The 144179-nt window shown below is 42.6% G+C and overlaps 1 protein-coding gene and 1 long non-coding RNA gene across 3 annotated transcripts in view; both read right to left on the minus strand.

Moving 5' to 3' along the window:
* Positions 1-34144: 34144 nt before the first annotated feature.
* GLDN (gliomedin) lies at positions 34145-101373 on the minus strand. 2 transcript variants are annotated; one of them, XM_061182130.1, is made up of 10 exons: positions 100790-101373; positions 71320-71371; positions 55128-55145; positions 54649-54756; positions 44352-44489; positions 41959-42087; positions 39183-39266; positions 38960-39085; positions 37262-37412; positions 34145-34881 (listed from the first exon to the last, which is right to left on the minus strand). In XM_061182130.1, the coding sequence occupies exons 1-10, from the start codon at positions 101150-101152 to the stop codon at positions 34404-34406; spliced, it is 1647 nt and encodes a 548-aa protein (XP_061038113.1). In that variant the 5' UTR covers positions 101153-101373; the 3' UTR covers positions 34145-34403. The 2 variants fall into 2 exon arrangements, with proteins under 2 accessions (XP_061038113.1, XP_061038114.1); XM_061182131.1 differs by lacking the exons at positions 41959-42087; positions 44352-44489.
* Positions 101374-130962: 29589 nt separating this feature from the next.
* LOC133085200 (uncharacterized) overlaps positions 130963-144179 on the minus strand; it is a 19056-nt gene continuing 5839 nt past the window's right edge. The window contains exons 2-3 of the long non-coding RNA XR_009699535.1: positions 138694-138769; positions 130963-131006 (exon numbers count right to left, since the gene is read on the minus strand). This is a non-coding gene — a long non-coding RNA (uncharacterized LOC133085200). The remainder of the gene's footprint in view (positions 131007-138693; positions 138770-144179) is intronic.

The raw sequence follows: 144179 nt of genomic DNA on the forward strand, positions 1-144179 counted from the left end.
GAATCCGAAAGACACAGGCTGGCACACAGGCTGCACTGCATCAATATTTAGCATAGCCAAGGCTTGGAAGCAACCAAAATGTCCATCAACCGATGAATGCACAAAGAAGAAGTGGTCCATGTACACAGTGGAATATTCGCCATGGAAAAGAATGAAACACTGCTCTTTCCAGCACCATAGGTGAGCCTAGAGAGAATCACAGAACATGAGGTAAGTCGGAAAGCAGATGACAAATATCCGGTGATATCACCACTAGGTGTTACCTAACAACTGACACAATCGAACGTATTTCCACAGAGAAAGACAATCACAGACATAGAAAACAAACTAGGGTTATCTATACGGAAAGGTGGGAGGAATGGATACATTAAGATTAGGGTTAGCATACACATACAAATACATATTAAATACAGATATCAAAAAGACCGATCCTATACCAACGTAGGTCTACTGAACGCTCTGTAATAATTTACATGGGGGCTTCCCTGGTGGGGCGGTGGTTAAGAATCCGCCTGCCAATGCAGGGCTCACGGGTTTGATCCCTGGTCCACGAAGATCCCACATGCTGCAGAGCAACTAAGCCCGTGCACCACAACCACTGAGCCTGCGCTCTAGAGGCCACGAGCTACAACTACTGAGCCCACGCGCCACAACTCCTGAAGCCCACATGCCTAGAGCCCGTGCTGTGCAACAAGAGAAGCCACTGCAGTGAGAAGCCCGTGCACCGCAATGAAGACTAGCCCCTGCTCACCGCAACTAGAGAAAGCCCACATGCAGCAACGAAGACCCAACTCGGCCAAAAATAAATAAATAAATAAGTAAAATTTATTGCAAAAAGATAATAATAATTTACATGGGAAGAGGATGTGTACATGAATAGATATATACAATGTTCAATTGAACCTGATTGTGTGCACCTAGAACACACAATATTCTAATCATTACCCCAATGAAAAAAATTAAAACCACTAACAAAAATTAATGAGACATAAACTTATTGGGGTTTTTCCTGGCACATTCCATACTAATTTACAACCTAGGAACTTACAGGAAGGCTCGGCTGCCCTAGTAACCAGATTTGGGAATTCAGAAATGCTGCCACCTTGTGGCCGTTTCCCACAGCAGCAGCTTTAAACACAGGGCTAACGGTCACTTAATATTCACGGGAATTGTAGGGCTGTAAATGACACGTGCCCTAAAAAAATGACCTGGGGTAGGTAATGGCCAAAAAAGTTCGAAACACGGAAAATTTTTCAAGAAAACAATTTAAAGAGGTAAGTTTCACTCACTCTTTTATTTAAAAAAAAAAAAGAAGAACATGGATAAAAGCTCAATATCAGGAATTATTGGTTGGATGCAAATCCAAACTACAAAAAGATTTCGCCACCCAATTTTCAAAATGCCATCGTAAAAAAGTCGACAAACAATGAGTGCTGACGGGTTTGTGGACAAATGCATACCCACTATGCTGTTGGTTGGAGGTAAACCGGTAACAGCTAATCATGAGAACAGAATGGAGCTGCGTTTCAAAGGTAAAAGTTGAGCTACCATATGATGCGGCCGATCCCCTAATGGGCCTATAACCAACAAAGACCAGAATCGGAAAGACACAGACAGGCAAACATGAACTGCAGCAATATTTACTATAGCCAAGACATGCAAGCAAACAAAATGTCCATCAACAGATCAATGCACAAAGAAGAAGTGGTGTATGTACCGAATGGCATACTAGCCTCGGAAAAAAAATGAACAATGCCGTTTTCATGACTACAGATGAGCCTAGAAATAATCATATTATGTTAAGTAAGTCAAAAGGGAATGACAAATATCCTGTGGTATCCTTTATAGATGTTAGCCTAAGATTGCTACCAATGAACATATTTCCACAGAAAACAGACACTCACACACTTATAAAACAAACTAATGGTTAACCAAAATGAAAGGTGGGAGGATGGGTAAATTAGGATTATGGGGGTAACATACATATACTAATGTATGTTAAATGTATATGAACATATGACATATAAACTATATGAATTATATAATCACCAATACATATAAAATACATAATGACCAAACACCTGCCAAATACCAAGGGAGGTCTACTCAACACTCTGTAATAACATACATGGTAAGAGGATCCGAAGATGAACAGATATATGTATGAATAATTGACCAGATTCTGTACAGCCAGACAATCACAACACTCTAATCAAATTTACTCCGACAAGAAATAGAAATTAAATTTAAAAAACAAACATAAGTAAGGAGACATAAACTTCTGGGGGTTTGTCCGAGCACATTCCAGTCTAATTTACAACCGAGGAACACGACGTCCAGGAAGACTCTGTTGCCCTAGTAACAAGAGTTGAGAACGTAGAAATGCTGCCGCCTTGTGGCTGTTTCCCACAACAGCAGCTATAAACACAGTGCTAATGGTCACTTAACATTCACAAGGACTGCAGGGCTGTAAAGGACACCTGCCCTCCAAAAAGGCCCTGGGGTAGGGAATAGCCAAGAAAATTCAACACATGACAGATTTTTCAAGCAGTCAATATGAAGAGGGAAGTTGTACTCACTCTTTAAAAAAAAAAGAAAAAGAAAAGAAAGGACATGCCTAAAGCTCAGTATAAGGAATTATTAGACGCATCAAATCCAACCTCCAAAAAGGTTTCAGCTCACACCAGTCAAATGACCATCAGCAAAAAGTATACAAACTCTAAATGCTGAAGGGGGGTTTTAGAGAACTGTGTACCTTCTAGCTGCCGGTGGGATGAAAAGTGGTAACAGCACTAATGAAAACAGAATGGAGGTGGTTTAAAAGGTAAAAGTTGAGCTACCATATGATCCGGCAGGGCACCTTCTGGGCCTATAACCTAAGACCACCAGAATCGGAAAGACAGAGGCAGGCAACTGTGCACTGCAGCAATATTTAAATAGCCAAGACACGGAAGCAAAAAAAAGGTCCCGAAACAGATGAATGGACCAAGAAGAAGTGCTATATGTACAGAATGGAATATTAGCCACGAAAAAAATAAAACAATGCCATTTGCAGCACCACGGATGAGCCTAGAGATAATCACACAACGTGAAGTAAGTCAGAATGCGAAAGACAAATGTCCTATGATATCACTTATGTTATCTGAAAATTCATAAACATGAACATATTTCCATAGAGAAAGACAATCTCAGACTGAGAAGGCAAACTTATGGTTGAGCCAATGAAAAGGTGTGAGGAGTGGATAAATTAGCATATTGGGGTTAACAAACACATACTAATACATATAAAATACATAATCACCAGAAACCTATGGAATACCAAGAGTGGGCTACTCAACACCCTGTAATAACCTACATGGAAAAGGATACCAAGATCAATAGATCCATGTATATGTGTAAATGAACAAGATTCTGTACACCTAGAACAAACGACATTTTTCAATCAAATTGGCTCTGATAAAAACTAAAAATTAAAGACACAAACAAGAATTAAGGAGGCTAAACTTACGGGGCTTTGTCCTGGCACATTCCACTCTAATCTGCAACGTAAAACCACAACTTCCAGGAAGGTTCTGTTACCTTGGCAAGCAGAGTTGTTAACGTACAAATGGTGCCACCCTAAGGCCGCTTCCTCAAACGGCAGCTTTAAATCCACTACTAATGGTCACTAATATTCACAAGGACTGCAGGGGTGTAAATGACACATGCCCTCAAAAAATGTCCTGGAGTAGGGAAGGGCCAAAGAAATTCAAACCACGGCAAATGTTTCAAGAAGGCAATTTGAAGTTGTAAGGTTAACTCAATCTTAAAAAAAAATAAAAAGGATATTGATAAAAGCTCAACATCAGGAATTAGTAGACGCATGCAAATGCAATCCACACAAAGGTATCACCTCACACTAGTCAGAATGACCATTAGCAAAAAGTCTACAAACAATAGATGTTGAAGAAGTTGTGGAGAATAGCGTAACCTCTAGGTCTAAGTGGGATGTAAAGTGGTAACGGCCAATAATAGGAACAGAATGGCAGTGCGTTGAAAAGGTAAACATTGAGTTACCATATGGCCCGGAAGGCCCACTATTGGGCCTGGCACCTGTGAAGACCAGAATCAAAAAGACACAGATGGGGCTTCCCTGGTGGCGCAGTGGTTGAGAATCTGCCTGCCAATGCAGGGGACACGGGTTCCAGCCCTGGTCTGGGAAGATCCCACATGCCGTGGACCAACCAGGCCCGTGAGCCACAACTACTGAGCCTGCGCGTCTGGAGCCTATTCTCCGCAACAAGAGAGGCCGCGACAGTGAGAGGCCCGCGCACCACGATGAAGAGTGGCCCCCACGTGCCGCAACTACAGAAAGCCCTCACACAGAAACGAAGACCCAACACACCCAAAAATAAATAAATTAATTAATAAATTTTAAAAAAAACAAAAAAAAGACACAGATGGAACATCGTGTATTGCAGCAGTATTTACAATAGCCAAGACATGGAAGCAACAAAAATGTCCATCACCAGATGAATGGACGAAAGAGAGGTCCATGTACACAATGGAATATCAGACACAAAAGAATTGAAACAATGCCGTTTGCAGCACCATAGAGGAGGCTAGAGATAATCACACAACTTCAAGTAAGTCAGAAAGCGAGAGACACATACCCTATGATATCACGTATAGGTGTTATCTAAAAATTGATACTAGTGAACTTATTTCCACAGAGAAGGACACTCACATATTCAGAAAACAAACTTGTGGTTAACCAAATGGAAAGGTGCGAGGAATGTATAACGGAGGAGATTGGGTTTAACAGACATATGCTAATACTTATAAAATATCGAATTGCCAAAGACATACCAAATACCAAGAGAGGCCTACACAACATTCTGTAATAACCTATATGGAACAGGATCCAAACATGAAAAGATATATGTATCAATGAAACAGATTCTGTACACCTAGAACAAACACAACATTGCAACCAAATTTGCTCTAAAGAAAATAAAAATTAAACTAAGAACACCAACAACAAATAAGAAGACATAAGTTTTGGGGAGTTTGTCCTGGTACATTCCACTCTAATTTGCAACCTACAAACAGGACTTCCAGGAAGGCTCCTTTGCCCTAGTAACCAGAGTTGGGAATATAGAAATGCCGCCGCCTTGTGGCCGTTTCCTGCAACAGCAGCTTTAAACCCAGTGCTATTGGTCACTGAATATTCACAATTACTACAGGGTTGTAAATGACACCTGCCCTCAAAAAATGTCCTGGTGTACGTAATGGCCAAAAGAATTCAGAACGCGGCCAATGTTTTCAAGGAAACAGTTTGAAGAGGTAAGTTTTACTCTTTTCCTTTGAAAAGAAAAAAAACAGACGTGGATAAAAGCTCAATATCGGGAATTATTAGACGCATGCAAATCCAAACTACAAAAAGGTATCACCACCCAACACTCAACATGCCATCAGTAAAAAATCTACAAACAATAAATGCTGAAGGGGTTTTAGAGAACTGTGTACCCTCTACTTGCTGGTGGGATGTAAACTGGTAACAGCCAGTAGTGAGAACAGAATGGAGGTGCGTTTAGAGGTAAAAATTGATCTACCATAGGATCTAGTAGGCCCACTGCTGGCCCTATGCCCTGACAAGACCAGAATCCGAAAGACACAGGCTGGCAATCCTGCACTGCATCAATATTTAGCATAGCCAAGGCTTGGAAGCAACCAAAATGTCCATCAACCGATGAATGCACAAAGAAGAAGTGGTCCATGTACACAGTGGAATATTCGCCATGGAAAAGAATGAAACACTGCTCTTTCCAGCACCATAGGTGAGCCTAGAGAGAATCACAGAACATGAGGTAAGTCGGAAAGCAGATGACAAATATCCGGTGATATCACTACTAGGTGTTACCTAACAACTGACACAATTGAACATATTTCCACAGAGAAAGACAATCACAGACATAGAAAACAAACTAGGGTTATCTATACGGAAAGGTGGGAGGAATGGATACATTAAGATTAGGGTTAGCATACACATACAAATACATATTAAATACAGATATCAAAAAGACCGATCCTATACCAACGTAGGTCTACTGAACGCTCTGTAATAATTTACATGGGGGCTTCCCTGGTGGGGCAGTGGTTCAGAATCCGCCTGCCAATGCAGGGCACACGGGTTCGATCCCTGGTCCGCGAAGATCCCACATGCTGCAGAGCAACTAAGCCCGTGCACCACAACCACTGAGCCTGCGCTCTAGAGGCCACGAGCCACAACTACTGAGCCCATGTGCCACAACTACAGAAGCCGGCACGCCTAGATCCCGTGCTCTGCAACAGGAGAAGTCACTGCAGTGAGAAGCCCGTGCTCCGCAACGAAGACTAGCCCCCGCTCACCGCAACTGGAGAAAGCACACATGCAGCAACGAAGATCCAACTCGGCCAAAAATAAATAAATAAAATAAATTTATAAAAAAAATAATAATTTACATGGGAAGAGGGTCTGTACATGAATAGATATATACAGTGTTGTATTGAACCTGATTGTGTGCACCTAGATCACAATATTGTAATCAGTACACCAATTTAAAAAATTAAAACCACTAACAACAATTAATGAATAATAAACTAATTGGGGTTTTTCCTGGCACATTCCTTTCTAATTTACAACCTAGGAACAATTGCATGGAAATTGCTCATCATCAGAAATTAATAAAGACATGCAAATCCAATCTATAAAAAAGGTTCACCTCACAACAGTCAGAATGATCATCAGCAAAACAGTCCACAAACAATACATGCTGAAGGGGTTTTAGAGAACTGTGGACCCTCTAGCTGCTGGTGGGATGTAAACTGGTAACAGCCAGTAGTGAGAACAGAAAGGAGGTGCGTTTAAAGGTAAAAGTTGAGCTACCATATGATCTGGTAGGCCCACTACTGGCCCTATCACCTGAGAAGACCAGAATCAAAAAGACACAGGCTGACAATCCTACACTGCAGCACTATTTACCCTAGCCAAGACTTGGAACAACCAAAAAGTCCATCAACCGGGGAATTCACGAAGAAGAACTGGTCCATCTACACAATGGATATTAGCCATGGAAAAGCATGAAACAGTGCTGTTTACACCACCATAGAAGGACCTAGACATAATCACACAACTTGAAGTAAGAAAGAAACCGAAAGAAAGATATCCTATGATATCACTTATGGTTGTTACCTAAAAAGTGATACCCATGAACTTATTTCCAAGAAAAGGCCACTCATGGATTACGAATCCAAAATTACGTTTACCCAAATGGAAAGGTGTGTGGAATGGATAAATTAGGATATGGGGGTGACAGACCTATACTAATACCTAGGAAACATATAATCACCAAAGACCTATGGAATACCAAGAGAGGTCTATTCAACGCTCTGTAATAACGTACATGGGAAAGGATCCAAAGATGAATAGATACATACATATAATGAGCCAGATTCTGTTCAGCTAGAACATACACAACATTTTTATCAAATTTCTTCTGATAAAAAATAAAAATTAAATTTAAAAACAACGAAGAAGTAAGGAGATATAAGCTGTTGGGTGTTTGCCTTGGCACATTCCACTCTAATTTACAGCCTACTAACACGATTTCCAGGAAGGCTCTGTTGCCCAAGTACCCTGAGTTGTAAATGTAGAAATTTTGCCGCCTTGTGGCCGTTTCCCGCAAGAGCAGCTTTAAACCACAGCTAATGGTCACTTAATATTTACAAGGACTCACAGCTGTAAAGGACACCTGCCCTCAAAAAAATGTTCTGAGGTAGGGAGTGGCCAAAAAAACTCAAATGAGAGCAAATTTTTCAAGAAGATCGTATGAGAGGTAAGTTTTACACACTCTTTAAAAAAAAACAAGGGAAAATGGATAAAAGGTCAACATGAGGAATTATTAGACTCATGCAAATCTAATCTACAAAAAGGTTTCAACACACACCAGACGAATGACCATCAGCAAAAAGTCTACAAACAATAAATGCTGAAGAGGTTTTAGAGAATTGTGTCCCCTCTAGCTGCTGGTGAGATGTAAAGTGGTAGGAGCCAATAATGAGAAGAGAAAGGAACTGCGTTTCAAAGTAATAACTGAGGTACCATTCAATCCAGCAGGCCCACCGTTGGGCCTTTCACCTGAGAAGGCCAGAGTCGAGAAGACACAGGCTGGCAAAGGTGCACTGCAGCAATATTCACAAAAGCCAAGACATGGAAGCAACCAAAATGTGCATCAACAGATGAATGGACAATGAAGAAGTGGGTCATGTACAGAATGGAATATTAGCCTTGGAAAACAATGAAACACTGCTCTTTGCAGCACCATAGATGATCCTAGAGATAATCACAGAACATAAGGTTAGTCGGAAAGCAAAAGACAAATATCTTATGATATCCCTTATAGGTGTTATCTAACAACTGACACAAATCAACTTATTTCCACAGAGAAAGACACTCACAGACTTAGAAAACAAACTATGGTTATCTAAAAGGAAAGGTGGGAGAAATGGATAAATTAAGATTAGGGTTACCATACGTATACCAATACATATTAAACACATATATCAAAAAGACCGACTGTATACCATGGAGGGTCTACTGAACTCTGTATTAATTTACATGGGAAGAGGATCTGTACATGAATAGATATATATATATAATGTACAAATGAACCAGATTGTGTACACCTAGAATGAATAGTATTCTAATCATTACCCTGATTAAAATAATTAAATTAAAACAACAAAGAAGATGTACTGAGATATAAACTTATGGGGGGTTTCCTGGCACATTCCATTCTAATTGACAACCTAGGAATATGACTTCTCTGGAATCTCTGCTGCCCTAGTAACCAGGTTTGGGAATGGAGAAACCCTGCCGCCGTGTGGCCGTTTCCCACAACAGCAGCTTTCAACCCAGTGCTAATGGTCACTAAATATTAACAACAATTGCAAGCCTGTAAGTGACAGGCGCCCTCAAAAAAAAATCCTGAGGTCGAAAATCGACCAAACAATTCAAAAGAGGGCAAGGTTTTAAGAAGAAAATTTCAAGAGATATATTTTACTCGTACTTTTTTTTTAACAGCAACAAAAAGGCGTGGAAAACTGCTCATCATTAGGAATTATTAAAGACATGCAAATCCAATCTACAAAAACGTATCAGCTCACACCGGTGAGAATGACCATCAGCAAAACTTCTGCAAACAATAAATGCTGAAGGGGCTGTGGAGAAATGCCTACCCTCAGCTCTAAGTGGGACTAAACTGGTAAGAGCCACCAATGAATACAGAATGGAGGTGCTTTTAAAAGGTACACATTGAGCTACCATGTGATTCAACAGGCCCACTCCTGGGACTATGACCTAAGAAGACAGAATTAGAAAGACACAGGCAGGCAAAACTGCACTGCAGCACTTTTACAATAGCCAAGACAGGGAAGCTACCAAAAAGTCCATCAACAGATGAATGGAAAAGAACTGGTACATGTATAGGTGGAATATTAGCCGAGGAAAAAATGGAACAATGCCGTCTGCAGCACCATAGATGAGTCTAGAGGTAATCACAACTTGAAGTAAGTCAGAAAGCAAAGGACACATAACCTTTGATGTCACTTATTGGTGTTACCTAAAAATGGATACCAATGATGATTTTTCCACAAAGAAGGTAATCAAAGATTCAATCAACAAACGTATGGTTAACCAAATGCAAAGGTGTGAGGATTGGATAAATTAGGATATTGGAGTAAACAGAGATATACCAACACATGTGAAATATATAAGCACCAAAGACCTACGGAATACCAAGAGAAGACTACTCAACATTGTGTCATAACCCACATGGGAAATGGATCCGAAGATGAATAGATATATGTATATGTGTAAAAGAACCACATCTTGCACACCTAGAACAAACAAAACATTGTAATCAAATTTGCTGTGATAACAAATAAAAATTACATTAAGAAAACCAACAAGAAGTAATGAGACATAAACATATGGGGGTTTTTCCTGGCACATTCCATTCTAATTTACAAGTTGGAACATTACACCCAGGAAGGCTCTTTTGCCCTAGTAACCAGATGTGGGAATGGATGTACTGAGACATAAACTTATGGTGTTTTTGTCTGTAGCAAAACCCCCATATGGCTTTTTGGAGGTAAGCTGGGATGAAGATACAGAGTGGCATGGACATATATACACTACCAAGTGTAAAATAGAGAGCTAGTGGGAAGCAGCCGCACAGCACAGGGATATCAGCTCAGTGCTTTGTGACCACCTAGAAGGGGGCTGATAAAGACGCAAGAGGGAGAAGATATGGGGATATATGTGTATGTGTAGTGATTCACTGTCTTATACAGCACAAACTAAAACACCATTGTAAAGCAGTTATACTCCAATAAAGATGTTTAAAAAATAAATAAAAACTGCCAACATACAAAAGTCCAGGACCAGATTGCTTCACAGGCAAATTCTATCAAACATTTAGAGAAGATCCACCAGACGGCAGACAGCAGAAGCAAGAAGAACCACAATCCTGCAGCCTGTGGAACAAAAACTACGTTCACAGAAAGGTAGACAAGATGAAAAGGCAGAGGGCTATGTACCAGATGAAGGAGCAAGATAAAACCCCAGAAAAACAACTAAATGAAGTGGAGATAGGCAACCCTCCAGAAAAAGAATTCAGAATAATGATAGTGAAGATGATCCCGGACCTTGGGAAAAGAATGGAGGCAAAGATCGAGAAGATGCAAGAAATTTTTAACAAACACCTAGAAGAATTAAAGAACAAACAAACAGAGATGAACAATACAATAACTGAAATGAAAACTACACTAGAAGGAATCAATAACAGAATAACTGAGGCAGAAGAATGTATAAGTGACCTGGAAGACAGAATGGTGGAATTCACTGCTGCAGAACAGAATAAAGAAAAAAGAATAAAAAGAAATTAAGACAGCCTAAGAGACCTCTGGGACAACATTAAACGCAACAACATTCGCATTATAGGGGTCCCAGAAGGAGAAGAGAGAGGGAAAGGACCAGAGAAAATATCTGAAGAGATTATAGTCGGAAACTTCCCTAACATGGGAAAGGAAATAGCCACCCAAGTCCAGGAAGCATAGAGAGTCCCATACAGGATAAACCCAAGGAGAAACACGCCAAGACACATAGTAATCAAACTGGCAAAAACTGAAGACAAAGAAAAATTATTGAAAGCAGCAAGGGAAAAATGACAAATAACATACAAGGGAACTCCCATAAGGTTAACAGCTGATTTCTCAGCAGAAACTCTACAAGCCAGAAGGTAGTGACATGATACACTTAAAGGGTTGAAAGGGAAGAACCTACAGCCAGGATTACACTACCTGGCAAGGATCTCATTCAGATTCAATGGAGAAATCAAAAGCTTTCCAGACAAGCATAAGCTAAGAGAATTCAGCAGCACCAAACCAGCTCTACAAAAAATGCTAAAGGAACTTCTCTAAGTAGGAAACACAACAGAAGAAAAGGACCTACAAAAACACACCTAAAACAATTAAGAAAATGGTCATAGGAACATACATATCGATAATTACCTTAAACGTGAATGGATTAAATGGTCCAACCAAAAGACACAGGCTTGCTGAATGGATACAAAAACAAGACCCATCTATATGCTGTCTACAAGAGACCCACTTGAGACCTAGGGACACATACAGGCTGAAAGTGAGGGGATGGATAAAGATATTCCATGCAAATGGAAATCAAAAGAAAGCTGGAGTAGCAATACTCATATCAGATAAAATAGACTTTAAAATAAGGAATGTTACAAGACACAAAGAAGAACACTACATAATGATCAAGGGATCAATCCAAGAAGAAGATATAACAATTGTAAATATTTATGCACCCAACATAGGAGCACCTCAATACATAAGGCAAATACTAACAGCCATAAAAGGGGAAATCGACAGTAACAAAATCATAGTGGAGGACTTTAACACCCCACTTTCACCAATGGACAGATCATCCAAAATGAAAATAAATAAGGAAACAGAAGCTTTAAATGACACAATAGACCAGATAGGTTTAATTGATATTTATAGGACATTCCATCCAGAAACAGCAGATTACACTTTCTCCTCAAGTGTGCACGGAACATTCTCCAGGATAGATCGCATCTTGAGTCACAAATCAAGCCACAGTAAATTTACAAAAATTAAAATCATATCAAGCATCTTTTCTGACCACAACACTATGAAATTAGAAATGAAATACAGGGGAAAAAACGTAAAAAACACAAACACATGGAGGCTAAACAATAAGTTACTAAATAACCAAGAGATCACTGAAGAAATCAAAGAGGAAATCAAAAAATACCTAGAGACAAATGACAATGAAAACACGACGATCCAAAACCTATGGGATGCAGCAAAAGCAGTTCTAAGAGGGAAGTTTATAGCTATACAAGCCTTCCTCAAGAAACATCTCAAATAAAATATCTAACCTTACACCTAAAGGAACTAGAGAAAGAAGAACAAACAAAACCCAAAGTTAGCAGAAGGAAAGAAATCATACAGATCAGAGCAGAAATAAATGAAATAGAAACAAAGGAAACAATAGCAAGGATCAATAAAACGAAAAGCTGGTTCTTTGAGAAGATAAACAAAATTGATAAACCATTAGCCAGACTCATCAAGAAAAAGAGGGAGAGGACTCAAATCAATAAAATTAGAAATGAAAAAGGAGAAGTTATAACAGACACCACAGAAATACAAAGCATCCTAAGAGACTACTACAAGCAACTCTATGTCAATAAAATGGACAACCTGGAAGAAACGGACAAATTCTTAGAAAGATATAACCTTCCAAGACTGAACCAGGAAGAAATAGAAAATATGAACAGACCAATCACAAGTAATGGAATTGAAACTGTGATTAAAAATCTTCCAACAAACAAAAGTCCAGGACCAGATGGCTTCACAGGTGAATTCTATCAAACATTTAGAGAAGAGCTAACACCCATCCTTCTCAAACCCTTCCAAAAAATTGCAGAGGAAGGAACACTCCCAAACACATTCTATGAGGCCACCATCACCCTGATACCAAAACCAGACAAAGATACTACAAAAAAAGAAAATTACAGACCAATATCACTGATGAATATAAACGCAAAAATCCTCAATGAAATACTAGCAAACAGAATCCAACAACACATTAAAAGGATCATACACCATGATCAAGTGGGATTTATCCCAGGGATGCAAGGATTTTTCAATAGACGTAAATAAATCAATGTGATAAACCATATTGACAAATTGAAGAATAAAAACCATATGATCATCTCAATAGATGCAGAAAAAGCTTTGGACAAAATTCAACACCCATTTATGATAAAGACTCTCCAGAAAGTGGGCATGGAGGGAACCTACCTCAACATAATAAAGGCCATATACAACAAACCCACAGCAAACATCATTCTCAATGTTGAAAAACTGAAAGCATTTCCTCTCAGATCAGGAACAAGACAAGGATGTCTACTCTCACCACTATTATTCAACATAGTTTTGGAAGTCCTAGCCATGGCAATCAGAGAAGAAAAAGAAATAAAAGGAATACAGATTGGAAAAGAAGAAGTAAAACTGTCACTGTTTGCAGATGACATGATACTATACATAGAGAATCCTGAAGATGCCACCAGAAAACTACGAGAGCTAATCAATGAATTTGGTAAAGTTGCAGGACACAAAATTAATGCACATCAATCTGTTGCATTCCTATACACTAATGATGAAAAATCTTAAAGAGAAATTAAGGAAACACTCCCATTTACCACTGCAACAAAAAGAGTAAAATACCTAGGAATAAACCTACTGAGGGAGACAAAAGACCTATATGCAGAAAACTATAAGACACTGATGAAAGAAGTTAAAGATGATACCAACAGATGGAGAGATATACCGTGTTCTTGGATTGGAAGAATCAATATTGTGAAAATGACTATACTACCCAAAGCAATCTACAGATTCAATGCAATCCCTATCAAATTACCAATGGCATTTTTTACGGAACTAGAATAAAAAATCTTAAAATTTGTATGGAGACACAAAAGACCCCAAATAGCCAAAGCAAACTTGAGAAAGAAAAACGGAGCTGGAGGAATCAGGCTCCCTGACTTCAGACTATACTAGAAAGCTACAGTAATCAAAACAGTATGGTACTGGCACAAAAACAGAAATATAGATCAATGGAACAGGATAGAAAGCCCAGAGATAAACCCAAGCACATATGGTCACCTTATCTTTGATAAAGGAGGCAAGAATATACAATGGAGAAACGACAGCCTCTTCAATAAGTGGTGCTGGGAAACCTGGACAGCTACATGTAAAAGAATGAAATTAGAACACTCCCTAACACCATACACAAAAACAAAATCAAAATGGATTAAAGACCTAAATGTAAGACCGAATGCTGTAAAACTCTTAGAGTATAGGCAGAACACACTTTGACGTAAATCTCAGCAATATCTTTTTTGATCTGTCTTCTAGAGCAGTGGAAATAAAAACAAAAATAAACAAAAAGGACCTAATTAAACTCAAAAGCTTTTGCAGAGGAAAAGAAACCATACACAAAATGAAAAGACAACCCACAGAATGAAAGAAAATATTTGCAAACAATGAGACCTAGATTAATTTCCAAAATTTCCACACAGCTCATGCAGCTCAATATCAAGAAAACAAACAACCCAATTGAAAAATGGGCAGAAGACCTAAATAAAGATTTCTCCAAAGACATACAGATGACCAAGAGGTACATGAAAAATGCTCAACATTGCTAATTATTAGAGAAATGCGGATCAAAACTACAATGAGATTCAACCTCACACTGGTCAGAATGGCCATCATCAAAAGGTCTACAAACAATAAATGCTGGAGAGGGTGTGGAGAAAAGGGAACCCTCTTACACTGTTGGTGGGAATGTAAACTGGTATAGCCACTATGGAGAACAGTATGGAAGTTCCTTAAGAAACTAAAAATAGAGCTACTCTATGATCCAGCAATCCCATTCCTGGGCATATATCTGGAGAAAAACATGGTTCGAAAGGATACATCCACCCCAATGTTCATTGCAGTGCTGTTTACAATAGCCAAGCCATAGAAGCAACCTAAATGTCCATTGACAGATATATGTATAAAGGTGTGGTACATATATACAATGGAATATTACTCAGGCATAAAAAATGAAATAATGCTATTTACAGTAACATGGATGGAGCTGGAGATGATCACACTAAGTAAGTCAGACAGAGAAAGACAAATATCATATGATATCATTTATACGTGTAATTTAAAAAATGATACAAATGAACCTATTTACAAAACAGAAACAGACTCAAAGACTTAGAGAATGAACTTATGTTTATTGGGGGAATTGTTGGGGGGAGGGATACATCGGGAGTTTGGGATTGACATGCACACACACTACTATATTTAAAATAGATAACCAACAAGGACCTACTGTATAGCACAGGGAACTCTGTTCAATATCCTGTAATAACCTAAATGGGAAAAGAATTTGAAAAAGAATAGATACATGTATATGTATAACTGAATCACTTTGCTGTACACCTGAAACTAACACTGTTAGTTTAACAACACTGTTAATCAACTATTCTCCAATATAAAATAAAAATTTAAAAAAAGAAACTGAAGGTACAAATAAATTCTGTGCTCATGGATTAGAAGAATCAATATTGTTAAAATGTGTGCTCTACACAAAGCAACCTACTGATTCATTGCAATTCCTATAAAAATTCCAAGGACATTTTTTCACAGAAATAGAACAAATAATCCTAAAATTTATATGGAACCACTGAAGACCCCTAATAGCCAAAGCAATCCTGAGAAAGAGGAACAACACTGGAGGCATCACACTTACTGATGTCAAACTATATTACAGAGCTATAGTAATAAGAACAGTATGGTATTGGTATAAAAACAGACACATAGGTTAATGGAGAGATAAGTTAATAGGTTAACAGAATGGAGAGCCCAGAAATAAACCCAGCCACATATGGTTAACTAATTTAGGACAGAGGAGCCAAGAATAGGCAGTGGAAAAAAGGCAGTCTCTTCAATAAATGGTTTTGGGAAAACTGGACAGCAACATGCAAAAGAATGAAACTAGACTATTATCTTATACTATATACAAAAATCAACTCAAAATGGATTAAAGACTTGAATATAAGACCTGAAATCATAAAACTCCTAGAAGAAAACATAGGTGGTAAGTTCCTTGATATAGGTCTTGGCAATGATTTTTTTGGATTTGACACTAAAAGCAAAGGCAACAAAAGCAAAAACAAACAAGTGGGACTACATCAAACTGAAAAACTTCTATACAGCAAAAGAAACCATTAACAAAATGAAAAGGCAACCTACTGAATGGGAGAAAATATTTCAGATTGTACATCTGATAAGGGATTAATATCCAAAATAAATAAAGAACAAACTCAATAGCAAAAAAAAAAAACTGATTAAAAATGGGCAGAAGAGCTGAGTAGATATTTTTTCAAAGAAGACATATAGATGGCCAATAGGTACAGGAAAATATGTTGAACATCACTAATCATCAGGTAAATGCAAATTAAAACCATGATGAGATATCACCTCACACTTCTCAGAATGGCTATTTTCAAAAAGACAAGAGATAACAAGTGTTAGTGAGGATGTGGAGCAGGAACCCTCTTGCACTGTTGGTGGGAATGTAAATTTGTGCAGCCACTATGGAAAACAGTATGAGGGTTCCTCAAAAAATTAAAAATAGAACTACCATATGATCCAGCAATTCTACTTCTGGGTATTTAGCTGAGAAAATGAAAACACTAACTCAAAAAGATATATACACCCCTATATTCATTACAGCCTTATTTACAACAGCCAAGATATGGAAGCCACCTAAGTGTCTACTGTTAGACAAATGGATAAGGAAAATGTGATATACATACAATGGAATATTATTTAGCCATAAAAAGAATGAAATCTTGCCAATTTTGACAACATGGATGGACCTCACTGGCATTTTGCTAAGTGAAATAAGTCAGACAGAAATACAAGTACCATATGATCTCTTAAAAGCAGAAAATATAAATCCCAAACTCATAGATACAGAGAACTGACTGGTGGTTGCCAGAGGAGGGGGTTGGTGGTGGTGGGGGAATAGAAGAAGGTGTTGAAAAGATACAAACTACCATTTATATAATAAGTCCTGAGGATGTAATGTAGAACATGCTGAGTATAGTTAATAATATTGTATTACATATTTGTAAGCTGCTAAGAGAGTAGATCTTAAAACTTCTCACCACAAGGAAAAAAAAGTTTTAACTATGTGAGGTGATGGATGTTAACTAAACTTACTGTGATAATCATTTTGCATTATATATACATATACATACATTTATCAAATCATTATGTTGTACACCTAAACCTAATGCTGTATGTCAATTATATCTCAATAAAACTGGAGGGGAAAAAAAACCAACCAAACAACTGATTGCCTGTTCCTCCCAAATGTGAAATAAAGACTTAAATGTGCAAAAGGTCAATGTCACCAGCAGATCTGTACAACAAGAAATGTGAAAGGAATGTAAAGGCAGTCAGTCTTTGAAGCCAAAAGAAAATGATACCAGATGGAGGTTTGGATCTACACAAAAGAGTGAAGAGCACCAGTAGCAGTAACTATATAGATAAATTATATAAAGACTTTTACCTCACTATTTATATCTCTTTAAAAGACAATTGAATAGGAGAGGAGAAGATGGCAGAAGAGTAAGACGTGGAGATCACCTTCCTCCCCACAGATACATCAGAAATACATCTACACGTGGAACTGCTCCTATAGAACACCCACTGAACGCTGGCAGAAGACGTCAGACCTCCCAAAAGGCAAGAAACTCCCCACGTACCTGGGTAGGGCAAAAGAAAAAAGAAATAACAGGGACAAAAGAATAGGGACGGGACCTGCACCAGTGGGAGGGAGCTGTGAAGGAGGAAAGGTTTCCATACACTAGGAAGCCCCTTCACGGGCGGAGACTGCGGGTGGCAGAGGGGGGAAGCTTCGGAGCCATGGAGGAGAGCGCAGCAACAGGGGTGCGGAGGGCAAAGCGGAGAGATTCCCGCACAGAGGATCGGTGCCAACCAGCACTCACCAGCCCGAGAGGCATGTCTGCTCACCCACCGGGGCGGGCGGGGGCTGGGAGCTGAGGCTCGGGCTTCGGTCGGATCGCAGGGAGAGGACTGGTGTTGGCTGCGTGATCACAGCCTGAAGGGGGCTAGTGCGCCACAGCTAGCCGGGAGGGAGTCCGGGAAAAGGTCTGGAGCTGCCGAACAGGCAAGAGACTTTTTCTTGCCTCTTTGTTTCCTGGTGTGCGAGGAGAGGGGATTAAGAGCACCGCTTAAAAGAGCTCCAGAGATGGGCGTGAGCCGCGGCTATCAGTGCTGACCCCAGAGATGGGCATGAGATGCTAAGGCTGCTGCTGCCACCGCCACCAAGAAGCCTGTGTGCAAGCACAGGTCACTATCCACACTGCCCCTCCCGGGAGCCTGTGCAGCCCGCCACTGCCAGGGTCCCGTGATCCAGGGACAACTTCCCCGGGAGAACGCACGGCGCGCCTCAGGCTGCTGCAACGTCACGCTGGCCTCTGCAGCCGCAGGCTCACCCCGCCTCCGTACCCCTCCCTCCCCCCGGCCTGAGTGAGCCAGAGCCCCCTAATCAGCTGCTACTTTAAACCCGTCCTGTCTGGGTGGGGAAGAGATGCTCTCAGGCGACCTACATGCAGAGGCAGGGCCAAATCGAAAGCTGAACCCCAGGAGCTCTGCGGACAAAGAAGAGAAAGGGAAATTTCTCCCAGCAGCCTCAGAAGCAGCGGATTAAAGCTCCACAAACAACTTGATGTACCTGCATCTGTGGAATACCTGAATACACAATGAATCATCCCAAATTAAGGAGGTGGACTTTGGGAGCAAGATACATTATTTTTTCCCCTTTTCCTCTTTTTGTGAGTGTGTATGTGTATGCTTCTGTGTGAGATTTTGTCTGTATAGCTTTGCTTTCACCATTTGTCCTAGGGTTCTGTCTGTCCGTTTTTTTTGTTTGTTTGTTTTACTTAAAAAATTTTTTTTCTTTTTTTCTTAATAATTATTTTTTATTTTATTTTAATAACTTTATTTTATCTTACTTTATTTTATTTTATCCTCTTCCTTTTTTTTCTTTCTATTTTTTCTCCCTTTTATTCTGAGCCATGTGGATGAAAGGCTCTTGGTGCTCCAGCCGGGCATCAGGGCTGTGCCTCTGAGGTGGCAGAGCCAACTTCAGGACACTGGTCCACAAGAGACCTCCCAGCTCCATGTAATACCAAACGACGAAACTCTCCCAGAGATCTCCATCTCAACACCAAGACCCAGCTTCACTCAACGACCAGCAAGCTATAGTGCTGGACACCCTATGCCAAACAACTGGCAAGACAGGAACACAGCCTCATCCACTAGCAGAGAGGCTGCCTAAAATCATAATAAGGCCACAGACACCCCAAAACACACTACTGGACGTGGACCTGCCCACCAGAAAGACAAGATCCAGCCTCATCCACCAGAACACAGGCACTAGTCCCCTCCACCAGGAAGCCTACACAACCCACTGAACCAACCTTAGCCACTGGGGACAGATACCAAAAACAACGGGAACTACGAACCTGCAGCCTGTGAAAAGGAGACCCCAAACACAGTAAGATAAGCAAAATGAGAAGATAGAAAAACACACAGCAGATGAAGGAGCAAGGTAAAAACACATCAGACCTAACAAAAGAAGAGGAAATAGGCAGTCTACCTGAAAAAGAATTCAGAATAATGATAGTAAAGATGATCCAAAATCTTGGAAATAGAATAGACAAAATGCAAGAAACATTTAACAAGGACGTAGAAGAACTAAAGAGGAACCAAGCAACGATGAAAAGCACAATAAATGAAATTAAAAATACTCTAGATGGGATCAATAGCAGAATAACTGAGGCAGAAGAACGGATAAGTGACCTGGAAGATAAAATGGTGGAAATAACTACTGCAGAGCAGAATAAAGAAAAAAGAATGAAAAGAACTGAGGACAGTCTCAGAGACCTCTGGGACAACATTAAACGCACCAACATTCGAATTATAGGGGTCCCAGAAGAAGAAGAGAAAAAGAAAGGGACTGAGAAAATATTTGAAGAGATTATAGTTGAAAACTTCCCTAATATGTGAAAGGAAATAGTTAATCAAGTCCTGGAAGCACAGAGAGTCCCATACAGGATAAATCCAAGGAGAAACACACCAAGACACATATTAATCAAACTATCAAAAATTAAATATAAAGAAAACATATTAAAAGCAGCAAGGGAGGGCTTCCCTGGTGGCACAGTGGTTGGGAGTCTGCCTGCCAATGCAGGGGACATGGGTTCGAGCCCTGGTCTGGGAAGATCCCACATGCCGCGGAGCAACTAGGCCCGTGAGCCACAATTACTGAGCCTGCGCATCTGGAGCCTGTGCTCCACAACGAGAGACCGCGATAGTGAGAGGCCCGCGCACCGCGATGAAGAGTGGTCCCCACTTGCCACAACTAGAGAAAGCCCTCGCACAGAAACGAAGACCCAACACAGCCATAAATTAATTAATTGATTGATTTTTTTTAAAAAAGCTAAAAAATTTTTTTTAAAAAGCAGCAAGGGAAGAACAACAAATAACACACAAAGGAATCCCCATAAGGTTAACAGCTGATCTTTCAGCAGAAACTCTGCAAGCCAGAAGGGAGTGGCAGAACATATTTAAAGTGATGAAGGAGAAAAACCTAAAACCAAGATTACTCTACCCAGCAAGGATCTCATTCAGATTTGATGGAGAAATTAAAACCTTTACAGACAAGCAAAAGCTCAGAGAGTTCAGCACCACCAAACCAGCTTTACAACAAATGCTAAAGGAACTTCTCTAGGCAAGAAACACAAGAGAAGGAAAACACCTACAATAACAAACCCAAAACAATTAAGAAAATGGCAATAGGAACATACATATCGATAATTACCTTAAATGTAAATGGATTAAATGCTCCCTCCAAAAGACACAGACTGGCTGAATGGATACAAAAACAAGACCCATATATATGCTGTCTACAAGAGACCCACTTCAGACCTAGAGACACATACACACTGAAAGTGAGGGGATGGAAAAAGATATTCCATGCAAATGGAAATCAAAAGAAAGTTGGAGTAGCAATTCTCATATCAGACAAAATAGACTTTATAATAAAGACTATTACAAGAGACAAAGAAGGACACTATATAATGATCAGGGGATCAATTCAAGAAGAAGATATAACAATTGTAAATATTTATGCACCCAACATAGGAGCACCTCAATACATAAGGCAAATACTAACAGCCATAAAAGGGGAAATTGACAGTAACACAATCATAGTAGGGGACTTTAACACCCCACTTTCACCAATGGACAGATCATCCAAAATGAAAATAAATAAGGAAACACAAGCTTTAAATGATACATTAACCAAGATGGACTTAATTGATATTTATAGGACATTCCACCCCAAAACAACAGAATACACATTTTCCTCAAGTGCTCATGGAACATTCTCCAGGATAGATCATATCTTGGGTCACAAATCAAGCCTTGGTAAATTTAAGAAAACTGAAATTGTATCAAGTATCTTTTCTGACCACAATGCTATGAGACTAGATATCAATTACAGGAAAAGATCTGTAAAAATTATAAACACATGGAGGCTAAACAATACACTACTTAATAACGAAGTGATCACTGAAGAAATCAAAGGGGAAATCAAAAAATACCTAGAAACAAATGACAATGGAGACATGACGACCCAAAACCTATGGGATACAGCAAAAGCAGTTCTAAGAGGGAAGTTTATAGCAATACAAGCCTACCTCAAGAAACAGGAAACATCTCGAATAAACAACCTAACCTTGCACCTAAAGCAATTAGAGAAAGAAGAACAAAAAAACCCCAAAGTTAGCAGAAGGAAAGAAATCATAAAGATCAGATCAGAAATAAATGAAAAAGAAATGAAGGAAACAATAGCAATGATCAATAAAACTAAAAGCTGGTTCTTTGAGAAGATAAACAAAATTGATAAACCATTAGCCAGACTCATCAAGAAAAAAAGGGAGAAGACTCAAATCAATAGAATTAGAAATGAAAAAGGAGAAGTAACAACTGACACTGCAGAAATACAAACGATCATGAGAGATTACTACAAGCAACTCTATGCGAATAAAATGGACAACCTGGAAGAAATGGAAAAATTCTTAGAAATGCACAACATGCCGAGATTGAACCAGGAAGAAATAGAAAATATGAACAGATCAATCACAAGCACTGAAATTGAAACTGTGATTAAAAATCTTCCAACACACAAAAGCCCAGGACCAGATGGCTTCACAGGCAAATTCCATCAAACATTTAGAGAAGAGCTAACACCTATCCTTCTCAAACTCTTCCAAAATATTGCAGAGGGAGGAACACTCCCCAACTCATTCTACGAGGCCACCATCACCCTGATACCAAAACCAGGCAAAGATGTCACAAAGAAAGAAAACGACAGGCCAATATCACTGATGAACATAGATGCAAAAATCCTCAACAAAATACTAGCAAACAGAATCCAACAGCACATTAAAAGGATCATACACCATGATCAAGTGGGGTTTATTCCAGGAATGCAAAGATTCTTCAATATACGCAAATCAATCAACGTGATACACCATATTAACAAATTGAAGGAGAAAAACCATATGATCATCTCAATAGGTGCAGAGAAAGCTTTCAACAAAATTCAACACCCATTTATGATAAAAGCCCTGCAGAAAGTAGGCACAGAGGGAACTTTCCTCAACATAATAAAGGCCATATATGACAAACCCACAGCCAACATCGTCCTCAATGGTGAAAAACTGAAACCATTTCCACTAAGATAAGGAACAAGACAAGGTTGCCCACTCTCACCACTATTATTCAACATAGTTTTGGAAGTTTGAGCCACAGCAATCAGAGAAGAAAAAGAAATAAGAGGAATCCAAATCGGAAAAGAAGAAGTAAAGCTGTCACTGTTTGCAGATGACATGATACTATACATAGAGAATCCTAAAGAGGCTACCAGAAAACTACTAGAGCTAATCAATGAATTTGGTAAAGTAGCAGGATACAAAATTAATGCACAGAAATCTCTTGCATTCCTATACACCAGTGATGAAAAATCTGAAAGTGAAATTAAGAAAACACTCCCATTTACCATTGCAACAAAAAGAATAAAATATCTAGGAATAAACCTACCTAAGGAGACAAAAGACCTATATGCAGAAAAATATAAGATGCTGATGAAAGAAATTAAAGATGATACAAATAGATGGAGAGATATACCATGTTCTTGGATTGGAAGAATCAACATTGTGAAAATGACTCTACTACCCAAAGCAATCTACAGATTCAATGCAATCCCTATCAAACTACCACTGGCATTTTTCACAGAATTAGAACAAAAAATTTCACAATTTGTATGGAAACACAAAAGACCCCGAATAGCCAAAGCAATCTTGAGAACGAAAAATGGAGCTGGAGGAATCAGGCTCCCTGACTTCAGACTATACTAGAAAGCTACAGTAATCAAGACAGTATGGTACTGGCACAAAAACAGAAACATAGATCAATGGAACAGGATAGAAAGCCCAGAGATAAACCCACACACATATGGCCACCTTATCTTTGATAAAAGAGGCAAGCATATACAGTGGAGAAAAGACAGCCTCTTCAATAAGTGGTGCTGGGAAAACTGGACAGGTACATGTAAAAGTATGAAATTAGAACACTCCCTAACACCGTACACAAAAATAAACTCAAAATGGATTAAAGACCTAAATGTAAGGCCAGACACTATCAAACTCTTAGAGGAAAACATAGGCAGAACACTCTATGACATAAATCACAGCAAGATCCTTTTTGACCCACCTCCTAGAGAAATGGAAATAAAAACAAAAATAAACAAATGGGACCTAATGAAACTTAAAAGCTTTTGCACAGCAAAGGAAACCATAAACAAGACCAAAAGACAACCCTCAGAATGGGAGAAAATATTTTCAAATGAAGCAACTGACAAAGGATTAATCTCCAAGATTTACAAGCAGCTCATGCAGCTCAATAACAAAAAAACAAACAACCCAATCCAAAAATGGGTGGAAGACCTAAATAGACATTTCTCCAAAGAAGATATACAGATTGCCAACAATCACATGAAAGAATGCTCAACATCATTAATCATTAGAGAAATGCAAATCTAAACTACAATGAGATATCATCTCACGCCGGTCAGAATGGCCATCATCAAAAAATCTAGAAACAATAAATGCTGGAGAGGGTGTGGAGAAAAGGGAACACTCTTGCACTGTTGGTGGGAATGTAAATTGATACAGCCACTATGGAGAACAGTATGGAGGTTCCTTAAAAAACTAAAAATAGAACTACCATACGACCCAGCAATCCCACTACTGGGCATATACCCTGAGAAAACCATAATTCAAAAAGAGTCATGTACCACAATGTTCATTGCAGCTCTATTTACAATAGCCAGAACATGGAAGCAACCTAAATGTCCATCATCGGATGAATGGATAAAGAAGATGTGGCACATATATACAATGGAATATTACTCAGTCATAAAAAGAAACAAAATTGAGTTATTTGTAGTGAGGTGGATGGACCTAGAGACAGTCATACAGAGTGAAGTAAGTCAGAAAGAGAAAAACAAATACAGTATGCTAACACATATATATGGAATCTAAGGGGAAAAAAAAAGGTCATGAAGAACCTAGTGGCAAGACGGGAATAAAGACACAGACCTACTAGAGAATGGACTTGAGGATATGGGGAGGGGGAAGGGTAAAATGTGACAAAGTGAGAGAGTGGCATGGACATATATACACTACCAAACGTAAAATAGATAGCTAGTGGGAAGCAACCACATAGCACAGGGAGATCAGCTCTGTGCTTTGTGACCACCTAGAGGGGTGGGATAGGGAGGGTGGGAGGGAGGGAGATGCAAGAGGGAAGAGATATGGGAACATATGTATATGTATAACTGATTCACTTTGTTATAAAGCAGAAACTAACACACCACTGTAAAGCAATTATACTCCAATAAAGATGTTAAAAAAAAAGACAATTGAATATATACACTACTATGTATAAAATAGATAACAAATGAAAACCGACTGTATAGCACAGGGAACTCTGCTCAATGCTATGTGGTGACCTAAATGGGAAGGAAATCCAAGGAAGAGGGGATATACATATACGTGTGGCTGATTCACTGCTGTACAGCAGAAACTAACACAACATTGTAAAGCAACTATACTCCAATAAAAAAAAGATAATTGATTGCTTGAAGCAAAAATAATAAAAATATACTTCTGGTTTTATAACCTATGTACTGGCGAAATACATGACAAAAATATCACAAAGACTAGGAGAGAAGAATGAAAGTATATTGTCAAAAAGTTCTTACACTATGTGTTAAATGGTGTATTGCTTGAAGATAGACTGTGATAAACAGTATAAACTAAAGTAAAATAACACAAAATAAGGTAACTAATAAGCGAAGAAAGGAAGTAAGGTGAAATTATAAAAAAGTTTTCATTAGTCCACAAGACAGCAGAAAGAGAGAAAAAAAGGACCAAAGGACAGATGAGACCATAGCAAGATGGTAGATTTAAACCAACCATATCAACAATTACATCATACGTAAATGTTGTAAACCACAGATCAGCAAACATTTTCTTAAAGGCCATATAGTACATATTTTACCTTTGCAAGTTATAAAGTCTGTTGTCACTACCTAACTCTGCTGTTGTAGCACAAAAGCAGCCACAGTCAATACATAAAGAAATGGATGTGGCTGTGTTCCAATAAAACATTTACAAAAACAGGCAGCATAGCAGGTCATAGTTTACTAGTCCCTTGTTTACCTCAACTCAAAGGCAGAAATAGATTGGGGAAAAAAGCAAGACCTAAATATATGCTGCCTACAAAAAATATTTTAATATGATACCCACCGATTAAAAGTAAAAGGATGGAAAAAGATATACCATGCTAATATGAATCAAAAGAAAGCTGGAGGGCCTATGTTAATATTAGCCAGAGTACATCTAGAGAGCAAAAGGAGGGATAGGGTTCAAAGAGAGTCAGCAAGCAGAAAGATGGCTACATCTTCTGCCAAATGGATCAGGTTGCCAATACGTATTTCATTGCCAGACTCCTAGGAACGAGGCCAACCAAATAAGACAGAAAAGGACTGTTCGAACCTCCTTCATGTGGGTGTGCCTTTAGCCCTTGCTACTGTACTAGAAGGGTCGAAGGAGCTAGAAAGAATGGAGGAATCCTAAGCTTCTTTCTGAGAGGCAGGAAAAAATAGTGACTAACAGTGTGGGCTCTTGTGTCAGACTTCCTGAATTTGAATCTTAGTTTTACCATTTACAAACCGAGTGAGAGTGAGTGAGTTTCTTAATCTCTTTTAATCTGGAAAATGGGGATAAGATTTGTACCTTATGGGCTTCCCATGAGAATTACATGAGTTAATACATGTGAAGCATTTAGTACAGCACCTGGCACATAGTCAGTACTTAATAAATGTGAACTATGATGATGACACTGATGTTGCCAACCACTGTGGTATTCCTTTGGAGAAAATGAAGCATTGTCCCCTGTTTGTGCAACAATCTTTAAGTTGACACAATGACCCCCATCCTCTAGGAGTAAAATGTTCTTAAATATAAGTACCATTTGGAAAATAGATAACTAATAAGGACCTACTATATAGCACAGAGAACTCTACTCAATACTCTGGAATGAACTGTATGGGAAAAGAATCTAAAAAACGAGTGGATATATGTATATGTAAAAAAAAGTACCATTTGGAGTAGCATGACTTAACCCAGGTGAATAAGGAAAAACTCAGTTTTCCACATTTCCCCTCTACTCTCACACTCCTACAACACACAATGCTTCTGACACCAGATGTGTGGGAGTTTTCTCCCACTATGAAATTCTTGGATACTGGTTGGTTTCTTAAAATTCAACTCAATTCTGACATTATCTACCTGGAGATAGCATGAGAGCCCACAGGATAAAGGCTCAGTCCTACAAGGTTGCCGCTGCTTCAGATGCCAATTGCAAGTCCACGTTGTTACCTGTGCTTCTGACTAACCGGCTATAGATCAGAAGTTCCAATGACTTCCTCTTTGGTTTTGATTAATTTTCTACAGCATCTCACAGAATTCAGAGAAACATTTTCCTTACTAGATCACCAGTTTATTTTAAAATGATAAAACTCAGGAATAGCCAGTTGGAGGAGAAGCATAGGGCAAGGTATGGAAAAAGGACTTGGAGCTTTCATGCCCTCTCTGAGGGCACCACTCTCCCCAAATCTCCACATGTTCACCAACCCAGAAGTTCTCCAAACCCTGTCTTTTTGGTTTTCTTATGGAGACTTCATTATACAGGCATGATTGATTAAATTATGCTTATATAATTAAATCATTGCTGATTGATTCAACCTCCAGCTCCTCTCCCCTCCCCAGAGGTTGGTGTGGGACTGAAAGTTCCAACCCTCTAATCATGGTTGGCTATAATGGCAACCTGCCCCCATGCTATGTTACCTAGGGGCTTTCCAAAAGTCACTTCATTAACAACAAAAGACACCTTTATGGCTCTCATCACAGGAAATTCTGAGGTCTAGGAGCTCCGTGCCAGAAAGGAGACAAAGACCAATATATATTATTATAAATCACAAGATCACACCAGGTTTCAGCAACTTGAAACCAGGTGTAGGTGAAATCCGGCCCACACCTTTTTTGTGCAGTCTGCAAGCTAAGAATGCTTTTTACATTTTTAAATAGTTAAAACCATTTTGTGACACATGAAAATGATAACATTCAAATTTCAGTGTCCATAAGTTGTATTGGAATCAGCCATGCTCACTCATTGGCATATTGTCTGTGAGTGTTTTCAGCCACAACAGCAGAGTTCAGGAGTTGCAACAGTTCAGAGACAGCGTGCCCCACAAAGCCTAATATCTTTATTATCAGGCCTTTTACAGAAAAAAATTTGCCAACAAGCTTGATTTAATGTATCCTTGAACTTCCCCTTTGTTTCTAAATGACCACAAACACTACACAAACTGCAACTTGGAAACTGCCGACCCAGATATCTCCATCCCAAATGGCAGAGTCCCAATCTTTCTCTGGCCAGGTCCTCACCTTGGTATAGCGACTTTCTTCTGCTGGGAGTTTAATCTTCTTTGGAGCTTGGCAAAAAGCTTCTTTGGAGCTGATCTTCAAGTCCGGGGTCTGGTCCTCAGTTTTTTCTGCCCTTCTACTGCAGGAGACAGGAGACTCTTTGTGTGCTGCTAAGGAGGCCCTGGGCTTTCCCACATAGCTTTCAGTTGGCAATTAATTGCTCTCAGCTTTTTATTATCTTTTTCCTTTTAGAGGGTCAATCAAGCTTAGCAACAGCCACCTGATTTCATTATCCTTTTAGTCCCTATTTCTCCATGATCTCAAACACCTGATATAAAACATTAGCTGATGTATTCCTTTCCACTGCTATACCATTCCAGCTTCCCACCAATGAAAGTTCTAACGACTGGACCACCACATTGTTCCAGTGGCTATTTGTGCTCAATCTACTGTCAGCCATGAGGTCCTTATTGCAAACAGGGTGGTGAAGCACTCAGCTCCAAAGCCCCATCAGTGGCTTCATTCTGGGACCACATATGGTTAGGGTTCCCACATTTGGTAAATATAAATACAGGACTCTCAGTTAAGTAAGAATTTCGGAAAAACAAAATTTTTAGTGTAGGTATATCCCATGCCTTATCCGGGACATATTTATACTAAAAAAATTGTTGTTCTTTATCTGAAATTAAAATTTAGCTGGGCATCCTGTATTTCACCTGGTAACTCTACAACAGGTTGGGTTCCTCAGGAAGCAAACTCTGAGATGGAGTTTAGCTAGTAGGATGTCATTAAAGAGTGCCCTTGTTATCAATACCTTTGGAAGGATTGGAGGAGAAAGAAGCAAGAGGGCAGAAGGAAAAGTCAGTCTGTGATGCAGGTCCCATGACAGATTTGGCTGAGCCCTGGGGATCTCTGGCACTAGAATGGCCCTTTAGAGTAGTTCCAAGTTGGGCTGAGTTGTCCAGGCCCTTATACTTACACTGATCCGTCATTGGATGAGGGAGTGCTTTCTGGGTGGAGGGGATCTCTGCAGACGAGGCAATTCCTGAAGGGGCTGACGGCTGAAGGCTATATGCCAACAGCACTCTCAGCACCAGGGGCAGAAAGTCTTTCCTGAGGTGGAATCCATGTAGTGAGTGCATCACAGTGTCTACTACGCTTGGAGAGAGGATTAAAACATTGAGCAGAGAGAACAGATGATATTTAAGGACTTTTCCACTTGAGCATCTATGATTAAGTGAAATAATGTGTTCAGATTGCCTAGAAGAGACCATGGCCCATAGCTGGTAAGCACCAGGCAGTAGTTGTGTTGATGTCTCTAAAACTTTGGGCAGGAAGGGTTGTCCAGTGGTGAGGCAGTTTTTAGAGTAACACGTGGCACTGCTTCAGCATGCTTATCTACCAACAGTCAGAAGGTGATGACTGTTGAGAAATTCTTTGGTGGGGAGTGGTCTCTGCCTGACTAGGCTTGATTTGGCATTTTCCTCTAGATAGAGCTTTTCAAAAAGGAATGCCTTTTGAAAAAATCTTCAAAGTTAATTATTTTCTCTTTCCTGTTACAGAGACCAGATCCTTCCTTTGAAAGTGGCAGAGTGAGGTGGAAAACATGATCATAAAGTCAGGAAACAGTGTCTCATGTTTACCTTGGCACTTAAGCTGTGATGTTGGGTGAATCTTCTCTGGCCTCACTCTTCTAGGCTTTTAAATGAGAGGGTTGGAGTGGGTATTCTGTGAAGGTTCTATCTAGTGTTGACCATTTGTAATCCTGTGATTGTGTATGTGGCCTCTTGGCAAATGAGTTTGGGACACTGACCATGCCAGATTGCTAGACACAAGACTTTAGCAATTTTAAAATTAATTTTTTAGATTTTAGAGAGTAGTTTAACCACCACTTTTCAAGTAGCTCAGTTTTTGAGGCTGATCATGGCAAATTGCTTGGAGCGAAAGGTAGGAAGACAAGTTAATTTCTTTCTTATTTTAAATCTTAGAGTGAACAGCTCTAAGATTGAATATGTTAACATCCCATGCAAGGTCTGAATGGTTCAATTAAAGGGGCAAGGCTATGTTCTTCATGGACTTTTATTTCTTTTTTTCTTTGTATTATTTTGATGACAAAAGTCATCAGTAGTGCATGCCTGGGCCTCCCAGTAACAGAGACACTTCTAGGGAAGGTTATAAAGAAGCTCTGTAGATCAAGGCAGCAGGTTCTTGAATTGTTTTTTCATTATTTGAGGGCAGTTTTATTGTAAATTTGTTGTGTGACTAAGGGACCATTTTTTGGTGACATGAAGTGTTAACTACCTCATCAAACAGACCAATAGATAGAAACTGTTGATGCTGTGCCCCTCACTCATCTCCGCAGCCCTTGAATAAGGCTGTAAGAATAACAGGGTCACTCTGGTTACCTGTAGGGATGAACTATAAAAGTTGCATTTATAATTTATTAAGAATCATATAATTTTTAGAGCATTTCTCATTTCACATAGAAAAATCAAAGGAGGTAAGTAGTACTATTATCCACATTTTACATATGAGACAGAGGCTCTGAGGGATTGAGAGACTTGCCCAAATTCCCACAAATCCAATTTAAAAAATTTCTTCCTTTTATTTTTAGCCTAAAAAGTCATGTCCTTTGTAGTTGCCTCACCTAAGCCAATAAGTTAGCAAATATTCATTGCATTTATGTCTGTAAGTATCTAGTTTTAGTAACTAGTTGTACCTTCTTCATGTTTTCCTATAGAGAAAACATAGTCCATATCAATGATTTTTTTCAGTATTCCAAAGAGCTAGCAAACTGTGAGAGTTTGAACAGAGGAGCAACAAATATAATTCTACCACAATATTGGTTTTTGGTTGTTATTTTTTCTTTTAAATGTTACATGTAAATTAATAAGAGGTAAAGATAACACTACACTGGTTTCAACATGTGATTGTGTTCAGCAATGATTATTTTTATTGACTAATTAGATTAAAGTTAAATAAATTCCAACCAAAAAAGAGACATTCACCATGATTCATTTGTTGTTCAGAATAGTTAACAACCTGTGGTTACAGATTGGATATTATGGCTTTTAATGCAGTGTGGTACACCAGGTCACAGCAGCTGCATGAAGACTGAAAAGCCTGATCACGAACTTCTCCTTCATATGGTTTGTGATCAGCCAGTCACAGCCAAAGTGTAGTCTGTGCAGCTAGAAAATGACACCTGGTTCTTCAAGCATTTTGGTGTCTCGTTTGACTTTTTTATCTTGCAAACTTGGAAGGTAAGAGACTGTGAAGGTACCTAAGATCAGAATTCCTCATTTTAAAACTTTTCCCCCAGGACTCTTTCTTTGTCATAACACCTGTGCTTAGTGATACGTTGAGACCATAACCACCACATGGTTTCAATAGGACACATTATCAGTTTGCAAGAAAATGCTTTGAAATAGGGTTCACCCACATTTGAGGTTGGGAGGGATGGTTTTATTTACTTTCTGGTGGGAAGCTATCTGCTTTAGGTTAAAGAAGAATTAGAGAATTATCTGGTTTGATTCTGACATCAGAAGTGCAGACATTTGGAAAGTGCTTTAAAGTAACTTTGGTTATAAGTGACAATGTAAACTGCTAAAATGATATCTTGACTTAAAAACATTAGGTGGTATATTCTATTTTAGCAGTGAGCTCAAACCTTTCTCTCTCTCTTTTTTTTTTTTTTTAAATCAAACACTGTTTGCAGGAAAGAATGAGTAAAATCTGAATTATTTTCACTCTGTAAAGACAAACTTGTCACCCTTATTATGAAATTACTAATTTTTGTTTGTTGGTCAAACTCAGTTGTCCTTATATTACTCTGCCATAGCAAAAAAAAAAAAAAAAAAAAAAGAGAGAGAGAGAGAGAGAAATCCCAGTATAAACTTCGCTAGTAGTGAGTATAGGATTCCTTACCAAAAATTAAGGGTGCTAAGATAGCTCAAATATCAAGACTAGGGTTTCTAAAGCTTTTTTTCTAAAAGAAATATGTGCTAACTCAATAAGTAACCTCTTTTGGTTGCTACTGTATATACAATTAGTATTGTATATATAACTATCACTATGAAATTATACACATATTCAGGTCCCCTATGTCCAGAAACAGCAATGCATATTTTTAAATAGTTTAAAAGAAGACTAGTATATATTAAACACATTGATCTTGAACATGAAACTCTATTTTACTTTGTTATAAAACATGAATCTAAAGAGAGTATTTTTTAAAAGCTGTGATGACATGACACAACCAATCTAATTAAAAAGTGGGGAAAAAAGTTTCAAATACCCATTATTTTGAGAACACAACAACAATAAATTCCCTAATAGCTGCCTAGATTTATTCAGGGTGTGGGGAGACTTAAATATTTAAATCTGTACATCCCCTAAGTTTTAAAATGCTTCTATTAATAAGGTATAAAACTTAGGGCTCAGGGCCACTGAGAATCGATTTGGCTCCAGTGAAAAAGTTTCAGAAGCTCTCCCTCCAACACATTCATGTACTCAGTGAGGGCAAGTTGCTGAAAAATCTTTACATAAGTATTTCCCTAGGTCTCTTTCCTGGCTGCAGGACCACAGAAACTTTCCAGATTCCTTTCGACTCTCAGTGGCGCTGCCTGGACCTCAGTGCTGGGCTGAAGGATGTTTGAAGAACTGAATTGGCAGAAAATATGCGTATCTAAGGGCATTTAGGAGCAGGTTAAATTGGATTTTCTCCTTGCATCCGAAGGAACCAGATCACATTCTTTAAAACTATATTAGGGTAAGAACAGTTCATTAACTACTTTTTGGGAGGGCCACTTAATTTTATGCTGTTCTCACCCTTCTTCTTTACCAAAAACTCAAGCCATATAAATGACTACTTTTTCGTCTGGAACAAAACAAAATATAACAAACAGGCTCAGGTGAATAAGCCCTTTCAAGAATCAGGCTCACTTTATATTCTAGATCAGGGGTTGGCAAACTTTTGCTGTAAAGGGCCAGAGAGTAAATGTTTTAGGTTTTTTGGGCTGTTACTCAACTTTCTTGCAGTGATTCAACTCTACCAGTGTAGAGGAAAAGTAGTCATATACTATAATACATAACCAAATGCCTGTGACAGTGTGGAATAAAACTTTGTTTACAAAAACAGACGATGGGCTGGCTTTGGCCCGAGGGTCATAGTTTGCTCATCCCTCTTCTAGATAATAACCACGAATGGTGCCTCTCTTCTGAAAACTGCAAAGTGTTTCCCAAGGTTCTCGCCAGAGTAATGCCCACTAGCACAGAATTTACTCTGATAGCAGATCCATATCTGTGGCAGAAGAACCCTGCAAGACGTGAGGATTCAATGTTTATGACCCAACCTGCGTATCAGCATGATCAGAAATTGATAGGAACCTGGAAGGGCCTGTTTCTGTTTCATTAGGAAACACGAGCAGGTAGCTGTTCCTGGCTTTTGCTAATCTTGGAGTGGTAATCAGGAGCTGAGGATAATGGCCACTCTGGTGCTCTGGTGGCAGGTGCAGATGCAGAGAAAGGTAATAAATTAGGGGTAATAAGGTACCTCAGCAGCCTTAAGGGGTCAGTGCAGCTTCCAAGGCACCAAGTCATCACTAAGGAATTTGTTGCTCAAGCAATCAGGCTGATCAACTCAGAGGTAAAATTGCTCAGCATGTGGCTAAAAACCAAAAAAACAAAACCAAATATGTAAAAGTTGTGAGAGTGGCAACAGCTAAGAATCACAGAATTCCCTACAACTTGAGGAAATCTTACCAATCATATTAGCCAGCCCTTTCAAATTACCAGTGGGGAAAACAAAACCTAAAGAGGGACAGGTAACTCGCCCAGCTAGTTTGTAAAGGAATCACCAAATATCAGCCATTTTTGAGTTCCAATCTGTTATTTTCTCCTACAGAATCTGAATTAAAAGGGGGTCACCAACCATATAAATACCCATGTCATGTGATTATGACAGCTAAGTACCTGACCACCCTTAAAGACAAGTTTTCTATTGGGATATAAATGGTACCAGAGAACAGCTGAAATTTACTGAGGGGAATAGAATGCATCCCATCACTGGTTTAATGTAGCTGACAAAAACTGTACAGGATAAAGCATTAAATGGCCATCTTCCCACGAATATAAATTCTGGTCTCTCATATTGTATGATAACATGGCAAGAACAGATGGGGAAGTTCTTAAATCAAAGTTTGCATTGATCTGTTTCCCTCCTAACAAATCAAAGGCAAATGTTATCCTCATATCTTTGGTGTCCGTGACATAGAGGATCCCTTGGGCAATGAAGGCGTTGCCAGCCTTGGATTTGGGGTACGTGGTGTTGATGTGCTGCACCACAGAGAAGGTCCTCTCGTTCAGCTGTGCGACAAGGATGCTCGAGCCATCCACACTGGAAGCATAGATAATCCAAAGGCCCTTTTCATCTACAGCTAAATTGAAGTACGTCTTGGAATTTGCAAAGAGGTATTTTCGATCAAAATACAAGGCATTTTCAAGCTTCAGAGTTTGGGATGTCTCTTTGCCAAATTCAAATCTGAAATGTATAAAAAAGTAGATATGAGCCACCATTTTTGTGGACAAGGGTGGTTTTTTAGGCTCCTCCATTAAACTGAGATGGGGCCTGGGATTCTGCATTTCTAGTAAGTTCCCAGGTTGTGCTCATTCTACTGTTCCGTCTGCAGTGCTGTGAGCAGCAAGGATGTAGAGGATGGTGACTACATCCCAGTGTCCACCTACTAGCATGTGACCCCGATAAAATTCCTTAACCTCCTGAATCCTCAGGTGTTTGCTGACCTCCTGAAATGCCCTCTCAAAGTTGCAAGGGGCCTTGAAAGATAATCTAGTCCAGTCGTTTCATTTTACTAATGAGAAAAGGAGAAGTGACTGGCCCAGGAACACAGGTAAGTATCAGAGCCAGAGTTTAAACTCAGGCTTTTGACTCCAAGTTTGGGGGTTCTTCCTCTACTCCATGCTGGAGTTTTAGGACAAAAATTTCACAGGAGGCTCAACGAAGGAAGTCACCAACTGAGAAGCGAAGCAGCAAAGTCATGGCTGTGATGTCATTTTTCTTGTCTGATAAGTGACTGGATCAATGAAGTGATGGCATGAAATCCCATGCCCCTCAGCTCCCAGAGGCCGTCTGATTTGGCAGACTCCACATCTAGATCATGTCAAAAGTGGATTATGATTCAACTGCAGGAATGAAAATTCAGGAACTTTAGGCTAAAGGAAAAGTAAAACACTAGAGGGCGCCATTGAGCAGCAGAAGAACTGTGAAGGGTGTGAAGCTGCGGGTATGCACTGGAACATGGCGAGCTTGAAACCAATCAAGAAACCCTGAAGTAAGCTTGAAAAGAAACAAGAGTGAGGGCTTGAGAAAGCCCTGTTTGCCCATCTCAGCTCTCGGGGTTCTCCTTCCTCTGAATGCCCGGGATTCAGGACTGCCATTGGGTTCCTGACTAGTACTGGCACCTACAACTGCATTCCTTGATGAGGCTTGCCTCTCCCAGCAAAAAAAGGGTCTAATTCCAGTCTGCCTCTCCTTCTCCTCCCAGTCTGTGGCCTGGCACTGGAGCAGGGCCGCAGCATAGGTCTCCTAACCAGTCCCTCACGCAAATTTAGTGTCATTAGAGGACACTCTTTCTTAGGGTGGCCAGTCCTCCTTTGGGCTCATTTACCCCAGAACTCCCCTCCTACCACCCCATGTAACAGCGGTCCCCGGGAGCCACAGGATTGAATGAGAACAAATGTCACAGAAAGGAGTGTGTCTGGGGAGAGAGGGCTTCTGAGCGGGAGGAGGGTCAGCTATCTTGTTCTGTTAGCGCAAGATGCTGTCCAGATGACGAGGTGGTGCAGAAGCCCAGTAGAGGGGGGTGAGAGGCACAGGAGGGGATGCTTCCAGCCACGGCTGACACGTGTGTCTAATGTGGCTGGTTTAACTGCACAATGTACTAGGAGACCTGCCCCCATCCTAGCCTAGCTCTGCAGCACCAACAAGGTTGTTGAAGCTGGATCTCACAGAGGGAGAGAGAGAAGGGACCCAGTCCTCCCTCAAGATCCTTGTCTCTTGTTTGGAATGACGAGGACCATGGCTTTTGTAACACTGGAATTGTCATTTCAGAGGGGGGTACAGTGGGGGGCTGCAGAGGCTCTGGTCCGCCTTTGCATTTTTAATGAGGACATGGAGGTCATAGGAGGTGGAGTCTCTCCTCTGAGGCCACAAGTAAGTAGGCAGGAGAGTTGGAACTTGAGTTCACTGCTCTCTTGAGTTGCCCAAGATGACCCGCTTCTGCCTCTAAAGCCCAGAACTTGATTTCTTCTGGAGCCATGCAGACAACTTTCAGCAATTCTTGTGTGAAGCCAGGAAGCTTGGGCTGCTGCCCTGGGCACCAACTACCTGTGTGGCCACCTCCCCTCCCCGTGGGAAAGCGGAGGGAGCAGGGGAGGTGGCCTGGCAAGGGCTCCGTCAGGATGACAGAGCGATCTGAAGGCGGGGACCCTGACTTTGCCTTGCAGTCTCTAGTCCTCGGTGATCTTAGCCGTGACATGAAATTCTTCATACCCAACATTTTTCAGAACAAAACCGATTTCGGGGTATGATACCTTCCTGCTAGAGAGAGCTCTGGGTTCCGCTGCTTCCTTTCCCAAAGGATGAGAAAGCTGCTGCTGTTATCACTCCAGGCCTTCTCTCTGGGCCTGACCTTACTCTTGGTGTCCAGACCAGCAATAAATGCAGATATGGGGCTCACTCATCGTGTCCTGTGGTTCATTTCGTCAGCAAACCCTCACTGACCTCTGGCTGTGTGTCACCCCTGGGGATATAAAGATGATGGAACCACAGTCCCTTCCCCTAAGTAGTTGAAGGATGGGCTGCGGGGCAGAGAGGAGGGTGCCAGGGGCCCCAGGGGACTCACCTCACTATGGTGTTGGAGCCTCCTTTGTGGTAGTAGAGAGAGTTGTTGTGCACGGTGTGCCCACAGCCATGGAAATAGTAAGGGAGGTGGATGAGCGTGTAACTGCCGTTCAGCAGTGAGGTCTGGTCTTGGAATTCCTTTACCCTGAGGCCTGCAGGAGGGAAGCCAGCGAAAGGCAATCACGCTTGGGAGTGAGTCAGGGGAGGAAGTTAAAAGGACGGAAGGTGAGAGTGAGATGTCCTGTAAGGGTCCTTGTTCAGCTTCAAGAGTCTCAGGCTCTCAAACTCAAAGGCCAATTCTCTTCTATGGATTCCCGAACCATCTTTTTTTTTGGTTTGTTTTTTTTTTTTAACATCTTTATTGGAGTATAATTGCTTTACAGTGTTTTGCTGGTTTCTGCTGTATAACAAAGTGAATCAGCTATACGTATACCTATATCCCCATATCCCCTCCCTCTTGCATCTCCCTCCCTCCTACCCTCCCTATCCCACCCCTCTAGCTGGTCACAAAGCACCGAGCTGATCTCCCTGTGCTATGCAGCTGCTTCCCACTAGCTATCTATTTACATTTGGTAGTGTATATATGTCCATGCCACTCTCTCACTTCATCCCAGCTTACCCTCCCCCCTCCCCGTGCCCTCAATTCCATTCTCTACGTCTGTGTCTTTATTCCTGTCCTGCCCCTAGGTTCTTCAGAACCATTTATTTTTTAGATCCCATATATATGTGTTAGCATACGGTATTTGTTTTTCTCCTTCTGACTCACTTCACTCTGTATGACAGACTCTAGGTCCTGCCACCTCACTACAAATAACTCAGTTTTGTTTCTTTTTCCGAACCATCTTTTCAACATAGTAACCACAGAGTTGGCTTTGATCCTCCCAGGAAAATGGCATCACCCTCTCCCCTACAATTTTATAAAATTTTCTATCAGGCTGACATAGGTCTGTATCGGGAAGAGCACCGTGCAGTCACCTTCTGCCTCTTGCACTCCACAGTGGCCATGCTGACTCATGACCTTGCTCTTTCCTTTTGAGCCACAGAATCCTTCTCAGCTGGTCATCCAGGCAGTTACTGCCAGCTGATGTGTGAGCCTTGATGAAATGAAGCAGCGTATCTCAGCTATTGCTCTGACTAGTAGGTATGGCCAGGCCTCTTCTGGCATGGGGCCACTGCTACTACCACTGGCAATTCCTGACCACATTCCTTTGGGGCAGTGTGACTAGGGTCATGCTCAGATGCAGCAGACCTGCAAGATGACACTTCACCCTCTCCCCTGGGCTCTCTGCCCACAGATATCTGAGAAAAGTGGCCAAAAGTACTCTCCTTAAAGAAAGATAGCCCATGCAAAAGAATTTGTCTCCGACATTTCTTCCACATTACGGTTTTTGGGGTTTATAAAGCCATCAGTCATAATGCTATTTGTTTCCTTCTGGACACTTTGCTGAAAATTGGAATAAGCTACACTGAGGGTGCCCTGGTCATGTCCCTGTGACCTGAACCGCAAGGCTTGTCACCAGTGTGCTCAACTGAGCAAAGTATTCTGCCTACTTATTCGGGCTTTCTAAAATAAAGAGCCAAGTCTGTTACACCAATTAGCAGGGACTTCAGACACAGAAATAGGATAAGCCTGAAAGGAGGCAACGGATGAAAGATACAATTACAACACAGATATGGATCATCCGCCAAGTGAAAGCACCTGAAAAATGTTCAGTCACCCAGATCCGTTCATCACTCTTGTTAGCAGACTCTCTTATCCAAGTCCCAAACGTCTCTTTAACTTTCAAAACTTGTGTTGGATTTCCAATGGACGTGATCATGGATTCTACCAAAAGAAGAGAAAGGAAAGTTACTCACCTACCAATTATGACTTTTAGCCATCTGATTTCTGAATTTTAAAACAGGATGCTTTGTTTCTGTACCTGCTTGCAGGGAATGGTGTTCACTGACTTTCTCATCAGCTTTTCCAACCAAGGTATCATCATTTGGTACAGCACACGTCTCACCTAAAACAACAACAACAACGATAATCAGAGCAAACTAGTTGGCACAGTGAGATTTGTATAACTTTGTAACTGGTTACACAACCTCAATCCAGACTCTAGTTCCATAAGCATCCTTTACAATAGGCTCACCGAGGTTTTTGCTTGCTTGCTTTTAAGCACCAAGTCATACACTTCCAAATTTTTTCCCCTCCCTGGGGAGTTCCTAACAAGCATTCCATGACCATAGTTGCTAAGATACTACAATCAGGAAAATGTCACCTGAGTCAGCCATCCAAGCCCTGAGCAACCTGGGAGAAAGACAGGCTTACTGACATGTTCCTGGCCCCTCTGGGCCAGTGGGAATCTATCACAGTCTGCATTTTTCTGGAGGGATTTTCACTTTCAGGGAAGCTGATGGGGATGAGGGAGCAGTCTCATGATGGGGTGACCCACTTTACCCTGTCTTCCTGAACTGCCAGGGAGTAGAATCACAGAGGAAGAAGGAGCCTAGAGGCAGCCCAGCACAGAGAGATTTGAGCCCCTTCCCACCCCATTTCCCACCTGTTTCTGCTTGAAGGCCTGTGGGACCCAGGTCCTTGAGGGGCACCTGATTCATAGTTGGTTTGAGGCTACAACTGAGCTCAAATTCATCCTCCTTGGCTTGTCATTGTTCCCCTTAGCAAACGGGCTTAATTCAGACCTTTGGTGGAGAGGTGGCTCGGGGTGGCAGAAGTAGGACAGGAGGCAGGGAGGAATATGGTCAGTGTGAAGACGAGAGGGAGTGGACTGCCTGGGGGTAAGGACCCCCTACCTGGGGGCAGGTGGGGGCAAATCAGGCTTTCTGAGAAAGGCCAGGCCCACTTCCTTAGACAAATTCTGAGGATTTCCAATCACCCTGTGGTTGCTTGATAGAAAGGAGCACCTCCACTGTCACTAGGGAAACTCACAGAATAAACTAGAGAGGTTTCTTTATCAGCAAAATAAGGAGGCAGGACCCTCTGCAGTCTCTAATCTTCCTTCAGCTGGATATGAGCCTGTGTCTCTCTGAAGCCCTTTGTCACCCGACAAGAGCAGTCTCGGGATCTGTTAGACTCCCCCCCACGCAATGCTGCTGTCCTGGGTTTCGTGTGGAGTTTCCGCTTAGGGGCTTGGGCTTCGCACAAGAGGGGGACAGAGAGACCCTCCATTCTTAGTCTGAAGAAAAGGCCCTCATTAAATCACGTAGCGCCCACCAGCTTCTAAGGCTGTGGGAGTGGGATGGGGGTTAAAGAAAGGGAGTTGGAGCAGGAGAGAGGGTCAAGTTCAGATGCTGGGTGCAACGAGGACTCAGTTCCAGGAGGAAAAGTGGAAGATAACGGCCTCTCTTTTAAAGCAGTTTTCACAACCCTGGAGCCCATCCCCTGCAGACCAGCCACTTGGTAGACAGGCAAGGTGGAGGAGAGCACCTCTCCAGCACCCTTCTCACTGCTGACAGAGCCTCTGGCAAATCAGAATTCCCAAAGAGCAAGGTCAGACCTCCCCTCTGCTCAGGGGAAGGTTCCCACTGAGCTCACAGTCCAAGGGAGGCTGAACAAAGGGTGATGCTAATGGAGGGGGTGGCACTGACCCGGGGCAGGAGCAGCTCTGCGGTGATTTAACAGCCAGCTAACTGCTGGGCAGGATTGTAATCAGGCTCCATTTACTGGGGGTGGTAACATCTTTGAAAGCTCAGATTCACCCACTCTGACTGTGTGTGCTCCCCAAATGTCTTCCAGAAAGAACAGTGCACCAGACAGAATGAGAGACTGTTTAGGAAAGTGGCAATGAAATCCACGGCAAGTGACAAAGAAACTCCAGTCAGCACCCTCCTCTCTGCCAGGAAGCAAGGCATCAAGTTGTGCTTTCTCACAGCCTAAGTTAGGTGAATTAGTCCCTGGTCACCACTGTGGGGAGAAGTTCTAGCTCTACGCTAGAAGGATTTCCCATTAATATGGCCCTTGATTTCTCCTTAGCTTTCAACGCCATGGCCACCCCTGTAACAACTGGCCGAAGAACAAACCGTCCAGGCCTGCCAGAGATCAGGTGTCCCTTGGCCTTGACTGGCTTATTCTCAAAGTGTGGACTTCCGTCTCCGAAAGGAAGATGCTCTAAGCAGGGGCTTTACAGGCAGGTACATCTGGGTTTGAATCCTAGCTCTGTCACTTACTAACTGAGTGATCGCGGACAGGCTATGTAGTTCCTTGGGGTTTCAGCTTTGTATCTGTAAACTGGTAAGAATACGACTCCTATATCATAGGACTGTTGTAGAATTAAATGAACTGAGCACTTAGCCCTGTGCCTGGAACATCAACATTAGTGGTGGTGATGGTAGTACTGGGGTGTTGTGGGAAGTTAGCCGATCTGAATCTCCCCATCATCTCCATCTCCCCAGCATCAGTCAAGCCCCTCATGCTCCAGGGATGGCGGATCTGGCAGGGAGGAGCAAAGAGTCTGGTGATAGGTGAAGGGAGAGGGATGAGGCCAGGGGGTGGGAGGCCCAATTCTAAACCTGCCACCAGTCCTCACCCCAGGCAGACTGCTCAGGCCTCCCAGGAACATGTTGCAAGGGGGGAACACTCGCTTTGGGCAAAATTTCCCTCTGTTTAAAACAAATCTGGTCACAAAGCCTGGGTGAAGCCTGAGAGTTTGGGATCATTAACTGAAGAGGTGGTTCCCTGGGGAAGGGGTGGGTGACCTGGGCACTGGCCGTTGAACATGTTTGGCTGCCGAGGGCCTTTGGATCTTCTGCTTCCAGGGGGCCCTGGGGGACCCGGAGGGCCCGGGGGCCCAGGTGGGCCGGGTGGGCCTTGGTCACCTTTGGCACCTGGAGAAAGAGAGAGAGAAGCAGGGATGGGGGTTGATTAAAGAGCCATAGGCAGAGATGGGCTTCACACAAGAGAGAAGGGGACCCAGCATCTCCAGGAAGGCTTGCTGAGTCCCCCTTCCCAGACATAGCTGTCCTCCAGCACTTGTTCACACAGAGTCGAGGGAGCACCCATAGCAGGTGCTGAGTTCCAACTATGTGCCAGGAACTGTGCTAGGAATTTTATAAATCTCCTCCCCTTTGTCCTTCTCAGCCACTCTGTGAGACAGTATCAGCGGTTCCTCAGTGACCTGTGTCTCAGGGAAGTTCAGTGCTTTGCCCCAGGTCACAACTGGAACAGAGCTGGGACTCACCCTTAGGGGTGTCTAGCTCCTAAGCTCATCCTTTTTTCGTTGGCTGATGTTTGGAAAGCTCAACCCTGACTACTTATTAGAATCACCCAAGGAGCTCAAACACAATTCTAATGCCTGGGCCCCATCCCAGATCAATTAGATCAAAAAATGGTGGGGAAGCTGGTCATCTGTATTTTTAAAAACTTCCTAAGATGCTTTCAGGTATGAGAAACATGACTCTATGTGGTAGAAGAAATCAGGGGCTCCTGTCCTGCTTTGAGACCTTGGGCAGGCAGCTTAACCCTCCGAGACTGGTTCTTCATTTCCTGATTGTCTCATACTCCCTGTCCTGACTTGTGAGGATCCACTGAAGTCATTGGGGTGAGTGCTCGGACAGTTGGATTCTCTACACATCAGCAGGTGGAATCCCTACACACTTCTAGCTTCAGGTGGCCAGTGTGGGTACAGCCCTTTGCAGGGGCCATTGGTTATGGAACTTTCATAAAGATGCCGCTAGGCTGGGATATTCAATCCTTTTGTTCTACCCTCCTTTCCTGGGCTGACTGGTGATCTAAGATCTCTTTAGCTGCCTCTTCCCAGCCCCACCAAATAAGCACTTTCAGTCGCTTTAGAGTGGGCAAGCAGGGGTCACAGAGGCTAACGGCAGGTCTAAGCCCACTGTGGAAGGGGCAGAGATCTGTAGGCAGGGCAAACACAATCCAACCCTCCTATTCCTTCTCTGCTCTCTGGCCAGAGGACACGCTCAGCTCTGGCCTGTTCTCTAGAACTGGGGTACACTCAGAGATGTTGCTTTCCTGAATGGTTTGTGGTCACCCTCACTTGTTTGGTAGTATAGGGGAGTGTGGTATTCTGGATGTGTAGATTTCCTGTATAACTGAGTATAACATGACCTTATATTTTCAAAGTATATTCACATAATATGATCCTGTCAAAACACTTATTAAATTTTACGTATTTTGCATGGCAACTTCCCTGTTTGTTAAACAAAGCATGCTAAACCTAATTTGATCTTTCCTTGGTGCTTTGGTCTTAGCACAGTACCTGGCAAATAGCAGGTGCTCAGTAAATTTTGAATGGCTGGATGGGCAACTGATTCAGGGTCATTGTTCTGAACATCTATCATCCTAGCTTCTTGAGGACAGATATTATGTCTTAACTCATTTTCATATTCCTATTTCCAGCTACTAGCAAAATCCCTAATTCATAAATGGTGTTCTCTGATATTAAAAAATGCTTATTGAACACATTAATAGGATAGTTATGTTTTTATGGTATAAATGGTCTCCAAAGTAGTGTGCTTTTAAAATTCTTCTGCCTCTTTCTGTGCCATGACCATCAGCTGTCGCCTACTCTTTCCACCATGTAATTGTCTTTCTGAGGCTTGCTGTGCCTCCACCTCCTCCCCCATAGACAGCAATTATCTGTTTTTAACCTGGGCTGGAAACCAGAAAAAGAAGATCAGCAATGATGTCTGCCCCAATTCTATGTCAGAAGTCTTAGGATAAGGGCCTGAGGATGGCTCTAGCTCAACTCTGAAGCTGTGCTTTCTGTCTGTTGTCCTCTGAGGTATCTGAAATTGCTCACTTACTTGTCTTGTTCTGGATTGTGCTGGATTTAATAGCTATTTAGAAAAAGGAAGCTTCCTTCATCCGAAATCCATCCAGCCATGACACTTAGACTGGCATTATCTCAACTACTCATGCTTAGATATCAGATTTGGTCTCACCAACATTGGGCTTACATGCATGGTTCTCTCCTTGTTGAAAGCACAGAACTCTAAAACATGCTGCGAAACAGATGGGCACGTAAGGCAGCTAAGGAGAGAAGACCCGGAGCAGCCTTGGTACTAGAAGCCAGGCCAATTTCTGGGCCCATTCACCCTGGGAGAGAGCCTGAGCGCTGGCCCCTTACCTGAAGGAAGCACATCATTAGACACGTCCCCTTTGTCTCCCTTGTCACCCTTCTGCCCTGCTGGGCCCTCGTTTCCAGTCAAGCCCAGCTCACCAGGGTCTCCCTTTTCCCCTGGAGTTCCTGTGGCTCCAGGTGGCCCTGAGAAAAAATGATTTATTAGCCTGTTGTGCAGGAAATTCTGGCACACTAACTACTTTGTAATATTGTACTTTGTATTTTTAAGGTGAAGTAGCTTCAGAAACCAAATACATAACACTTCATAACCATTTTAGGACAGCAGCATGTTCTCAATTCATGAAAGAATAGTATCTCCAGGTGGTTCTGTTGAATTCCTTTCAGAGACATTTGGCTGGGCCAACAGGCTGGAGAGGAGTGAACCCCTAGAAGGACAGTCACAGCAAGAGCAGAAAGAAGGTAAAGCCTAACTGGAAGTCTGCCCTCCCCCACCCCACGCCCTCCTCACCCCAGCAGGAAGGACCGAGAACTCAGAGGGGTTTGTTTGGCACCATAAGGGTGGATGTTGTCCTCTGCATTATCTGGTATATTCCTCACAACATTGGAGTGGCAGGCTGGTCAGTTATCCTTACTCTCATTTTATAGAAGTTGGAACTAAGGCCTACAGGGGTTACAACTGATGCTGAGTGAGAAGCAAAAATCTTGATTCCAACTCCAATGGCCTTTTCTGTGACATTCCAATGCAAAATGCTTTTAATCAAAGTAGCAAAACAGGTAAAGCTGCTTTAGGACAAGCATTACAAGGGATGGTGATAGTGTGAACAAAATGTAATGGAGGAAATCTCTGTCTCTGCTCACAGGGAGGCATCACTATAGGAACTACAGTCCTACCACCCACAGCTAGGAATAGTCAAGATCTATGCAGTGACTCATCTCAGCATTGTACTACAGCAGCATAGTATTCTGATGCCTGGGAGAAAGGATGCAAACAACATGCATAATATGATTGCCTTGACTCATAGTAGTTTCCACACAGCAGCTCAGGGAGGGGGAACCTAAACAAAGCCCAGCAATTTCACTGAGGTGAGGAGACAAAAAGTAGAGTTTGGGGAGATAAAGGTGGCTAGCATTCATGAGACAGAATATGAGAGAGGGGGTAATCATGTAGAAAGAGCTCTGGAGAACTTCAGAGGTGTTTCCTCAAGTCTTTGTCAGAGTAATAGTCTGTGCAGGGTGAAAGTCTACAAGGTAGGGAAAAGAATGAACAGTAAGCCACTCACTATACAACTCTCAGAGCTTGCACAGGGAAAGGTTCTCATTCCCACCAGTCAAAGCAGAGAGATCTCAGAATGGTGAGCTGTTAGGTCAAGTCCTTGGAAAGTCTTGTCTTAGTAGTGAGGCTAAATTAGCCCAAGAGTCAAGGCTGCTGTGGATGTACCACAACAAAGCTTAAAAACAAGCTTCAAAAGGATTAAACTGAGCAGAAAGTAGTTTAACTGCCCAGCCAAACGTCTCTAAACTGTAGTTTAAACTACTGAAAGTAGTTTAATCATTTAGTCAATGTAATGTAGCATATTAATAATTTAAGCAAGAAAAAAATTATATGACCATTTTGGTAGAGGCAGGAAGGACATTTGATAAAATTCAACACCCATTCTTAATAAAAATTCTCATCAAATGAGGAATAGAAGGGGACTTCCCTGGTGGTGCAGTGGTTAAGAATCCGCCTGCCAATGCAGGAGACACAGGTTCGAGCCCTGGTCCGGGAAGATCCCACATGTCGTGGAGCAACTAAGCCTGTGCGCCACAACTACTGAGCCTGCTCTCTAGAGCCTGCAAGCCACAACTACTGAGCCCACGTGCCACAACAACTGAGCCCGTGTGCTGCAACTACTGAATCCCTTGTGCCTAGAGCCCGTGCTCCGCAACAAGAGAAGCCGCTGCAATGAGAAGCCCGCACACCACAACGAAGAGTAGCCCCCACTCACCACAACTAGAGAAAGCCCACGCACAGCAATGAAGACCCAAAGCAGCCAAAAATAAATGAATAAATAAATAAAAATTTATGAAAAAAAGAAGAGGAATAGAAGGAAACTTCCTCAATCTGAAAAAGGGCATCTATGAAAAAACCTACAGCTAACATCATCCCTAATGATGAAAGACTAAATGATTTCCCCCTAAGATCAGGAAAAAGACAATGGTATCTATTCTCATCACTTTTATTTCACACTGTACTGGAGGTTCTAGCCAGTGCAATAAAGCAAAGAAAAAGAAATAAAGGCAAACAGATTAGAAAGGATGAATTAAAATTGTCTTTATATGCAGACGACATGATTATTTATGTAGAAAATCTATAAAAAAGCTGCTAGAACTCATGAGCACCTAGGCACACTGAGAGGGAAAGTGATTACTTACTATTGTGCAAAGGTATTGCCAGATATGGATCAGTTAATACGATACCCTATTGCAGGGATCATTTGCTCATTTTGACAAGAGCCTCCTGGAGATATTGCTCAATAGAGATATTTTTCAAAGTGGCAGAGACTTCAGGCAATAGGGAAGAGCCAGAGGCATGTTTTAGTGCAAAACTTCAGTTTCTCTCCACCTCTTTAACCAAGAGGGCTTAGCATTCATTGTTTTTTCTAATTACCTTGCCAGTCCCAAGCCCCTTCTTATAGGTTCTGGCTGAGTGACTGCCCATTCACCCCTCTCCTGTGCCCCATCAACCTGGCCAATCCCCATTCTCCAATTGTCATTCTGTGCCATTGCAATTGTCCTCCCCCCAGATTTAAGACCAATTCTGAACCCTACCCCCAACTTCCTACCAGCCCCATAGGATTCCTATATAGCTGTCCCAAGAAAATCATAGAATTACGGATCGGAAGGCACCTTAGGGGTCACTTAGATTAACCTCCCATCCAACCCTGAAAGCCCCTCTCCACCACCCGATTGGCTCCTTTCAAGTCCTTGCAGCAATGCGGAGGTTATTATATCACATCACACCACAGAGAGCGCTGGAATACTCTGCACTGCCATCGGAGGCCATTATTCCCTAAAACATACATCTGGAGCTCTTAGCAGCTTTCCTTTATGCCAAGGGAATGATAAGGTCTTCCAGATTCAAGGCACCCTACACAGACCATCCCAAGGAAGTCAGCAGTATATGAAAGAAACTTAAAAGTGTTGATCACTGTTAAAAAATGTGGTGAACAAAGAAACATTCACCAGATTTCAGCCAACTACTAAAAAAAAAACTCAATGGAAACCATGCAATTCAGCTGTAGATGGGGGTCAGAAGCCCCCGGTTCCCTGCCTCTGCCAGGGGTGATCTTGGGTGTCATCTTGCACTGATGGAGTTGCTGGGGACACTGTGGAAGAGTATGTGAAGAAGAGCAGGGGCCTCTCTTAATCAGGAACCTCTGCATGAGCACACGTTCTTTTGTCAATATTTTAAATAGGCAATTTAGCACATTATCTGAAGGACACAAAAGAGAACGTTGCCATAGTGTCCAGCCAGCACAATGCGCCGAGTATAACTGATACCTTCTAAAGGTGTCACATGACCTACATTCAGCAATGCTCAGGGAAATGGTATCTTCTAGTTACTTAAGGGGTTTCTTTTTTCAGGCATTTATTCTAGTCACAAAGAGCCTCTCTGCATCATCGTTTGATTTCCCCTTCTTTTCTTTTATTCCTTCCTCTTATGCATTTTTCCCCCTTTCTCAAAAAGGCAAGGTGTGAAATAGAAAAATGTTCATACTGTAATGCAGCTGTTATAATGCAGCCTGCACAGGGGCAGGTGTTTAAAGCTCAGGATATTAAGGACCTTTGCTTATGGATGTATTCTGACTCTCAGCTGTGTGTGCATGATAATTTTTAAGCTTTCATTAAGAAAGGGTAGGGGATGTTTTGTCTACGTACCGTCTTTGCTGCCTCCACAAAGTTTTCCCTTGACTTGCTTGGTGAAACCACCTTGGCCACGCACAGAAGTATACTGCCACCTCATCAGAGGACTTGAATGTGGCACTTTCTACCTTCTCCTGACTCAGCTGTGCACAGGGACACTGTTAAACATTGTGTGGCCTGGACCCTGGCATTGTTGTCCCGTGATTCCTGGCAGGCTTTGAGTCAGCACATTCTGCCAGGGAAGAAAGGCCAGATTCCTCTTGCTTCGCTCGGGCGCTGGATGTGGCTTTCTGCTATTTTCCTTCCCCAGTGGTGCCCACTCAAAACAAGCTGTTTTCCCAGCTTTAGAGTTTGGGGTTGTGTGACCAGCTGGGGTCAACGCCATCATCTTCACTGCAAGGGGTGAGGGAGGACATCTTATTTTTGGCAGGACCATCTGTCTCCGACTGAGGCAGAGGAAAGGGAGCCGAGGGTGTTGGGCAAAACCCAGACCCAAGACTGGGATGAATAAGGAGGAGGGTGTTTACTTCTGTTTTGGTGGAGATTCGATTCTTAGAGAAGACACTGAGGCATTAACTCTGGAGTGAGAAAGTGAGAGGCAGATGGAGAGAAAGAAAAGGCTTGGTTTTGAGGCATAGCACGTCAAACTTCGAAAAAGACGCTAGTTGCAAAATTGACAACATGTAAGTCCAATTCTTCTCTCTAAATCTAAGTCGGTGTTTTCAAATAAATACAGGCATTTCCACTCAGATTTCCTTCCTCACCCTTGGAAACAACAACAACAGTAATATCTAACACTAACATAGCACTTGCTATGTGTCAGGCCCTATTCTAAGCACTTTATATATATATATTAATTAATTTAATCTTCCTAACAACACTATGAGGCCGATACTATGACTGTTCTCATTTTACAGATAAGGAAACAGAATGATTAAGTAACTTGCCCAAGTGCACACAGCTAGTAAGCGGAAGATCCGGGACCCAAACCAAGACTTCAAGCTCTGGCTCTGGCCTACTGCACCCTTGTTCTTAGCATCCCTAAAGTCAGACACTGAGGGTTATCTTCGTATTTCAATATCCTGGAAATAACTGTTGGTCTAAAGCTCTAAACTCTGGTTTCGTCAGGTTAGTCTTCTTCTCAAGAGCCCGCAGTGGCTCCCGGCGGCCTCCTGCAGACATGGAGCTGAAGGCCCTGACCCCACACCAGGCTCACCTGGGTCCCCTCTTATACGCAGGGGCAACCTCCTTAGAAGTTCCTCCGAGCGTGGCTTTTCTGTTCTCCCCCTGCAATGCCCTCCCCATCTCCCCTCTGTTTGTCTCCAAGATGTTGATCACACTTATCTCTCTTGTCCTTTACACTTGTCTCTACTGTACAATCCGTCCTCTACACTGGATCCTATTTGTTCATTATCTGCACAGGAAAGTTCAGATTTTTCTTCCGGCAGTATTCTCTGCTGTGTAGTATAAAGCATCTTCATATCAGAATAACCAGTTATTGAATTCATCCTGGATATACACTATATCTTCTCTTTCAACAGGACTGTAAGCTCTTATGGACAGAAACTATGTTCTATTCTTCTCATTCATGCATTCCTTCACTTTTCACTCATTAATTACTTACTGAGCCTCAGCTGGGGTTGGCTGAGAGCTATGCCAAATAATAGTCTCTCCTTCATAGGCAAACACTAGAGCAGGCTGTTTAAAAACCAGAAGCCATGCTAGAGTTGTTGGAAGACAACCTCTTTAGAGTACAGAGGAGACCAAGGCCCGATGAGGGACTGACCCGCCCAAGGCCTCAGAGCCAGTCGGGGTTCGAGGCAGGTGCTCCCGGAACTCCTTTCCTGGCTCCCCTCTGCCAGGAGAGCAGGGACCATTCTGTCTGCCTGACAGGTTAGTACTCATTGAACTGTGCGTTCCTGCACACATCCTGCGGGCCTCTCTGAAGGGCTGGCGCTCTCTCACCCTCCCGGGAAGACTCAGGGTCAGACTCAGCATCATCCTTCGACAATTAACAGCACTAGCTCCCGAGGCCCAGCCTTCCTTCCCTCGGCTCCTGCTCTGCGGCACCTCCAGTAACGCCACTCTCACAGCTTGGGCCCAACCCCCTCGAGCCTAGACATTTAGTGCAGTCGTGTTTAAGAGCAGGGGTCCAGGAGTCAGAGAGGCCTGGGTTCAAGTCCTGCCTCCTCCACTTATTAGCTTTTGGACATTAGACAAGTTATGTCCATTAGTTCAACCATGACTTGATTGTCCTCTTTCGCTGGCTGTTCCAGGCTCTGGAGGTTGAGTCTAAGCGAGAGTGACATGGCCTGGTTCTCAAGGACCTCACGTTCTCCCTAGGGAGTCAGACCATCAGCATATCAACAGGCAACGCTGGGAGAGAATTTCAGGGAGGGATATGTTATTGGAAAAGAGCAGGGAATGTGACTGAGTTGCTGAGGCAGGTGCCAGACACAGAGGTCAGGGACAATCTTGAAGAGGAGGTGACTTATAAGCTGAGATCTGCTCTGTGGGAAGGACGGGCCTCAAGAAGGGCCGGGCCACAGCAGTGCAAAGGCCCTGGGACAAGGGTGGGCCTGACCTGTTTGGAAAACAGAAAGATAAGGTTTCTTCATCTGGGAAAAATACGGCTGGTAAAAATACCCATCTCCTTGGGGTTGTTGTGAAGACTAAATGAGGTGAGTGTAGAGAGGACTTGGTAGTGTGCCTGACAGTAAATGTCAGCTATTTACTATTGTTCAGAGGATCACTGCTAGAGGGCACGGTCCAGCCTAACCCTGTCCTATCTCTGAGGAACACAGTCTCTTTTTCCTGATTTTGGTAATAGCACTTGTTGTTCCCTCTTTCTGGAATGCACACCCACTCCTCCCTTCTCCCACCCCTTCCCTGGCAAACCACTAACGATCCTGGAACTCTCAGCTGAGATGACGGCCCTTCCTTCTCCACAGCCATGACCCTGGCCCAGCAGGTCACATGCTGCATGAGACCCTGTGGCTGACACAGAGACCCAGACCACTAACCTGAAGGCTCTGGAAGGGCCTGGCCCCCGCCTCCCATCTCACCTTGCTGCATGCCCCCTCCCCAAGCTGCCCCAGCAGGGCCTTGGCAGGTGTGTGCACTCCACCTGGGCCACCCTCTGCCTCGCCCTCATCCCTCAGGTCTGACCTCAGACGTTACCTCCCGACCTGCCCTCTCTGCACTGTAGCTTATAACACCATGTTCTTTCCTTCAAATGTGCACCTCACATTGTGATTACAGATGTATTTCTGTTGACTATTTATGTCTGTCTCCCCACCAAAGATGGAAAGTTCCACAATAGGGGCTACATCTATTTTGTTTCCCCACTAGTACTTGGAACCCTCTCAGTAAGTATTTGCTGACGAATGTTCCCATCGTCTCCTGGTGTTCTTCCTGCTGCTCAGTCTGTCCTTGGCCTCATTTGCTGGCTCCTCCCCTCCTACTTGGTCACTAGATGCTGTTACTTCTGAGGGCTTGACCCAGGCTCTCCTCTGCTGGTAGCTCCCTCCCTAAGGGACTGCACCCTGGCCCACAAGCCCACTGCCTTGGGTGACGCCCTAATGTATACCTCTAGCCCCGGGGTCTTCTCCAACTGCAGACCTGCATCTTCAAGGCCCCCTGACACCTCCTCCTGGATGTTTCAAGGTATTTCAAACTCAGCACATCCCATGCTGAGCCATGACTGTCTCCCTGGACCTGAGTCAGTCTAGGTCCCCTCACCTCAGGGAAGAGCAGTCAGGCAGGATGAAAATCTCACAGTCAGTCTTGGTGACCCCTTCCCCTTCCTTCTCATATCCACCTTCCCCCAAGTCCTGTTGATTTCACCCCCAAATATCACTCAGCTCATCGGCCTTTGCCCACCCCACCTGTGTGCCTTCCGCCCTCACGCTGAGTAGCTTCTGCCCTGTTTCCCTAACAGCAGCACTTGTGCGCTCGCTCCAGTGTGTCCCCCACCAGCAGCGGCGGGGGTATTACAGAAAGGCAGATCTGATCATGTCACTCTCCTACTTGAAACCCCTTCGTGGCTTCCCATGGCTCCCAGAATAGAGCCAATTCCCCTCTGTGGCCCTGCCAGCTCTGGTCCCTCCTCCCACTCCCTGCAATTCTGTTGATTGCTGGGTGGGATGGGAATCCACCCTGGGCTCAGGAAGGGAACAGGGGAGGGAAAGCATAGCTGTGCGGCTTTGGCAGGGTGACGGGGACAGCACAGCCCTTGCTCTGGAGTCGGATGGTCCAGGCTAGAGTCTGAGCTGGCCGAGGGCTGAGCAATGCTTCCAACAACCTATTCATAGAGCTAGCCTTTTCAAAGCCTCCTCCTTTCCCTCCTGCAGGCTCCTTTGTGTGGCTGCCAGGGAGGTGTGCAGGGCAGGTGTCTGAGTACAAACCCCAGTTCTTAAAATGCTCAGGGCTAACCTGATTTGGTCTTGTTACCTCTCTGGTTTCAACTTGACCATGCTCCCTTCTCATCCTTTCTGTCCGGCTACGCTGGCTTCCCTGCCACTCCTCAGCGTCTGCAGGCACACTGGACTTACAGGCTCCGCTGGAACCCTCTCCCCCAGACAGTCCGCCACTTGCGCTCTCCTCTCCTCCAGGTGTCTGCTCAAAGGTCCCTTCTCAGGGGGCCACACCTGGCCTCCCAGTCTACAGTCACGCCCCACCCTACACACTTTCTATCCCCTCCCCTTGCTCTATTTTTCTCTTTAGCACTTAGCACCGCGTAACAGACAATATATTCTACTTATTTATCTTGTTCATTGTCCATCTGCCCAGACTAGGATGTCAGCCTCATGAGGGCAGAGATTTTGTCAGCTTTTTCATTTCTGGATCTCCAGCATCTAGAATAATACCTGCCACATAAATATGTCTTACAGAAATAAATAGACTTTTTCTTTTCTGCCCTCACTGGGTTGTGGGCTGCATGCTAAGCATATCTCTTCAAAGCTAGAGATCTGTCTCAGACCTTTTTGGAGCTACCCCTTTCTCACCTGACCCACATCCAGTGCTGTATGGTGGTCCCTCCCCCTCACTGTTGGCTCTCATAATACTCATTACTGAATCCTCAGGACCAGATCACATTTCTGGGGTCTTTCTGGGATAAACCAAGTGCCTGAACACTGACGGTCATCATTAATTGATGCTGATATTCATTTATAATTATAGTTATTATCTGACATGTAAGGGTCCATTCTGCTCTGCAGTTCTGGCTGTAACTGCTGGACTTCTGGGGACGGAGTTGACATGGGCTGCGTGGGCCCATTTTCACAGAAGCTGCCCCTGGGAACACAGGTATGCAGGCTTTTGGCAAGTGGCAGAGCCCCTCAACAATTTTCTCCCTTTCCACTGGCTCTCACTCAAATTGTTTAAGAGCAGAAACACTGGAAGGGGTTCCTGTGTTGTCTGGAAGAGTTGTTCTAGTGGTTCTTCTAGCCTGGGGCCTGTCCAGGTGAGTTGGGGCAGTGTAACCAAGAGATTGAAAATAAATAAGAGAGTTGGTGGAGCCTCCACCCTCAGCTGTGGCTAAGAACCAGGCCTTCCTCGAAGCGTCCTGAGGAGTCTCTAACCCCTGCCCTCAAGCCTCCACTGTGCCATGTGCCAGCTCTCTTCAGGTGACTCTGCCCCGGCCTTCCCCATGGACTTCCCAGGACTGGTGCTCAGAGCCCCTCAGAACTCGCCCTGCCCCAGCCTCCAACCCCCAGACCCTGCCAGGCCCTAGCTGAGCCCCTGCTGGTCACTGCTCCCTGACACATCTGACACCTTGGTGTTTCCAGGTCTTTGCTTGGGTGGTGGCAATGCCACCACTCACAGCAGGGCAGAGGAGGTCTCTCAGAGATGCCAGCCACATCTTCTTAATAGTCCTGTGACCCCTGGACAGGAGACCCTGACAGCTGGGACCACACAACCTGAGTGTCAGCCTGGATGCTGCCTTCCTACTCAAATCATTCTAGTGATTCCTCCAGCCAGGAAAACCTAGGGGTCAATATCAGTCAACTGATTTTCAGTCAAACACAAAAATTTGCTGGGCAGGAGGAGGCAATGAGAGGGTCGGGCAGGAACGACCCTTGAAAGAACTTGGGCTACCAGCACAGACAGCCTTCACAGCCCCTGTAGTGGCCCTCCCCAGGACTGCTCACTCCTGCCCCTTCCATCTGTCTGTCTGCATCAGAGCAAGCAGAGGAGTGGACATCAGCTCTCAGGTATACTGCTTCTCTCAGGCAGACTGGATATAAATCTTATCAGGGTTGGACCAAAGAGAAGGCCCTTGCCACCGCAGAACGCAGCAGCTTCCAGGCAAGCATTAACCAGACTTGCATTCAGAGATGCAGCACTTTTCCCCCACTGCACCAGCTTTGGTTCATCCAAAATGCAATAATGGAGACAAAAAACAAGGAAATGAATTAGAAGAGTGACAAAATACCCATTTTTCCTCTTTTTCCATTTGCTCCCTTTTCGCCTTTTGGGCCCTGGGGACCAGGCTGTCCATCTGATCCGTCGTGTCCTGGTAACCCACCAATTCCTGGAGGTCCTGCATCAAAACACGGGAAATGGGAACATTTAAAAAAATCTTCACAGAAGTTAACATGATTTCCTTTAGCCAGTGAAACTGGCCAGGCATTGACGCCTCTTCCAGATCTTCTCCTGCTTCTTCCTTTCTTTCTCTACCTTCCCTGCCCCCGCCTGAAGCAGTGACAGGTGGGGAATGGTGATAGCAAGTTCTCAAGTGGGAGGGAACAGGAGAGCTGGTGATTGGGGCAGAGAGAAGGAGGGGGACACAGTGATAGTCAAGGCTGCCTTCAGACTCTTCTTCCTTCCCTGCCTCAGTCCCTTCTGAGTGATCCTGGGGAGCCAGCCACCCATATCCTTCCCATGAACTTGGAAAAATCCATGGGCTCTTACCTGCTGGGCCAGGTGGTCCTACAACAGAAAAAAAAATTTAGATGATAAACCACAGATGGAAGAAAGTGAAGCCAACACCACAACCCAAAAAACAAAGAGCACCTTCCCCCTCTTAAAATGTACTAACCATCTATGGGCCCTAAGGAACCGCCCCATGCCTTTTATTTAGAACTCAGTATATTTGCCCAAAGATTCTAAAAAACAATTCAACAAAGACCCATTTGCCTATCAAAACCACTTTTGCTTAAGTTCCAATGGACTAAGAATAATTTCTAAGTGGCTTCACTATAGACTCATAAATCAGTCATCTCTCAAGCAATCAACTTAATTAAATGAGGTTTGGTGACAATGTGGGTGGGCACTAGTGCAGCCCTGGCAAAGGTAGGTGTCAGGAAGTGCTGCTTTTGCATGGCTGAGATCCAGCTGTCCCAGGAGCAGCCCCAAATACGCTCATCCAGCCAGCCTGTCTCCTCTAGGCCGCCAAGGGGAATTGAGAGCAGAAGCTGGTTTGCTTGGTCTCTATTTTGTTGCATAAAATAGCCTGAGAAAACTTGAGGGCCCAGATCAGGTAACAGATACCTTTCTTAGTGTGTAATTACCCAAGGATCTAAGGGGTTCAGGTGAATAATTTACACATAATCTAACACAATAATTTTGCTTCCGCAAATAGTCTTAGTGACAATTATTCCATTTAAGCACTCGGACAAGCCAGTGAGGTCGTAACATGAACAGTTGAGGGTCTTTTGTTTCTCCGGACCACATATAACAATCACCAATATTGGAGTGGGTAGGTCCTTCTAAAGGTCCAAGCCTGTGACTCTTCAGAAAACCACCATTTATACTGATGAACCTAGTGGCAGGGCAAGAATAAAGATGCAGATGTACAGAATGGACTTGAGGACACAGTGGGAGAAGGGTAAGCTGGGACGAAGTGAGAGAGTAGCATTGACATATATATACTACCAAATGTAAAATGGATGGCTAGTAGAAAGCTGCTGCATAGCACAGGGAGATCAGCTCCATGCTTTGTGACGACCTAGAGGGGTGGCATAGGGAGGGTGGGAGGGAGGCTCAAGAAGGAGGGGATATGGGGGTATAGGTATACATATAGCTGATTCACTTTGTTGTACAGCAGAAACTAACACATACAACATTGAATAGCAGTTATACTCCCATAAAGATATATATATATATATACACATATATATATATATCTATATATATATATAAAAGAAAACCACCATTTACTAAGCACTTCTGTGTGCACCACAATCTTCCCATAAGTAGAAATCTTGATCCTTGTGTCTGCTGTGTTTACGACCTGTCTGAGGAAGGTGAATACTTTGAAACCACAATGAGATGAGGGAGCTACAGAGAAGCAAACCCCTACAGAGGTGCCGGGGAAGTCTGGGCACATGGCAGTCGGAGAAGGCTCTCAGAGAGAGTGAGCCTTGAGCTGTGGCTCTGAAGACACAGTGGCCTGACATGGCTGCAGGGGTGAGGGCTGGGCATCCCATGCAGGAGACCAGCTGGAGAAAAGGTACAGGGGTGGGAGCTTGCGTGATTCAGGGTGAGAGAAAGGAGGAAGAATGGCTCAGCTGGAGTGTGTAGAGATGAGGCTGAAGTGTATACTTGGCAGAGGGATGTGGGGCAGCAGCACTTGAAGACCAAGTGGAGGGGTGTAGACGGTATGTGCAAGGCAGTGCGGAGCTACAGTAGATTCTTAAGCAGGGGGGGATGACACTGAAATCAGCGTGTGTTTGATATCTTCTCTGTAGATGGATATGGAATAGAACTAGGGAGTGAGATGAGAGAGATAAAGAGACAGGGAAGGAAGGGGGTGGGGCAGGGAGAAAATATCCAGAGGATCTCTGTAGTTAAAGTTTGGGACAAGGTTGTGGATAAATGCGGTTGGTGACTGTAGAGTTCTAGAGGGAGCTAGACATTCGAGAGGTATTTCAGCAGAAGAATGGGCAGGACATGTCCATGTCTGATTGCGTAGGAGACAGCTGAGGAGGCCTCTCAGACGACTGAGCCTGGATACTGATGAGCCTATTTGACAGACATGAAAACTTTGGGAAGAATAAGTGTTTGAAGGTATGCTTTCAGTACACACAGTCCTATGTTGGGCAAAAATGATTTGCTGAAAACGGCACGGCATTTTCTAGGGTCAGTGTAGCCTGTAGTCAGTGTGGTCAGTTGACCGCCAGATGGCGCACACATGCCCTGGTAAGGAGGTGATATGGCCCTTTGAGAGCTGTCAGAAGAAATCAATCAATCGTCAGTCCCGACTGCAGATGGAGCCAAATTCAGATGTGCAGATTGGTAGAAAAAGGTAAACAAGCAAGAATCAGCTGTATATAGTAGGTTTCAAGAGTTCTCAGGGAGGGATAAATTGGGAGATTGGGACTGACATATACACACTACTCTATATAAAATAGATAACTAATAAGAACCTGCTGTATAGCACAGGGAACTCTACTCAATATTCTGTAATGATCTATATGGGAAAAGAATCTAAAAAAGACTGGATATATGTATATGGATAACTGATTTACTTTGCTGTACAGCAGAAATTAACACAACATTGTAAATCAACTATACTCCAATAAAAATTAATTTAAAAAAAACAGGACAGTCCAATAACCATTTCCATGCAGTGGAGTATTGGAAAGAGGTCCTGGCTGGAGCTGTATACTTAGGACACATTAGTTATGGCCAAGGGTATCACTATGATGAAGTGTTTAGATTAGGGTTTCTTGACACTGACCTGAGATCCTTGATACCCTATGGCTACAGTTTTTACACATTTGAGGCCACAAAATCAACTAGAATGCTTGTAAAAATGCAGATACCTGGGCCCCATCTGGAGATTCTGATTTGGTTTGGATTTAGAGTAAGGCCCAGGAACTGGCATTTTTACCAAGCACCACAGGTGTATGGGATGCAGGTGGTCCTGGGTCCCCTCGACCTGATGTGAAAATTTTCTGGGAAAAGAGTCAGTCACTCTCCTTAAAGGGGTTCCTGACCCTAGAAATATTGGGAGCTACTAGCCTTCAGGTAAGAGTGAAATGTCTGAGCCAAATTTGGGGATGTAGAGAGGGGGACACACCCCATCTGGAGGGAGGCAGGTGATAGAAGAAGCACCAGGAAAGAGAGAGAGTGATCTGAAGATGGAGGAGGGAAGCCCGCAGGTCTCATGCCTTGAAGCTGGAGAATTTCAGAAGAGAAAGGATGACAAACGGTTCCAAAGAGCTCAGGAGCAGAGTGCTACAGTGATGATGACTGTCCCAATATCCTGGGATGCCAACTGAGCTGCTCACGGCCCCTTACACCCAGAAGAAGCCCCAAATATGAGTCATTATAATAATGTCAAATGTCAAATGTGTGCCTACTAGCTATTTAGCAAACCATCTTTCAGGATGTTTTTTTAGCTCCTGACCCTTCTCCTCTTCTGGAATAACAGACCCTCTAAGAACACGTGTGGGCAGCCACGTTCATGTTAACACTGTATGCAGGGCTGTTTCCTGGGTCTGCCAGCAGTGCAGCTACACAGGACTGCACGCTAAGAAGGGAGCTCCCTGCTTGGGTTTAAATGCTCTGCAGTTGCCATTTGGACATTCTTTTTTTTTTTTTTTTTTTTTTTTTTAACATCTTTATTGGAGTATAGTTGCTTTACAATGGTGTGTTAGTTTCTGCTTTATAACAAAGTGAATCCGTTATACATATACATATGTTCCCATATCTCTTCCCTCTTGTGTCTCCCTCCCTCCCACCCTCCCTATCCCACCCCTCTAGGTGGTCACAAACCACCGAGCTGATCTCCCTGTGCTAAGCGGCTGCTTCCCACTAGCTATCTATTTTACGTTTGGTAGTGTATATATGTCCATGCTACTCTCTCACTTTGTCACAGCTTACCCTTCCCCCTCCCCATATCCTCAAGTCCATTCTCTAGTAGGTCTGTGTCTTTATTCCCGTCTTACCCCTAGGTTCTTCATGACCTTTTTTGTTTTTTTCTTAGATCGTTAGGACAATCTTAATCATTTTTTCTTTGAATTTGTGCTCTGTAAGTGATGTCTGATGGGACAGTGGAGCATGGCCCAGGGGCTTTGAGTCTTGATTTATATGTGGCCCTGCCTCCTATCTCCTCCCTGCTTCCCCAGGACAGATTTTCCCCTGCCTGCTCCTGTGCCCCTTGATGTGTCCTCCCCACTCCCTGCCCTATCAGTGACTGCTGCCACCTGCCACCCCAGTGGGGGCCCAGGCTCGAGTGCAGGGGAGGCTAGGGTTGGGTGTGTGCCCTGCGTGCTTTTGTCCCAGGGAGCCCCTGTGCCTGTGAGGGTCTGTACTCATGCGGTGAGTAGCCCATGCCTCAAGGAGTACGACATTAAGTAGCAAATAAAAAGCCCCACCATGGCAGGTCAAGAGAGGTTGTGGAAGAAAGGAAAAAGCCTTTTTCCTGCTTCATGAACAAGGGACCCTGCATTTTCATTTTGCACTGGGCCCTGCAAATGGCTCTGATTACCCCAACCAACACTCCTAGCTGGAGTTGATTAGAATTGGGTAGATGCGTGATAGGAGCTGAACCACTTAGATTTTTTTCTCCTTGCAATCTAAAGTTGACCCACAATGCCCCTACTTATGTAAAGTAGAGGTCTGTGGATGGCCATGCACAGTGAAAAATGTCAGTCTGCAGAGAGAAGAAAATGAAGGAGAGAGAAGCAGAGATGAGGGACTGGGTGTCTGCTAGAGAGTCAGAAAGGCTGAGAGAGGAGCTGTGTGGGTTCCCAGTGGCTTTCCGGTTCCTGGCTCCAGCCCCCTGGGTCAGGCTGCTTCCCCTTCCCTCCTGGTCTGTCTGTGAGATACCCTTCTGTCTCATGAGGCAAGCTTTGTTTTCACCAGACTGGGTTTCATTGTCATCTTCCTGGACCCACAGACAGATTGCGTTTCCCTGCCTTCCTTCCATGGTGGGGGTGGGGAAGTGAGATACCTCCAGGCCTGACCTTTTAAAGCACCCAATGGGTGCCATCCTTTGTTCCCCTCTCTTCCCTTGGGAGTGACCTTGGTGCCTGGTGCTCAGATGATGGAGCTACAAGACGGCAGCACTTGGCCCTCTGAGTCCCCAGAACTGCCTAGGAGAGTCACCCAAATTTCGCTGGACTCTGTGGAGTGGGAAATAAGCCTTTGCTGTGTTAAGCTGCTGAGATTTTAAGGTTTAATTGTTACCAGAGCATGGGCAAACCTAGCTTGACAAACACATCCCTCTATCTTTTTAATAATTTATAACCTCTCACCCGCTTTTCCTCAGCTAAGCTCTAACGGGTTCCTGCTACAAGCAAACAGTAGAATCTTAATCGAGACAGGATATATAGGCACCAGAGTTATGGGGAGTGAATAATAAAGAAGTGTAAGTGTAAGTCTCACTTCCTGTCTTCAAGGGCAGGTGCTGGCCAGTGGCTAACACTATAGGCTTCTGGAAAACCTGACTCCTTGGATCCTCCCACCACAGCCATTCCAAGTCATAGGAGAAGATGCTTATCTCTAATTTCCTTTTAGTAGCCTCCTCTTTCACCCTGGGATGGTGTCAGAACTGATGTTGCCTGACCCAAGTGTCCTGCTTAGCACAGTAATGCCCACAGAGGAAGTGGCTACACATTTCCCAAAGCCTTGCTGGTAGAGGAAAAAAAGAAGCCAAAAAATCCAAATAGATTTATCATTGCAACAAAAAGAATAAAATACATAGGAATAAACCTACCTAAGGGGACAAAAGACCTATATGCAGAAAACTATAAGACACTGATGAAAGAAATTAAAGATGATACAAACAGATGGAGAGATATACCATGTTCTTGGATTGGAAGAATCAACATTGTGAAAATGACTCTACTACCCAAAGCAATCTACAGATTCAATGCAATCCCTATCAAACTACCAATGGCATTTTTCACAGAACTAGAACAAAAAATTTCACAGTTTGTATGGAAACACAAAAGACCCCGAATAGCCAAAGCCATCTTGAGAAAGAAAAACAGAGCTGGAGGAATCAGGTTCCCTGACTTCAAACTATAGTACAAAGCTACAGTAATCAAAACAGTATGGTACTGGCACAAAAACAGAAATATAGATCAATGGAACAGGATAGAAAGCCCAGAGATAAACCCACGCACATATGGTCACCTTATCTTTGATAAAGGAGGAAAGAATAAACAATGAAGAAAATACAGCCTCTTCAATAAGTGGTGCTGGGTAAACTGGACAGCTACATGTAAAAGAATGAAATTAGAACACTTCCTAACACCATACACAAAAATAAACTCAAAATGGATTAAAGACCTAAATGTAAGGCCAGACACTATCAAACTCTTAGAGGAAAACATAGGCAGAACACTCTATGACATAAATCACAGCAAGATCCTTTTTGCCCCACCTCCTAGAGTAATGGAAATAAAAACAAAAATAAACAAATGGGACCTAATGAAACTTAAAAGCTTTTGCACAGCGAAGGAAAACATAAACAAGATGAAAAGACAACCCTAGAATGGAAGAAAATATTTGCAAACGAAGCAACTGACAAAGGATTAATCTCCAAAATATACAAGCAGCTCAGGCAACTCAATATCAAAAAAACAAACAACCCAATCCAAAAATGGGCAGAAGACCTAAATAGACATTTCTCCAAAGAAGATACACAGATTGCCAACAAACACGTGAAAGGATGCTCAACATCACTAATCATTAAAGAAATGCAAATCAAAACCACAGTGAGGTGTCACCTCACACCAGTCAGAATGGCCATCACCAAAAATCTACAAACAATAAATGCTGGAGAGGGTGTGGAGAAAAGGGAACCCTCTTACACTGTTGGTGGGAATGTAAATTGATACAGCCACTATGGAGAACAGTATGGAGGTTCCTTAAAAAACTAAAAATAGAACTACCATATGACCCAGCAATACCCTGAGAAAACAAGAATTCAAAAAGAGTCATGTACCACAATGTTCATTGTAGCACTATTTACAATAGTCAGGACATGGAAGCAACCTAAGTGTCCATTGACAGATTAATGGATAAAAAAGATGTGGCATATATATACAATGGAATATTACTCAGCCATAAAAAGAAACGAAATTGAGTTATTTGTAGTGAAGTGGAAGGACCTAGAGTCTGTCATATAGAGTGAAGTAAGTCAGAAAGAGAAAAACAAATACCGTATGCTAACACACATATATGGACTCTAAAAAAAAAAAAGGTTCTGAAGAACCTAGGGGCAGGACAGGAATAAAGATGTAGACATAGAGAATGGACTTGAGGACACGGGGTGGGGGAAGGGTAAGCTGGGACAAAGTGAGAGAGTGGCATGGACATATACACACTACCAAATGTAAAATAGCTAGCTAGTGGGAAGCAGCTGCATAGCACAGGGAGATCAGCTCAGTGCTTTGTGACCACCTGGGGGGGGGGTTGGGAGGGTGGGAGGGAGACGCAAGAGGGAGGGGATATGGGGATATATGTATACGTATAGCTGATTTGTTATACAGCAGAAACTAACACAACATTGTAAAGCAATTATACTCCAATAAAGATGTTAAAAAAAGAAAAGAGAGAGACATGTACCACAGTGTTCATTGCAGCACTATTTACAATAACCAGGACATGGAAGCAACCTAAGTGTCCATCGACAGATGAATGGATAAAGAAGATGTGGCATATATATACAATGGAATATTACTCAGCCATAAAAAGAAGTGAAATTGAGTTATTTGTAGTGAGGTGGATGGACCTAGAGTCTGTCATATAGAGTGAAGTAAGTCAGAAAGAAAAACAAATACCGTATGCTAACACATATATATGGAATCTAAAAAAAAATGGTTCTGACGAACCTAGGGGCAGGACAGAAATAAAGATGTAGACGTAGAGAATGGACTTGAGGACATGGGGAGGGGGAAGGGCAAGCTGGGATGAAGTGAGAGAGTAGCATTGACATATATACACTACCAAGTGTAAAATAGATAGCTAGTGGGAAGCAGCTGCAAAGCACAGGGAGATCAGCTCGGTGCTTTGTGACCACCTAGAGGGGTGGGATAGGGAGGGTGGGAGGGAGACGCAACAGGGAGAGTATATGGGGATATATGTATAGGTATAGCTGATTCACTTTGTTATACAGCAGAAACTAACACAACATTGTAAAGCAATTATACTCCAATAATGATGTTAAAAAAAAAAAAAAGAAAGTAAGGCCTGGTTCTGCTGCCATAGGAAGAGCTAGTGAAAGATGCAACTTCATAAACCTGATATTTCCAGGTCTGGAACACCTCCGAGGTCTGTAGTCTTGACTCTCTCCTACTCCTGCTCCCAGCAAGGACTCCCTGGGGCTCAGGATTCATGCCAGCCACAGCTTCAGTGCCAGAGAGGAGCTCTGGCCAGAGTGGGGGTGGTCCCCTCTTTCCCTTGGGAGGCAGGCATGCTTGACTTTCCTTAAGGGATGGCCTGACAGGGTCCAAGCCCGAATCCACATTTGGAGCCCGAATCCACCAACACTAAAACAACTTGCTAGTTTGCTCAGTGAGGCCAGTTGAGTGAAAACATCATCAGCTACACTAGGTGTTCTGAGAGTGGCCTATCCATTTGTTTACCAAAGGTTGAACTGTCTACAGCTTTGAGGCCTCAGTTCCTACCCTCTGTGTGCTGGTCCATCCTCTGCAACCACCCCTGCTGCCAGCTATTCTGCCAGTCCCAGGGCACCTGACGTGGGAAAGTATGTATCTTTCCTCACATGCCCCCATTAAACTGAAGCTTTGGTCCAATCTCATTTATTTGGTGCATTTCAACTTTGGATTATGACCATGGCAACCTTAAAAATGAGTAGAGTAGGGATGGCAAATAGGTTTTTTTGTTTGTTTTTTTGTTTTAATTTTTTTGGCCGCATTGGGTCCTAGTTGCGGCACGCAGGATCTTTGTTGAGGTACGCGGCTCTTTGTTGCGGTGCATGGGCTTCTCTCTAGTTGTGGCGTGTGGGTTTTCTCTCTCTAGTTGTGGCGTGCAGGTTTTCTCTTCTTTAGCTGTGGCGCACAGGCTCCAGGGCGCGTGGGCTCTGTAGTCGTGGTGGGTGGGTTCCAGAGTGCATGGGCTCTGTAGTTTGCAGCACGCGGGCTCTCTAGTTGAGGCGTGTGAGCTCAGTAGTTGTGGCGCGTGGGCTTAGTTGCCCTGTGGCATGTGGGATCTTAGTTCCCTGACCAGGAATCGAACCCATGTCCCCTGCATTGAAAGGCGGATTCTTTACCACTGGACCATGAGGGAAGTCCCAGCAAATAGGTTTTATTTGAAGTGCCAGTTCTAATCAATTAGTACAACTTTCTGCAACACCAGAAAAGAATGACCTGAGACCTGAGGCCATGCTCGGCAGCAACTGTGATCCACTATTGATGTCTGCCTGGAAAAAGGATAAGGAGTGTTATCACTGGGTTGGAGTCTCATGGCTGCAAGGAGAATGGGCACTGTGGATTTCAAGCAGCTCTGTTGCAACAAGCAGTTCAGCAATATTATGGTTTAGAGATTTTCCAACAAGTCCCTATGTGGTGGCCACTGGAGGTGAAGAATTACCCAAGACCTGCCTTCTTCAAGATACCTGCTCTTCCAGAAGACATGCTTCTGGGGTCCCAAGGAAACCTGCGCTCAGGGGTAAGATGCATCCAGAAAACATGTCATTTGACAAACTCTGCACTAGCAAAAACCCCAGACTACTCTAGCTAGTGAACTGCCCTCACTATTCACCTGAGATGTCACCAGCTGCACAAAACTACACGGCATCTGTCTTTGTCCCCAGAGCAACCACAGCTGAGTCCTGGGAAAGGGACAGGAATGGGGTTTCATGGTCACAGCTGGTCTAGCTTCAAGTCACATGCACCTGCTTTTTTAAAGATGAATCTAGTGTGGAGCTAGATCTTGTTCTCAGGCCCCAAGCCCAGGGTCTGCCCTGGCAATCCTTCCTGAAGGCATTTTCTGGGAGCTCTGGACCAAGGCTCTCTGTCCCTCTCCCCAAAGTTCCCCAATTCAGTCCTGGGTCCTGTCACCTCCCCACCCCCAATCCAGGCAGCTTGGCCTATCCCTAGGTACCTCCTTGCCTTGCAACTTGCACTTTTCATACCTAAGTTTTAATTGAAGGGCTTTCTGTGTAAAAGGAGGCCCACTTTCAAGCTATCATGAAAAATGAAGGGGCTGGCATTTGAAAAGCATTTTTAGGTGCCAAAGAATAACCTCCTCAACCCATTTCCAGCATAGATGCGATCCCGCCAGCCTCTCCTAAGTGGTCTTAATAGCTCCAGTCCACATTCACTGAACAGCTTGGCTCTCATTCTATCACTATAAAAATCAGAAAGGAAGAGGCTTTTCCTGTGCCTCTCAACAGGGCTTTTGTGCCTGTAATTCCATCCATTTGAGCATTTCTCCAGCGCTCATTACTGTCACACACGGGAACGCTGAAAAGGGACTCCCAGAGATGGAAGAAAGGTGCTTAAGCCACAAGGGTTTCAGAATAAAGGATCAAGCTGTTCTGAAGATATTTAATTTTCTGTGAGGGCTGAAATGTGACTTGAGTAACTCAATTAGCATTTTCTAAGAAGCCACAGGATTACAGCTTTTCTCTCTGAGGCTAAACTAAGCAAACAAGAGTCAGACTTGGACACAGGGTTCCTCAGAGAAGCATCTTTCTTACCAGCCCACCACTTCCATTAATCACTTACATAAATCACAGGTTTAGTCATTCAACAGACTCAACCAGAGCTCCTAACGCACGGCAGGTAACGAGAGGTACTGGGGAGAATATTGCAGAAGAGGTTTCTTACAACTCCACACACACTGTGCACTGTGAAGTGACCAGGACCTCCCCAGAGCCTGGGGCCATAGACTGAGGAGATCCAACACAAGCTTCAGATGGCTTCAAAGTCTTGTGGTTATCTTTAAAGTCCATGAGAGCTGTGCATTTACTCCGTAAAAGGATTTTTTCTTTCTTTTTTAAATTGAAGTAGAGTTGACCTACAATATTATATTAGTTTCAGGTATACTACATAGTGATTCAACATTTATATACATTATAAATTGATCACCATAAGTCTAGTAATTTGTCACAGTACAAAGTTACTGCAATAATACTGACTATATTCCCTATGCTGGACACTACATCCCCATGACTCATTTATTTTATAACTGGAAGTTTGTGCCCCTTAATCTCCCTCACTTATTTCACTTACCCCCTAACCCCCCTTTCCTCCCTGTTTGTTCTCTATATCTGTGAGTCTGTTTCTGTTTTATGTTTGTTCATTTGTTTTGTTTTCTAGTTTCCACATATAAGTGAAATCATACAATATTTGTCTTTCTCTGTCAGACTTAATTCACTTAGCGTATTACCCTTTAGGTCCATCCATTTTGCTGCAAATGGCAAAATTTCATTCTTTTTTAATGGCTGAGTAGTATTCCATTGTATGTATATATCACATCTTCTTTAACCATTCATCTATCAATGGGCACTTAGGTTGCTTTCATATTTTGGATATTGTAAATAATGCTGCAATGAACATAGGGGTACATATATCTTTTCTAATTCGTTTTTTGTTTTCTTCAGATAAATACTCAGATGTGGAATTGCTGGATCATATGGTAGTTCTATTTTTAATCTTTGAGGAACCTCCATACTGTTTTCCATCATGGCTACACCAATTTATAATCCCACCAACAGGGCATGAGAGTCCCCTTTTCCCCACCTCCTTGACACTTGTTTTTAGTTGTCTTTTCGATAACAGTCATTCTAACAGGAGTGAGGTGATACCTCATTGTGGTTTTGAATTGCATTTCCTTGATGATTAGTGAAGTTGAGCATCTTTTCACGTGTCCGTTGGTCCTCTGTATGTCTCCCTTAGAAAAATGCCTATTCATGTCCTCTACCCACTTTTTAATTGAATTGTTTGTTTTTTGATATTGAGTTGTTTGAGTTTTTTATATGTTTTGGATATTAACCCCTTAACAGATACATCAGTTACAAATATCTTCTCCCATTTGTTTGGTTGCCTTTTCGTTCTGTTGATGGTTTCCTTTGCTGTGCAAAAGATTCTTATGTAGTCCCATTTGTTTATTTTTGCTTTTGTTGCCCTTGCCTGAGGAGACAGAGCCAAAAAAATATGGCTAAGACTGATGTCAAAGAGTGTACTACCTGTTTTCTTCTTACATTTAAGTCATTAATCCATATTGAGTTTATTTTTGCATATGGTATAAGAAAGTGGTCCTGTTTCATTTTTTTGCATGTGGCTGTCCAGTTTCCCCAACACCATTTTATTGAAGAGACTGTCTTTTCTCCACTGTCTGTTATTGGCTTCCTTATTATAAATTAATTGACCATATAAGCATGGGTTTATTTCCAGGCTCTCTATTCTGTTTCATTGATCTATGTGCCTGTTTCTGTGCCAGAACCATACAGTTTTGATCACTATATCATTGTAATAGTGTTTGAAATCAGGAAGTTCGAAGTTCTTTGTTCTTCTTCCTTAAGATTGCTTTGGCTATTTGGGGTTTTTGTGGTTTTACACAAATTTTAGGATTATTTGTTTCAGTTCTGTGAAAAATAACATTGGCATTTTGATAGGGATTTTATTGACTCTGTAGATTGCCCTGGGTAGTATAGTCATTTTAATTTTAACAATATTAATTCTACCAGTCAGTGAATACAATATATCTTTCCATCTGTTTGTGTCATCTTCAGTTTCTTTCATCAGTGTTTTGTAGTTTTCCGAGTACAGGTCTTTTATCTCCTTAGTTAGAGGTTCATATATAACAACTTATGTTATAGTAGTCTATTTTAAGTTGATAGTAACTTAAGTTTGAGCACATCCTAAAAGCACTACATTTTTACTTCCCCTCCCTTCATTTTATGTCTTTAGCATCATATGTTACATCTTTTTGTGTATCTCTTAACAAATTATTTTAGATATATTTTACTACTTTTGTTTTTTAACCTTAATATTAGCTTTCTAGGTAGTTGATCCACTACCTTTACTATATGTTTGCCTTTACCACTGAAATTTTTTTCTTTCATAATTTTCTTATTTCTAATTATGGTCTTTTCTTTTCCATTTAAAGAAGTCCTTTTAACATTTCTTGTAAGGCCTCTTTAGTGGTAATGAATTCCTTTACAAGCTTTTGCTTGTCCAGGAAACTCTTTATGTCTCCTTTAATTCTGAATGATAACCTTGTTGGGTAAAGTATTATTGGTTGTAAATTTTTTCCTTTCAGTACTTTCAGTATATCATGGCACTTCCTTCTGGCTATAAAGTTTCTGCTGAAAAATCACCTGATAGTCTTATGGGGGTTTCCTTGTACATGACTAGTTTTTTTATTGCTGCTTATAAGATTCTTTAACTTTTGACATTTTAATTATAATGTGTCTTGGTGTGGGCCTCTTTCGGTTCATCTTTTTGGGGATTCCCTGTGCTTCCTGGACTTGGATGTCTGTTTCCTTTGCCAAGTTAGGGAAGTTTTCAGATATTATTTCTTCAAGTAGGTTTTCTGTCCCTTTCTCTCTCTCTCTCTTTTCTTCTTCTGGGACCCCTGTAATTCAAATGTTAGTATGCTTGACCCAGAGGTCCCTTAAATTATCTCATTGTTTAAAATTCTTTTTTCTTTTCACTGTTTTGATTAGGTGATTTTCACTATTCTGTCTTCCAGATTGCTGATCTGTTCTGCATCCTCCAATCTGCTATTGATTCATTCTAGTGTATTTTTCATTTCAATTATTGTATCCTTCAGTTCTGATTGGTGCTTTTTTATATTTTCTTTCTCTTTGTTGAAATTCTCACTGAGTTCATCCATTGTTCTCTAGAGTCAGTGGGCATCTTTATGACTATTACTTTGAACTCTATCTTGTAAATTGCTTATCTCTGTTTAATATAGTTCCTTTTCTGATGTTTTGTCTTGTTTTTTCATTTGGAAGGTATTCCTTTGTCTCTTTATTTTGTCTAACTCTCTGTGTTTGTTTCTATGTATTAGGGATGTTGGCTACATCTCCTAGTCTTGGAAGAGTGGCCTTATGTGAAAGGTGTCCTGTGGGGCTCAGTGGTGCAATCCCCCCTGGTCACCAGAGCACTGCTGTGGGCATGCTGATGCATGGGGCTGGCCTTCAGTGCAACTGACTTCGAGGCCAGTCTAGGACTATTGTGGGTGCTCTGTAGTGCGGGGCTGGCCCCCTGGAGTGGGAGCCACTTTGGAGGGGTGCTGGTGCCAGCCAGGGCTGCCCAGTGGTTGGGGCAGGGCAGAAAGTGTTTTGGAGGGACCAGCTGGAGTGGGTCCTCAGGGGAAAGTCAGGGTGGGGCACACAGTGTTAGTCAGGTTGATGGACAGTGACAGAAATGGCTCCATGCCCAGAACAAGCCCCTCCAGATCCCTGCCCCTCCAGCGCATGCCTTAAAATTCATCAATGAGTCTCCTTCTCATGTGACCCAAGCACTTTTCAAGCTGCTGCCTCTGTGCTGGGAGTCAGAGTGAGTGAATGTGTGTGCAAGCCCTTCAGGAGCGTCTCAGTCTCCCACAGCCCTTCCGCTCTCCTGAACGTAAACCTTACTGGTTTGCAAAGCCAGGCATTATGGGGGCTTGTCTTCCCAGTACAGATCCCCCAGGCTGGGGAGCCTGATGTGGGGCTTGTAGCCCTTGCTCCTCAGGGGGAATCTCTGTGGCTGTGACATCCCTCCTGTGTGTGGGCTGCTGCACTGGGGGTGTGGGTTGGACTAGACTGTGTCTCTGCCACTCCTGCCTGTCTCACTGTGTCCTTTGCTTTCTGTTCTTAGTTTAGAAAATCTGTTCTGCTAGTCTTCAGGTGGTTCTCAGAGATAGTTGTTCTATAAGTAATTATAGTTTCGGTGTGTTCATGGGAGGGAGTGAGCTCAGGGTCTTCCCACTCTGCCCTCTGGATGTGGACCTCTCCATAATACACGTTTAATGCAAAAATAATTTCCCTCTGTTTCCTAAGAATGCTACACCCCCTTCTCAGAGGCAGGAAATGCAGTTTCTGAAATCAGGCACCGTAGGCCCATCCTTGGGCCTGGTTAGTGCCTGGCTGGGGCAGAGGGTGATGAATTGGGTGACTGGTCTCAGTTCAAGGTACCACACAATTCTAATTACCCAAGACCTAGTTATTTTCCATTGCCATATTACTATGGCCATACTGAAAATATTATTTTTCATAATTACATTATAATTGGTTTTTAGCCCAGTAAAAAACATCTGGTAAAAGCAAACCAACATGTATTTTCATAACCTAAAGGGTTCCTAGGTATTCATTCTGTCCCTGGCCCATTGGCCAGCACAGATGTTCCCCACATGAGCTTCTGAAGGGCAGGAGGCAGGCGTCCCTGCCCTGAGATGAGAGGCCGGTCTCTGTGAGACTCTGGAATAATCACATCAAGACCATTCCCCTGGGACTTCCCTGGCGGTCCAGTGGTTAAGACTGTGCTTCCACTGCAGGGGGTGCGGGTTCAATCTCTGGTCAGGGAACTAAGATCTTGAGCAGCCAAAAGAAAACAAGAAAAAAGACCACCCCCCTCTTCCCCTGCCCCATCCATCAGCCATTCCAGGTCCTAAGGCTTGATGTGCCTTGAGGTTAATTCCCTCCCTCCTTTCTACTTGTCCTTGATTCATTGAGTGGAGGGGGACAGAGTATGACCAACCTCCAGTCCCACCCAGCACATAGTAGGCACCACACAAAGCACTCTTCATAAAAAGTATTTTCTTAACTAATTAGCGGTTTGCATCTAGAGCTTCCCATTCAAGCAATATGTATGATATAGGGAAATAATTACTTCTGGTAAGAGCTCTCTACTATTTAGCAAGGCCTTTTTCCTTTCTTTTCCCGTTTAAAAAACTAATGGAAATAAGGAAAACATCAATGGCCTCAGTTCAGGGTACCACACATTTCTAATTACCCAAGATCTAGTTATTTTCCATGGCTGTATTTCTATGGCAATACCAAAAATATTATTTTTCAAAATTATATTACTATTGATTTTCAGCCCATCGAAAACATCTGGTATACAAGTAAACCAACATATATTTTTATAACCTAAGGAGTTCCTAGGTGTTCATTCTGCCCCAGCCCTTTGGCCAGCATATGTGTTTCCCGCATAAGCTGCTCTTGGTCAGTGCTCAGCCAGCCTACCTGTCAGGCAGATACCCCTGGTGCTGTTGCACAGGTCCACCATCACTCGGATCTGCAGGAAGAGAGGACCATTAATAGCGGTATGGTAGGCAGTGGACCCTGAACTTGCCCTTTATTCAGACAAGCAGAAAGCAATTATAAAAATTTACAAAATAACTTCAGGAGAATATGTAGAAGTCTGAGGAAAAGTTACCCTAAAACTGAAAAGAAACCCTTAAAAGATCTAAAGATTTTTTTATATCTGCAGCTCATCTATCAACATTGTCAACAGAATCTCCTTGATTTCTACCAAACTCTGAGAAGGCTGAGGATGGGGAAGGAATCACCAAATCTACATCCAGGCTGGCCCCCCCAGTGTCTGAAGGGCTCAATCTGTGGGTCTGAATAAAGAGGGCTGGTGAGCTTAGCAGTCAGAAGCAAACACTTAACTATCTGAGTGAGTACGGGTGAGGTACTTAACTCCTTGACACTTTGGTTTCCTCTGAAATTGTAGATTATATGAGTAGCTGTCTTGAAGGTTAGGCAGCTCCATGTCTGGCATGTGGAAACTGCCCTTAGAGTGATTCTCATGCCATGTGGACACTGCCTACTTGCCACTGGATGGCCACCTGGAATACATGGTCACTGCATTGTGGTACCATCCTGACACCTGGTTCCCACACACCACTTTACTCTCCTCCCCCCATCCATTTTCCATGCTGCTGCTAATGAGCTTCACAAAACCCAAATCTGATCAGGTCAGCCCTGCTTCAAACACTTTTGTGACTCCTTGCTGCTCTAAAGATACAACAAAATTCCTCCTTCTCTGGCCTCAGCTCACACCATTCCCCCCTCCCTTTCTGTTCTCTAGTTCCACTCTGCCTCAGTTTGCTCATCTGTAAAATGGGGCTATTTGTAGTACTTACATCTTAGGATTGTTGTGAAGCTTAAGTGAAGTTATATGTGAAGCTCTTAGAACAGTGCCTGGCGTGTAGGAAGCACACACAAAAGTGTTTTCTGTTTTGTGGAGGTAGCAGAGAGTGCAGATAGAGGCATGAATCCTGAAGTCAAACTGCTTGTGTTCTAATCATGGCTTTGCCATTCACAAGCAGTGTGACCTTGGGAAAGTTACTTAACCTCTCTGTGCTGCAGTGTCCTTGTCTGTAAATGGAGTTAACAGTACCTACCTTACTTAAAGCATGGTTATGTGGATAAATGAGTGAATGCATGCAATACTCTCACAACAGGGCCTTGCATATGATAAGCAAACTTTATTTATGCTACTGTTTTGATGGTTCCTTGGATATGCCTGGAATGACTTAGTTAATTTATCAATTTACCATCCAAGAATTTCAAATTTATACATAGAGCAATTTTTAGACCCAAATAATGTGGCATTTCAAAACTGTGGGAAGAAACATTATTAGTTGGGAAATGGAGTTGAGACAGCTGGATAGACATGTGGGGAAAAATAAAAAAGATGGATCACTATTTCACTCCTTACACTAAACAAGTTAAGTGAGCCCCATTAATCAAAAAATTAAAAGTTAAAAGCAAACTAGTGAAAATACTGAAGGAAACCTTGGGGAAAATATTTATAATGGTATTAGAGTAGGAAAGACTTTTCTAAGAAAGAAACAACCCTCATGCTATATATAGGAAAAATGTGATAAATTCAACTGTCTAATAATTTAAAATTTCTGCAAGAGGTAAAATACTACAAGCAATAACAAAGGAGAAACACAAACTTAGAAAAATAATTGCAAAGGGCTTGTATATAAAGAGCTGTTACAAAGCAATAAGTAAAGGGAAAAAAACAAAAACAAAAACAAAGGAAAATGGGCATTGGACCCAGGCAGAAAGTTCAAAGAAAAAAAATAGTGCCTTATCTTCACTTATAGTTGAAGAAAAACATCAAATTATGAAATACTATTTTTACTTCTTAGGTTTGCTAACAAAAAGAATAACAGAGCACTTCTCACAAGGGTGTCGGGAAAGTAACACTCTCATATTGTGTTGATGGAAATGTAAAGGGATACTGCCTCTTTGGAGGGCATTTTGACAATACCTACTAAAATTTAAATGGATCTACATTTTGACTCATCAATTACACTTTGAGATTTATTCTGCAGATACACTCATATATGCATGAGAAGATGTAAGTACAAAGATGGTTGTTGCAAAAATGTGGGCAAAAGCAAAAACTAGAAACAACCTAAATAATTATCAGTGAGGTCTGGTTAGAGAAATTGTAGCATATTCACATAAGGAAATACTGTGAAAAACAGTAAATTTAAATCCATAAAGCTGATATTGAAAGATCTCCAAGATAAACGAAAAAATACAAGGTACAGAGCAGTATGTATAGTGTCCTTTCATTTATATAAAAAAGTAGTACATACAAAAATGCTACTTTAGGCTTCTCTCTTGCTGCTTTCCAGATTCTCTCTTTGTCTTTGACTTTCTACAATATTTCCGGAGAGAAACCTAAGAAGGAGAACTGAAACCTAAAAACTCCTCCTCAAGTAAGGAGCAGTAGAGAGCCAGGGTCAGAGGGAGCTATACTAAGCATGATTCGCCCTTCTGTTTTATTCAAAATTTTCGCTGATTTCTCTCTCAATGAAACTCTTTGTAAAAAGAACATGTTTTGATTTGAAGGAAAAATTTGTTTTGTCTTCTACCTAGGTTTATTTTGTTTGCTAGGAGATCCAGAGGGAAACTTGTACTGTACTTACTTTTTGTGAAGTGTGTCAGCAGGTGCTTATTGACTGCTTTAGAAATTTATTGTGAAATATATCATACATATCACAAAAATATGAAAGGTGTGCCAACAGTTTAAAGATGAATAATAAAACAAACATGTATACACCACCTTCAGCTAAGCAAGGCTTTAGAGCATCCCAGGTGCCCCTCCCAAAACACACCCTTCCCTCCCAGCCACAACCACTCCCTGAGCTGAAGTATATTGGGCCTTGAAACTCTCCCTTTTGTACAGATAGCAACAGAGAGGCTTAGTGAGGTGAGGTCATTTATTCAAGGTCACACAGCTTGCTCTTGGAAAAGCCAGGCTCAGCTCCAGGTTTCCTGATTCCAGGTTTACTGCACTTTCTATTACGGCTCTGATGAATATCTTAACGTAACCAGAAGAAATTTCGATTCACTGTGTTTAGTCATGCTCATAAATTAATGCAATCAGCTGCACTACAAAATTTATCATCTTAAAAAATTGTATAATTGTCCATTGAGAGGACCATTAGAGGCTTCACAATGCTTCATTTGTTGCCTGGGGGATCACAGCAGAAGGAGTAGTTAGAAACAACAGAAGCATCAATAGGGAAAATTAACCTTTCTCTCTTTTATGCTCATCACTGGTCTGCAGTTGGCACAGCTTCTATAAAAAATGATGAAGAAGGAGTTTTCATTTCCTGATCTTTTGGCTTCATTTATATGCTAAAAGTTAATGTAGATATTTACCAGTAAATTGTGTTAATCTTCACTTGGGAATATTCTTTTAACAAACATGGTCTATATAAGATTGTATCAAGGTAAAACATGGTATGAAAAGGTATGGCCATAAGAAAACCAGAAACTTTTTTTTTTTTTTCTGATAATAATGATTAAGAGTTTGGATGAAAAGAAGAAAAGTCAAAATTGAAAGTCACAAAATCTAGCTTGTCAAATTAAGGAGTCATATTTGGTATACAAGGCTTCCTAGATCTTGATTTAGGATTTGAGAATGGTGAAGTTGGAAGAGGCCTTAGAGCTCATTGTCCTGGGGGTGTCAGGCAGGACCCATCCAGCACGTGGCCCTGCCCCTTCTTGAGGCCATCTCCCCCTGCTCTCCCCCATTGCTCTGCTTCAATCACACTGGCCATCATCACTGGTCTTTGCCATGCCTTACAAGGCATGGGGACTTGTTTTCAGCTTTGACAACATATGGCAGCAATGGGAGAAAAGACAGCCAAAATGGGTCCCATTAGTAGCCTGACCAGACCTTCCAGTTTTCTCTCTGGATACAGAACTGGTCTCACTGGATTAGTAGAACTCATGGGATCTTAGGAAATTCATGGGCAAGGAAGGGGCTCCTGAAGAAAAGTAATGGACTTCTTGCTAATCTGGCATCAGATGGCTTGAGCTGGCTCTAATTCAAACTAAAAATAGATGGGACTAATTTGGCAGTCTCTATGAGAAAGAAAATGCTATGAACTGGGAATCTCACTTGCAGGAAGCTTATACAAGGATATCTGGGCAAGAATGCTTATTGCAACATTGTGATGGCAAAGGCATGCAAAAAATCTAAATGTTCATCAATAAGGCACTTGTTAAACAGATGAGAAAGAATGAAGTAGGTCTATATGTACTAATCTGGAAAGATGGCCTTGGCATACTGTTAAGTGATAAAAGCAAGGTGCAGCCCAAGCCGTATAACACAATACAACCTTTTTGTTGAAAAAGAATATTTAGATATGTCTGGATAAGCGCAGAGAAAAGTTGGAAGGCTCATGAACCAAACCATTAACAGATTTTTTTTCTCCTGGAGACTGAGACTAGGAGATAAAAGGGGGCTTTTCATTTCTTAGTTTACATTGTTTTAAAAGATATGTTGGGATTATGGGTGAATTTTACTTTGCTATGCTTTTAATAATTCAGAGAGAGAGAAGAGAGCATGCAAGCATTACATGAACCCAAAAGATGGGTCTAATGACCCAGCTTTCCCTGGGAATCCAAATATCATGCCTTCACAATAACCCCCATCACTTGGAATAACTTGGACAGATCTCTGTTGCTTCTAGACAAATGAACGTAGAATGAACTAGAACAGCTGTCTAGTGACTTTCAAATTGTTCATTAGTCGTAAGATTTTTCTTTTTCCCACATAAAGTGCCAACCCTCCAAATAAAAAAACAAATAAAATGAAGCTACTCTGGGTTAACTTATCTGTAAAATGAGAGGGTTGGACTAGGCAGATGATTTCAAACTCTGCTCCCAGGAGGAATCAGGGGAGGAAGTGGGGAGGGACACCTGGAGACCTAGAGTCAGGGGAGGAGGGATAAGAAAGCTGAGGTCCAAAGAAAGCAAGTGAAGTAGCTGGCCCAGCCTCCCCTAGCTGGTTCCAGAATAGAGTCCTGTTTTTCTCCCGCATCTACTTTTTCATACCATTTAGCCTTTGCAAAAGGAATTGTCTGAAATTCAACAGGAAATGCAAATTTTTGCTTTAGTCTACTTTGAATGTGAACAAGATATTAGATTTTTACCAGTTGATTATGCATCAACTTCAAGAAATCTCTTCTGTGCAAAAGAGAAAGGTTTAATCAAAAGTGTTTCTCATCAGAATGACTAGAGCTAAATGCCGTGTGCTGCCACTGCTCATCAGAACACAAAACCTCAGGTGGTTAGCTGGCCTCCCTCTTGAACTCCCTTCCTCTCACCCTTTACTCTCAGGACTGATTCACAAAAAAGTAAGGGAGCAAACCTGCCTGTCATCATCAGTTTACGTATTGCTAAAATAATGTGTCCTGTCACGGCTTCTCTGAAGTTCCCCAAGTACAGGTTCTGGTTTGCCGGGGGGAACAATGTTTAAACTCCAAGTCACCTTTCAGATCTGACCTATTTTGGAACTTAAATTCCATTTTCTTAGACAACTGAATACCCTTTATGGTGCTCCTTAATTATGCAAATTGCTGTTATTTTGTGTATGCACATGATCCTTTAGAAAACATTGAGCTATGAATGTGGTGGCCCAGCTGCTGGAGGGTTAGACCACAGGTATTGGCGGAATCCCTCATGAGGTCTGAAGCTGCGGTGAGCTACCCTGGATTCATCCCTCTGAAAGGCAGGAATTCACACTGGGACCAAGACATGGTGATGACAATCTGCAAACCCCAACAGGAAGGTGGGGTTTGCTATGTACGGGGTGAAATACTGAGGCACGACCTTCTTCCTGCAGCCCCACAGGAAGATCAGCCAAAGGTCTGGGCATTTGTCGCAAGTGAACAAACCCTGGTCATCCCACACTAATGGCCTGGGGCCGAGTGCTCTTGTCAGTTGAAACTGGTATCCTCGGAGCCCAGCTAAATCCTAACGAGTCTTCCCCAAAGACCTCCATTCCCACTAACTGCCCCCTTTACAGCCCAGCAGCATCACCACGTGGCTGCTTGTTGGCATGCTCTGTCACGTTTTTCGGGCTCCTCAACCAGATAGGCTCCTATTGGTAGGGACTGTACTACGTAATCTTCCTGTACACCGCATTCACTCATCTGGTCCCTTTGCCAGCATTAGAATGGCATTGAGCACATAGTAGATATTCAATAAATACTTCATTATTGACTACTCAATCAGTTGGGAGGGGAAATGTGCTCTTCAACCAATGATATTATTCCTTTTTTGACCAGGAGTATATGGGAACCAAACATCTAGCATGTGGTTACCTGTTTCTCTTTGTGCCCGTTTGCTTAAGATAACCTTATTTTGGCAAACACTCCACTAATCCCTAGAAAATACGAGCCTGGAGATGCTAGGGTTATCCTATAGGGTCCCTGATACATGGCTAACAGAAAATAACAGAAACATTTCATGCTGTCTTGAGTAGAAATACCTGGTTAGGGCTGAGTTGGCCAGGTAGAGACTGGGGTGCTGAATGAAAAGGAGTCTCAAACATCAATGAAAATGCAATGCCATAGGGAAAACATGGTATTCCCCAGCTCTTCCTGTTTTGCTAAGTAGATCAGAATGGAGGTGAAGACCAGCCTGCCCTCCAAGGAGCAGGGGTCTCAGACTACTTGTCCCTAAGGCATTTATTTTCCTGAGTAGCTTACAAGGGCTGAACTGAATTGCTAGTGATGGTGCGGCCTCCCATCGCCCTCTATCTCACCCTGCCTCAGTAATTGCCTGGATTCTCTAATAAAATGCTGAACACATAGTTAACATGTATTGGTTTAGAGTCCACCCACAGCCTTGGCCAGCCTTCTTGCACACAAAGGCTGGGGAGTCACAGAAGTTGAAGCAGCTCAGGCTGGGCCCAGGCCTCCTCAGCAATCCCAGTTGGAAGGGGCAGTTCCAGCAAACGCCCTCACCCAATGTCTCCAGCAAAATTACTTTCAGCTGGGATCAGGGCCGGGGGGCGGGGTGGGGAACAGCCCTGTGACATTTATTAACCCTGGGGACACCTAAAAATGCATGACAGAAGTCCCTGAAGGAGCAATTCCTTCCCCAGGTGTGCTTGGAGGCCTTCTTTAGGTCTGACCTGATGGGGGAGATGAGTGACTTGTTTACTGAGCAGGATCTCCTACTAGCTCCCCAGCCCCTTGACAAAACAGGACTCATGGCAATACTTACCCCAGGGAGTGGCTGTGAGGAGTAAACGAAGGAGTCCTTATAAAAACAACTTTTTGGTGTTCGTACAAGTGTTACATAAACATGATTGTCTCATGATTTGAATGTAAATCAGCTGATCCTGCTTTTTAAAAAATCGTCAATTCATACTATTTTAATCAAAGCCTGATTACTAGTTTCTAAATGTAAACAGAGTAGGATTTATAGAAATAGCCAGATATAAATTGATAAGTGCCCTAACCCACTAAATATAAGCCTCGATTGGTATTATAACTCTCTTCCTAAACCATTCCCTTCTCCCACCAGGAGCCCCTCAGGTGCCAGCAAGCCCCAGTTCTCAGCCTTGTCCTGTCTGCAGTTCAAGCAGCTGCCTCTCAGGAATGGCCTGTCCTTTTGCATTTCCTCCTGTCACCTGCTTAGTTGGGAGCTGCTGACAGCCTGGACTCCTCACGCTAACATGCTGACCCGGCTCCAGAACCAGGAGTGATGGGCCACTCTCAGAGGAGGCTCAGAACGCCTTCTCCCACTATCTCCTGTGCTCACACCTTTCTTCCTCCAGGTCGGAGATAGACTCAAACATGGAGACAACATGATGTTTTATCTACTTATACTGCATCTCATCCTGACACAGTTCTCCCCCAGTCATAAAAAAAAGAAAAAGTAGCAGCTAAAAATCAAGTTACTAAGTTCAAATCCAACTTTAAGAAGTTGTTTTGTATTGAATTGCCTATTTTCAAGCCCAGCAATTTTACAATTTATTCTGGCCAGTTGTTTCTTAAAGGGGAAAAGCTCTTTCTATCTCTGTGTATTTTAAACACATGCAAATATAATGGAATAGCTTTCAAGTGAAATTATATGTAACTATGAGAAAATATAGGTAACTATTTGATCTTGAGACCTTGAGGTAGGAAAGAACATTTTAAGCACAAAAGCAAAAGAAGAACCCATAAATGAAGGACTTTATACATCTGACTACATGAAAATGGAAAATTTTAAATACTCCCCACCAAAAAAACCCCCAGCAAACAGAATTAAAAGATAATACCCAGGGCTGAATGGTGTGGTGTAAAGAACATGAGTTTTGGGAGTCAGATACAGCTAAGTCTGATCTGACTGTCAATTCCTTCACTCACTGGCTCTGTGTCCTTGAACAGGATGCTCTCTAAGCCTCAGTGACCTGTCTGTAAAATGGGAATAATCATAATAATGATAAGAATAGCAACTACCTCATAAGGTTGTTACTAGGATAAGGACTTTTTTGACACACATACCTAAAGCTCTTAGCATAGTGCCTGGCAAGTTTTAGGTTCTCAATAAATGTTATAATCATTACTAAGGGAAAAATATTGCAACATGTGTAATACACAAAAAGCAAATAGCTTTTCTATATAAAAGGTATTTGTAAATTAGTAAGGAAAAACTTTTTAAAACAAATTAAAAAATGAGTTAAAACATGAAAAAATCTCACACAATGATTTTAAATCACCAATAAACATATGAAAAAAAAATTCATCCTCACTGTAATCAAACACCTGCAGCCCCCTCCCTGATGTTAGGGATTCAACCTGTCCCAGGGTTGGGTCCCGCTTATTTATTTATTTATTTATTTACTTAGTGTCCTACAATTCAACTCAATTCTTCCTTTTAAAAAATTGTGTTTCAGGTGTACAGTTCAACATCTGTATACAGTAGAGTAGACTACCCTAAGTCTAGCTACCATCCATCAACATACAGTTGACTACTTTCACCCAACACTCCAACCTCCTTCCCCTCTGGTAATCACTAATCTCTTCTCTGTATCTATGAGTTTGTTTTATTTTGTTTCTTGGGTTTTTTGTTTAAGATTTCACACTTGAGTGAAATCATATGGTATTTGGCTTTCTCCATCTAATTTCAATTAGCATAATTCTCTCAAGGTCCAACTATGTTGTCACAAATGGCAAGACTTCATTATTTTTTATGGCTGAATAGTATTCCATTTCATCTTCTTTATCCATTCATTCATCGATGGGCACTTAGGTTGTTTCCATATCTTGGCTATTGTAAATAATGCTGCAATGAACAAAGGGGTGCATATATCTTTTCAAATTAGCGTTTTTGTGTTCTTCAGGTAAATACCCAGAAGTGGAATAGCTGGGTCACATGGTAGTTATATTTTTAATTTTTTGAGGAATCTCCATACTAATTTCCATAGTGGCTGCACCAATTTACAGTACCACCAATAGTGCATAAGGGTTCCCTTTTCTCCACATCCTCCCCAATATTTGTTATTCCCTGTATTTTCAATAATAGCCATTCTAACAGGTGTGAGGTGATATCTCATTGTGGTTTTGATTTGTATTTCCCTGATAACTAGTGATGTTGAACTTTTTTTCATGTGCCTGTTGGCCATCTCTATATCTTCTTTGGAAAAATGTCTATTCAGATCCTCTGTCCATTTCTTGAATCAGGTTTTTTGTTGTTGTTGATGTAGGAGCTTTTAAATATATTTTGGATAATAACCCCTTATCAGATATATGATTTGCAAATAACTTCTACCATTCAGTAGATTGTTCTTCATTTTGTTGATGGGTTCCTTTGCTGTGCAGAAGCTTTTTACTTTGATTTGGTCCCATTTGTTTATTTTTGCTTTTGTTTCCCTTGCCTTTGGAGTAAGATCCACAAAAACATAGCTAAGACTGATGTCAATCAGGTTACTGCCTATGTTTTCTTCTAGTAATCGTTATGGTTTCAGGTCTTTCTTTCAAGTCTTTAATCTATTTTGAGTTAATTTTTGTGTATGGTGTAAGATAGTGGTCTAGTTTCTTTCTTCCTTCTTTCTTTTCTTTTTTTTTTTTTGGCATATGGCTGTCCAGTTTTCACAACAATATTTACTGAAGAGACTGTCTTTCTCCATTGTATGTTCTCTGCTCCTCCTTTGTCATATATTGTCCATATATGTGTAGGTTAATTTCTTAGTTCTTAATTCTGTTCCACTGATCTATGTGTCTGTTTTTGTGTCAGTATCAGTATAGCATAGTATAGTATAGTATAGTATAGTATAGTATAGTATAGTATAGTATAGTATAGTATAGTATAGTATAGTTTGAAATCAGGGAATGTGATACTTCCCCAGCTTTGTTCTTCTTTATCAAGATTATTTTGGCTATTCAGGGTCTTTTGTAGTTCTGTACAAATTTTAGAATTATTTGTTTAAGTTCTGTGAAATTTGTCATTGACATTTTGATAGTGATTGCGTTGAATCTGTAGATTGCTTTGGGTAGTTTGGACACTTTAATAATATTAATTATTGCAATCCATGAGCACAGAATATCTTTCCACTTATTTATGTCTCCTTCAATTTCTTTCATTAATGTCTTGTAGTTTTCAACATATAGGTCTTTTACCTCCTTGGTTAATTTTTTTTTTATAAATTTATTTATTTTATTTATATTTATTTTTGGCTGTGTTGGGTCTTTGTTGCTGCGTGCAGGCTTTCTCTAGTTGTGGTGAGCGGGGGCTACTCTTCGCTGTGGTGCACGGGCTTCTCATTGCGGTGGCTTCTCTTGTTGAGGAGCATGGGCTCTAAGTGCACGGGCTTCAGTAGTTGTGGCTCATGGGCTCTAGAGCGCAGGCTCAGTAGTTGTGGCACATGGGCTTAGTTGCTCCACAGCATGTAGGATCTTCCCGGACCAGGGCTCGAACCCGTGTCCCCTGCATTGGCAGGCAGATTCTAAACCACTGCGCCACCAGGGAAGCCCCTCCGTAGTTAATTTTATTCCTAGGTATTTTATTCTTTTTAATTTGGGTTTGCATTGCTAATGGGTTTGTTTTCTTAATTTCTCTTTCTGATAGTTTGTTCTTAGTGTATAGATATGTCACAGATTTTTTTTTTTTTTTGGCCACACCAAGCAGCTCTGAGGGATCTTAGTTCCCTAACCAGGGTTCAAACCTGGGCCTCCTGCAGTGGAAGCGCAGAATCCTAACCACTGGACTGCCAGGGAATTCCCGCCACAGATTTTTATATATTGATTTTGTATCCTGCTACTGTTCTGAATTCATTTATTAGTTCCAACAATTTTTTGATAGAGTCTAGGGTTTTCTATGTATATTATCATGTCATCTGAAAATAGTGACAGTTTTTACTTCTTCCTTTCCTATTTGTATACCTTTATACCTGTAATACCTTTTATTAATTTTTCTTGCCAAATTGCTGTGGCTAGAACTTCCAATACTATGTTGAGCAACGGTGGTTAGAGTGGGCATCCTTGTCTTGTTTCTGATCTTAGAGGAAAAGTTTTCAGCTTTTTGTTGTTGAGTGTGATGTTAGTTGTGGGTCTGTCATATATGGCCTTTATTATGCTGAGGTATGTTCCTTCTATACCCACGTTGTTGAGAGTTTTTATCATTAATGGATGTTGAATTTTGACAAATGCTTTTTCTGCATCTATTGTATTAAAATACATCTAGTCTAAAATGTGAAGTGGATAGCTGGTGGGAGGCAGCTGCATGGCACAGGGAGATCAGCTCGGTGCTTTGTGACCACCTAGAGGGGTGGGATAGGGAGGGTGGGAGGGAGACGCAAGAGGGAGGAGATATGGGGATGTATGTGTGCGTGTGGCTGATTCACTTTGTTGTACAGCATAAACTAGCACAACATTGTGAAGCAATTATACTCCAATAAAGATGTTAAAATAAAATAAAATAAAATACATCTGGTCTAACGTGTCATTTAAGTCTGCTGTTTCCTTATTGATTTTCTGTCTGTATGGTTTATCCATTGATGTAAATGGGGTGTTATAGTTCCCTACTATTATTATATTGCTTTTAATTTCTCCCTTTAAGTCCATTACTATTTGCTTTATATATCTTGGTGCTCCTCTGTTGGGTGCATATACCTTTATAAATGTTACATCTTCTTACTGGATTGACCCCTTTATCATTACCTAATGCCCTTCTTTGTCTTTTATTACAGTCTTTGTTTAAAGCCTATTTTGTCTGATGTGAGTATATCTACTCCAGCTTTCTTTTCTTTTCCATTTATATAGAATATTTTTTCCATCCTTCACCTTTAGTCTGTGTGTGTACTTACTTCTTCTTTTTTTTTTTTGCAAAAAACTTACCTCTTCTTATTATTTTTTTGTTGTACTTTTTTTTAACTTTTTATTTTATACTGGAGTGTAGCCAATTAACAATGTTGTGATAGTTTCAGATGCGCAGCAAAGCAACTCAGCCATACATATACACGTATCCATTCTCCCCCAGACTCCCCTCCCATCCAGGCTGCCACATAACATTGAGCAGAGTTCCCTGTGCTATACAGTAGGTCCTTGTTGGTTATCCTTTTTAAATATAGTAGTGTGTGTGTGTACTTACTTCTGAAGTGAGTCTCTTGTAGGCAGTATATAGATGAGTCTTGTTTGTTTGTTTTTTTCAATCCATTCAGCTACTTTGTCTTTTGATTGGAAAATTTATTCCATCTACATTTAAAGTAATTATTGATAGGTATGTACTTATTGCCATTTTGTTAATTGTTTTCTGGCTGTTTTTGTGGTTCCTATTTGTTCCTTTCTTCTTCTCTTTCTCTCTATCTTTGTGTTTTGGTGGTTTTCTTTAGCGGTATGTTTCAATTCATTTCTCATTTTCTTTTGGGTATTTACTATAAGTTTTTTCCCTGTGGTTACCATGAGGTTCACATATAACATCTTATGTAAATAGCAGTCTGTTTCAAGTTGGTAGCAACTTAAATGTGAACACATTCCAAAACTTTATATTTTTACACCCCTCCACATTTCATACTTGTGATGAGACATTTTAAATCTTTTAATTTTACGTATCCTTTAACTAATTATTTTAATTGTAGTTAATTTTACTACTTTTGTTTTTTTAACATTCCTGGTTGCTTTATAGGTGATTATCCACCACCTTTATATAATATTTATTTTTTCCAGTGAAATCTTTTACTTTCATACGTTTTCATATAATTAATTAGTGCCATTTTTTCAACTTAAAGAAGTCCCTTTAATATTTCTTATAGAGCCAGTTTAGTAGTGGTGAATGTCTTTAGCTTTTGCTTAACTGGGAAACTCAATTTTTCCTTCAATTCTGAATGATCGCCTTGCTTGGTAGAGAATTCTTGATTGGAAGCTTTTTCCTTTCAACACTTTGAATATGTTATGCCACTCCCTCTGGCCCATAAGGTTTCTGCTGAAAAATTTGCTGATAGTCATATGGGGTTTTTCTTGTATGTAACAAGTTGTTTTTCCCTTGCTGATTTTAAGATTCTCTCTTTATCCTTAACTTTTACCATTTTAATCATAATGTATCTTAGTGTGTGTATCTTTGGGTTCATCTTATTTGGAACTCTCTAGGCTCCCTGGTCTTGAATGTCTGTTTCCTTCCCCAGATTAGGAAAGTTTTCAGCCACAATTTCTTCAAATAATTATTCTGGCCTTTTCTCTCTCTCTTCTCCTTTTGGAACCCCTATAATGCAAATGTCATTCCACTTGATGTTGTCCCAAAGTTCCCTTAGGGTATTCTTCATTCTTTTAAATTATTTTTTTCATTTTGCTGCTCTGTTTGGGTGAGTTCCATTGCTTTGTCTTCCAGTTCACTGATTTCTTCTTCTACCTCATCCAATCTGCTGTTGAACCCCTCTAGTGGATTTTTTTCAATTCATTTAAAACTTCTGTTTGGTATTTTCTTATATATTCTATCTTTTTGTGAAATTCTCACTGCGTTTGTCCATTCTTCTCCTGAGTTCAGTGAGCATCTTTATGATCATTATTATGAACACTTTATCAGGTATATTGCTTATCTCCATTTCACTTAGTTCCTATTTTGAGGTTTTGCCTTGTTCTTTTAATTGGAACATATTCCTCTGTCTCCTCATTTTGCCTAATTTTCTGTGTTTGTTTCTATGTATTAGGTAAATCAGCTACCTTTCCCAGTCTTGAAGAAGTAGCCTTATGTAGGAGATGTCCTGTGAGGCTCAGAAGTGCAATCCCACCTGGCCACCAGTGCCAGTAATCAGGGGTGTCCCCTATGTGGGCTGCATGTACCCTCCTGTTGTGTCCAGGTTGTAGCTACTCCTGCGGTACATTGGTGGGTGGAGCTGGCCCCATGAATGGTTGTGCAGCCTGGTTGTGGTGGCTGTTGTATGCTGGTGGGTGGGGCTAGCCCTTGAAATGGCTGTGTGGCCTGCTACAGTGGCTTCCAGGCACTGGTGGATGAGTTATTGCACAGCTGGCTGTAAGGCCTGGCCAAGGCACAGGGGTAGGCAGGGCTCTTGGTGGGGCATGACCGTTGAGGCTAACAGGTTATATAGAGATTTCCAAAATGGTGCCCTCCAGTGCCAGTATTAGCAAGGCAGCCTGAGATCACAAAAATGGCTCTCATCAGTGTCTCAGTCCCAGGGTAGTGTCCCAACTGGTTCCTGCCTCTTTGGTAGATACTTCAAGATTAGTAAGTGGGTCCCCCTCACCTATGGTCCAGGCACTTTCAATCTGGTGTTTTTGCACTGATTTTCAGGTTGAGTGAGTCTGTGCATGAGCTCTTTAAGTGGTGGTTTTCTGTTCCCTAGAGTTCCATAATTTTCCTGGACATATTTCCTATTGGTTTTCAAAGCCAGGTGTTTTGGGTGCTCATCTCTCCTGTGCATGATCTAAGGGTTGGGTTGCCTCATGTGGAGCTCAAATCCCTTGCTCCTCAGAAAAAAACTCTGCCTTTGTGATCCTTCCCGATTGTGGATTTCCATGGCTAGGGTGTGGTTTTTTCCTTGGCATGAGGATATTTCTGTTTCTCTTGTTTGCTTTGATGTTGTCCTTTTACCTTTTGTTCTGGAGACTCTGTTCATCCAGTTTTCATGTCCTTTTCAGAGGGAATTATTCCATATGTAGTTGTAGATTTGTTGTGTCTGTGGGTGGAGGTGAGTTCAGGATCTTCCTATGCTGCCATCTTGAACCCTCTCCTGGGCCCTCCTCTTTTAAACATCAAACTACCAAGCCTCTAATATCTTCTCCCACCCAATCTAGCCAATGATTCTTCAATTTAGGATGTATTAGAATCACCTAGAGTGCAATCTACATACAGATTTCCAGACTCAACCTTCACTGATTCTGACTCAGCAGATCCAGAATGTAGCCCAGACATCAGCATTTTTAAACAGATGCTCCCAGGTCTTTTTGATGAAGATGACCCCCACCCACACTTTGAGAAGTTCTACCCTGTACCATCAAAAACAAGGGCTTGTTCCAGCGTCTTTCAGTTCCTGCAGTCTCTCTCTCTCTTTTTTCCTCTCCCAGAAAACTCCCTATGAACTCAGACCTTAAGAACAGAGTCCTGACTAACGAGGTGGGGCTCTTTTTGTTCTTCTCCTGATGATTTTTCAGCAATTAAAAAAAAAATAAAACCAGAAAGGATCACAGGGTAACTTCTCCATAAGTCACCATGCTTTGTTAACTTATTAACATGCAAAACACTTTTAAAATTAGAGTTTTTATATCTTTCTGTATTTTCCAAGTTACTATAATGGAAACATTAACAATCAGAAAAAAAGTTGCAGAACTCCTAGTCATTCTCACTCTTCGTATATCATCCTAGCTGTAGCTCTGATGTCGCTTTCCCAAAAGTCTTTCTCCCCCATCTCAGGTTGGAGATGTTCTTATCTCCCCCAGCATCCCTCACTTCTCCCATCAGGGCACTCTTGTCATTGCCTGGTTATTTGTTTGTTCCCCACTAATTGTAAGCATCTCGGGGAGGGGAAGTATATATCTTGTTTATTTTTATAACCTCAACACATAGCCAATAGCTTTCCACATAGTAAGCTGTGAATGAATGAATTCTTCATTCCTCAGCAGGAAACAGAATATTCAAGAAGCTAGAGGCAAGACTGAACATGTTAAATAGAAATTTAAAAAATATTAAAAAAACCCAATTCAAACTTATAGAAATGAAAGTTAGAATGTCTGAGGTGAAAAGTACACTGAGTGGGACTAAGAGCAGAGGAAAGATTAATGAATTTGAAGACATAACAATAGAAACTAGACAAAATGGAACACATGGAGAAAAAAGACTTAAAAAGCAAACAGGTCATCAGTGAGCTGTGGAAAAACTTAAAGTAGCCCAATACATGTGTAATTAGAGTCCCTGGCTGGCAGGATGGGCAGAAAAATATTTGAAGAAATAATGGCAGAAAATTTCCCAATTTTAATGAGAACTATAAACCCACATTTCCAATAAGCTCAGCAAAACACAAGCAAAAGAAACATGGAGAAAATGACACTAAGGCATATAATAATAAAACTGCTTAAAACATTCAGTAAAGGGTAAATCTTAGGGGCAGCCAGAGGAAGAAAAGACACAACCCACAGAGGGGAACAAAGACAAGAACAGCAGGCTTCTCATTGCAAACAGGCAAGTGAGAAGATAGTGGGGTGACATCTTTCAAGTACTAAAAGGGAAACATTCTCAATTCTATACTCAGAATAATTTTCCAGAATGAAGGCCAGGACTTCAGACATGTTTTACATCTCCCTCTATCATGCTCCACCTAAAATGAACCACCTGCCGTTCAAGGGCCTTTTTGCCTTTCTGAAGCCCTGCCCGTCTCCCAAGTTTCAGGTCAAATGCCACCTTCTTCTTGAAACCTTTCCTGATTGCCCACTGGATTTTATTCTTACTTCTCTTAGGGTCTTACCATCCTTTGCTCTGTCATATGTGCTTGAGGATTTTCCCCTCCCACTAGCCGATGAATTCCCTGAGGGCTCCTTTCTTGTTTTTCCTATCACCACAGTGTGCACCCACACTGCCCAGAACAGGCACTTAGCATCTGTTATACTGACTTACATATTACCTAATCCCTGAAAGATTTCTTTTAAACTTCTTTCCAAGATATTTCTGATGACATAGAAGTACCTATTTATTCATTAACAAATACTTGATAAGTTGGGCCCTATGTTTGTAAAGGTAAGACAATCCCTGGGTACAAAAAGCTTGCAATATAGTTAATTAATTTAATTAGTTGTTTATACAAGAGTTTTAAGTAAAATAATCTGGGTTTAATAAGGAGTAGATAGACTCTTGGTTAGAGCCTCCCTGTGTCCAGGTCATAAGTATTATCATGCTCAGCATCTCCACTATTTCCTGGGTATACCTCCAACTGGAATTCCTTCCCTCCCAGACTCTGGTATTCAGCTGTCTCTTCAATATCTTCACTTGAACATCTAACAGAAATCTCAATGTCAACATACCCCAAACTGAACTCCTGATATTCCCCTCAAAATTGTTCCATCTGCAATTCTTCTATCTCATTAATGGCAATTCTATCTTTCCACTGCTTGGTCACTAACCCTGAAGTCACTGAACTCCTTTTTTCCCCCCTCATATTCAAGCTGTCAGCAAATTCCATCAGCTGGACATCAGACATATCTAGACACTGCCCACTTATCATTCTACTGCTACCACCCTGGCCTCAGCCACTGTCTTTTTTCACTGGAGTAGCTAAATAAATGGCCTCCCTGCTACCACAGCCCACCCTCCCCACACAGAGAGTCTAGTCCTATCATAGTGATCCTTTGAAAAGGCAGGTCAGATCATATCACTCCTCTGCCTAAAATCCTCCAAAGACTCCCCATAAGGGCCAATGTCTTCACAACAGCCTGCAAGGCCCTACTTGAACTGGTCCCCTTGTCCTTCCTTCCCCCAGTTATCCTCTCCCAGTCTTCTTGCTGTTCCTTGTGCTCTGGGGACACTCTCCTATCTCAGTGTCTTTGCACTTGCTGTTCCCTCTGCCTGAACAGCCCTCCCCTAGATTTCCACATGGCTCACTCCCTCACCTCCTTCAAGTTTTTGCTCAAATGTCACCTTCTTAGTGAGGCCTTCCCCACCCAGAAGACTTCCAATTGCATCTTCCCCTTCCTGCTCCCTAATCCTCAACGCTGCTTTATTGTTCTTCACAGCACTCATCACTTTCTAATATTGTAGATAATTTACTTATTTACTTTGGTTCTTGTCTGCTCCTCCCCCCTTCCCCCACCGAACATAAACCCCAACAGGACAGGGATTTGCATGGTTTGTTCATACTGTTTCTTGTGCACCCACAGTTGTGCCTGTGATATAGTAGGTGCTCAGTGACTACATGCCGAAACTAACACACACCTCCAAAACTCTTAGTATGAAAAGAAACTAGGTTCAGAAACTGGCAGATACCTTAGTCTATATTTGCCCTTGCTGAGTTGTGGATGCATTTTATGAGTGAAGAGGTATTCATCAAATACCTCACTAGAGGTCTAGCGAAGAGTGGAGATATATTTAAAGAGACAAGGTGACCAAAGATGACAAATTAGAGACCAAAACTGTACACAAAGTTTTAGTTGTGTGATACAGACAGTAAGTGCAGAAGAGGTTAGGGGTGGAAGAGATGAGTGTTTTGAAGTGAGCTAAGAATCACTTGTCTCCCCCAGGCCTCTAATGGAGTTTTCTGAAGCAGGAGTACTGCTGGAATAATCTCTCACTAACTGTTAATAACAATATTTTGTGCTCACATTGTTCCCTTCAACAAGCATCTTCAGTTAATTTTTGATTTTTATCTAAGCATTCTTATCTTCACCTTATAGTCAGAAAAGTATACATAAACCATAGTTAAGTAACTTGTCCAATGTTGGGGGAATGGACAAAGAATTAATCCATTATCTCAAACTCTGCCCTTTGGCATTCTTTGTATATAGCAAAAACATTTGTGAAGATGTTTTGTCAACCTACTCCCTGCTCAGCCCCCTCCTCCCTCCGCTCAGAGAATAGCTACAAGTGGTTAGCCCAGAAAATATTTAGAGGAGGTCCTTGGGTTGAGATGCTCACCCACAAAATAATTGTTGATGATGTTAGCATCAGAACACTGGCTGGATGGAACTGTTGGTTTGACAAACATGCTGTTCCTATGGGGTTCAAAAAGATTTGGTTTATGAAAGGATAAATGCATGAGTTCACCTTGAACATGAATAAAATATTTGCAAATTATCCTTAGTATAATTAACATCCCTAAATTCAATACCCAGCATATATATATATATATATATATATTGAACCCACGAACCATAAAAATGACTATCTGGGAAATAACATTCTTTCTAGAAGTCTGTGTGTTTCCCTTATGCCACCCGAGATACCAGACCTTGGAGTTATTCTAGAACCTGCCCTTTCTCCGGCAAGTTCTATTGATTCAATCTCCATTGTTTTAATTACAAGGCTTCAAAATTCCCTGAAGCACAAAAAGGAAGGATTTGAGAAATACTAAACATCAGTAACAACAAGGTAACATATATTGAGTTCTAGGCACCATGCTAAGGACTTCACATGGATTACTGAATTGAATCCTTATGATAACACCTAAGGTAGATACTACTGTCATTGCCTTCTTAAGAATGAGGAAACTGAGATTCAGAGAGGTTGAGTGATCTGTTAAAGGTCACACAGCTAAGAGGGGAGCTAGGAGTAAACACATAGTATGAGTCCAGCACTCATTATAAAGGCTTTCGGGTCTGTCTTTTACTTTTTAGACTTGTAAAGACCTCTCTCATGGAGAAGACAGAATTCTTCTTGGAAGAAATGGGTTCTCCTTTCCTTGAATATTCTTTCACTCTTCAGTTTTCCTTCCCTCTTTTTTCCTCTCTTTTCATCTCATATTCAGTCTCAAAACAAATTTAGCATCCTCACTTCTAAATTAACCCACTTTAGGTTCCTCAGTTCTGTCCATTATGCCACCATCTTTGGATGGATCGGGACCAGGTGGCTCCTTTCTCTTTCTTATATCCAATTAGTTCCCAAGTTCAATGCATTCTTATTTCTTGGTATTTCTAGGATCTATATCTTCTCCATTTCTGATGCCATCACCTTAGCCAGACAGAACCATTTCCTGCCTGGACTAATGCAATAATGTCCTAACTTTCTTCCTGTCTCTTGTCTCTCCCCTATGCAGTCCTTCCTGCATTGTACAGCCAGACCAGTCTTATAAAACCACATTCTTCATGATTGCCCCATGAAAAATTCTCCCAATTACCCATCAGATTCATTCTCAACTTTTCAAAAGTAGAAATTCAAGGCTCTCTCTCATGTAGCCATCTTAATTCCTCTCCCACAGCCCAAACTCCCCAGTGCAGGAAAGCTTCTTGCTCTTCCAAGCCTTGTACCACATTCATTCCTGTCCCTAGACCTTGGCTCAAGTTATTACCTGCACTTGGAATGATTTTCCCTCCTTGCGTGCTCAAATCTCACCAACCCTTCAATGCCCATTTCAAGTTCTGTCTCCTCCATGAAACCTGCCTTCATCACTTTAGTGAGGATTGATTTTCTCTCTTTGTCACTGCCCTGATGCTTACTGTAAAGGATTTTTCTCTAAAGGTCTTCCTGTTCAGAGGGATTTATTCCAAGGTCCTCAAGTGCTGCCTAAAGGGAGAGGGCCTTTTCTACCTTTGAGTGAAAGGATTCCAGACCCCAATTACACTAAGTTACTGAAAAACTGGGGAATTATTTTGCAGCTGCCAGCTCATCATTTTAGCTTGGGTACAGTTATCCACAACGCATTTCCAAGTCCTTCTCAGTTTTTACATACAGCCTGTGTAGGATCTCCAAAGTTCCCAGCACTTTGATAAGCACAAGAAACTTTCTGAGTGGCAAGATGAAGGGGTTATTCTACCTATTGCGTTCAGAACAAATTGCATTTTAAGTGATCTTTAGTTGGCATTGTTATTTTAACTCTACCTTTCAGTAAAGAAAATTGTGTCTCAACTTTAGTCAGACTAGAAGTAAATTTTATCTACTTAAAATATAGAGCTATTAAAATCCAAAGAGCTACATAAAAAAAAAGCAACTGATGGGCTGAAAAATGCTCCCTTTGTAGAAGAATTACAACCTAAAATCATCAGCTTGTTTTACACAACATGACCTTTAGTCTGTAGATAAAATGCATGTAAATGAAGCTTGAATGTCAACTAGATTTGGCCAAGGATTTTTTCTGGTGGGGAGGGGAGGGAGGGAAGGAGAGTTTGAATAATGTAGATTTTTTTTAAAAATGTCTTTTTTTCCAGATAAGTATGTTTTATCAGATATAAAGACTATTTTGATAGTTCTCACATAGGTACCTATATCCTAGAGAACATGAGACCCCTAAGAAGTAAATTGTTCTCCTTTCTTAGAAGTTTTTTGCTCTACCTTCCACTCACATTTTGTCAATTTTCCAAATGAAAGCACCCAAAACTTTTTTCAGGACTGCCACCAACAGGAATCAGCAGGAGTTAACAACAGCTACGCCAGTCAGAGATGGGGTGAATGTGACTCTCTTCTACTGGGTGTCAAACCTCGTCATCAGTGGCCATGAAGAAGGGGTGAGGCCCCAGGAAAGCCTGAACTGTTGAAGAAGCCTTGTTGCCATATCAAGGCTAATTCTGTTTTGTTTTCAATGACAAGATGATTTAGGTTGGTGTGATGCCACCCTAGGCTTCAAAAGGCCAAATATGATCTCGAAGCAGCAGCTGATAAAAGCACATATGATCAGACAACTTGGCATTCTGAAGAAAGTGGAGATGAAGAGTAAACCCAGAAACAAGATACTGAGGGCTTTGGGCAAGGAGGGCTGCATGATAAAGTCATAGTGATTAATCTCAGTAACAGCAACAATGAACACTTACTAGAACTCTGACTATAGCAGGCACTGTCCTTTACCTACATTATTTCCCTTAAACCTCCTAACAGCCCTATGAGGTGCATACTATTATCTCAGTCTTACAGAGGAGGAAACTGAGGCTTGGGGAAATTAAAAGACTTGCCCAAGGTCGCCCAGCTACCAAGCTGCGGGCCCAGGATGAGAATCCGTCTGACTCGTGGGTTAGACGACTGCCACAACATACCTCAGGGAAGCATCAGGGAGAGAGAATTTGGCTGCAAACCTGACTGTGAAGAAGGAATCCCAGGTCTCTCAAGTTAAGGGCAGGAACACAGTGGCTGAAGGTGGCAGTAGCGCCACGTGGAGGTGAGCTTGGACCAGCCAAAGATGGATCCTGAGACACGGGCTTTACGGAGGATGAACAGCCATTTGGCATTGGAAGACCCGTGATTTGAGCAGTTGTTCTGCAACTCAGGACCTCAGAGCAGGTCCAAATGGTTTAATGCCTTTCATGTGGTCAACACAACTTCCCTGTCCCTATGGGTCCAGATGCTCAGTCTTGACCCATTTGTTTCTCACATAAGTCCTTAGAGAATCATGACAACTGTACATCTACACTGAATGCTTTATTTGCATGTGTGCAAAATATGTGTCAATGAAGAAAGTGTCTGAAGGATGTAGCTAAGGGGCCAACTCTCTCCTGTCTTCCTCACATACCATCATGACCTGATACATGAGTGAAGTTTATGGGTGTGTTCACAGTACCAATACCAGACACAGTCTTAGCAGAGATGTAGCTTCAAATTCTCTTACCCTTGATACCTGGAAATGGCTTCTAACATGCAAATTAACCCCACAGTGTCAGGTGTGACATCCCAAGTGCCCACGTGCACATGCTGCTATGAGGAAGGCCACGGAAACCCACCTCCCAGTCTCTCCATGTGGGTTATTACTTTGGCTGCCCAGTCTTTTTTTGTTCTGCTCTATCAGGCCTCTGAGCTCTCATCAGGGTCCACTTCATGTGACAGGACCTAATGGGGTATATGTTTCTCCCCTTCAACTGAAGAGAATAGATGGGGTGTGAAACAAGGCCTAGATATGGGGTTAAATGGGTGGCTAAAAGCTGTCCTAACATTGACTGCTCTTGACTTGGGAAGTCAGCTTAGGGGGAGCAAAGGCTTGAGGGCTGGCTCAGCCCCACAGCCTCCCTCTAGAGTGAAACCACAGTCTCAGGGCAGCTCTGTCCTGGGCTCTGTTTCCTTGTGGGAGGTCTTAAACTCCAGGGTTAACCCTATGCTAGAAGAACCCTGATTTTACTAAATTAGCTCTCCAAAGGAACCATCCCTAGCACCCCTCCGTTCCCATGGACCACTGTCTAAATGAGAGGTCAGCAAACTTTTCTGCAAAGGACAAGACAGAAAATATATTAGGCTTCGTGGGCCGTATGGTCTCTGGTGCAACTACTCAGTTCTCCGGTTGTCATGTGTCAAGCAGCCACAGACAATACATAAACAAGTGGGCATGGATGTATTCCAATAAAACTTTATGGTTACTGAAACTTGAATTTCATATAATGTTCATGTGTCATAAAATATTATTCCTCTTTTGATTTATTTTCCTATCCATTTATAAATTTAAAAATCATTCTTAAGTCATGGGCTGCACAAAAACAAGTAGCAGGCTTGATGTGACCTTAGGCCATAGTTTGTTAACCCCTGGTCTAAATCCTCAGCTTTTACACCCTGGAAGTGACCCAGTTCAAGGAGTGGGAAAGGCAGGGGTTACCTTCCTTTCCTTCAAGGAAATATAGCATCCATACAAGCAGAAGCTGTAACTACAGGTAATGTGATTTTTGTCCCCTGTAAACAAGATAATGTATAGATCCATATGAGTGTACCTCACAGCAGTCATCATGAAAAGTTCTGTTTGCTATAATGTGTTACTGCTTAACATAGCTGGAATCTCCTCCTTGAGAATGACCTTCAGAACACATGTTTTGAAAAGCCATAGTGACAGGAAATCTCCATCCTCCGAAGGTGGAGTTAATGTTTAGAGACAGCCAGAAACAAAACAAAATGAAACAAACCAAACCAAACTGAATGCAAAAATCCATCTCCATTTAACCACCAATAATGATAACAATGGCATAGATACCACTATCCTTCCAGAACCAGGCTGGGAAATCAGTGGTGGGGGTGGAGGTTGTGCTGGAACTAAATAAAGCCATTTTTGTTCAAAACTACTCATGATTATGAGATGAGCCTGCTGCAAACTAAGCTTGGAAGTCTTAACGTGGCCCCTAACAATGTGAGTGTTGTCTGGCCAACACACTGCCAGTCAATTCAAAAACATTTTGAGGGAATTTTTGTCAATACTTCAAAGCCAAGAGATTTCACATAAAAAGTCAGATTTGGGCTTCCCTGGTGGCGCAGTGGTTGAGAATCTGTCTGCCAATGCAGGGGACACAGGTTCGAGCCCTGGTCTGGGAAGATCCCACATGCCGCGGACCAACTAGGCCCATGAGCCACAATTACTGAGCCTGCGCGTCTGAAGCCTGTGCTCCGCAACAAGAGAGGCCGCGATAGTGAGAGGCCTGTGCACCACGATGAAGAGTGGCCCCCACTCGCCACAACTAGAGAAAGCCCTCGCACAGAGACGAAGACCCAACACACCCAAAAATAAATAAATTAATAAAATTAAAAAAAAAAAAGTCAGAATTTTTACTTTTCTTGACAAAATCAAAAGATCAGGCACACTGGGCTCTCGTTCTCATACAGCAACCACCAGCAAAAGCCTCCCCTTATAGACACAGCACATGAACCTTGGGCTGGAGCAGTCCCTACCATGCCCTATGGCCCCCAGCCCAGGGGCAGCTGCCATGTAACCTCGTGCTTATGGCCTTTTCACTCACGATAAGAGTAACACAGTCACATGGTTCAAAAGTCAAAATGATGCACAAAGCTATGCAGTGAAAGGCTCATTCCCACCTCATCCCCACCCTCCCTAATACTTTCATTAATTTCATTTATTTTTCCCCCTTCTTCCTTACACTTTTGTCACTTAAAATATATCCTGGGGATTGTTCTCATAGCAGAACATAGAGAATTTACTTATTCTTGTTTTACAGCTACCTCGTATCCCAGTGGATGTATAGGTCAGTTTATTTAACTAGTCCTGTAGTGGACACAGGTTAATAGTCTTTTGTTTTTACAAATATTCTGCAATGAATAACTATGTGCATACGTCATTTCAGAGGTGATAAAGTCTGTTGTGCAGGATAAATTCCCACAAGCAAGATTACTGGGTCAGAGGGTAAATGTGTTTGTAATCCAAAGGTATTGCCAAATTGGCTTCCATATGGGTTGTAGCATTTTGCACTCCAAACAGCAATGCAAGAGCATGTCTGTTTCCCTTCAGTTTCCCCAACCGAATATGTCGACAAACTTTTGCAGTTGTCATTCTGACAGGTAAAAATTATATTTCAGAGCAGTTGTAATTTGCATTTTTGAATCAAGAGTTCTTTTCCTGTGTTTTTAAGAGAAATTTGTATTTCTTTTCCTGAGAACTATCTGTTCCATACTCCTACTGGATTCCTATTTCTGTTGCAGATTTCCCTATTAAATTCTTATCTTTTACATCAACTTCTAGAACTGCTATATATATTCAGAAGAGTAGCCCTGTACCTATGATATGAGCTGCAAATATTTCTTTCCAGTTTGTCATTTATCTTTTGCCTCTGTTTATGGTGTATGCATTTGTTTTTATTGTTGTTTGTGATGCAGTTTTGTTGTTGTGTGTGCTTTTTAAATGTGGTTAAATTTACTTATTTATTTATTGTTTGCTTCAGGCTTTTGAGTTATAGTTTGAAAGAAAGGTATTCCCCATTCCAAAATTAAAAATGAATTTACTCATATTTTCTTCTAGCAATTTTAGAGTTTCATTTTTTAAATGTAAATCTTTGATCCATTTAAAGCTTGTTAAGGTGCACATTGTGAGAAGTAAAACTTTCTTGGGTGCTCGACCCAAGATTTCAGGGAGGATGATAAAGCTACCAGAACATCAATAAGAGTGAGATGTGAAGAATGGGTGAGAGAGAGCAGCTGATGAGAGGAAGAGTGAGAAGAGGGGTGGCAAGGGAGTGGAGACTAAACAGAAGCAGCATCTCCTGCAGGAGTTCCTGGCAGATGGGTTCCATTACTGGTCAAGCTCAGTGGTACCCAGGGCCCCTTTTATTACTTTTCTCCAAAGTACCTACTTACTTTTAAAGATTTAATGTGTTTGGCTGTACCAAACTAACTGTACTTAAGTAATAATTAGTTATGTTGCCCTTTTAACAAAGTCATTTACAGCTGCCAATCAGTTTCCGGTCAGACTGTGCTAACCAGAATGACCACGCTGAGTTGATGTACTTTCAGCCAAAAGCACAGAACTTAGAAGTGTCAGTTGGCTTAAGAAGGCTCATCTTGGATAAATGAGCCATTTTGGAAGACTTTTTGAAACGCTGAAATTAGTCTGCATACAGCTTACTTCTTCGTTCCTAGATCTCTAAGGACATGGGACTTCTGATTTCACCCTCATTCAAGACCTACTGGTGCTATATAAAAGGGCAAGGGAAAGTGTAGACTTCAACCTTAAGAAGTGGGCACACTGACCTCCATGATGTACACTAAATAGTTCTCTTAGCAGCTTTTCTACTCAAGGTGCCCTGAGAAAGTTCTTAAAAATTGTTTCCTCATGTGAATAATTCTCTGTTCTGAGAAAAACAGAGAGTAAAAATGAGAAAAATCTGCAAAAGTGAATGGTGAAATTGTTGCTAAAATAAAGTATGTAAAAGGTTTTTCACCAATTAAGTTGGTTCCTCTGCCCAAAGTAGAGGCCTCAAGGGAGAACTGATGAGAGTGAGATGCTTAACACAGCTGACCGTCATCGGGAAGGCATGCCAAGGTCCTTTGTGTTGGTGAGTGGGCACCCACCCCTAACAATTAATTCAGAATCTCTGGGAGGTGGGGCCTAGGCATCAAGCATGTTTAAACTCCCCATATGATTTCAATGTGCAACCACTGCTATGGAACGGTGTTATTCAAAATGTTGTTCTCAGACCAGCAGCACTGATGTCAGCGGGAACTTGCTACAAATGCAGAAGCTCAGGCCCCAACTTAGACCTTCTCAATCAGAATCTGTATTTTAACAAAATCCCCAAAATGTTCACAAGCACATTAAAGTTAGAGAAGCCATGGTCTAGAGGAGCTTTTCTCAAAGTGTGGCACCTAGACCACCTGTATCAAACTCATCAAGGGGTTGGGAAGGTGGGGGAATGGGGATCAGGGAACTTCTTAAGGAAGCTGATTCTGGAGATTATAATTCTACAAGTCTGAGGGTGGGGCCCTGAAATCTGCATTTTTAATATGTTCCCAGGTGATCCCTAAGCCTACTGTTTGAGAACTACTCCCAAGAGGAATATGATGGTGGCTTTCTCCTGGCCTGCATAGAAAGTCCCTCAGTGACTCCAAAAGGTCAAAGCACACCCATTCCAAGTGGGGGATGAGTTGGGGATAATCTACAAGTGCTTCTCAGCCTGACAAATGTAATGTTTCTGCTGACTTGCAACAGAGCAGGTGGTGGTAGTTAAATCAGCTTTCATATTGACACAGAAATGAGTCTCTGCGTTCTCTTGGGTTAGTGACTGAACAGGATGCAATTTGGATACATAAGCCTCTACCTTAAAAGCAGGATTAAAAATATAAAATGTTGATGTTCAGAGGCATCCTTCTCAGACGATTTCAAAAACCCCTCAAAATGCGTGGTGGAGAGCCAAGAAAGAGTGAATTCCCTTAAGGAGATTTCTTCGTTTTACAGAGTTCTTTTTTTTTGAAATTTTTGCTTGGGCCCAGATTTCTAAATGATAACGTGGGTAAAAACTGAATCCAGGAATGGAAAATGTGATCTTTCTCATAAGATGTGTTTGAAGTGTGTAGTACTTCCATGTAGTCTTATTTTATCTTTTTTATATAAAATACTCCTTGATTGATTGATTGATTTTTGGCTGCATTGGGTCCCTGCCGCTGCCCGCGGGCCCTCTCCAGCCGCGGCGAGCCGGGGCCACTCTCAGCCGCGGTGCTTGGGCCCCTCATTGCGGTGGCCCCTACTGCCGCAGAGCATGGGCTCCAGGCGCACGGGCCTCAGCAGTTGTGGCTCCCAGGCTCAGTAGTTGTGGCTCACACGGGGGCTCCAGAGCGCAGGCTCAGCAGCCGTGGCGCAGGGGCCCAGCCGCTCTGCCGCATGTGGGATCCTCCCGCACCAGGGCTCGAACTCTTCCCCCCTCCTCTTCCCTCCTCCCTCCCCCCTCACATTGGCAGGTGGACTCCCAACCACTGGGCCACCAGGGAAGTCCTCCATGTAGTTTTAAAAGCACTTCAGCTCATGTAAGATATTTAAAAGCTTCTATAAGAGGTTTAAGTGGATTTATCTTCAAATACCTAGGATTCCAAAATATGGCTCACACTTGACTTGAGGTGACAGAACTGAAATCTTCGTAATTTTAAAGTGAAATAAGACCATAGCGGTTGTAACGGATAATTAAATGGAATGGGGAACTGCAATGTGATCTAAATGTAATTGTTAGATAATTACTGAGTTAAAATCAGCAAAAGCAAAGAAAGTTAACACTGGAAAAAAGATTTTTGAGGCTTTGCTTTAAAGACTTTTTTAACAGCAGTGTTTCTTAAACCTTTTGGGGGGAGTGCAATGGAGCCCCTTTGAAAATCTAACGAAAAGCTATGGACTCTCCCTAGATGCACGCGCCTGCGAGAGCACACACTGACATTTTCTGAAGTTCCATAGACTTCTTAGAGCCCATATGATGAACCTCAGCTTTGACATTGCGTTTTAAGAAAATTGCTCTATGTTGATTTCCACTATTTGTAACCACTTTAGACACAAGAGTAAGTTTCTCCGTAGAAAGCTCCCGGGGGTTGGTAAAATTAGGGCTGATTGTTTTCACTTAAACAGAGACTATTACGTCGGCAGTCTTGTGCTGATGAGCCGAGGCCAGGTGAAACGCCAGACCACTAGATCATGCCAGGGAAAGAATCCCTTTATTGAAGAAGCCTGCGCTCTCTCAGAAATTCTACCTCCGTGCTCTCAGGGGGCCCCTACGAATTGCACAGGCACAACCCGGGGCTGCTGTGGCTCCTGGCACACCAGAAGGTGAAAACTTATGTCCAAAGTTAGGAAGTAGGCTCTTAAAAACACTGCCTACTCCCCTCATTTATTTGCAGACTGAACGACGTCAGAGGTGGAAGACTTACCCCTTCACCCCCTCCCCCATTTAACAGATGAAGAAACTGACCCCAGAGGGCTAAGGTGCTTGCCAAGGTGACTTCCCCAGCGGGCTCACACCCAGGACCTCTCCCCACGGCACCTTGCCATCTGGCTAGGGGAGGAGAGGGCGTCTAGGGCTCTCTCCCCACACTGTACGCCGCCCACCCCGGCGGGGGCGTCAAGGGGAGCTGAGCCCCCGCCTACCGGCACCATGGAGTAGGTCATCATCAACAGCATGTCGTGGCTCTCGGCGCGGATGTACTGCGCCGGCTCCCCGCCGTGGCTGCGCTTGTTGCGCGCGGCGCTCACAGGGTCTGGCTGTGGCGCGGGCGCCCGGCGAGGTGCGTGACTCAGCTCCGCCAGGAAGGCGCGCAGGGCGCTGTCCTCGCGCTGCTCCCGGCCACGCTGCGCCTCCAGCGCCCGCAGCGCCGCGCTCAGCCCGCGCCACTGGCACAGCGCGAACACCGTGCCCGCAGCATTGAGCGCCGAGAGCAGGGCCACGGCGGCCAGGGCGCCGCGCAGTCCCCAGCCCGCGCCCCCGCGGCCTCGCTCCGCGCCTCCGGCCATGCTCTGCGCGCCTCGGGCCGGGTCGGGCAAGGCTCTGCCGCCTTTCAACCCCGCAGCCTTTATACGCTGTGGGCAAGCCGTGGGCTGGTGGCAGCGCCGTGAATCACGCCGCCCTTTGGCCCGGCTGGTGGGGCGGGTTGGGGACAGTAATGGTGGCGCCCGAGCAGCCCGGAGGGACAGGCAGGCGGAGAGGGGGAGAGGAGCGAGTGGAGACAGTCCGCGGAGGGGGGCAGGGCTCACGCTCCTGGTGCCCGGCCAAGCAAACCAGCAAACCCGTCTCTCCTTCCTTTTCCCCCGCTGCCCTGCGCGTGGGCATTGCCGTGGCCCAGACGGGCAGAACGAGGGTCAGACTGAGGGGGAGAGCAGGAATTCTTATGGCCTGAGAAGTCGCTGGATTCCACCACCTCCTCCCCCCACACTGCCCTCTCTGGAGAAAAGGATCAGCATGCCCAGATGCCAAGGCATGTGCCCACTGTCCCTGGGAGGTCTGCTGCTGGGCTGGGTCCCAGGCTGCCTATCATTCCTCCCCAGGGTCATAAGGCCTCATGTGGCCACTGAAGACCCCACTCGATCTTTCCTAGGAAGGGAATGGCTAGAGACAGGAAAACAGCTGGCATTGGAGGGTTAAAAAAAGCCACCCATCAGAACCAGAAAAGCCCAGCCCTGCATGACAAGCAGGAATCATCTGTGAAGGGAGATTTTTCAGGATGTGACAGGCCAAGAACTCTCCCATGAGATCCATATCTGGGAGGTAGCAAGGTGATGAGAAAAAAAACTCCAGAGTGGAAATCAGGAGAACTGGTTCTAACCCTATCCTGCTGCTACCCAGCTGGGGGACTTTGAGCATGTCACAAGACCACTCTGGACTGATTCTGAGGTGCTTTCTGGCTGAAGGGTTGGGACTCTGGGTCCCTGCTGGACCTTACCTTACTTAGCCTGTCTTACTTGAGGGGGCAGTTGCCTCATACCTCCTGGCTACCCCTTCACAGCCCCCATTTCCTGTTAGCTCATTTGCTTGCTGTGCCTCAAGGGCCACTGTCCCCCCCTCCCCCATGCAGAGTCACTTCTCAGTCTCCTCCAAGGACCTCTTCATCCCTATTTTTCTCAGCTTTCTCTAGAATGGCTCTGCCTCCCTGGGGCCCCAGGGCATGCAGGAGGCCCTGGTGGTGTGGGAAGCCACAACTAGAAGACAAGATTGCGGTTTCCACAGCCCATTATCTCAGAGAAGGAGGTGGCTCCCTGCCACTGAGCCAGCTGGAGCTTCAAGGTTCTGTGTCAAGGTCTGGATTCCTGAGTTTTAATTGGGACATTGACCAACTTGCATATTCTTAAAAGAACATCCAGGATGAGGCATCAGGAAAGCATGAAGGACCAAGTGGTTCATGAAGGACCTCAACTATGGGGACATGATGTCTGAGAGGGGATGGGGGTGATACAGACAACGTTGTCCAGTTCCTCCCAACTCCAACATATTATGACCTATTGGAAGAATTGCCATGTGCCCTCATCTCTTTTCATCTAGGCATAGGATGCCAACTGTCAGGCTTAGGACCAATGGGGAGAAGCCATGGAGAGACAGAGTTGGAGGTTGGCCCCAGTAAGATTTTCATTATGTCACTAAAAACTTACTGAGCGCCTACTGTGTGTTGGGCACAGTAATGGGTGTTGGAGGTACAGAAATGAACAAGACAAGCAGCTTTTGCAGTGTAAGCAGTTGGAGTCCCATGGAGCCTCCTGAGCTTCTCTTTATCCTAACATTCATACAGCTTCTGTTGCCAGAACATCTGTCACCAATGCCCACCATTAACAACAGAGTATACAGCTCCTGAGGTTAGGGGTCACATCCTGTTTAACCCTGTCTCCCCCCAACACCCAGCACAGTCCCTGGCTTAAAATGGCCATTCAATAATTACCTGTTGAATAAGCAAATAAACAAACGAATGAAAGGCTGTATGGTGAGGGCAAGGCTATGTTAAATGATGTGTGTGTAGTGGTGGTAGGGCTTAAGAATGAAACCCTGCTTATGCCACAGAACAGGCCCCACCTTCCTTGGAAGGCTGCCTGTCTAATGGTCAGGAGAGTGAAAGTAGCCTGACACACACATCCCCACCCCCTCTGGTTCAGAGCCCACAGCCAGTAGAAGATGTTCAATGGACTTTAGTGTGGTTGGCTATGGGCTGTCTGAACTTGCTGATATCCATATACTGTGCCTGTGCTGTTGACCAACTTCTTAGTTCTTCCAGATCTTAGTTCTTTAGTTGGGTTATAGTATGCTTAAGGAAGGGACCTCTCTTCACTGTGTCCATCACAGCATGGACTTGTGCAAAGTAGTAATATTTGATTACTTGGTTGTCAATGCTTTTTTAGGAACAGAACTTTGAGTGGGTGGTAAACTTGGCCTTTTGTCTGAATACAGTGACTTTGAGGTTGGTTATGTGGGGCGCTTCAATCTGTGGCTTCCTAAGCCTCCTGAGACTTTTTGAGAGGCTGATATGTCTATGTAGGCTGCCCTGTCTAGTATTCTCTGGATGAGCTGGTACATTCTACTTATTATTAAAAAATAAAGTTAGCTATTAATCTGGCCTGTTTTGTTGATATAGGGGGTTCAAGATACAGCGAGGACATGGGGAGATATCTGAGTTTCCTTTTCTGGAGACCAAAGAAGCCAAGAACATCATGTGCTATCTTTACAATGGGAAGTAGTTTTTCCATTAAAAGGCAGATGCTTCGTTTCCAAAGGTTAAATAGAATGGTCCTCAGAAAATGATTCCAGCTGGTTAACTTTAGGGCCCTGAAGAATAAAATCCAATTCAAGAATATACTCCAACTTTAATTCCATGGCATTTTCTCCTGATTGTGAAGTGAATAATTTTCATTTACTTTAAGGCCTGGCACTTGGGTATTTTGGTCCAAAGGTTGGCAGCTATGTTGTGACTTCTGATGGTGCTTTGCTGCCTCCCCAGCCCCATCCTTCCTCTTTGCCACCGGTTAGGGAGAAAGTCTCTCTAATAATTGCCAGCATGTACGTCTATCTTCCGCCCAACCACCTCTGGTTTTAACTCCCCATTTCTATACTTTAACCCCAAGAAACTTCAAGCCACCCAACCAAAGTGAGAAATTCTCTCATTTTCCTTGTTTGTTCACTTGTTCATTCATTCAACCATTCATTTATCCACTTATTCAACAAATCGAGTGCTTACTATCTGCCAGGAACTGTGCCAGGAGCTAGGCATAAGATAGAGAGCAAACCCAGACACCATTCCTGCCTTCCTGAAGCCTACAGTCTAAGAGGGGAGACAGATTAACCAAGTACTCACAGATGTGAGGGTATAATTCTAAATGAGATGATGAGATAGATGCCCTGAAAAAAAGGAGTGTGATTCTGTGAGATTATATCACCGAGGTACCTGTCCTAGACGTGGAGTGTGGTGCCAGGGAAGGCTTCCCAGAGGAACTGATGGTGCTTGAGTTGGAAACTAAAGGTGAGTCATCATTAACTAGGTGACAGTTTGGGTGGGAGAGTTGCAGGCAGAGGGGAGAGCATGTGTGAGGCCCTATAGCAGGAGGTACCATGGCTTATTTGAGGAACCATTAAGAAGGCCAATGTGGCTGCAGCATGGAGAGCACTGGAAGCAAGGAGGGGAGGGAGTGAAATGAGGCTGGAGACAGAGTTAGGGGCCAGTCTCTGTGGGTGGGACTTTGTAGGGCTGGGGTCTTTATTGTAAGAGGAGTGGGAAGCCAGTGAGGGGTTTTAAGTGTATGTGTGTGTGGGGGGGGTTGGTTTGGTGGATGACAGATGACAGCGTTTCGTTTTCAAAGATTACCTTTTCTTGCAGGATTTGCAGTGGCTCCTGTCACTACAGAAACTATGTATGATCTCTGACAAGCACCAGGCTAAATCTCAGCCTTTAAACCCACTTTTCCAAATGAAATAAGAAAACACTGAGTTCTGGAAAGTGCCACTTTCTCTTTCACTGCACATTTAAAGGTAGTTGGAAAATAGAACTGCAACTAACATTTAGATGATTTGGCTAATCTTGATACTAGCTGGGGTTTTTATATAATACCCAGCAGATATTTGCATTTTCTGAGAAGTCAGCCTTTGGTGCTTCAGGCTGAGACCACCAAATCAGGTTATGCCTAGGGTTGGGAATAAGGCTAGATGATATTGCTTCCCTTATGAGATTTTGGTCTAAGTTGATCAGGTAATAGATTTCCACCTATCATAGTTATAGTTTCTTAGGCCTTTGAGCAGCCCAATTATTGTTGGGCATGGAGCTGTCCAAGGTTGTACAGTAGTGCTATTTCAAATTTCCCCTCTACCCTTTCTGTGCTTTGTTTCCTTTGTTTGCAGTAAACATACCCCCCATCTCATCCTGCCCTTTTAGCACATGGTAGCCAATTGTCACAGATTGGGTTCCCTGGAGCAGATACTGAGATGGAATTTGGGGTGCAAGATATATATTAGGGATCAGCACCTATGAAGGAAAGAGAGAGGAAGCAGGATTGGGCAGAAGGAGAAGTCCAGCTCAGTGCAGTCCTGCCAAGCCTTGGCCAGCCCACTGGGAAGCTCTGGATTGAGTATTGCCCATCAGTGTCCTATGTCAGGCCAGAATGACTGGGCTTCCTCCCTCTTCTCTCTGGGTCACGGGGCAGATGTGGGCTGCCCTGGGGAGGGTGTGGCCTTGGGCCAGGTGGCTCTTGAAGCTGAGGCACACCTTGACCTCATTCCCTGCAGCAAGTCCTTCCTTGAAGGGGGACATGGGCACATCTCCATGTCCACATTTCTACCTGATTAGTGACAGACAGGTCCCCCAATTCCAACATTAGTAGACTCTTAATTGTAACCTTGTCGGACTGTTGAGAGAAGTCTTCTTTTTCATCTGGAGTTATGGCCTTTCAGTAAATTTAAAAAAGTGATTGTTTTCAGAGGCTGAAGGAAAAATATGAAGAGGAGCTCCAAGACTGGCTTTGAAATGGCTAAATCCGTGGAAGTAAGATAATACTGCAAAGCCCCACTTAAGAAACTTGAACTGCTGTTTTTGCAAGGACAAAACAAAGCTTTATATGTGTAGAGCAGTTCAGTTTTCAAAGTACTTTCTCATGTTATTTGAACCCCATAATAAGCCTGTGAAGTGAGCAGGGTAAGTCTTACAACCATTTCACAGATGGAAAAGCAAGGCTCAGGTGGCGTAAGTGCCTTGCTCAAGATCATCCTGTTGTAACCTCACCAGCATTTATCCATGCCCTCTTCATTGAAAGTGGGAACCTTCTTGGCCCAAATTTTGGCCAGTCAGGAATGCTCAAGGTCATGGGCAGAAAGTAGGGAAAAATAGGGCAAGGAAAGGATTCAATTTGATGAAATGGAAAAGGGCTTAGAGTGGCACTTGGCTCCAAGGCTTAAAAACAAAGGCGGCATAAGCACTGAATGCTAGAATGTGTGAGCTTCACAAGGGAGAGGAAACCAGTCCCCAGTCTAACATTTTATGGAGGGTTCACAGAGAGCAATGATGTCAGAATATGATTTCCTGGAGACTAGGTAGTGGAACCATCATCTCTGCATCTCAGAGATGAATAGTGAACCTGAAAGAAAGATGAACTAGGAGTCTGAGAGCCCAGGACCTTTTCTTCCTGGGATCAGAAGCCAGAGTGACAAGCAAGATTATATATGCCTCATCTCTCCAGAGGCTAAGTGGGAGGGACCAAAAGGGATTCCTGCCAATTATCAAGACTGGAGAAGATGGCACATCTACAGAGCCAGGGGACTGAAGCCAGGCATTGGAGGACTACCCCCAGCCAGGGGGAGTGCAGATCAGACTACAGACCCTGATTGTGATGACTTCTTTTTCTTTTTTTTTTTAAGAGATGTGCACAGCTGTGATACTGGGCTTTCTCTCTCCTATCCTTCTCTCTCTCTCACTCTTTTCTTCACGATCTTACAAAACAATTAGGAATGAATTATTCTTGTGTGTCATTTTACCTTCTTTCTTTTTAAAACATGTTATTGTGGTAAAAACACTTAACATGAGCTCTACCTGCTTTACAGAGTTTTAAGTATATGACACAGTATTGCTGACTATAGGTACAATGTTGTACAGCAGATCTCTAGGATGTATTCATCTTGCTTAACTTAAAATATTACGTCCTTTGATTAGTAACTCTCTATTTCATCTTCCCCTGCTCACCCCCAGTCTCTGGCAACCACCATTCCACTCTTTGATGCTATGAACTTGACTATTTTAGATACCTCACATAAATGAAATCATGTAGTATTTCTCTTTCATGATGACTTTTTTCATAATGCCTTTTTAGCATAATGTCCTCAAGGCTCATCCATGTTGTCTCATATTGCAGAATTTCTTTCTTTTTTAAAGGCTGTATAATGTTCCATTGTATGTATATACCACATTTTCTTTATCCATTCATCTGTTGATGGATATTTAGGTTGTTTCCACATCTTGGCTATTGTGAATAATGCTACAATGAACACAGAAGTGCAGAAATCTCCTTGAGACCCTGATTTCAATTCTTTTGGGTGAATACTCAAGAGTGGGATTGCTGGATCATGTGATAGTCCTATTTTTAACTTTCTGAGGAAACTTCATACTGCACCATAGCAGCTGTACCATTTTACAATCCTACCAACAGTATACAAAGGTTTCAGTTTCTCTACATTCTCACCAACACTGTTGACTTTTGGTTTTTTGATGATAGCCAGTGTGAAATGATATCTCATTATGGTTTAGATTTGCATTTTCATGATGATTAGTGATGTTGAGCAGTTTTTCATGTACCTGTTGGCCATTTGTTTGTATTATTTGGAGAAGTGTCTATTTAAGTGGTTAGCCCATTTCTTTAATTGGGTTATTAGTTTTTGTGCCATGGAGTTGTAGGAGTTCCTTATATATTTTGGAGATTAACCCCTTATCAGACATATGGTTTGCAAATATTTTTTCCCATTCCATATGTTGCCTTTTTACTCTGTTGATTGTTTCTTTTGCTGTGCAGAAGCTTTTTAGTTCGATGTAGTCTCACTTGTCTATTTTGCTTCTGCTGCCTGTGCTTTTTGTGTTAGATGCATGAAATCATTACTAAGACCAATGTCATGAAGAATTTCCACTATGTTTTCTTCTAGAAGTTACAGAGTTTCAGGTCTTACATTTAAGTCTTTAATCCATTTTGAGTTGGTTTTTGTGTATTATATAAGGGTCCAATTTCATTCTTTTTTATATTTATATCCAGTTTTCTCAACACCATTTGTTGAAGAGACTATCATTTTCCCTTTGTGTATTTCTTAGCACACTTGTCAAAGATCAATTGATTGTATATGCATGAATTTATTTCCGGGTTCTCTATTCTGGTTCATTGTCTATACTTCTGTCTTCATGCCAGTACCATATGTTTTGACTACTATAGTTCTGTAATATATGTTGAAATCAGGAAGTGTGATGCCTCCAGCTTTGTTCTTCTTTCTCAAGATTGATTTGGCTATTCATGGTCTTTTGTGGGTCCATATGAATTTTAGAATTGTTTATCCTATTTCTGTAAAAAACTGCCATTGGGATTTTGATAGGGATTGAATCTGTAGATAATTTTGGGTACTGTGGACATTTTAACAATATTAAGTCTTCTAATCCATGATCACAAACTATCTTTCCATTTGTGTATATTTTCTTTGATTTCTTTCACCAGTTTTGTAGTTTTCAGTATGTAAGTCTTTTACTTCCTTAGTTAAATTTATTCATAAGTATTTTATAATTTTGTGCTATTGTAAAGGGATTGTTCTCTTAATTTCCTTTTCAGATAGTTTGTTGTTCGTGTATAGAAACACAACTGATTTTTGTATCTTGCAACTTTACCGAATTTGTTTATTCTAACAGTTTCTAATGGAGTCTTTAGGGTTTTCTATTTATAAAATTGTGTTTTCTGCAAACAAGGACAACTTTATTTCTTTCCTTCCAGTTTGGATGTCTTTTGTTTCTTTTCTTACCTATTTGCTCTGGTAGGACTTCCAGTACTATGTTGACTAAAAGTGGTGAATGTAGGTATCCTTACCTTGTTTCTGACCTTAGAGGAAAAGCTTTAGTTCTTCACTATTGAGTATGATGTTAGCTGTGGGCTCCTCATATATACCTTTATTATATGGAGGTACTTTTATGCTGTTCTTAGTTTGTTGAGGGGTTATTATCATGAAAGAATGTTGAATCTGTCAAATATTATTCTGTATCTATTGCAACGATCATGAGACTTTTTCCTTTATTCTGTTAATGTGGTGGCTCACATTAATTAATTTCCATCTGTTGAAAGATCTTAGCAACCCAGAGATAAATTCCATTTGGTTATGGTGTATGATTCTTTTAATGTGCTGTTGGATTCAATTTGCTAGTATTTTGTTGAGGATTTTTACATCTATATTTATCATGGATGTTAACCTGCAGGTTTTTTTTTTTTGCGGTGTCTTTATCTGCCTTTGGTATCAGGGTAATGTTGGCCTCATAAAGTGAGTGTGGAAATGCTCCCTCCTTTTAAATCTTTTGGAAGACTTTGAGAAGGACTGGCATTAATACTACTTTAAATGTTTGGTAGAATTCACCAGTGAAGCCATCTGGTCCTAGGCTTTACTTTTTTGGGAGGTTTTTGATTACTCATTCAATCGCTATATGAGTTACAGGTCTATTCATATTTTCTATGTCTTCATGATTCAGTCTTGGTAGAGTGTATGTTTCTAGAAACTTACCAATTTCTTCTAGGTCATCCAATTTGTTGGTGTATGATTATTCATAGTAGTCTCTTTTGATCCTTTTATTTCTGTGGCATGGGTGGTAATGTCTCCTCTTTCATTACTGATTTTATTTATTTGAGTCTTCTCTCTTTTGTTCTTAGTCTAGCTTAGGGTTTATCGATTTCGTTTGTCTTTTCAAAGAACCAGTTCTTAGTTTTGTTGTTTTTTCCTGTTGCTTTTCTATACTCTATTTATTTCTGCTCTAATCTTTATTTCCATTCTTTGACTAACTTTGGCCTTAGTTTGTTCTTTGTTTTTCTTGAGGTGTAAAGTTAGGTTATTTGATATCTTCCTTCATTTTTAGTGTAGGCATTTATCTCAATAAAATTTCCTCTTAGTATTTTTTTTGCTATATCCCGTATGTTTTGGTATGTTGTATTTTGTTTTTGTTTGTCTTGAGGTAGTTTTCTAATTTTCTTTTTGATCTCTTCTTTGAGCTAATTGTTGTTTAAGAGTGTGTTGTTTAATTTCCACACATTTGTGAATTTTCCAGTTTTCTTTCTGGTATTGATTTCTAGTTTCATTCCATTGTGGTCAGAAAAGATAATAATCTTAAATTTGTTAAGACTTGTTTTGTGACCTAACATGTGATCTACCCTGGAGAAAGTTCAATGTGTACTTGAGAAGAATGTGTGTTCTGCTGTTGGGCAGAATGTTCTGTGTATATCTGTTAGGGTCATTTGGTCTATAGTGTCGTTCAAGTCCCATGTTTTCTTATCAATCTTCTGTCTGAATGTTCTATCCATTATTGAAAGTGAGGTATTGAAATATTCTACCATTTTTCTATTGCTGTCTATTTTCCCCTTTAGTTCTGTTGATGTTTACTTATATGCTGAAGTGCTCTGATGTTGGGTGCGCATATATGTATATATATTGTTATAGCTTCCTGGTAGATTGACACTTTTATCTTATATACTTCTTTGTCTCTTGTAACAATTTTTGCCTTAAAGTTTATTTTGTCTGATATAAGCTTAGCCACTTTTACTCTCTTTTGGTTACCATTTGTATGGAATATCTTTTTCAATCTCTTCATTTTCAGCTACATATGCCCTTAATCTAAACTGAGTTTCTTGTAGACAGCATGTAGTTGGGTCTTGTTTTCTTATCCATCTAGTCACTCTTTGTCTTTTGATTGAGGAGTTTAATCCATTTACATTTAAAGTAATTATTTATAGGGAAGGATTTCCTATGACCATTATGTTAATTGTTTTCTGTTAATCTTGTAATTCTTTTGCCTGTCTTTTTCCTCTCTTGCTGTCTTACTTTGTATTTTGTTGATTTTTATTTTTGTATTGATAGGCCTTGATTCCTTTTTCTTTTGTGTAACTTTAGGTATTTTTGTGTCTATGGTTACTTTGAGGCTTACATAAAATATCTCGTAGTTATAACAATCTATTTTAAGCTGATAACTTAAATTCAATCACATACAAAAACTCCACCCTTTAATTTCTCCTGACCCTCATGTTACTGTTGTCACAATTTACATGTATTCATGTTGTATCTCTTTTAACATATTTTTTAGTTACAGTTATTTTTAGTACTTTTGTTTTTTAACTTATATACTAGAATTAAAAATGATTTACCCACCACCATTACAGTAATACAGAACTCTGCATTTGTGTATATATTTACCTTTACCAAGATTTTCATACTTTCTTATACTATTGTGTTGTTTTTAGTACCCTTTTATTTCAATTTGAAGAACTCCCCTTTAGCATTTATTATTAGGAGGTCTAGTGGTGATGAACTCCCTCAGCTTTTGTTTGGAAATTCTTTCTCTTTTTTTTTTTTTGCTGCACCATACGGCATGCAGGATCTTAGTTCCCCGACCAGGGATTGAACCCACGCCCCCTGCAGTGGAAGCGTGGAGTCTTAACCACTGGACTGCCAGGGAAGTCCCTTATCTTCATCTTTGAAGGACAGTTTTGCCAGGTGTAGTATTTTTGGTGGCAGTTTTTTCCTTTGAGCACTATGAATATATCATACCATTCCCTTTTGGCCTGCAAGGTTTCTGCTGAGAAATCACTGATTGTTTTATGGTGGCTCACTTGTATGTGACAAGTTGCTTTTCTCTTGCTGCTTTTAAAATTCTCTGTCTTTGACTTTTGACAATTTGATTATAATGTGCCTCAATGTGGGGTTTTGTGGTTTTTTGTGGTTTTTTTTGGTTCATCTTATTTGATGTTTTTTGGGTTTCTTGGATCTGGATGTCTATTTCCTTCCCCATATTTGGGAAGTGTTCAGCCATTATTTCTTTGAATAAACTTTCTAGTCCATTCTCCCTTTGATCCTTCTGGGATTCTCACAATGCATCTATTGGTCTATTTTATAATGTCCCATAAGTCCCTAAAGTTTTCTACACTCTTTTTCATCCTTTTTGCTCTTCTGACTGAATTATTTTCAATGACTTGTCTTTGAGTTCACTGATCCTTTCTTCTATTTAATCTAGTGAGTTGCTGAGCTCCTCTAGTAAATTTTTCAGTTTAGTTATTGTGTTCTTCAGCTCCATGATTCCTGTTTGGTCCTTTTTTAACATTTTCTATCTCTTAGTTAAAATTATAATTCTGTTCATGCATTGTTCTCTTGACCCCAGTATCTTTATGACAGTTATTTTGAATTCTCTGTCAGATAGATCATATAATTCCATTTCATTAGGGCAGTTCTCTGGAGATTTATGTTGTTACATTGTTTGGCACACCTTTTCCTCGGCTTTCTGTGTTAGTGTCTGTGCACTAGACAAAGCAGACTGGCCTTGTACAGGAGGAGACTCCCACCAATCAGCCTGGCCAGCAATTCTGAGGGCCTCTCAGTCTTTCATGCTAACCTAGTCCATTTCTTTTGTTCTTTGCAGTCCCCAGGTGTCTAGGGTCATTGGACACTCTGTCCAACTTCTTCCCTCCACAGGGAGAATCTGGGAACTGGGTTTTTAAAAAAAACCTGCTTGCTCTATGCTGAAACATGAAAGGATACTATGGTGACTGCCAGCCCAAATCTCTGTCTCTGTTCTCACTAGCCCCCAGGTGGCTAGATTTTGCCAGGTCACATCAACATTCCAAGACAAGCAAGTCAGAAGCTGGTCCCGTAGGAAACCCCCAGAAAGTTGTGGTATTAGAAGCCTGGGCGAAATCTTTCCCTTGCCAAGGAGAATCAGGCAGCTATGGCTTTTGTTTGTTCACTCTGTGCTGAGTAGAGGGGACAAGCCATGGTATCTACCAGTCCACATGGCTGTCTCTGTTCTCCTCTGTGTGGTTAGACTGTGCTGGACACATCAGAGCTCCAAGACTGGCAAGACAGAAGCCAGTTCTATGGGAAGCCCCCTCAGAAAAGTTGGGGCACTGGACATGTGAAACAACTCTTTTCCTTTCTAGGAGAAACCAGGAGCTAAGGTTTTTCTTCTTGATCATATAGAGCTGTGCTGGGGGTAGCAATTCTGGCAAAAGGCTGTCCCTAGTAGCTTCAGCAAGTCTGACTTACTGTTTGCCTGGGGTACATGAGACTTTCAGTTGGTTTCTGGATTTCTCACTGAGGGAATTTGTCCATGAATTGCTGCTGAATTGGTGTGTTTGTGGGGGGGAGGAGGGCCCAGGTCTTCCTACTCTGGTATCCATCTCAGATATTACTCTGAGATGACTTCTTGAATGGAATCATACTGCTTTCTTAAAGCTGGGCATGTAAGCACCTGATCTCTAAATTGCCCCTTCTTCTGTGTTCATAAGAAGGCACCAGTATCTGGCACCAGTAGGTATCCTGGCAAAGGGACCTGGCTAGATGAGAGGGAGAGGAATCATACAGGTGCACTGAGTTTATCTTTGTTCCTGAGAGTAGGAGATGTGAGAAAACTGGGAAATGAGAGTCTTCCTCCTGTGGCCTTGATAAGGGGACTAATACCCACCATTTCTGGGTCTGCTCCTTCTTAAGGTACCCTAGTGGCTGGAACAGAGCCCAGAGAGCAGACATAAGAAAAGACTACCATAAGAGGGACCAGCAATACTTAGAAGAGGCTTGTATGAAACCAAGCCAGTAGAGAACAATGATAACTTTAAAAATAAGATTAGGATGTAAAGATTGCAGTAGAGCACAAAAAGACTTTCTGAAACCAGAAGATAAGATCTGCAGACAATAAACAGCTCATTCAGCTCAATATTAAAGAAACAAACAACCCAATCCAAAAATGGACAGAAGACCTAAATAGACATTTCTCCAAAGAAGACATACAGATGGCCAAGAAGCACATGAAAAGCTGCTCAACATCACTAATTATTAGAGAAATGCAAATCAAAACTACAATGAGGTATCACCTCACACCAGTTAGAATGGGCATCATCAGAAAATCTACAAACAACAAATGCTGGAGAGGGTGTGGAGAAAAGGGAACCCTCTTGCACTGTTGGTGGGGATGTAAATTGATACAGCCACTATGGAGAACAGCATGGCGGTTCCTTAAAAAACTAAAAATAGAATTACCATATGACCCAGCAATCCCACTACTGGGCATATACCCAGAGAAAACCGTAATTCAAAAAGACACATGCACCCCAATGTTCATTGCAGCACTATTTACAATAGCCAGGTCATGGAAGCAACCTAAATGCCCATCGACAGACGAATGGATAAAGAAATTGTGGTACATATATACAATGGAATATTACTCAGCCATAAAAAGGAACGAAATTGAGTCATTTGTTGAGACGTGGACGGATCTAGAGACTGTCATACAGAGTGAAGTAAGTCAGAAAGAGAAAAACAAATATCGTATATTAACGCATGTATGTGGAACCTAGAAAAATGGTACAGATGAACCGGTTTGCAGGGCAGAAGTTGAGACACAGATGTAGAGAACAAACATATGGACACCAAGGGGGGAAAACCACGGTGGGGTGGGGATGGTGGTGTGCTGAATTGGGCGATTGGGATTGACATGTATACACTGATGTGTATAAAATTGATGACTGATTAAAAAAAAAAAAGATCTTCAGACAAATTAAGTAAATGGAAAAGAGGTAGTACTTAAGTAATAGGAAGTAAAATTTCCGAGCTAAATTAAAGGACTGAGTCTGCTGATTGGAAGGTTTCAGTAAGTTGTGGGCAAGACAAATGAGTCATAGCTTGGTAAATTCCTGAAGTCTGAGAATAAAAAGAAAACCTATACTCTTCCAGAAAGAAAGTACAAGTTACTTACAGAGGAAGAAGTATCATGGGGGCATCAACTTTCTTATCTATAACACTTGAGGCAGAGAAGACTGGAGTGAATCATGTGAAGATTACCAGAAAAAAATACTGCATACTGAGAATACTGTAGCAAGGTCTTACTCCCCTGTCAGAGTGACAGAAATATATTTGAGGATATGCAAGGATTCAAAGGACATGTCACCCACATCTTTCATCAGAGAAAAAGATGTTAAGAAAAGATCTAACCAAACAATGAATGAATCAGCTTAAAGGCTTCAGGATAGAGGGAGGATGGAAAAGAAAAAAAATAATGTTGAGCAAGAATCTGTACAATATATAATTAGTTATATTTGGATGGATAATAAAAGACCATTTAGGAATGTGTAATAGAAGTGCTCAAAATAGAAGAGACATATTTCAAGGGAAATGTTAATAATAGCCTGGAACTAAAAGTACTGAAGGAGAAAGAGGGGAAGTAAAAGTTTTCCACAGGTCTCATGTTGCCGTGTGAGAGTGGGAAGTGAAAGCATTCTAAAGATTTCATCCTGCAAAGGAGGAAGAACAGCAGGAGAATAGAGAATCTGGAGGAAATAGTTAGACACATCTTCATATAATGGGTCTGACTGAGTGACACAAAGGAGGCAGCTGGTAGAATGGAAAACTAGAGCTCCCAAACTAACAAGGAAAATAAAAGAATTGAATAGCAACTTGAGTTCATTAATACAAAGGAAATGGGGGGGAGGGATGAAATAAATAATGAACATTAAGTGAAATAAAAGAAGTCACTGATGACTTGTTTGCTAAATACCATACATACTTTTCAGCCTAAAGGTCAGTCTTGTTTGACCTCTCTGCAACCTTTGGCACTCTTTATCACTCCCTCCTTTTTGTCACTCCTTCCTCCCTTGGCTTCCATGACATTACTTTCTTCTAGTTTTCCTCCTATTTCTCTGACCATTCCTTCTCAGCCTCCTTCAACTGCTCTTCAACCTCTGTTCACCTCGATGGCCAGTGTTCTCCTGGGTTTTGCCTTACAGCCTCTCTATAGACTCTCTCTTGGTGACTTCACCTACTTCCAAAGCTTCTGACCACCACCTACCATGGAGGACTCCCAAACTCTGTCTGTAGCCTAGGCTTCTCTTTTGAGCTCTAGACCCACAGGGCCAACTACCAATGGCCTCCACCTGGAGGCCCACAGTGACCTCAAACTCAACACATCCAAACTTTCCCCAAGTCTCCTGCTCCTTTATTCCCTCAAAACAAAACAAAACAAAACAAAAACCCTTATCAAGCTGATGGAAGGAAATAGCATACCATTTTACTTTTTATTGCTTTATTAGTGATGGCAAGGTTTTAAAAAATATTTTATTAATCAATTGCATGTGTGTGTGTGTGTGTGTACACGAATCCTTTCCCCACTTGATATTCCTTATACCCCTTCCTTCCTCCCTGCCCTGTGCCTTAATTTGGGTCCCCATCATGCCTCAACCAGACTACTGCAGCACTTTCCCTAATGCTCTTCCTGTTCCCAGTCTGCTCGTTAATGCACCTATATTTGACTCTTCAGTCCCAGTGATATGTTTATCATACAAATCTGATCATGTCACTCCCTTGCTTAAAATATTTTGGTTGCTTCCTATTGCCTTCAAAGTGAAAACCGAACTTGCTGGCATGGTTCACACAGGGCCCTCCATGATCTGACCCCTGCCTATTCCCTCTGGCCTGTCTCTCACTATTCCACACTGTGCCTTATATTCCTTCTTCCAGCTTCCGGGAGGTACCTGCTCCTTCCCTGCTCCCTGCCATAGCAGCACTCATCTCTAGCCTGTTTTGTCCTTCTTCCCTGCTCTATCTGCCCAACTTAAATTCATTCTTCAAAATTACGCTAAGTGAAGTAAGTCAGACAGAGAAAGACAAATACCATACGATATCACTTATATGTGGAATCTAAAAAAAATAAAAGAAAAAAACAAACATAACAAAACAGAAATAGACTCAGATACAGAGAACAAACTAGTGGTTGCCAGAGGAGAGGGGAGTGGGAGGATGGGGCAAAATAGGTAAAGAGGATTAAGAGGTACAAACTTACAGTTACAAAATAAGTCATGGGGATGTTCTGTACAGCATAGGGAACATAACCAATAATATTGTAATAACTTGTACGGTGATAGATGGTAACTAGACTCATAGTGGTGATCATTTCATAATGTATAAAAATATTGAATCACTGTGTTTTATACCTGAAGCTAACATAATATTGTATGTCAACTATACCTCAATAAATAAAACACTTCACCTCTGGTGGTCCCTCTGGAGAGCCTTCCTCATCCCTGACCCCACCTCCTTGGGAGGGTAGCTGCCCCAGCTATGTGCTCCCACTGCAATTGTGTTTACCTATCCTGGTGTACATCCCATCATTTTACAGTTGCCTTTTTACCTATCTTCCTGCCAGGCTGTGAGCTCCTTAAGTGTAGGCCTACATCTTGCTCATCATTATATTCTCAGAACTTAATGTGTGCCTGGCATACAGTAGACATTTAATGCATTTTTGAATGAGTGAGCAAATACCTGATAAAATGAAATATCTTTCCTACAGTTTCTTTCTGAGGCCTCCTTTCCTGACCACAGGATTCACTCGCAGAAGGGGAAGTAATCACAGTTGCACACTGCCATCTCCTCTGCCCAGTGAGAGAGGGTGCTCCTTTGAGAAACTTTCTCCATCCCAGGTGGTGTTTGAAGGGGGTTCTCTACATCTGCCTACCTTGTAAAACTTCCCTGCCTTTGGCCCTGGCCCTCTTGACCTTCCTGGGGAAGCACTACTAATACCCATGTCTTTCCCCAAAGGTCCTCCCTGTTTCAAAAGAGACTCTAAGCCTGAAATGTCCAAGCAGATACTGAAAAAGGGGCCAAAGCCCCAGGGGCCAGTCAGTTCTAAAGGCTGCCTTGTTGGCCTTCCCTCCCCTTCCTGTTTGCCATTGCCTGGTTCATGCTGAGTTTGGGGTGGGGTGGGGTCCTGTGTGCTGAAGCTGGAACCTCCTCATACAGTGCTTCAGGGTATCTTAGGGTGGACTATGGCTATGATGGTGAGAGCCCAGGACTCTGGGATGGGGGACCAGAAGGCAGGAGGCAGGGCAGGGCAAGGACATGGCTCAAACTTGTGTGGGAGTGTATTAGTTAAGGCTCTTCAGAGAAACAGAACCAATAGGATGTGTATATAGAAAAGTATAGATAATATATAGATAGTCTGTATACACACACACGCATACACACACACACACACACACACACTTTTATTATAAGGAGTTGGTTCATGTCATTATGGAGGGTGACACTATGTACAGGGTGTTGGCAAGCTGGAGACCTGGGAGTCTGATGGTGTGGTTCCAGTCTGAATGCCAGCAGGCTCAAGGCCCAGGAAGAGTCCATGTTTCAGTTCAAGGCCTAAGACAGGAAAAAGTCAATTTTTCAATTTGAAGACAGTCAGGCAGGAGGATTCTCTCTTACTTGAGGGAGTGTCAGGCTTTTTGCTCTATTCAGGGCTTCAACGGATTGGATGAGGCCTACCCACATTAGGGAGGGCAATCTGCTTTACTCAGCTGATGTAAATGTTAATCTCATCCCAAAATACACTCATAGAACACCCAGAATGTTTGGCCAGATAGCTGGGCACCCCATGGCCCAGTCAAGTTGCCACATAAAATTAACCATCACAGAGGGCAATAGGGTGAGCAGAAAACTCCTAACTCTAGCTTTTGGAAGATTCACCCCCAACAACATACACCCCTGCCCTCTTATTTAGACTTCCCAGAGAGGGTGGTTCCACCTCCTAAGAGGCATTTTTGGAAATTTATGGAGGCATTTGTCACAATGATGGGGGTGGTGGTGCCACTGATACTTAGTGGACATGGGCAGAAATGTCAGATGTTCTACAGTGGTCAGGACAGTCCACACCACAAGGGACTATGTTGCTTGACTTTCAAACATCCCACTGGATGTTCATGTCTGTGAAAATCTTGTTCATAATTATCTGGGTCTAGCATCCAATTTCATTTTATATATAAACACAAAGGATTTTTTTTTTTTTTTTACAGTTTTAACATACATTCAATTTCTCAGGAGTGCAAGATTGAATGAAGGTGGTAAATTTTGTTCAGAATTTTTACTGAGGGTTGTTCACCATTCTGGAAAATAATATGAATGGCAATGCCAATCACAGTAGTTGAGTGGCCCTTAAAACACGTGTGTATCTGTGTGCATTTATATCTATTGCATTCATGGTCATTCTGCATGTAGGTGCAGACATCCAGCCACTCACTAGATCTTCCAGTTGTAGTTGTGTACACATTTTTTTCAGGTATTGACATACTTATTATTTTACTTTAAAACTGCTTTTCTTTGTTTCTTGAATATAATGTAGTGAATGTATTAATTTTTCTGAAATTATGGATTTTAGAAGGGAAATTTTTTGTATAGGCAGATTGTTTTACCTCTGGTTTTCATTTGAGCATAACAAAGGGAGAATTACAAATGATTTGTTATAAAAAGAGCATTGGGTTTAATGTGACTGAGAGCCACTATTCCAAGTGAGCCAGTGTCCCGAAGAAATGCTCATCTGTCTGTCAGTCCCAAGCCTGGCCCCAGGGGGCCTGTGTACAGTGAGGAGACTGGGTCCCCAATAACTTTTTCTTCCACTTTAGGGTAACTTCAGAAACTAATGGATCCCTAAGCAAGTGGCTGATGTGTCCTGCTCCTTAGTGTCACTGAGATATTACTTTGTTTAACCAAGGGATGGAAGGATCAAGAGGCTTCCTGCTTAGTTCCTCCCAGGAGCTTATAGGCTCCACCTCCTCCATGAAGGCTGCCTGGATCAGTTCCACCTCAAGGAACCTCTCTCTCGCCTCTCCTGATCTTCCTACGCTTGCTCCATCTTAACTTCTTTCCATGAGTTCATTTCCTATCATCTCCTCAAATGGACTGTAAATTTCTTGAGGGGAGAGGTTGATGTGTCCTGTGTCCTAAGGTGCTCATTAAGAATGTTGAATGAATGAATGAATGAGTGAATAAATGAATGGATATATCATGTGGAGGGAATATTGGATTGCTTTACTAATTTAATCCCAGTGTCTGTGGAAATCAAATAGAAAGGACTGTTTTGTGCTTTCTAAACAGCCAGCTCACCAGCTAACCCCCTAGTGCTGCCTTGGGCTTTAATCAGCAATTTAATGAGCCCTGGCACCTGATTCTAGAAGAAATGGAGAACAGCAATGAGCTCAAGCAGGAGAGAGCTGGGCTATCACCAGTGTGACATATGGCACCATGTAACACCTGCCAGCTTCCATTTAGGTTACTTTACTTCTAAATGTTAGAAGTGTTCATTCTTTTGAGATGCTAGATAATTAAGACCTTTTATTGACTGCCTGAAACCAAGAATCTGAGCTACTTTTGGATGATTAGGAGTGTATACAAAGTAGTTGGAGGTGTAGTGGGTGTAGGGAACACAGTTCTGGATTTGGATTCAAAAGACTGGCTTGATCCCTGACTTTTCCACCAACTAGCTGTATGGCCATGGACAAGCCAGTTCATATTTCCAGGTTTTAAGTCTATGAGTCAATGAAATGCAGTAAGCAACTATTTAAAGGAACTACACAGTGATGCATTGGCAGAGATAGATGTGCCATGAAGCAAAAGATGCTTAAGCTTTAAAGCCCCTCATTACACTAACCCTTCCCAAGGCCCTGTGCCTTTGAGTTTGAATGCTGTCACATGTACATTGTTACTTTCTTTAGGTACTTCGCATAACTTAGACAATTCTGATTAAAAAAATGAGTGAAAGTCTAGATACCTGGGATTTACTAGTTTAATATTAAACTTGAGCCACATTGTACATTTTTTTGTAGTTGAGAATTGTCCCAGCAAGAATTTTTTTACTGTAAGGTCCATGTCATGTTCCTATTAGTTTTGCTATAGTCTTATTTCTCATTGTCCAGGAGTTCTGGACATTTGACTTAAATACTGCAGATGCACTTTTCCTCCTTTGTTTTCCTAGAAGAGCTCTGCCTCTGGCCTCTTGGAAGGGATGGCTGGGTTAGGTAAATTATGCATTGAGTTGACATCGTTCAGTAGAACAGATCCTAATTCCATAGCAACCTGATTTGGACACCTGCCTTAATCAAACTGAGAGAATTTGGGGGGACTCAGGAATTCTCTTAATTGTTGGGTAAGTATGAGAGACAAGCTCCATGGTTTAGCGTCATACTGTTGGCCCAAGAAGACAGAGCAGAGAAAGCAGATGGTGAAGGAGGTGAACATCTTTAGGCTGAAATTTCTTACAAGCACCCACAAGGCATCTCTCCTCAGCTTGCTTTTCAGAACCACTATAAGGACCTTGCAGCCTGGTTTGCATACCCACCCTGATCAAAGTGGGGACTGTTTATCTGGGCTTAGGAATTCTCTTAATTAGTTTTTCTTGTTTACTGGTATTTTATTCCCTTTTGCCTGAAGGAGAGAAAGAACTGTTTTCTTTCTTTGTTTCTTCTTCCTGGTCATTTTCACCAAAAATGAGGTTACATCTCCACTTCTGACTTCAATTTGTGTCGAAGACGAGCCCCAGTGTTTTGTTATTGTTTTGCCTATGACCTTTGTTTTCCCAGTATAATCACTTCCTCCTCAGAATTACGACCCACTAGGATCCGTATGGCTAACAGTAAAAACTCCAGATCAGTGGACAGCTGAAATGGGTTTACAGTTAACATTTACTTTGCCTGTCTGAAACCTGCATTATCCATTTATGCTTTTCCTCATTTAAGTTTAATTTCCACATGTTTGTTTGTTAGTTGGATTTAAATCCGCGTTTAGTTTTAAAACAGCTTTGAATTTGCCTTTTACCTTTTTGGCTCAGATTTACCTTTCAGTTTATATTATTTCCATTTCACCCTCAACTAGCCATGAACCCCAGCTCTGATCAGTGTGACCTTATCACCCAGCATGCATTACTTAATTTCATCAGACTGGGGCTTAATAAACATGATGGTCCCTCTCTTTACAGTGTTTGAGTGTCCTATGAATTGGCTTTGTTTTATTCACTTTTGTTTCTGTTCGCATTTTTAGAACAATTTTCAAATTTATATGGGAGCACATTGTCATCATATGAGCCTAATGGTAATTAGGAATGGCTAGAATAACTGCCAGCATAGTATTTATGATTTATAAATATTGATCTTAGGAAATGTTGAGAAATGTTTACATTTAAATAAGAAGAGTGTCTATCGTGTTGGGGGGTTGGAGGGCTGTCCTCTGAGAGGAGAATGTGGGAATAGACCAATTCTATGGGCTGCCTGGTTTTAAAATAGCACCAAGCTTGTCATCGTGCTGCCCAGTCTTCAAGGGGGCTGAGAGATGCTGTGAACAGAGCCAGAAGGGCCACATTTTTGTATAGGTTTAAAAAAAAAAAAAGCAAGACCTCTGTCTCCTGGTTTTATGCATGACACAGACCCTCCTCCCTTCTGCCCTGCATGCCAGTCTCCTGCTGTCCTGTTACGGTTGGTGTCAGAAACCTTGCCTGTGGTGAAGTTCAGCCTGTGAGCTTCAGAGACTTGGAGTGTTTTCTTGTGGGGGGGAGGAATCCCTGCAGTGATTAGGAGGTGGAGAAGGGACAAAGCGTGGGGCAGTCTAGAATGGAAAGCACTGGCATCCTTCTCTCCCTCCCGCGTCTTCTCCACAGGCCTTCTGAATGGCAGAGCTGAGACAGAGCTGACTTAGGGAGTGGGCTGCTTTCAGACACACCAGCAGAGGAGGTGGTGCAGGGTGCGGGGACATGTAGGTCTGTGCTGAACTTTACAGTTTGCAAGTGCTCTCACATGATCTCGTGGGGGTAGGTCAGAGGCTCCAGAACCATCTTATAGTCATAAAAATTGGATTTCAGAGTGGTTAAATGAACTTCCCAAGAGCACACAGTTTTTAAAGAAAGGGTAGAGCCAAACCCAAATCCAGAAATTTGGCATTGGAAGCCTCCCATGCCACAAAACATCTCCCTCTCTTGGTTCATCTTTGATGCCTCAAGTTCAACTCTTCAAAATTAATTTCTGTGGGAATGTAATGGATTTTTTTCTCCTATGAGACATCCATATTTCAATTCTTGAGGAAACATTAAGCCTGAGCATGAGTTAGTCAGATGGCTCCTTCCCACTTGAGTGCAGACACTATAGAAGGAGTTTCTCGTCAGGCGGGGAGGAGAGGGCTGGAGAAGCCAGGCATGGCGGGCAATGCAGGCCACCCAAGGGCCTGGACTCTTGCGGTGGTGGGGCTGTGAGGACGGGTCCAAAGAAGGCAGCCCAGGAGGCCACTGGAAGAGTAAGCTTGGGAGGAGGGCAGAAGGTCAACTGCCTTCTTTTTACTGGGCCAGCTAAGGGCCTGTCCAGGGCCCTTGTGGTTCCAGCAGTCATTTGGTACAGCAGAAAACACTGAATTCCTTGGAGCCATTGAAAGGCTTTCATTCAAGCCTCAATGGCTTTCATTGGAGGCTTGAAAGTTTGGAAGCTCTGTGTAAGAAGCAGTTTAGGAACAGTTCAGCCAGAAGTGGGTTGTGTTCCCTGCAGACCTATAATTCTAGGAACTGCACTGTTTCCTAATGGGATCACTGGTTATGGACTCATGGAACTGAAAAAGACTCCAGAGCCAGAGCGGAAGAGAAACTTAGAGGTCCTGCTGTCAGGGACTTGCCCAAGGCCACACGGTAAGTTAGTTTCACCCCAAACTGTTGCAATCAAATGTACTCACAAAGACCTCAGGAGGGAATTTGGGGAGGGAAGGTGGAAAACATGTTGTCAAACATTAGAGTATGACAAGTTCTCCTGAGAAAGTTCTCTATTCTACCAGGAATTTAAAAAGTGACAACTGAAGGGGGCCTACGATATATTTTTTTAAGCGGTTTGGTGGTGTTACTGACATTTGAGTATTTCCAGTTTGTTTTTACAGCTTGGGTGGTGAACAGCAGCAGCAGCAACAAACTCTTACATCACACTTCTCTCTAAAAGCCAAAGCAGTTCCTTTCTGTAAATATAGTGTACAAAAAGAGAGAGGCATTTCCATATAGTAGCTCTCTGTATTAATTTTCCCTTTGTGCTTCCAAATCAGGCTAGGGGCTGCACAGTTCAGAGAAAGCCTCCATCTGTTCTGGGCAGGAGATGAGGGGAAGAACACTGCCTGGCAAGCAGGCCGCCTTCCTCCGAAGAGGCCAGGGCCCTTAGAACTCACAGAGGAGCTCCCCCCGCCCCCGCCAGCAAGGCGGCAGGAAAGCGCTCGCACCTGTGCACTCAGTCCACCTCGAGCCCAGGAAGCAGCCCTGGCAGCCGCGGCGGGAAGGCCGCGCGTACAGGGGCATGGGACTGGAGCTGCACCTCTACCTTCTCACCTCTGGCACAAGGGAGGAACGTGCTCCCTGGCTTAGCTGCTGCTGTCAGGAATTTCAGTTATCAGGCTTCTTTTCTACACAGCATTTCTCTCAGTGTAGTTCACAGGATGTTGTTGAATTCCCCTTTCCTTCTTTTCAGGGAGCTCCTCTCCGTGAGGGCCTAGGCCTCCCCCTTCTCAGGACAGGGTCCGTCCCGCCTGCACACTCTCTCATGGGCCTCCAGGGCCAGAGGATGAGTCCCCAGTGCTGTCCATCTGCTCAGTCCAGTAGATGTTCACTGAGGACGGACTCTGGGTCAGGCCTGGCGTGTGTGGCAATGGAACTCTCTGCTGTCTGACCTTGTGGCGCCTACAGGCCAGTGAGGGAGACAGCTATGGGGTCATGAAGGGAGAGGGCTGAGAGGGACCTCAGGAGTGGGGTTGATGATGCAGATTCCATGTCTCCCCAGACTGAGGTATCTCTTGTCTTGTTGGGGCCACAGAGAGCTTCAAGAATTGCCAGTGTCCGTAAACAGAGACTCTGGGAATGTCCTTCTGTCTTTCCCACTCACTTGGCACCTGACCGTGTACTGTTTTGTACTGGACTGTTGTTTACCTGTGTCTCTGAGTTCTTGCCTCAGCCAGATGACAAGCCTCTTCAGGTGGTGCCGCCGAATCCCATCTGCTTTCCCTAGCGCTTCCTCAGCCCAGGGCCGGGGTGGAGGCAAGTGCTCCCTCCACAGGTGTTTGGCAAACACACTTGTGCTGCGGGGAGTCAGACAGCTGGGACCTGGGGTAGGGCTCATGGCCAGTGGAGGCCTCAGGGGCTTGGCTGGCTTCCTTTGGCCCCCTTCTCCCCGGAGTGTGGCTCTTGACACAACCTGATTTGCTCCCAGACTTAAGGCCAATGGCTCATGACATAGTGGTGAGCAAGGAACCGGGCCACAGGCTGTGCCATCGCACAGAGAGGAAAGAGCATTTGACAGGGGGATCTAGGTTTGGACCTCAGGTCCTCCAGTGCTTGTTAACTTGGGTCTCCATGTCTGTAAAACGGGATGATGATGTCTAGCTCCTAGCCTTGTGAAGATTAAAAGTAAATGTGTGTGAAAAAATGACGAATGTTTGATTGTTGCTTCATGGCCTATAAGGGATTTCTCATCCCTGATCTCATTTCAACCTCATAGTAGAGCAGGCATTATTATCATTTCCATTTTACAGATGAAAAACCTGAGGTTCAGAGAGTGTTGACCTACTAGAGATCACACACTATTAAGAGGTAAACTGGGCCTGGAGCCTAGCCTGATTCTGGCCAACCTCTGTTGCTGCCTGTCTAAAAGGACAGCTAGTACATGTGCAGTGTGGTACAGGGTTTTAAAGTCCTCTTGTGCCCACCAGCTGCTTATTTTTCCTAAAGGAATGTATAAATGCAACATATTGCTATATATAAAATACTTAGGGCATGATTTTCATGAAACTGCTGCAGCCAATGAAGCAATGAACCTTTGGTAATCATGTGGATACAACTGCTTAACTGGCTATCACTTATTGGTGACAATGACAAGTTATGAGGATTGTGTAAAAACTGTTTGTAAGAATGTCTACAAGGTTTAATTATTATCCCTGGTGAGATATTTTGACTATGCTACAACATGTGAAAGTGTTTGTGAGAACTGTATGTGCTTCTGCATCTGATAGAATCTGCTTATATCTTCAGAAGACTTTGTTATGAACAAATTCAAAACAGAAATATAGATCAATGGAACAGGATAGAAAGCCCAGAAATAAACCCATGCACCTATGGTCAATTAATCTGTAACAAAGGAGGCAAGACTACACAATGGAGAAAAGACAGTCTCTTCAATAAATGGTGCTGGGAAAACTGGACAGCTACATATAAAAAAATGAAATTAGAACATTCTTCAACACGATACACAAAATAAACTCAAAGTGGATTAAAGACCTAAATGTAAGACTGGATACTATAAAACTCTTAGAGGAAAACATAGGCAGAACACTCTTTGACATAAATTACAGCAATATCTTTTTTGATCCGCCTCCTAGTGTAATGGAAATAAAAACAAAAATAAACAAATGGGACCTAATTAAACTCAAAAGCTTTTGCACAGCAAAGGAAACCATAAACAAAACAAAAAGACAACCCACAGGATGGGAGAAAATATTTGCAAATGAAGTGACTGACAAGGGATTAATCTCCAAAATTTACAAACAGCTCATGTAGTTCAACATCAAAAAAAAACCAAACAACCCAATCAAAAAATGGGCAGAAGACCAAAATAAACGTTTCTCCAAAGAAGACATACACATGGTCAAGAGGCACATGAAAAGATGCTCAACGTTGCTAATTATTAGAGAAATGCAAATCAAAACTACAATGAGATATCACCTCACACCAGTCAGAATGGCCATCAACAAAAATCTACAAACAATAAATGCTGGAGAGAGTGTGGAGAAAAGTGACCCCCTCCTACACTGTTGGTGGGAATGTAAGTTGGTGCAGCCACTATGGAAAACACTATGGATGTTTTTTTAAGAAACTAAAAATAGAGCTACCATATTATCCAGCAATCCCACTCCTGGGTATATATCTGGAGAAAATCATGGTTCAAAATGATACATGCACCCCAATGTTCATTGCAGCGCTGTTTACAATAGCCAAGACATGGAAGCAACCTAAATGTCCATCAACAGATGAATGGATAAAGAAGATGTGGTACATACATACAATGGAATATTACTCAGCCACTAAAAAGAATGAAATAATGCCATTTGCAGCAACATGGATGGACCTGGAAGTTATCATACTAAGTGAAGTTAAGTCAGACAGAGAAAGACAAATATCATATGATATCACTCATATGTGGAATCTAATTAAAAATGAGGGCTTCCCTGGTGGCGCAGTGGTTAAGAATCTGCCTGCCAATGCAGGGGACACTGGTTCGAGCCCTGGTCTGGGAGGATCCCACATGCCGTGGAGCAATTGGGCCTGTGCACCACAACTGCTGAGCCTGCGCTCTAGAGCCCGCGTGCTGCAGCTGCTGAGGCCCGTGCGCCTAGAGCCCGTGCTCCGCAACAGGAGAAGCCACCGCAATGAGAAGCTCGCGCACCGCAATGAGGGGTGGCCCCCGCTCGCTGCAACTAGAGAAAGCCCACGCACAGCAACGAAGACCCAACACATCCAAAAATACATAAATAAAATAAATAAATTAAAAAAAAAAAAGATACAAATGAACTTACTTACAAAACAGAAGCAGACTCACTGAACTTAGAGAATGAACTTATGGTTACCAGGAGGGAATGGTAGCAGGGGAGGGACAGATTGGGAGTTTGGGATTGACATGTACACACTGCTATATTTAAAATAGATAACCAACAAGGACCTACTGTATAGCACAGGGACCTCTGCTCAATGCTCTGTAATAACCTAAATGGGAAAAGAATAAATACACGTACATGTATAACTGAATCACTTTGCTATACACCTGAAACTAACACAACGTTGTTAATCAACTATACTGCAATATAAAATAAAAATTTTAAAAAATAAAAAAGAGAAAATTTTGTTATGAACAAATTTAAATTACTCTTTCATGTCTGATTTCAGATATTTTAAGTGGTGCATCAGAGAATAGGAATGTTGATTATAATGTTTATAAGGAAATGGATGAATATTCTACTCATAACTATTAAAATCTGCTAGACTTAAGCTAAACCTTATATATCAAGTTATAATAAAATAAGGTGAACATATTCCATCTTTAGCATGATTAGGGGAGAGGGTGTAGGGGTGAGAATCCTAGGCTGAGCTTGGAAAGAAACAGCGACTGTTTGGCCAAAGGAAAGGGAAGTTGTGCAAGACAAGAATGGGGTGGACTGGTGATGGCCCAGGGCAAAGTCTGGCAAAGTGCTTGGCCCCTCGTACTTGGGCAGTGAATGCAGAGGGACCAAGATCCATCCATTGCCTTCAGCTCTGCAGGCTACTTCTCAGGGTGTTTCCTGTGGAATTTCCAGAAGAGAGCCAGGGTGGTCAGCTTAGAGGAATATGTGGTTCATGTTGGAACACTGGACATAACACGTTACTAGAAAGATACACACTGGATGACCTGCACAGTGAAACTCAACTTTCCAAATGCTGGCAATGATAGGAGATTCAGTTCCAATGACCAGTTGTTTACTGAATGGATGCCAGTGCAAATCAGAACAAATGCATTCTAACCATGACAGTCACAGGAAGGACACAAAGAACGGAGTGTTCCTGATCCCATGAAACAGCTCACTGGAATCTGTGAACTCTAGAACCTAGAATGGGAGGACTCTTATATCCCTGCCCCATGACCAGCCAAGACTAAGAGCCCTGGGAGGCCTGAGGTCACAGAGGTCTGGGTATCTGTGGGCCCACTCTCTCCCCAGAAGATCCCTCACCCACATGGGGCCATGTGCAGAGCATGGGTGGTGTGACTACTGGATGGGAGTCTGGCTCCTGACGGCAGGTGGAGTGAGCACAACTGGAATCTGGCAGGAGATCCTTGGCACTGGTCAACCCATCAAACGAGGTAAGTCCTTGGAGTCTGAGCAGGAACAGGAGACTATTCCATGCTTCGGCAGGGATTGGGAAGATGTTAGAATGTGAGGCTCAGAACAGGTATATGGAGTTGAACAAACATGGCTTTTTACCTCAACTTTGCCATCAACTGAGCAACACTGGGTAGGTGGCTTCATTTCTTTGAGCCTCTGTTTCTTCATCTTCATCTGTAAAATAGGGATGGGCATTATAACTTTCTTGTTAGGCCGTTGAGGGCAGTAAATTAGATAATGTATGTAGAGCACGCAGCACTGTGCCTGACACTTGGAGACTTACTACACAGTAAAGGAGTACCCTGGCCACAGCAGCCTCATGGGGGTGGCTAAGCAGGGGCCCCAGAAAGGGTCCTCTGACTTAAAGGTAGGTCTGGATCCTAGACTTCTGGCAATTCCCAAAGCTTCCTCTTGGAGGTTTGGGGGTGATTGGAGGGGTGCACAGTCCAGTTACCTGGCTATGTCAAAGTATAAAATATCCATTCTTACTCTTTCTGCCCCAGATCCTTTCAAAGGCAGAACAGAACTGTGGGATGACTCCGGACTAAGTGTCAAGAGAATTGAGACTGATTCTGTCACTCCCTGGCTGCGTGACCTTGGACAAGTCCTGTAACCTAGGCATGGATTTCTTCATTTGAAAATTGGGGGAAAGGTCATCTGCTCTATTTGTCTGTCATAGGATCAAATCCAACCTCTTTAGCCTGGCATTCAGACTCCTTTCATTACATTCCCTGATCTCAGCTCCTGTAAATCCTCTTCATACCCACATGGACCTGCGAAGCTAAACCTTTCTTAGCCTTTCCTTCATACCCAGACAGAACCTTCTTGCCCAAATCTTGTGTGTCTAAACACCTTTGCATTCCCTACAGCATTTAGCACAGGGTCTTGCATAAAATAGATGATTATTTTATCGATTAGGATTAGGTTTGTTTACATGTGACAGGAAAATGAAAATAGTAGCTTAAACAAGATAGAAATTATTTCTCTCTCATGGAAAAGAGGTCCAACAGAAGTAGCCCAGGGCTGGGATGGTGGCTCCAGGTATCAGGGACCAATGCTCCTTCTGTCTTCCTGTTCCACCATTCTTAGCACATCATCTCATGGTACACTATGGCTGCCAAGTTCCAGACATCTCATTCTCATTCTCATTCAGCCAGCATAAAGGAGAGAAGAAAGAGCACAAAAGTTGTCTTCTCTCCCTTTAGGGAGACTTCCTGGATGCTACATGTGACTGCTGCTCATATCATCTTATTGGCTAGAACTTAGTCACATGGTCATTCTAGCCATAAGGGAGGCTGGGGAATATACTTTTTAACTGAGCATATTGCTATTTCTAATAAAATTGATAGGGAAAAGGGAGAGAAGAGATACTGACATACCCATATGGTTACCTCTGCCACAGTTATTAAAAGAATAAAAATTATGCAAACGCACTACCAAGTTTAAAGTCTCATACAATGGATGAGATTATGATTACAAAATACTTACCTTGTTCGAAATGGTACTGGTGTCCTGATCTTTAGGTTGGAAACAGCCCAATTCTTCTTCACCTCTGGTGGGAATGTGGTGACATGTTTTTTCATAGAATGACAATTCAGAGCTATAAGTGAAGATACATTTTGGCCCTTCTCCCTTACCACATTTTACGAATGAGGAAACTGAACTCCAGAGAGGCTAAGTAATTTGCCCATTGTCCCGTGACTAATGAAGGAGCTAGGACTAATACTTGAGTTTCTGGACTCTATCAAGGGTTTTTCTGCTCCTCTGTGATGAGTGGCCCATTCAGGTTCTGGAGGCCTTGAATTCTGTGGGTCTCCCAATCCTGGCTGGGGACGCTGCTTGTCCAGCTCCCCTGTAGGCAGATCTAGGTCACCATGTTGTCAGCTGCATCCCTGCTGGTGTGCAGTTCAAAAAGCCTTCCATCTGGAGAGAGGGAAACATCAAGAAATAGAGGAGCGTGCTATTTAAATAATGAGGCTTTTTTGCTCACAGCAAATAATTACCTCCTTTCCTTTGTACCTAGAATGCACAGGGTCCTGAACGAGGTCCTGAAAAGAAGCATAAGAAATGGTTGCTGCCCTTGAAGATGTGGATGTACAGATTCATTCTTCTTTTCATTCATTCATTAAAACATTATTTATTGAGCATCTACTAGATGTAGACACTGGGTGCAGCACTGGGGATACAACAGTGAACTGTAGAAGCAGACATGCTTCCTGCTCTGAAATCGCTTATAGTCCAGTGGAGGACAGAGACCAGTAAACAGGTAACTACAATATGGAATTAAAAGTGCCCTGATGGGAGGGGACAAGGTACTCCAGGTATGTCACCTGGACTAGGGTGTTGGGGGTAGGGTCAAGGCTTAGTGGGTGAGATAACATTGAAGTGGAGACCTGAAGACTGAGGATGTGTAGGCCAAGGGAGTGCTGTGTGAGGGGCACGGAGGGTGGAAAGGAAGAGTACTCCAGATATAATGTCCAAAGGAGTGTGCGTGTGAGGAGCTGAGAGGGCTTTATCATGACCAGAGTGGGACAGGCCTTGGTGACCATGGTGGAAGAGAGGCGTGGGGAATGTTGAGAAATGTGACTGGAAAGGTGGGCAGGACTTTGAAAGGCCTGTTGGAGAGTTTATATTTTATCTTGAGGCTAGTGGGATAAAATGCTTGAGGCATATTTGTATTTTAGAAAGAGTCCTCTAGCCTCAGGGTAGAGAATGGATTGGAGGGGCAGGTCTAGATGTGGGGAGACCACTTAGGAGGCTGTTGCAGTGCTGGTGGCCTGAACCAGAAAAAGGCCCTGAGAGGTAGACAGAAGTTGATGGATTTGAGATATCGCTGAGAGGTACAACCGACAGTCTTTGGTGACTAGTTGGAAGCAAGGAACTAGAAAGACAGAGGAAACTAACATTCATAAGGAAAAATGTTAAAATAACACAGACAGATGTTAAGAAACAAAGCCATGGAATAAGAGCTATCCAGAAAGAAAATGGCGGCATGATCCGTGTGTTTTAAGGAAGGGATAATTGCTGTGGGCTGGAAAGATATTAGAGGGCTTCCTGGAAGAGTTGAGATTGGAGCTGGGCCTTGTGTATGGGTAGGATTTTGGTGAATGGAGAGGACATTACAGGCTGAACAATGATGCAAATAGGAGTACTGAGGCAGAACGGTGTGTGACTTTTTAGCAGATGGTTTGGTTGTCATTTTCTTGGGAAAGCCACAAAGAGCTGGTTCTCCAGGGGGTGCAACTAAAACTTTTGCTGAAAGGAGGGACTGGGGAGATGAATCTCATTGCTCTTTCAGAGTGGTACAGAGTTCTTCGTGTATCCCAAGGCCATTTGTGTTGGAACCTCAAGGGGTCTGTGGACCACTAGACAGCCCAGCATGACCAAAACCCCACAGATCTCAGCTTCCACCAGGAAAAAGACAAAAGGTCCTCCTTCCCCCAAAGGAATGCTTTTATGCTTGTGGGTCTTTTGCAGTGACCCAGGTCCCCATGTTTAGAGCTGCTATACCAGGGTGCTGCTTTACAATTTCTTGACCCCTGCAGAACCCTGCCTGGCAGCCTGCATTGTGAGTGAGGCCTGTGGACCCAGCAGAAAGACTTCTTGAGCCCAAGACTGTGGACCCAGCAGAAAGACTTCTTGAGCCCAAGACTGTGGAAGACACAGCTGCGTAACCGGGCGTGTGCAGCAGCCTCTCTGGCCCTAGGGGGCAAGTGTCCTGCCAGGCATCATGCCCTGTCTGACCACCCTGCCCCACACCTCTGGGTACTGGCTCCAGCTGATGGCCCCCTGATCCCACGTTCTCTGGCTCAAAACCTGCTGGCGTCTTCTGTCTTGGTCCAGCCTCCAGTCTCTGACATTGCCTCTGATCTAAGGACTGCTGCAATCTTCCTAGGGACCCCTTTCTCGGGGCATTGGCCCCTGACAGCGACCTATAAGGTAAATAATTATAACCTCCAATTGACCAGCAGTACCACTTAAGGAGCCACAGTGCCCTGGAGCTGTGCTGGACTCTTCATGCCTTCATTTCTTTTTTTTTTTTTTTTTTTTAATATTTATTTATTTATTTATTTTTGGCTGTGTTGGGTCTTCGTTTCTGTGCGAGGGCTTTCTCTAGTTGCGGCAAGCGGGGGCCACTCTTCATCGCGGTGCGCGGGCCTCTCTTATTGCAGAGCACAGGCTCCAGACGCGCAGGCTCAGTAGTTGTGGCTCACGGGCCTAGTTGCTCCGCGGCATGCGGGATCTTCCCAGACCAGGGCTCGAACCCGTGTCCCCTGCATTGGCAGGCAGACTCTCAACCACTGCGCCACCAGGGAAGCCCCCATGCCTTCATTTCTAATGCTCACAATCCTTTTGCGAAGCACATGTTATCCCATCTTACCGAAGAAGAAACTGAGGGAGATTAAATGGCTATCCAAGGACAACAAGCCAACCTGTCCGCTGCCCTACACATCCTGTATGTGAGCCAGGGAAGTCTTGGAGATAATTTCAGCAGCATTGTGCTAGGCACTTCGAAAATGTTACATTTTATCCTCACAAGGACTTAACAAGATAAGTACTACTAATCTCTTTTTACAAATGAGAAAACTGAGACTCAGAGAGGTTAAGTACTTATTCCAAGGTCACACAGCCAGGAAGTAGCAGAGGTGGGATCCAGACCTAAGTCTGTCACCAAAGCCTCCTCTCTCCACCTCTCCAGGTGCCTAAACAGGTGAGGGTCAAACCTCCTTTCCTGAATCAAGACTCCAATGCCCCGGTAGGAAAGCACAGTGATTCAGGGAAATAGTTACAGTGGAGTCATGTGCCCTGTCCTTTCCCAACCCACTCATGTGAGCCTTTTGAAGTTTTTATAGAGGGAAGAACCAGGACCAGAGATGAGCGAGGGCTTTGCATGGCACCACCCTACCACTCTGTTTTCTCAGTCCCTTCTGCCCTCTTCATGCCTCATGGACATGGTTCCTGGGGTTTGGGCCCACGACCCCAGCTTACAGGATGCCTATCCTCTGCTCCTCCTACCCCCAGCCTCCTGTTCCAAGGCCAAGACTACTCAGCTTTGATTCAGGTTGAATGAGTCATTAAGGGTAAAACAAAGAAGAGAAGGCCTATTCCCTTGCCAGGGAATGAACCCACCCACATTTTGACTTCTTTTTGTTTTGAAATGATGACACTATGCAATGACTCAGAGTTATCACACTCAAAGAGACTACTTTGTATTTTTCTTGAAAATGGAGGCAATGTGTGAATAAATGAGCTGAAAATGGCTCATGCAGGGAGGGAAAGAAGACCTCTGGGCACATCAATGCAGCATGGAGGCTGAATGAATGTGCAGGAATGTGAGGGGACAGAATTCCTTGGAGAGGAGAGCCGAGTGGAAGCAGATGTGAAGGCCATGCAGCAAAGCCCTTCAAAGCTCCTCAATGGCAAAACCTGAAGAAACAACCACCAGTCCCCAAGCCTACTTGACTTAAAGCCAAGCACGTTCACAGGCACTGGAGGGACAGAAGAGAAGACTTTTTCAAAAGAGCCTTCATACACAGGGTGTGGGGATGGAGAACTTTTCTGTCTAATACCAGAGAGCCTCTCCAGCCAAGCAGCCTGGCTGGAGGGCAAATGAGGGAATGTGAAAGGGACAGAGCATCTTGGAGCTGACTCTCAACACTGTGTTCTTCTCGGGAGGAATGAACTGAGAGGATCTAATCTACTACATCCTACCCTTCTAAAGTGGGGTAACTGGCCCTGCGCCCAGTAGCTGTAGCTCACAGCTTGGCTCTGGCATTGCCCAGGGCTTCTGGTTCTTGGTGGTGGGAAAAGAGGACAGAACTGGATGCCAGAACAGTTGGCGCTTTCTCCAGCTTAGTGCTGGGTGGTCTGGGGTAAAATTCTCAACCTCTCTCAGACTATTTACTCTGAGAAAACAGGAGGTGATTGCTCTCATCTACCTGGGAAGATAGTGGTTGGGAGGATGAAATGAGAAAATGCGTGAAATGAGAACTACTCTGTTAACTGTAAGATGCTACACAAGTGGTAGTTATTATCGTGTTTACAGACATAGGGGATTAATGTATTCTGACAGACGACATTACACTAGGAATCCAAGGCAATGAGGGCATTCCATTCCATTCCTTAGCATCTGAAAAATATGATGACATTTGAAACGAGTTTACTGGGAGTGAAAGTTTTCTATAGAGCTTCCTTTCCTTTGCAATGAATTCCAGGCTTCCCATGGTGCTTGAAAGTTTCTGTAGGAAGCTGCTGGGGAAAGCCAACCTCCATTTTGGTTGCTTTGAAACTCCATTTTTGGTTCTGTGAGCATCTCCATTTCAGTCATTTGCACCATTACAAAAGGTGCAAAACTCTTGGCAGGATAATGGTCTCTTGTTTCATAGCATTAGGTTTTGATAAATAATGTTATAATTTTTTTAATAGAAAAAGTCTACATAGGAACTGGGAAGTCCCTGGTAAGTTTCTTGATATATTCTAAAAATAGACTTTTATTAGATATAAAATGTGCAAACATTTCCTTCCATTCTGTGGGCTGTCTTTTCACTTTCTGGATAGCATTTTTGATGATAAAGTTTTCAGCTTTGAGGAAATCCTGTGTATCTATTTTTTTCTTTCATTGCTTGTACTTTCGTGTCAGATCTAAGAAACTATTACTGAATGTAAGGTGATAAAGATTTATTCCCTTGGTTTATTTGAGAGATTATAGAGACATCCCTCGGTATCCACTTTGCTAGGGTTTAGGTCTGTGGTCAGAGTCAGTGTCAGGGCTTAGGGGTCAGGGTTAGGGTTAGGATTATGGTCAGGGTTGGAGAGTCAGGATAGAGGGTGATGGTTAAAGGGTCAGGGTCAGAGATTAGAGTTTAGGTGTCAGGATCGAGGGTCTAGAGTCCAAGGTTAGGGTTGTTAGGTTTAGGGTTATAGGTTAGGGGTTAGGGTTATAGGCTGTGGTGTTAGGGTTAGATTTAGGTTTAAGCATAACCCACCCTCATCCCCCTTCTCCTTCTCTGAGGCTTCCAGGATGGACATTATTCTCCTAGTAATTCCAACATTATCATATCTTTTCCTTGATAACTGGTCAGATTTTTCTGCTTATCACATTGGATAATTTTAGATTGTAACCTGGACATTTTGTATGGTATGTAATGAGACTCTGGGTCCTCTTGAAATCAGTACAAAGTGACAAGACAAAAAAAAATAAGAACTACCCTCATACTCTTTACATAATAGGGTTATGTGAATTTTTCTGAGTTCCTCTATCCAGAGTTATAGGTTTTCTCTCAGGGATTTTAGGTACCTGAGCTGCTAGCATGGTGGCAGTGCAGTCTGGGGGCTACCTATGGCCTTAAAGCTGAACTAAAAGATAAAAAACATGAGAAAAAAGAACAGGGTTTTGTCCACACTCTCTGGCTTGTAGGGTCCAATCTTCCAGGTCATTTGGCCAGAAAAATGGGCTGTTTCTTGGAGTTGTTGCTGTACATGACTGCCATGCAGTTTCATAACTCTGTACAGTAGTCACGGACAGGTCAAATCCAGGAGAAAAATCCCAGGAAACTTGCTGCTACCATATTGGTCATTCATCATATTTTGATTTTTTTCCCCAATCCCCCTGCTTTATTTACTGTTCAAAGTCCTCAGTTAGTTGTCTTTGTTGTTGTTGTTGTTCAGAGTGTTTAGTTGTAATCAGTGGGAGAGACAGAGTGCAGCATGCCTCCTTCATTTGGTTGGAACCAGAAGTCTAGCAACACACTTGGAATCCTTCTCTTTTGGTTGGTGCTCCCCAAAGTGTTACTGGCAGCAGCCCACTGATAGAACCTGTGTTTGGGGATCCTATATACCCTAGTCTGGTGGTGCCAGCTCCCAGGAGTCTATGGCTCCAAGTTTTCTGCCTTATTTGGGTAGATGCTTGATATAGATGTTCACTCAGCAAAGATGTATTGTATGCCCCTATGTGCTATATCCTGGGGATACAAAAATGGCTAAAATATGGTCCCTGCCCTCAATGAGCTCACAGTCCAGTAGAATAACAGGAATTTGGACTAGAAATTTAGGACCCAAGCTTGAGATCTTTCTCAAGGTCTCTTGTGAGCCCCCAAACCACAACACATTGTCAGAGAGCATTTCCCAGCCCAGCTCTGGGGCTTTGTCTTTCTAGAAAAGATCTATATTGCCTCTCTCCTCTGAGGGCAACAAACCACAAAGCACTTCTACCAAACAGTATATAAAGTACTACTTTTAGTTTTGTGAACTCTACAAAATGCCAAGATTACTCTGTGTAGCAGTCTTCTTGCCTACTATATATAGTCTTAGAGAACACAACCTGGTTTGGGGTTCCAGAACTCAAAAGGGAAGTGAAGACATTGGAGAGTGTCCAGAGTGGCACTTGAAATGGAAAAAGAATGGAATCTGATATTTAAAAAAATAAGAGTGGGAGAAGCTGTGGCCACCTGCCAAGGAGATAATCCTTCATAAGGGAGATAAACTATCTCCCTCACTCCACCTCTGCGGCCTTTTCTATTTGAAAGCATTTACCTTCTCTTTCTACATCAAAGTAGGCCAGAGTGTTGAATCTGGGAAAGGAGATAAAAATGGGAGGAAGAACAGGGGTCAGCCATTTAACTAGCACAAGTAGGTGCCATAAGTCAGCAAGGGTGCTCTGTGTGTCAATTGTCTTGCCATTCTCACCACAATCCAGCAAGACTTTGTGATAAGCTTTGTGGTTCCTATGGTACATAAGGAGACTGCGACTCAAAGGGTGACATGATTTTCTCAAGGTCTTAACAGCAAAACATAGACTAGAACCCAGGTCTCCTGAGTATGGGTTCTGTTTTCTCCACTGCGTCAGCATCTAAGACTTTAGGGTCTAACTATGTTCCCTTCTCATACCACTAGAGCCATAGCAGTCTGCTGTGTGACAAGTGTGTCATTTTGAGGAGGACTTTGGGGAAAAGAGACCCTGCCCCTGACAGTGGGATCTGGAGGCTCACAAGAGAGGAAGAAGTCCACTAGGAAGCCAGGTCCCAGGTTCTCCAGAACTAGATCTCCTTTGATCATAATTCAAGTAAGTGTTAATCCCCCTCTTTAAAAAAATAAAATCATCAGAAACTGACCATGATACAAAGGAAGAAAAGCTAAGTTAAGGGAGGGATCATTTTCCAAGACACTTTCCTCTGACCAGGAGGGTGATTTGGGGATAGAAGACTGTTCCCCATTACTCAGAAGCAGCAGAGGAGCAGGGTTATCCCTCCTAGTTCCCCCCAGGCCTCAATGCTGGCCCTGGCTCAGAGGGGAGCTAAGAGCTTTGAGGTGGAAGGCTTCTCTCCTTCCTAACTGGTCAGTGAAGAGCAGCTTCTCCTCCTGCTCCAGGAGGGTCGGGGCTACCTGCATGTTGCATTGCAGACCAGACAGGGCTTCTCCTTGCCCATCTCCCTTCTGGCTCCTTTTCTCTCACCATCTCATGCCCTCTTTATAATTTAATAACAAGGAGAAAAGAAATGAACATTGATTGAGCTGCAACTGTAGCAGGCACTGTGCTAAGCACTTTACATTCATTAGTTTCTAGCAGAGGACCTAGTACACTATTGGTGCTCAGTAGTTAATTAGCTCTTACCCTTAGTGTCTCCATCCTTCATTTCACTAGAATCCAGGTACGAGGCACTGGGCGACTGCGTTCAGTTTCATGACTGCTGAAGAGTAGAGACAAGAACAACATCAAAATGGCAGCGGTGAAAATGAGACTAGCATTAGGATGAATCACACACATTTCTCGAGGAGGAAACTCAGGCAACCCAGAAACTGACAGCTTAGCAGGGAGCCAAGTAAGAAGATATGTGGAAGCCTATGGAAACTTGGGGCCCAAGCAGCATCTCTTAGCATCAATTTGCACCCAAAAAGCGTCTTTAAAAGTTGGCTCACACTTGCCCCAGAGCAAGCAGCCTTTTACACCATTACAATGCTCTGTTCCAGATGTGACTAATTTTTAATCCCTGTAGTTCTCAATTAGTCATGAGCTAATTCTGTAAAAACGTCAGAGTAAGACCACATATGATTATATTTCTCTGGAAAGAGAAAGAAAGATTGCCCGAGACCACTGGACCACACCAAAATACAGGGTCCCAGCCAAAACCTTTGAAGGCTTCTGATGTCAACAGATTCCCTAGAGAGGTACCATGTCCTTTTGATTTTTTTGTGTATTCATATTTTGAATGCCATCTTCTCCTCTCCTTGCCACTGCCTTGGCTGGGTCCTTATCACTTTCACCATAAACTCCCAACAGTCTCCCTGCCACCAATCCAGACAAACACAACCAACCATGGATTTTCATAAAACATTTGCTTTTGATGGATCCAAACGACTTTAGTGGCTTTCCACTGCATACAGGAAAGATCTAGACTCAATAATCAAAACCTTCCGCAGCTGCTTGCTTTTCCAAACATCTCTACTTCCTGCTGTGAATTCCACCTTCAACACAACTGGTTCACTTATTGCTACACAAATATGCCTAGACTCCTCCAACCTTCCCAACTTTTTCCTGCCCCATGCCAGCACCCCACCCCCCTTCTCAGTCCTCATCACTGATGGGAGATTACCCTTCCTTCAAATATGGGCTCAAGGCTAGTCACCTGGTCTCTAGGCAATTTCCCCCTCCTCTGCAATTGCACCTTTGTCTGGACTCCTCGTGCCACATATAATTATCCTGTATTGTTATGTCTGTAATTTGTTTCCATGTGGGGATGTGACAGCAGCACTGTGCCATACTTTTCTCACAAAATAGGCACTTAATATTCTACTGCACAATCTACTAGAGCTTTGAAATTTCATTTAAAGATAACTTTATCATTTTAAATGTTTTATTGTTTTTAGTGGAGACTTAGGGCCCCTGAGATGGTAGAAGAAAAAGAGATGGAGGGTTTTCTTTTTAAAGCTATTTGTCCTTCCTGTGCATATTATATAACCTCTAATTATTTCCAATATTAAAAAAATAGTCCATCTGAACCCTTTAAAATGATTCAAATATTGAAATGATTCACCAGTTCAAAAGAAACTGGAGTGACCCTTGCAAAATTTTTTTAAAAAAGAAGAAGAAAGAAAAAACAAATATTGGCTCTTCTGGGGGAAAAAATAAAATGGCTGTGCTTTTTTTTTTCAATATTCTAAAAGAATTGAAAATGCACCACAAAATGGTGGAGCTTGTTTTTGTGCCTTCGGTAGCAAGTAACAACATGAAAGAAAGTTCTAGGAAACGACTAAATTTCAGGGAAGAAACTTGCCATGTTTCAAGGGACAAAAGTGAAGGATTTGCCTTTGACGGAAACCCACTGTTGACACCTCCCCAGAGTGTAAATTTCATCTGCGGATTCTCTTCTCTATACCAGTCTCCTGTTGGGTGGGAGAACTCACAGACCTGTAGCCAGCACCACTCCCCTGAGCATTCCTCTTGAGAAGGAAAGACGTGGATTTAATCCCTACCGTAGGGATCCTTAGGAGGAGGGCAAGTCTTCTTTGCTTGATTTTATATTTCAGCACCTCTCACTGAATGACTCCAGCTGGCCAGGATGCTCTCTTGCTTCCGAGCTTCTCAAAGGACTCCAGATCTTACATCCTCTGTCCTCAACATTTACTCCCTCCTTTACTGACTGTACTAGTTTTCTATTGCTATGTAACAAATTACCACAAACTTAGTGGCTTAAAACAATATAAATTTATCTCACGTGGGTCTGGAGTCCAAGTATGGGTTAGCTGGGTCCACTGCTCAGACTGAAATCAAGGTGTTGGCTGGGGCTGCAGTCTCATCTGAGGCTTAGGGCTCTCTTCCAAGCTCACTGCTTGTTGGTAGAAGTCAGTTCCAGCTCCTAGAGGCCACCTGCCATTCCCTGTCATGTGGCCCTCTCCACAACATGGCACATTGCTTCTTCAAGGTCAACAGAAGAGCATCTCTGCTGCTTGAAATCATTCTGACTTCTCTGAAGGCCTGAACTCTTTTAAAGGGTTCACCTGGTTAGTTCAGGCCCACCCAGAGTAATCTCCCTTTAAATTATCTCAAAGTCACCTGATTAGGGTCATTGATTTCATTTACAAATCCCTTTTGCTATATAAGGTAACAATCACGAGAGTGAAATTACATCATATTCGTAAGTCCTGCTCATTCTCAAGGGGTGGGGGCTTACACAGCCATGTGCACCAGGGGGCTGGAATCTTGGGGGCCACCTTAGAATTCCGCCTACCACATCTCCTTCCCTCCTGTCCTAGGTCAATGTGGCTCAGTCTTCCATTTCACATTTTGGCAGAATAGGATCCAGATAACTGTCATTCCCGAGCCTTTCTCTTGATGTGGTCTGCCTTGGCTTTCCTCTCTGGTTCATCACCTCCCAGCTCCTCTCTCATAGCCACTTCCGCAGTGTGCCTGGTGAATCAATGCAAGTGTCCCCTCCTTTGTGACCACCTTCCCTTTTTTCTTCCCCATCACCTTCACCCAAGCAGAATTGGGAGCTGTGCTCCCTAACATCCTGGATGGACCTCTGTGACCACAGTCATTTGTCATACTGTGACCTTGGCACAACTGCCTCTCCTCTTGGCCGTGTGTCTCTTCATGGCAGGGATCTGTCATGTCCATTCCGTCACCTCAGGGCCAAAGACACGTACCAGGTGCTCAGTAAAGGTTGGATCAATGAATGGAAGGTCCAGCAGCAGGCCAGCAGAGAGTATGTGGGGACACAGAGGGAGTCGTCAGCTGGCCCAGAGCATGGGGGTGTCAAGGCAGCAGTGGAGGCCAGTGAGCAGCACCTGTGTTCACATGTTAAGTTTGTATTGGCTGAATTTGTTTTTGAGACAGTCCTAGCCATATGACTGTTTTCCCTGCTAGCTGAGTTTCCCTGCTAGCCATATGACATAGGTTATGCCCTCACAATTCTATTCTTAGGAACCTTCCAAAATCACATTTTCCTATAATGCATTGAAGAGTTGATACTCATGGGTGATGTCCTACATTGAAAGGAAGAGAAGCAGCCATGGGGGTGGGGGGGGCCGTAGTAAACTATCTATTTTGAAGTGCAACCCTAAAGCTTACCTTGTAGAGTTTATGCTCATGCATCTTTTTAAAAATAAAAACCTTGAATATTATGTTAAGAATTTTCTCTTGAAGGAAACAGAGGTATTGTCATGTCACTGGGAATTCCATGGCTTATGGAGATTCTCTTGGAAGACTTTCTAAGAGTGATAACTCCATCCTGTCCAATCTACTTTTCTTCTTTCAAAACAAAAAAATTAACTATCAAAGTAATATTTGGAAAATGCATAAAATTTAAAGAAAATAAACATCCCTCATCATCTCACTATCCACTGAAAACCATTTTAACATGACTTGGGATGGAAAAAAATAGGGAGAGAGTTTTACTCCTGCAAAGGACTGCTGTCTCCCTTCAAGATTTTGCAGCAATCATTGGCTTAGTGATAGTGGGTGGAGGAGAAGCATAAGTCATGTAAAGTTGACTTTATTTGGCAAGATTTACTGCCTGGCTGGCAGCTAAAGGGAGAAGAACGGGGAGAAAGCAAAGGTTTCCACAACACCCCCAAGACAAGGGATACACTTATGCAAACCTAGCACCAGGGAGAGGGCCAAGTGGGAAGTTCAACTCAATATTTATTGAGCCCTCAATATATCTCCCAATCCAGAAGAGCAATGAAGATATTAATCTTTGAAATCACTAAATAAAATGTCAATATTTATTTTAAATAAAGTTGCCCATAGAGCACACTGCAGGTTTCTAACAACCTTCTCCTCCTCCACCCTGTACTTTCTCCCCCGGCCTTATATTTCTGGACTTTTCTGCTGTAATTGATGAACTTGGAAGGGCTGGAAGCTCTGCTCCTATTACTATATCATCAGCCTGCAACACTTTCCATTTGGAGACCCTGCAACACTTTCCATTTGGAGACCTTGCTGCATCCTGAACCCTGCCCTTTCCCTCACACTTGCTGCTTTGCAAGATCCATTCACACCTGTGACCCTAGGTCCTGCTTCTCCACTCTCAGCCTGGGAACTTCAGGTTCCTAGGGGACATTTCTTCTTACTGACCCACCAGCACATGCAACTGCAACTCCAAGTTGAATTTGTCATGACGTGTCCCTTCAGCTTGGCCCCTCTCTCCCCTCCCACTGCCTCCTGCCCTTTAACCAGCTCCACTTGTCAGTCTCTTAGAAGGGCCCTCTCTTCAGTCATTGGCCATTCCCTGTGCACACACAACCTGCTGCTTTCACCTCCTTGTCTTTGCTCAGCCTGTTTCCACCACCAGGGAGGCAGATACTTCAAAACTCCTTCCTTTCAGAAACTTCTTTCCAGAAACTCTGCCTACCAAAATCCATCTGTATCTCCTACTTGGCACCTCCAAGTGCTCAGGTATTTGGGGTGGGCTCTGTGTTTTACATGTCTGTGTTGCTGCTATTCTTGACTTATTGGTAATGACAATACTAAGAATGATTACTATTAATTTAAGGGCTGCTAAGAGCCAGGACATATATCTTTCTAAAAGGCATAAGCATAAAGAGAAGGAAAGCCACTCAGAATACTAAGGGGGGAGTCATTGGGAAGTGAAGGTTCACATCCTTACCTCCTTCAACCCTCCTCCCACTTCCCCTCTCCCAGCCCTCCCTTCAGTGCAGAGACTTCTGGGAACAGCAACATTCTAAGCTGTTAACAGCTGAAGCCTTCCCAGAGGCTTCTGTCCCACAGTGACAGTTGGCTGAAGACAGTGAAACAGAGAGGTCCTTTAGGAATGGTTGGGAGTGAGAAGGAGAGGGGAGGGGTAAGGACCAGCCTTAGGAAGAAGTAGACTCCAGGCCCGAGTTCCTCCTAGCCTACTGGCATAGCACATTGTGCCATGGTTAGAGCCTCACTCCTCCCTTAGCCGTTTCTGCATGCCTCAGAAAGGGTTCACTGAGCTCAGCCTGCAGGGGACCCAGAGATGAATCAGACATGGATCCTGCCCTCGAGGAGCTTACTGTCTAGTGGTAGAAAATACCAAGTACCATAGCAAAGCCCATTCCAAGGGTCATGGGGCTTCAGAAGAGAGAAAGATGCAGGCTGGACATCAAGGAAGG

This window comes from Eubalaena glacialis, chromosome 2 (assembly GCF_028564815.1).
Source record: "Eubalaena glacialis isolate mEubGla1 chromosome 2, mEubGla1.1.hap2.+ XY, whole genome shotgun sequence".
NCBI lineage: Eukaryota > Metazoa > Chordata > Mammalia > Artiodactyla > Balaenidae > Eubalaena > Eubalaena glacialis.

Excerpts from the sequence above, each read along its gene's own strand:
- GLDN (XM_061182130.1), bottom strand. The coding sequence starts at position 101,152 with ATGGCCGGAGGCGCGGAGCGAGGCCGCGGGGGCGCGGGCTGGGGACTG. Across the intron at positions 37,413-38,959 it reads GGTGACTGAACATTTTTCAG|GCCTCAGGGTAAAGGAATTC; the intron begins GTGCTTTCACTT and ends TCCCTCCTGCAG. Across the intron at positions 34,882-37,261 it reads GGCTCCAACACCATAGTGAG|ATTTGAATTTGGCAAAGAGA; the intron begins GTGAGTCCCCTG and ends TATACATTTCAG.